This window comes from Hypanus sabinus, chromosome 8, assembly GCF_030144855.1.
Source record: "Hypanus sabinus isolate sHypSab1 chromosome 8, sHypSab1.hap1, whole genome shotgun sequence".
NCBI lineage: Eukaryota > Metazoa > Chordata > Chondrichthyes > Myliobatiformes > Dasyatidae > Hypanus > Hypanus sabinus.
In genome coordinates, this window is record NC_082713.1 from 54,810,102 (window position 1) to 54,954,280 (window position 144,179).

General features: G+C 41.5%; 3 protein-coding genes across 3 annotated transcripts; 1 reads left to right on the plus strand and 2 right to left on the minus strand.

Moving 5' to 3' along the window:
• Nucleotides 1-12,673: 12,673 nt before the first annotated feature.
• On the minus strand, nt 12,674-28,491 carry sybl1 (synaptobrevin-like 1). Its single transcript, XM_059977214.1, has 8 exons — nt 28,422-28,491; nt 24,118-24,281; nt 21,776-21,833; nt 21,262-21,399; nt 18,473-18,563; nt 16,745-16,812; nt 15,968-16,060; nt 12,674-14,902 (listed from the first exon to the last, which is right to left on the minus strand). Exons 2-8 carry the CDS (start codon nt 24,261-24,263, stop codon nt 14,837-14,839), a joined length of 660 nt encoding a protein of 219 aa, XP_059833197.1. The 5' UTR covers nt 24,264-24,281; nt 28,422-28,491; the 3' UTR covers nt 12,674-14,836.
• Nucleotides 28,492-28,989: 498 nt separating this feature from the next.
• polr1d (RNA polymerase I and III subunit D) lies at nt 28,990-63,207 on the plus strand. The gene is made up of 5 exons (XM_059977215.1): nt 28,990-29,359; nt 31,262-31,359; nt 35,408-35,484; nt 45,603-45,685; nt 63,089-63,207. The coding sequence occupies exons 1-5, from the start codon at nt 29,303-29,305 to the stop codon at nt 63,143-63,145; spliced, it is 372 nt and encodes a 123-aa protein (XP_059833198.1). The 5' UTR covers nt 28,990-29,302; the 3' UTR covers nt 63,146-63,207.
• Nucleotides 63,208-64,613: 1,406 nt separating this feature from the next.
• LOC132397624 (endothelin receptor type B-like) lies at nt 64,614-74,347 on the minus strand. The gene is made up of 7 exons (XM_059976401.1): nt 73,892-74,347; nt 72,445-72,557; nt 71,251-71,455; nt 69,143-69,292; nt 67,982-68,115; nt 66,270-66,378; nt 64,614-64,953 (listed from the first exon to the last, which is right to left on the minus strand). Exons 1-7 carry the CDS (start codon nt 74,345-74,347, stop codon nt 64,807-64,809), a joined length of 1,314 nt encoding a protein of 437 aa, XP_059832384.1. The 3' UTR covers nt 64,614-64,806.
• Between the last annotated feature and the right edge of the window lie 69,832 nt (nt 74,348-144,179).

Here is a 144,179-nt window from a genome sequence, read left to right on the forward strand (position 1 = left end):
TAATTTGTGTAGTTACTGGTGGGGGGTCTACAGTAGTTGCCAATCTTACCTTTGTGTGTTCCATTATTGTGTCTTCACTCAAAGCACTCAGCTTGCAGAATTTGTGACATTACCCATAATAAACATGTCGCAAAATGGATACTTGGCTCCAGTAGACAGAAATGACTCCTACATCCCAGTCCCTTAATTATTGCACTGAAAAAAGGAGACGTGAAACTTCAGAGACAAACATCTGAACATTTATGCAAATATACTCTTCTTCCAGTTGAGTCATGTAATAGCCATCCAGGCCAAAGGTTACCAGCACTTAACCCAGTACAGAGTGATCCTTACCACCACTCTGAAGTCAGAAAGTTATGAAACTTCTAGAGCTGTAGCTCCTCAAACCTTTGCCTCCTGCAGAAGACAGATCTTATAGGCTTGGCGAGAGAACTGGCCTTGGTGTGCACCTGCTGCACAAATCCTTTTCTGTCTGGAAAGACTCAAATGACTCTTCCCACAACTCATGAGTTTCGAGGTGCTGTGCTGTCAACTATAAGCACAATGTCTCCTGGAATGAAACTGCATTTTGTACTGACCTTTTCTAATATTCCTGTAACTCTGGTAAATGCTCCTTTGAGCCATTGAACCTGACACGTATTGGACCTGGTTCCATCTACGACAAGCATAATTGTCCTAATTTTGGAACCTTCCTGGTGGCAAGGATGGTGAGGTCTTAAGAAACAACAGATGGTTGTATGTTGGTACTTCCAAATCATTGGCTTTGGAGGATGATTTAGTAATTATGTGACCATTGATAATAGCTTCTATTTCAAAGAACTGTCTGAAAACGCTCCTCACCAAGATTCTGTACTTCCTTGCACAGGACCTTCCGCACAGACCTGAGCAAGTTTTCCATGTTCCTCAAGATGTGAACCAGCCAACAGGTTAAAAATCCACAATTCCTTTTCAAAGGAGGACATCATTGATCTGTGAATGATTCTTGCAACTCACACTTGGCTTATCACCTTATCAGAGTGCAGTTCACAAACTTGTCCTTGTCTTGCTATAAAGCATTGAAGTGCATTAACAATGGAATCTGTGTCTGAAGAAGATGCCACTTCAATGTGAACAGCTCACATATAGCTAGAATATGATCCATACCTCTTCACCATACTCCTTCTGCTCTTCACTTCAAAAGGTCTAAAGTAGTCCACTTCTGTTTAAACGGAGGTTCATCTGGAAAGAAACTGTCCAGAGGTAGATCTGCCATGTGCTGGCATCCTGGAGCTCTGTGCAATGGTCGCCAAACAGACAGGATTCTTCTAGCAATACAGTACTAGTACTGGGAATCCAGTATTTTTGATGCAACCTGGAGAACGTGGTTACAGCCACATTGTCCCACCTCTTGATGTCCATGCTCCAGAATGAGGCCTGAGATATGAAGACCCTTTGCCAGTTTAACAGGATGTTTACCCTCTCCATGCATAGCTGCCCTACTAAGCCATTCATCAACTCTCAAGACATCTTCAAGTACAAAATTGAGCTTGAAAACATGGCTGTTCCATTTCACACCTTCTCTCCTTTGCAAACTTGAAAATTCATCTGGAAATTTTTCTTTGGCAAAACCCAGTGATCTCCATTTCACACAAAATGCTGGTGGAACATCTATAAGGAGAAGCCCTGTCAACGTTTCAGTCCTGACGAAGGGTCTCAGCCTGAAATGTCAACAGTGCTTCTCCTTATAGATGCTGCCTGGCCAGCTGTGTTCCACCAACATTTTATGTGTGTTGCTTGAGTTTTCAGCATCTGCTGATTTCCTCATGTTTGATCTCCATTTCAGCCTGTCTGAGCTCCTCCACTGAGACACAGTCTTGGCTCATTTGTCCTTTGGCTTTCTCAATCTTTAGCTCTTTCTCTCTCCCTGAAGAATACCCTCATTTGTCATCCAAGTCAGAGTGAGCAAGAGCAATGTTCACTTACTTCCTTTTCTACCTAAGAAACAAGAGCAGATTCATAAATCTAGGAGTCCAGGCCACTGTCTTCAAACAGGTCATAGGAGAGCAGTAATGGATTATATGCATTACTGTGTCCACCACTCCATTCTGTATGGCATTCATTGTAACACTCCTCTTGACTTCCAGATCATCTAGTAGAAGTTCTCTAGAACAATAGGGATTCACAGGCTATTTACTCTCAGGCTGAAGATATTGAATCCCTGACACCCTGGTCGCATTCTTCAGGAATGCTTTCATCTTCAACTGCCTAGAGTCCACGCCTGCGTGGTTGTTTGTAATGTTTGCTACCTCCATTGAGATGCTTGTGAGACCTTCTGAATCAGGTTTACTGTCACTGAAATTTAATTTAGCAGCAGCAGTACAATGCAAAACATAACATAGAAAAATAAGTAAATCAATCACACCAAATATATATATGAAATAATTAAAGATAATGTAAAAGAAAAAAATATATATATAATTTTTAACTGGCTGGTGGTGTAGTGGCATCAGCGTTGGACTTCGGGACGAGAGGTCCTGAGTTCAAATCCGGCCAGCTCCCTAGCACGCTCTCCATCTGTGCCTGGGTTGAGTATCGAGCTGACAACTCAACTTCGTAAAAAAAAAAACAACCTGCAGAGGGATGGGCTCCGCCAGATTTCAGATGCCCAAGACATGCCATACGATGAGCAATCAGCAAGAAGATCAGTGCAAAGAGCTTGTCATGACGGTGCCCCAACAACTCCACCAGGAGTTGAGGGTGGGTGGGCGCACGCACAAAATTTTTAAGAGGTAATGAAACTGTTTGGAACAAAGGTTCAGGACCCAGAAGCTCAATTTTTGATATATTTCAGTACAGAAGTACTACCAGTCCAAAACATCAAGTCTGAAGCTGCGTGTGCAATTCCTTCCTCCACAATGTGCCGGTATGGCTTGAAATCGTAGCGACAGTGAGGCCCATACGAAGGATGGAAACTGACATCAATGGAGATACCTTAGATAAGTGCATGTGTTGTTCAATGATAGGTAGGTCCCTGCTCCATGGCTATCTTCCCTTGCATCTGTAAAGTGGTGTAACTGTGTAGAAGTAACTTCTCCAAAGTCCAATGGTTTCAAACATCTAACAACCTTGAAGTCTTCCAACTGGCAGTGTTCTTCCAGCCAGCTTGTCTACTCATGAGCAACTGCTGTTCGTAGTGTAAACACAGCCAAACCCTTTCCTACGTAAATCTCATTGGATCTTAGACTCAAGATTTAGAAAGGATCAAAGATGTAACTATGGAGAGGATGCCCTTTCTGGTGAGTGGTCTATCTGGGATCATGATCTTAAACTTGAAAGTATCAAACTGAATGCACCATTGCACACTCAGTGCTCTTACTACTGAAGATATATCTTGATTCAAATCCAAATGCCATGATCACCACTGGTTCTTTTCTGAATCTGGTTAAGACTCCAATCAGTAAGCTAGAAAGAGCTGGTTACTGTAAAAGCTGAGCAGCAAGTGATATTCCCTGAAAAGTTGCTTCACAGGCAAACTCAAACACTATGTGGAATATACCAGACTTTCTCATCATTGCTTGCCAGATAGTCTGCTGGCTGTCTTCCAGCATAACATTTGGCGACGACACCTCTTCCTTAGATTTAGAACATCACTTAGCAATCTTCCTATTATTTAGCATTACTTATAATTTTCTTTCTCAAAGAAACTGATCTGGTAGTGGCCATCCACCAGGTTTGCAAAATTCATAACTGGTTCCGTGAACTTTGATCTTTTGACAGACCAGGTTCCCTGACTGCACTCAGGGAAGTCTCCCTTGAACTGCTGCTGTCAAAACTCACCCAAGTTTAAACCTGAGATCCGGTTACCTGTCAGTTCTGATTATGCACACAGAATCTTCCATCACTATGGTCTCCTTTCAATGGCCCATTCACAGTCCAACCCAACATTGTTCTAACTGCAACACACACAAAATTCTGGAGGAGCTCAGCAGGTCAGGCAGCATCTATGTAAAAGAGTAAGCATTCACCGTTTTGGGCTGAGACCCCTTCTTTCTTGCATAGAGTCCATCATTAACATTGAATTACTGCAATGGTTCCAATACTTTAGGCACATTTGTTTCTACAGCAGCTCAATTTCTGAAATGGTCTCTGGCAAATGGACACTATTCAGGTGAGACCATCCCTGGAAATCCCTCTGTCATGAAATGTTCCATTTGTGGACAGGTGGTTCACAATAGTTTTCACTATCTAAGCCAGCCATTTCCAGTCCTGAACCTATGTGGCTACTCACGATGTTCTCTTCAAATCAAGTTTAGTTAATCAACTATACATTGATATTGCTGAACAAAACAACATTCCTCTGGGGCCAAGGTGCAAAAACTTATACAGCACATTCAAAACAGAAATAAAGACAAGTCACACAAAAAAAATATCCTGAGTGACATGTCCCACAAATTGGTAGTAGAGTTCCCAATGAATCAACCCATTATTCCACTAATTGAACACTGGGGCAGCGCTGACAGGAGGGAGCCAGTCCCCAACCAAGTGCTACACTGCCACTGGTGTCTCCTCACCTGGACTGCAGTAGCAGGCAAGCTTGTGACTTGAGGCTACACAGCTCCCACACCACCTGTCTCCCCAAAGAGAAGCAGGCTTGTGGCAACTTACATTATCAATATCCAGAGTCTTGCGATCCCAAGAGAAATGTCGAAGACAATTACCCACATTACACTGCATGCTGCCTTCGTGCACCAACTCCGATGCCTTTGAATTACAGGCAACTCAGTCTGCATGCCGACTGGCTCCTCTGATGAACTAGGAGCTCACTGATGTGGTAGACTTGCTGTACCTGAAGTTTTTGAAGTCCAGTAGTCTTGCAATCATAAAAAAAGAGAAAACAGATCTTTGGTTGGTCCCCAAGAGGCCACTGCATCTAACTATGCTGCCATCTTGACCCACAGTCATAAGAGAATGCACGCCCTTTTTCCTGTGAGGTTGATCTTGTTCATGAGACTTGCTGTGTAAAACAGTGATCTAGGAAAGCATTAAGTAGCCACTGTCTTGTTACCCTTCTTAGACACCACTTGTACTGGAACTATGGGAAGTTTACAATCATGATTGCTGCCCCTGCAAGGCCATTAGATACCAGAGCACTCCTCACTGCTGTGTCTGTTTCTTTTATGTCTCGTTCTGATTCTGCACCCTCTTCTTAGAGTGAATATAAAGTATGCTGGGATGCTTGCTGCTGCACACCCTACATGGCAAGCACCTCCTGCGAACCTTACTGATGTGTCCTGTACACAAACAGCCAAAGCAGACACCATTTTCTTTTAGGAAGGCAATCTTTGCACTACAAGGTCTTTTCTCAAGTGAGGGCCTGAATCCGGTGTATGTTCATCCTTGCAGAACAGACTAACGCTTGACTGATGAGATCATTTCCCTTCCATTGGTTCCAGGTTTGGTCTTAGCTTTACTTCTCAGTGGCTACAACAGTAGCAAAACTGCTTCCTTTAAGCCTTATAACAAAATTGTGACTTGGTTTTGTTTACACCTTTGTTTATTACCAGTGATGTAGCATCCTGTATATTCCTAAATGGCATGTATGTAACAATCTTTATCTGCCTTTCTATAAAAGGCAACTTCAGTGCAAGTAATCCTACTGTTGTGGCTTTTTTTTTGCAGTTAATTCCCCAGCTTACAAGGCCATTTCTTTATGACAATCAGCATATTTACAGGCATGTCCATCTTACGCATATACTTCACTTCTTCCACGGCATTGCAACAGCCTAAAAGACTGTAGTCTTGAAGAGTTTTCACATCTTTACGTTTGTTAGGTACACAAGAGCCTTTTGAATGTAGGCGGATGCAATTTCTGTTCTTTACCAAAATGTTCCTGCAGTGAAACCTTAACTATTTGATATCCTTTCTTAGGCTCAGCATGCTGGCAACTTCAGACAAGTACTCTATGGTGACCTCTAGTGTACTGTTCATGGAAATAAAGGCAGTCACAGGAACTGTTATTCTTGCTTTCACTGCTTGCAAAAACCCTCATGAAAACACGATACAGCAATAAATCTCCATTGAAAATTTGAATCTTTTAGGCAAAGATGAAATGTGCTGTTATACCATTAAGGTTGCTGTTTTATTTTGCTTCCTCATAATAACCATATTACAATCTTGACCTCCATCACTTAAAACAAGAGTGCTTCCGTGAGCACTTTGAGCTGTTGGATATGACACAGGCTCAGAGTACCTCATTTATGCAGGCTGATAGTAGACACCCAGACCCATCTCTGGAGGGTCTTGTTTATGTTGCACAGACAAATGAGGAATGAATAAGTGAGCTTGTCATTGGGTGTTTGTATTTGTTTGTGTCTTTTCAAACTCACAATTGGGCTGCCCTGCTGGAACACTTAACACTCACTGTACTTGAAGCCCTTAGCACATTAACTTTAGCCATATGTGCAGCAGTAACTTCCTCCAACTTAATCTGTTCCTTCCTTTTCTGTAGATGCTATCTTGCTCCTCCAACACGTTTGTTTTTCAATAATTGCTCATGTGCAATTAGTACACTGAAATAAGCCCATTTTAATGCATGCAGAGGTAGTAGATAAGGATTTTCTTCCTGCAGCAGAGTTTCAAATGCTGACATCGTCTAATGCTTTGGAATTTGAGAAACATTGATGGAATGTAAAACAGTCACATGTTACAGCAAAGTGACCTTCACTGGAACACATTTGGTTCTACCATTGTTTTGTATTCTCTATCAATGCACTGCATTGATGATCAATATTTAAAAACCTTAGCTCTGTTTTTTCTTGTTTGGCTTTGGGAAATAATGAGATTAGCTGTGATGTTGCTCAGCAAGTTTCAGAGCAATTAGTCAAGTCCTCATGATGAGATTGCAGTTAAGGCATTTGATTTTCGCAAGACCACTAATTGATGGTATTAAACTTAATTTTGTTCACGTTTGTTTCATACTCCTTTTAAAGACTTTGTTGGATTAGCCTTAGCTTTAATTTTTCATTTGCAGGGTCATTGGCAGCAAGTCCATGCTTTGATACACCCGTGTTACTTTCTCTAGTTGTGTAATGCAATTAACTCATTTTTGCCTGCAGCATTGATATTATTAGATTTAATAAATGTGGTCAAACTAACTGCCCACACATCCACAGCACTTACAGCAGACTAAACTCAGCCTTCAATTCAACTGTTGGCAACAAGAAAATTTCAGCACTTCGATAAAACAATGAAAACTTAAATGAAAACTTAGGCAAACACCACATGATCAAGCAATTGTCCTCAATAGGCAGGCAGTACTGACCACTTAAAACTCTAAATCATAAACACAGCACGAGCCAACAAAAGGTCACAGATAATCCTGCTGCAAGCTGCTCCTGTTTCTGACATGTTGTCATTGTTGCGATTCCAATTTTGAATGGGTCCAAGGCAATCTCTGGCTCTAGATTAGTGTTCGTTTGGTATAACTATCACTTTTTTGTCGATAAAACTGCTGAGACACTTAGCCAGGGTACTCAACACTGCTTCCAAATAATGAATTTCCAAATTGATAAAAGGTATGTTTGATCCTTTATTATGAAACCAGCAAAGACAAACAATCTTGTAGCAATAAAAATCTAACGAAACTAAGTTAGAAATATAACGTTTTAAGTTGAAGTCCAATAGCATAAGCATTCAAATTAACAAAGTAAGCATTCTAAGTGATCTGGTTGGTAAATATTAGTAAATTTAAGTGGTCAACAAAAAAATAATTCCTAACCATCTCTAACCAATTAGGCTAAGCTAAGACAAAGCTTGTATAAGCAACTACTCATTTGCCTCCACCATACTCCCAACCCATATATTACAGATTACCATAAACATTCTACAAAATTCCAGACAAAGTGAACACATGGCTCCTAAAATGATATTAAGGACTTCTCTTCCTGTCAGTCCCCTCTATCTCCACTGTATTTTCCTGCATTCTAATTCTAAGTGAGCATTTTTCCATTAGCTCTTAGATCCAGAAACTTTTAGCCTACAACTAGGACATTTCAACAAGTCAGTTTCACTTTACTCCAAGTTTAACTTGGTGGAATTGCTAAGAAACTGATAAAATAAATTTTTAAAGATGTTTCAGAAAGGACGGAGGGAGGCAAAAGAGGTGGGGGCTTGGCACTGTTGATCAGAGATGGTGTCACAGCTGCAGAAAAGGTGAATGCCATGGAGGGATTATCTGCAGAGTCTCTGGGTGGAGGGGCCAATAACTTTACTGGGTGTTTTTTTTTTAAATAGCCTGCCTAATAGTAACAGGGATATCGAGGGACAGATAGGGAAACAGATCCGGGAAAGGTGTAATAATAAGAGCTATGATGGGAGATTTTAATTTCCCAAATATCGATCGGCATCTCCCTAGAGCAAGGGATGGAGTTTGTTAGGTGTGTTCAGGAAGGTTTCTTGACACAGTATGTAGATAAGCCCACAAGAGGAGTGGCTGTTCTTGATTTGGTATTAGGAAATAAAGCTGGTCAGGTGGCAGATTTCTCAGTGAGAGAGCATTTTGGAGATAGAATTATGATCACTTTCTCCTTCAATAGCATTGGAGAATGATAGGAACAGACAAGTTAGAAAAGCGTTTAATTGGAGTAAGGGGAATTATGAGGCTATCAGGATGGAAATTAGAAGCTTAAATTGGAAACAGATGTTCTCAGGGAAAAGTACAGAAGAAATATGGCAAATATTCAGGGGATATTTGTGTAGAGTTCTGTATAGTGCATTCCACTGAGACAGGGAAGTTATGGTAGGGTACAGGAACTGTGGTGTACAAAGGCTGTAATAAATCTAGTCAAGAAGAAAAATGTTTACAAAAGGTTCAGAGAGCTAGGTAATGTTAGAGACCTAGAAGATTACAAGGCTACTAGGAAGGAGCTTAAGAAGGAAATTAGGAGAGCCAAAAGTAGCTATGTAAAAACCTTGGCGGGCAGAATTAAGGAAAACCCCAAGGCATTCTACAAATACGTGAAGAGCAAGAGGATAAGACGTGAAAGAATAGGACCTATCAAGTGTAACAGTGGGAAAGTGTGTATGAAACCAGAGGAAATAGCAGAGGTACTTAATGAATATTTTACTTCAGTATTCACTATGGAAAAGGATCTTAGTGATTGTAGTACTGACTTGCAGCAGACTGAAAAGCTTGAGCATGTAGATATTAAGAAAGAGGATGTGCTGGAGCTTTTGAAAAGCATCAAGTTAGATAAGCCATGGGACCAGACAAAATGTACCCCAGGCTACTGTGGGAGGCGAGGGAGGAGATTGCTGAGCCTCTGACGATAATCCTTGCATCATCAATGGAGATGGAAGAGGTTCCGGAGGATTGGAGGGTTGCGGATGTTGTTTCTTTATTCAAGGAAGTGTAGAGATAGCCCAGGAAATTATAGACCAGTGCATCTTACCTCAGTGGTTGGTAAGTTGATGGAGAAGATCCTGAGAGGTAGGATTTATGAACATTTGGAGACATATAATATGATTAGGAGTAGTCAGCATGGCTTTGTAAAGGGCAGATCATGCCTTATGAGCCTGATTGAATTTTGAGGATGTAACTAAACTCATTGATGAAGGAAGAGTAGTAGATGTAGCATATATGGATTTCAACAAGGCATTTGATAAGGCATCCCATGCAAGGCTTACTGAGAAAGTGAGGAGGCATGGAATCCAAGGGGACATTGCTTTGTGGATCCAGAACTGGCTTGCCCACAGAAGGGCAAGATGTTGTAAGTGGGTCATATTCTGCATGGAGGTCGATCACCAGTGGAGTGCCTCAGGGATCTGCTCTGGGACCTTTACTCTTCGTGATTTTTATAAATGACCTGGATGAGGATGTAGAGGGATGGGTTAGTAAGTTTGCTTGTGACACAAAGGTTGGAGGTGTCGTGGATAGTATGGATGGCTGACAGAGGTTACAGTGGGACATTGATACGATTCAAAACTGGGCTGAGAAGTGGCAGATGGAGTTCAACCCAGATAAGTGTGAAGAGGTTCATTTTGGTAGGACAAGTATGATGGCAGAATATAGTATTAATAGACTCTTAGCAGTGTGGAGGATCAGAGACATCTTGGGGTCTGAGTCTATAGGACACTCAAAGCAGCTGTACATATTGACTCTGTGGTTAAGGTGGTGTATGGTGTACTGGCCTTCACCAATCGTGGAATTGAATTTAGGAGCTGAGAGGTAATATTGCAGCTAGATAGGATCTAGATCGGACCCCACTGGGAGTACTGCGCTCAGTTCTGGTCACCTCACTACAGGAAGGATGTGGAAGTCATGGAAAGGGTGCAGAGATATACAAGGATGTTGCCTGGATTAGGGAGCATGCCTTATGAGAATAGTTTGAGTGAACTCGGCCTTTTCTCCTTGGAGCGATGAGGGGTGACCTGATAGAGGTGTACAAGATGACAGGTATTGATCGTGTGGATAGTCAGAGGCTTTTTTCCCCCAGGTTGCCACAAGAGGACACAGGTTTAAAGTGCTGGGGAGTAGGTAATGAGATGTTAGGGGCAAGTTTTTTTTTAAAAACTCAGTGGTGAGTGTGTGGAATGGGCTGCCGGCAATGATAATAGAGGCGGATATGATAGGTTCTTTTAAGAGGCTTTTACATGGGTACATGGAGCTTAGAAAACTAGAGGGCTATAGGTAAGCCTAGTAATTTCTAAGGTAGGGACAGATTCAGCACAACTTTGTGGGCCAAAGGGCCTGTATTGTTCTGTAGGTTTTGTATGTTTCTAATTCTTACAGCAACTTTAAATATTGATGAACTGCAATTAATATTTTTATTTGGCACCATACTCAGAAAGGCATAAATTTTCTACTATTATTACTCAAATTGAATTTAAACAAGCCACCAATATAAAAATCAATGTCAACACGTACAAACAAGCTGGATGAACTCAGCAGGTCGGGCAGCATCTGTTAAATTGAGCAGTCAACGTTTCGGGCCAAGACCCTTCGTCAGGACTGAAGGAGGGGGCAGGGGCCCCATAAAGGTGGGGGGGAGGGAAGGGTGGAAAACTAATGAGGAAAGATCAATGGGTGAGGGAGGGGAAGCAGGGAGGGGTTAGGCAGGAGAGGTGAAGAAGGAATCTAAGGGGAAAGCACTATGGGTAGTAGAAGGCAGCAGAATCAAGAGGTGATAGGCAGCTGGAAAAGGAGACAGTGAAGGTAGGATGGGAGAAGGGAGAGGGAGGGAATTACCGGAAGTTGGAGAATTCAATGTTCGTACCAAGGGGGCTGGAGACTACCCAGATGGTATGAGGTATATAAAAATAAATGTGATGCCAATGTGCCACAGAATGAAGTTTTTGAGGCAAAAGTTGCAAGATAAGCACAAGAACAAATATATACAGAAGCCAAAAGTTAAACCTTTCAATGCAATTTTAAACATCTTCAGCTTAAGGGAAATTTGACATGGCATCATGAACTGAACAAATTTTTAAGCCACCAGCCACACAATTGGGTATAGGTCTCCTAACAAAATGATTTTTAAAATTTGAAGCTTGTTATAAACAATTTGCACACTGAGGATTGTAGAGATCTTTTAAGCCATGTAAACAGGCATCCAGAGGTTAGAGCATTAAGCAAAACTGCAATCATATTGATGCTGCATTACAGACCCAATGAAATTGATTTATCATATTTAAATAGACAACTGAAAGTAGCTCAATTACTCAAAACTTAAGCACCTAATTAACCACACATTAAAATTGATACTTCCACGATCAATGATCATACATTCTACAATTTAAATTATAACCCCTTTCAACAGCAGACCACAAAGTCTTAAATACAAAAACCTAAACATTCAATGTCACTGATTAGTGCAGAATTTCAAATGTATTTAATCAGTATATTAAAAATTATGTTATTCATTTGGGTGGCAGGGTGGAGATACATTCCTACCGAAGGATGTGTAAGGTGCTCCTTCCCTCCACTAACCTGCAGGTCACCCTTGGGCAAGGTGTAGCACCTGCTTAGCCATCGGTCAGGGTCACACGAAGCCACAGCTGGTGCATATCACAAGTCCTGGTTATGCAACCACTGACACTAATTAGACAGCCTCTGAAGAGTATGATGATGGCTGTGGTCACCCACCTTTAAAGACACTACCCCAGAAGGCAATGGCAAACCACTTCAGCAGAAAAACTTGTCAAGAACAATCATGGTCATGGATAGAGAAGGAAGACCATGATCACCTGCACCATATGATACAGCACATGATGATGATGATATACATATTACAGCATGGTATAAGCCTTTCAGCCCTTTGAGCCATGCTGCCCCAGCAACCCTGATTTAACCTTAACCTAATCAAAGGCCAATTTACAATAATTAACCTACCCAGTGGGTCTTTGGACTGCAGGATGAAACTTGAATGCCCAAGGAAAACCACACTTTCCACAGATGACTCCTTACAAATGGAACTGGAATGAAACCCCAATGACCCAAGCTGTAATAGCACCACATTAACTGCTATGCTACCCTGGCACCCAGTGAAAACATTGAAATGTTAATTGGTAATGTTTCAATGACAGTAGCACTGGGACAACACTTGAAACAAATTCTCCGGTGAAATGTGCTGTACAGTCATGTTTACATTGCCATTGGCTGCAATTGTATTTTGTTAATTCATTTGTTTTACCAAAAGTATGACAAAACAAACTGTTATGTTTAAATAATTTATTTTTACCATCTGATACAATGCAAAGTGCAACAGCATCTTATACAGAGCGGAAACAATTTATATATTACAACTGTGACCTAATATGTTAACAATAGTAAGATTCTAGAATTTCATTTAATACATTCACTTTTTGTACAATTTTATAACTTGGACAGCAACCTGAATTCTTATCCTTTAAGGCTGGTGTGGGATGGGAGATGCAATAGTTTTTTTTGCTAATAGTAAATTCATGATGACACAAATTACAGAATATTTAAAGTATTATCCTATAATTTAAAAATGCTTTATACTCGGGTTCCTTAGCTTTACACCCTATTTGAAATCTATTCAGAAGTATAAAAAGGAACCAGAGCTTGAATCTGGGTAAAACAAATAACAGCTACTGATTTAAATAATATTCTTGCTATGAGATTTCTAACCCCTCTATGTAAATTTGTGCTCATTAAAAGGCAAAGATAAGACTGCTCATTCACAAATTGTGACATAGCCTATGATTCAAAAAGGAGAGAGTTCTTAAACATGCAGCTAATATACAAGCTCAATGTATTGTGGAAAGTGTTCAGAAAACAGTTGCAACTTTATTATTTATACTTGGCAAAGCTCTCAAGCAATGCTTCTAAAGTATGGACCAAGAGTTTGAGAATTGTTTTTTTAAGCTGGATGCAAAATAATATAGACATTTCTGAGCCCAACATGGATCAATTAACCATCATTTCCTCCAGTGTATTTACTCATTGATAGGCATAGCTTTAAACAAAAGTATTTTGTTGATATAAATTAATGATCTAATAAAGGTCATTTTTATAATCTGAGATCTGATGGAATTACAGCAGTGTTAATTTATGCAATGGGAATGGAATTAAAATAAGTAAAGTTTAGCTCGGAGCCAACTCAGGTTGCTCATTTTATCCACATGCCAACGAAATTGTTCATATCCACAACCACCCAGTCTTTTCACTCCCAAGGGCATAGGAAAATTAGTGATCTTCACTTGAAATGATGCAAACCTAGATCTTAGAGGGAGAGGCAGTCTCCCACCACCCCCCCAACCAAAATATCAATAAAAGTACAAGCACTTGGATGTTCTCCATCCACTGAAAGGTCAATGATTTGTATTGACAAGAACTTCTTTCACTGTTACAACATGTAATTTTATACCTTTTCAGTCCAGAAACATGCAAAAACTGCATCCTGAAGTCATTCTAGAAAGATTGAAGCTAGTTCAGGTTCAAAGTTTATTTTAAACATTGGCACTGTCATTGCCTAAATAAGGATCAAAACAGCACAAACAAGTACACAATGTAGACCGTAAAAAAATTTACAAGTTTAGTTAGCAAAAGCTCTGCATTCAGCAGCATAACAATTAAGCTGTGTACACAATCACTACAGTACTTGTATTACACCTGTTATACTTTGTTGGTGTCCTGTACATAAATACTGGCTATGTGATTGGCATAAGAAATTTACATTTTTACAATAGGCTAGTAACAATTGCCATTAATTTACAACTAAAATGACTGCTTAATAGTTCTAAATGCTTTAACTGTTTCTGAAGGTATGCAACAATTTATATACATTTTCCCAATTGTGAAACAAAGCTATTTAGCAATATGGTTCCCCATCTTGTAGTTAAACGTGACCAAATAGTTAGCACCCTCTTGAAGGCTGAGAAATATTATCATTATCCATTTCCATCCAGATAATTCAAGATTTTGCATCAGATTTTACTGAGCAAAAGTGATGGTGGAGGAAGAGGTGGTGCAAGGGAAAACAACAGATCCCAATTATCTCAGTGCTATTCAAAAGGAGGGTGATAATATGCAACACCATTTTAGAAAAGTGCTAAACCGATTGATTCAAAATGAACTACTTAAAAAAAGTTACAATTTTATTTCAGTCACTGAATAAAATATGGATTTGTGTTTCAGTTTTAATGCAGCAAGTTCTTCAATTAATATGAAAAGTATAAAAAGTCAGAAATAAGGCAAGCAGAAACTAGAGCCTTTTAAATGCATAATATTTGGAAGCTGAGATGAACTATTACACATAGATCTCTAATGAAATCCTCGTGCAGTGGTTAAAACTATTTTTTTTCAGATTTTCCCTCCAACTAATAAAATTGGTTCCTAGTTCACGCAGGTTGGCCATGAGAGGCCGCCACAAGCTGCTGAAACTATGATGTAAATGACAACCTGCAATACAAAATATTTCACCGATAAAAATGCAAGTTTTAATCACAGGCTCCCTCCCCCCACACACTGCCCTGCTTTTGGTTTTTGCTAAGCAATACAGATGAGCAACACCTTGGTGAAGCCAAAAGTAGGAAAACAAATAGCCACAAATTGTTCACTATATTTTTGAATGACATACAACACTGCACTGTAGTATTAATGATTTATATTATAGCTCCTTCAAGTCTTAAGCCAAATAGCCTGAACAGGTCTTCTATTGGTACTTAAATGGTTTAACATTGAATAATTGAAATCTTTCAGCACCACTAATACTTCTATTACATATGCAAATCTGTTAATGGTACAAACAAATAAGCTCACTGATACTTCACATGATTGATGCCATTATTTATTTTTCACTGCTTCATTCTTTAAACACTAACCCTTGTTTGGAGGAATTAAAACATTGATAATTCAAAATAACCCAAATCAAAGGGGGGGGGGGCATCAATACAAATTATACTATTCTGTGCACTCATTGAGGTTGCATTTGAAAACAACCATTTTAGACAGAATAGTGGAGTTTCTCAATGGGAACATGCAAATTACAATTAACACCTTGTCAACAGAGCATAAAATGAAGTTCTCCCCATAAATTCAATTTAAAAGGTAAAGAAACCAATAACACCAAGAAAAAGCACCAAAGATAGAAAATGTGCATTGGTATTATGTTTTATGAACTCAGAACATCCTGTATTTATGAAAGAGGCTCTTCAGTCAATTTCAGTTTGCCAAGTGCAGATTCCTTCCTTTATTTGGTCATTTGAAACTGAACTTCCAGCTGACTCAACAATTCAAATTAAACCTTTCCTTTCGCCAATAGTTCAATGAGCCACAAAGGGATAAGGAATCATTAAAAGCTAAGCAATGCAGCTGAGAAACTAAACTTACCCCCTGAACTCCAACTACCTCAGTCAGCAGATTGGAGATTACTTAAATTACAGATGGAAGCATTTATCAAGGAGTGAGAATTCATTAACATGGTAATCCAAGGAACTACATGATAAACAATTGAGAAATACTTACAATTGCTACAATCACAACAACAATGGTCAGCTTGAGGTTTTTCATGCACATTGCTCTGGCTAGGTTTCTGCTGGTGGTTTTAAATGTGACTGACTACAAATAAAAACATTTGCATTTAATTGATTCCAAGAAACTCAATGCAAAAAAAAATCTATTAACATGTACATTTTACAAGAAAAAATTCTTCATCTTCACTATTTAGATATTAATTAGAAAGGCAATGTTCAGACAAACCTAGAAGGTAGAATCTAGTAGCTACAATTCCCCACACCCCTCACTCCACCCAAGCTTTCTGGCCACAAAGATTCCTAAAGCTCAAGGGAAGATCTGTTGATACAAGCCAAAAATTTAAATTGATGCCAGAGGTGGTAGCTAACTACATTGAGATAATTCTTGGCATCTCAGACAAGCTTCAAATGACTGGCAAAATAACAGGATTCATTAATGAAAATTAACTTTTTCCAAGCAAATGATCACGTTACATTCCAATCTGCCCCCCCCCTTTAATTAAAAGGCCAATATTAGGTAGGAATTTGTCTTAACAGTAAGATTAAAGTCCAAACTAACATTTGGGCATTGTATTCATCTATTCCAAACTGAATACAACATGCACATGCTGTTAGATCACATTATATTAGAGGATGAATATTTATCCCTCTCTCCCTACACCTCTGCCTTTCTCAACTCTAAATGGGTTTTACAAGATCTTGACCAGATAAATCTGATCAAATGTTAATTTTGTATTTTAGTGCTAGCTACAAAGTACTGAATACTTACAGCATCCACTAAATTATCAGTTTTGTCAATTAGCAATTCCAGCTTTTCTCCTCTTTGTGCCACCAAATCTGTGTACAGGAAAATTGCAAGGTCATGAGATTAATGAAATCAATTAACACGTTTGAACAGAATCTTTTATGCCCTTATCCACAAGGTGGTTTACAACTAAATTTTGATATTAACAGATTTCAAATTCAACTAGTTAGCTTTAAATGCAGTGAAGAGATCAGATTTACAACACTTAGTGGATGCAATAGGAGAAAATTGAACTATTCAGCAGGAATTGCAAAGTTACAGCGAGACAAGCATGAAGATGGATTTGAGAAGGAAGACTAACATTCAACCTGCTGGTAATGTGGGAAGTAACATGGGTCACCGATGGGTGCACTGGAACAAACATGTTACAGACTGATGGAAATTAAAAATGTGAGGGGATTTGTGGGGATACAGCAGGAAGGAGCTGTACTCCAGTGACAAAATAACAAATTTGGAAGCAGCAGAGACCGTGGAAGTGCACCACATAATTACTCTAACGTATAAAAAGACTGCCTTATCAAATTCACCATGTTAAGCAGGATTCTACTGGAAAAAGTGAGAAAAATAGGAGTGCCATTGGTAGGGGATGTATAATGCTCTACACAAACTTGGGTCAGTGTGACATGACATAAAGAGTCATGGCCTGCCCGAAGGATGCAAAACCCTATAGATATTACCACAATTGACTTCACCAGAAGGAAAGCAACAACTAGAAGTGGTAGTTTCTCAAGGTCATCTAGGGGTGAGCAGTACATGTTAGTCTTGCTTATGGTGCATACATATAGATTCAATTGTTGAACTTGGGATATCAGCAATGAATCAAAGAAAAATGTTAGAAATTTAGGAGTAGTTTCTTTATTTGCCCCTCCCCCTCATATTTACAAATTCCCTGAACTCAACGTTTACTGAAGATTTGTTCAAAGAAAGCACACATCATTCATGCATTTTAAAAATAAGGCCAGGTCTCTTTTGAGGTCAATAAAATTAAGCAATAGGAAAGTAAATAGTTTCAATTGTTTAGATGTGGTCATAATACTTCATAGTCTTGTTTTTATACATATACCAGTAGAGTACAAGCTGCTCACTGATTATTAAAATCTTTAGCAAAGTATTTTGTAACTGAAAATAAAGGAATAAAACATCAAATCTGAGAGCAAAGAGTCACACATTGTCATTATGAAATGAAAAAACTCCGGTTTCATCAATGGGATGAAGGAAACTTAACATTTCAAATAGACAATTCTCAAATATTACCAAATGATTATCAAATTGAAAATTAAACCCCATATTCCCATCTGCATTTATATTGTACAGCCTACAAAGTATTTCCAGCAACTTCTATCCAAAAATATTTAGAAGCAGTTACTGATGAGAACATGGATCAGTTCAATACATTTCAATGCTATTTTAATACTATGAAAATCAATTAAGAGTCAATGTTATATAGCGCATATGCAGTAGCAGCTGATTACAGTGTTACATGATACCACATGACAGTGCCACAGACTGGCAGTATCCATGGATCACTTCACAAGTTATGCTGCTCTTCAGAGTTCCAGCTTTAGGAATATTTCTGAGATGTTAGTAATAATAGCAACTGCTTCTAAGCACCTATTACTGGGTGTTAGCATGAGAATTAAAATAAGCTAGATTTTCAAAACAAAGACTAATGCTCTCTATATTCATACATACCAATATTTCGGACCATGATTCCCTTCAACTCGTCTACTTGGGTCTGAGTTTCCAAAATGCGGTCAGAGTTCTTGTTTTCCGATAAGTGTTTCTGAAATCAGAGGTGACAAATTCAATACCATCAAACACTCAGATTTGTATCCATGACATTCAAGTAACCTATATTTAACCAGTTGTTTTAGAGTATGGCGAGAACCATTATGAATAAATGCTGACAAAATTTGAATGCAGCAACAACCTTGATTAGACCCTCTCACACTGCTCAAGGCAAAGAATCGTTTCTTCATTAAAATGGTTAATAAAAAAATCAGTGCAGAGTGCAAGTCATCATAAAAGTCTCAACTTTATGCCTAAACGCAAGGAAGTCTGTAGATGTCGTAAATCCAGAGCAACAACCTAAAATGCTGGGGGACCTCAGGTTAGCCAGGATCTATAGAAATGCATGAACAGTCGCCGTTTCAGGCTGAGGTTCTCCATCAGGACAATGAATGGTCTCAGCCCAAAACATTGACTGTTTATTCATTTCCATAGATGCCGTCTGACTTGCTGAGCTGCTCCAGCATTTTATGTGTTGTATTTTTATATCTGTGCAGTTTTAGAAAACTTTACTAGAATATATATTTAAAAGATAACCTGACATTTTACTGAAATGTTATTGGGAAAGTTCAAACAACTTCAATGTAGGTAGTTCAATGCCCTCTAGACTACTTACTGAAATAAAGCAAACAAAAGTAACTATTGAACAGGTTGATTTCTAACAGCACATTTTCCAACTCCATGAACAAATCATTACCCCTTTCCTGTCTGCAATTTCCCAACCCCCCCTCAATGACATCTTGTTTAACACTCAACCTCCAATTTATTTCATCTCACTATTAATGCAATACCCACCTTCCCCAAGTCCATTGCATTCTCCTTAAAATACATACAGGCCTACCCACAATGTAATGGTCTAATGTATTGACAATAGCTGTCATTAAACTCAAGATCCACGTAATACATTAAGAGCAGAGTAACAAATTGGACTTGTACCAATAAAATGAAAAACTTGTGTTTTGAAATCTGTATGAATGGCATGCAAACCAAAGAGCAAAAACAGAATGCAGACTATAGTATTAGTTACAGAAAGTGCAGTTTAGGTGGATAATAAAGGTACAAGGGTCAGGATGAGCTAGATGGTTGGGTCAAAAGCAAGGTGTTCATTTAGTAGTCTGATAACAGTGGGATAGTAGCCATCCTTGAGTTTAATGGTGTGTGCTTTCAAGTTTCTGCATCTGCCGTCCAGTGGAAGTGGGGGAAAAGAGACAATGCATAGAATAGCAGAAGTTATGTGTTGACTGCTCTTTCTCTATAAAGCACACAACTCTCAGAGGCAATAGATATTTGGTCTCACTTTGAATGTACAGCACTAGACAATAAGTCTAGACACTACACAAGAGCCCTGGTCATTCATGAATTTGGCCACATCTAAATTATACCTTTGACAAGGTGCTGCATACGAGGCTACTAAACAACAGCCCATGGTATTGCAGGAAAGATACTAACATGGACAGAATTCTGACCGACAGGCAGATCAATTTTGTTTTAAACTGATGTGGATAACCTCCGTTGCTCCCCCCCCCCCCACAATATGTCATGGTGATGCCTGCTCACTTGGTTTATCTATATCCTCCTGAAGCATATTTGCATCCTCATCACTACCCTCATTCACATATGATTCCATACCATCAGCGAATTAAAAAATTTGACCACCTCGTCCAAATTGTTGCCATAGATTGCTAACAGGACCCAAGCACTAACCTCTGATACCTCAACATTTCTAACTTGCATTTCAAGTGAGATGCAGTTATTCTTCCAGTTAACCAAATCAGTCCAAGCTAATATCCCAAATATCAGGTGCTTTAACTATATTAGCCATGTCAGATTTTATTGGAAGCCTCCTGAAAGTCCAAATTCACCATACTCACTGAATCCCCTCATTTTCTTCTGGTAGATTTGTTCCCAGTGAATTCCAATTAATTAGACAAACATTTCCCTTTTATACATCCACATTCACAATGCTAAATTGTAATATTTTCTGTGTATTAATTGCTTATTATAGATTTCAACAATCTTTCTACCATGGATGTTAGACTAACAGATTACCATTTTTCTTCCTTCGTGGAGGAAGATTTGCTATCCTCCAGTCTGCATGAAAACATTCCAGAACATTGTATTTTGAAAGACAGTATCAAGAGAATCCACCATCTCTGTAGCCACTTTGGAGATCATCAGGGCCTGCCTCCACTCCCATTACCTCAGCAAAATTATCCAGGATAAGTACTTTGACTGCTAGAATAACCAAAGCCCATCCAACAACCGTATCGCCCGGCCCCCTCAATGCCCAAGGAAGATGGCATGGAGAACCTCAAGCCCTTTTTTTGGGAGCATGAAGTCTATGCAACTGGAAGGAGTGCACCACCTTGCCAACTAATCGCCTGCTTGCCTTGAGAACCTCCTGCTCAATATATGGTACATTTTGCAACTCCCACATTGGCCTCATCAGCAATCTCAGATCCAACAGAACTGGGGCAAAAACAAATCATTGTTGATCCAGAGGGATTATTTAGCCAATAACAAGAATGGATAAAATGGAATAAATGACAGTTAGAGACTGGATGATAAAGCACATCCATGTTTTAAATATACTGAGTATTCAGTTTCCCCCCCAATCAGACTATTTCTCAATTGATACACCATCGTCCTTTTACTAGTTTCTGAAAGATTACAGAAGGTGGACATACACTCACCATTTGTGCAGCTAAAACACTGGAAAATTCACTGTTCATTGCGTAAGGCAATGCAGTTTGTGCCCTTGAACCATATGTGGTCTGAAATCGTTTCTTTATTTCATTTAGAAAGGTAAATGCTCTTGATCGTTCAAAATCCTTAAAACAAAGTGAATAGTTTCAACATCTTAAATGAAACTAAGCATTGAACACAAAAACGTTTAAAAAGGACACTACAGCTGTCCTGTAGTGAAGCAACATTAATCCTTTTGCAACACCAACTAAAGGAAGAACCTTTCCTTCAACATTAATGAAAGTCAGCCAGGACATTTAAAAATGTTCGGTATTTAACAGTAATATCAAGATTAAAAAAAAAGTTTGTAACAGCCAAAATAACTACACAACCAACTAATGGTTTCACCAGAAGTGAACACATGTATCCCACATGCATTGGTTGTAATATATTTCACACATTACACATTTAACCAGTCACAAATTCCCCCCAAAAGGAGATTTCTTTAAAAATTATACTTACATCATCTGTGATACACAGGTATATTATTCTATCTTGGCAAATATAATGAAATAGATAACTGTGGAAGAGAAGAAAACCGTTGGCATGCAAAACTGGCTAATTAAGCAGGTTACAAAAATTTAGCAATGATACTAACATGTTGTAATTAACGACTTGCAGTGAGATAGCTGAGGGAAATAGTAGAAATACAACATTTATGTAACAGATCACTAACTGTAGAACATTGTAGTTGATCTAAACGTTGTAAATTGTCCCAAAAATACTTTGCCAATAAAGCAAGAGTTGCAGAGTTATGCAGAAAATAAGGAATATGTCTATAAATATTGCCGATGCAGTCAGAAATGAGTTTGGGGGCTTGGGACTTTGATGGCAGAGAAAGGAGTGTGAAATACTTTCAGAGAAACAACTTAAAATAAATATTTGATGGCGGAAGGAGGTTGGGAGAGGGAAGAATAACCACCACTCCTCCATTATTCTGTTCTCCCCCACCCATCCCACAGAAGCAGGATACATAATGGGAAACATGTTCAAATAGCTCAGAAGCATTAAGCAGCGAAACATTCAAAATCAATTTGATTTCAAAAATTCAAAATCATTGTGGCACACCAGCACTTGTTTGGAAACAGTTAATGAGCAGAAGCAAATTCATATAGCACAAAACAGCAAATTCAAATAAAGTTTCTGACATTCAATCGAAATCAATGAGGATAGAATTCGGGAAAAAAATACGAACAGGAGATACAATAGATGAGCAAAGAACTGTATGTAGTTAAATTTCCATGTGCAAATTACAATGGCTCTAGTGATAGACCAAACAATGGCAGGGACTCCACTAAGATTACAATATTAGAAGTGGACCAGCTACAAAAGCGATGTTCAGGTGAATCAAATAACACAGGCTCTCAGCAATACTGAAGACTAAAAATAAATAGAAAATTAGTCAAACTACCCAGGTTGACCAGCATGAGGTGAAAAACATCAAATATTTCAGTAGAGATTCAGCTCAGCAGATGAAGGACCAGGTAAGATAACCTGTGATGTGAACTCCCAGGAACTTGGTGCACTTAACTGTCTATGGAGAAATCATATGCGCAGAGGGGATGGTTCATCTGCACCTTTGTAAAGTCTGCAATAATTTCTTTGGTCTTCTCCATGTTCAGACTTGGCCTGCTGTTGTCATATCAGTCCACCAGCCACTCCACTTCCTCCATACTCTGACTCATCATTGTTGTTGATGAGGCCAAACACTGTGTCATCTGCAAACTTGACACAGTTTGAGCTGAATCCTGCAACAGTCATGCATCAGCAATATGAAAAGCAGTGGGCTGAGCACAGCCAGTGCTCATTGTAATGGGACCAGAGGCATTGCTGCTGACACAGACTGACTGTGGCCTGACTGCTAAGAGGTCCACAATCTAGTTATAGAGGGAGGTGTTGACACCCAGCAAGGACAGTTTCCCAACAGTTTCTTAGGCATGACTGTGTTAAATGCCAAACTAAAGCATATAAACAAGCTGGCATGTGAGACCCCATTTTCCAGGTAGGATAGACAGAGTGAAGAGCAGAGGCAATGGCATATCAGTGATTCGATTCTAGTGATAAGTGGAAAGGATCCCACGTAGCTAGGAGAAAGGCTTTAATGTGCTCCATGACCGGTCACTCAGAGCATTTCCTTGTGGTTGTTGTTAATTCTAGAGGATTTTGCTGGCATCTCCTTTAGCACCAGAATTATGGTTGCTGCCTTGAAAACTGAGGGGTTAATGAACTGTTCCAGAGAGATGTTGAATGTATCCGTCAGTACTAGAACCTGACTTGGTATGTTATCAGGGCCTGCAGCTACTAGCTGACTAAAATGGGGAAGCACTCAAAAACCCCACCTTCACAAGTAAAGCATGTTGGAAAGAAGAAAGACTTCCTACATGAGCAAGTTTTTTAAAAAACAGTTAGATCAAGAAGTAACAGTGGCAGAAACTTAACATTTCATGCTCTTAAAGGGTCTTGAACCCGAAACATTGACTGTTTCTTTCTATAATTGCTGCCTGAGCAAAATAAATATATATATATTAACTTAATGCTCATGAATCATCTCATTACCCCTGACTACATGAACATGAGTATATAAAACTAAGGCAATCTTAGTCAAGACAGGATTGAAGAAATTAATCCCAGAGATAAGTAGTGACTTAAAAGGAACTGTGACTTATGCAAAATGATGTTCACAAAGAAGCAAATTTCCAGTATGTACACACAATTCAGAAGTGAAAAGCTTTCACGTATTATCACCCTCTCAACTGATGATCCTAGTACAAGCACCCTCCTCAGAGCAAAATGTTGGCACTTACTTTCCATGAGAGTAGGTCAATTTATTATTTTCTGATGGGATTTTCGACAGAATCTGTTCAGTTACTTCCAAAAAATTTCCTCCACACAAGGCATTTTTTGCAAGTATTGTAGTACCTCTTGCAACCACTGCAAACAGGATAGCCATAGCTCCTCTTAAAAGGTGCTGCAAAATACGAGACAGAAATTATATAGCAGATAACTAATACTTGCATGACAAAGATCAAATCCACCTACAATCACACTCTTAACTCAGATCAGTATTTACATTTTTTAAAATCTCAGTACATGCCCACTCAGGTGAGCAATATGACAAACATATTGGACTTATTTCAAAACCAGCATATGAAAGAAAAAAAATTGTATTTAATACTGATCTTCATCTACACATAAGTAGTCTACTAGAATCTCATTAATGGAGTTCCTATGAAAAGCAAATCATAAAGTGATTCAAAAAAACTAAGAAATAAAACATGAATTCTTCAGCATTCTTAAGTAGAAGAGTGAACAGCTAGAAGTTCTAAAAACATAGAAAATAGGTGCAGGAGTAAGCCATTCTGCCCTTCAAGCCTGCACCACCATTCAGTATGATCATGGCTGATCATCCAACTCAGAACCCTGTACCTGCTTTCTCTCCATACCCCCTGATCCCTTTCGCCACAAAGGCCATATCTAACTTCCTCTTAAATATAGCCAATGAATCAGCCTCAACTGTTTCCTGTGGCAGAGAATTCCACAGATTCACCACTCTCTGTGTGAAGGAGTTTTTCCTCATCTCGGTCCTAAAAGGCTTCCCCTTTATCCTTAAACTGTGACCCCTCGTTCTGGACTTCCCCAACATCGGAAACAATCTTCCTGCATCTAGCTTGTCCAATCCCTTTAGAATTTTATATGTTTTAATAAGATCCCCCTCAGTCTTCTAAATTCCAGTGAGTATAAGCCTAGTCGATCCAGTCTTTCTTCATATGAAAGTCCTGCCATCCCAGGAATCAATCTGGTGAACCTTCTCTGTACTCCCTCTATGGCAAGAATGTCTTTCCTCAGATTAGGGGACCAAAACTGCACACAATACTCTAGGTGCAGTCTCACCAAGGCCTTGTACAACTGCAGTAGAACCTCCCTGGGACCAATTGGTAAGGAGGGACCAATGCCCCTCCATGTAGGGACCAATGACATGGGTAGGATGAGTAACGAGGTTCTGCATTGGGAATTTCAATAGGTACATTTAATGTTAGAGAAATGTATAGAACATACACTGTGAAATTCTTTTTCTTTGCAAACATCCATGAAAACAGGAGTACCCAAAGAATGAATGAATGACAATTAAATGTTAGAACCATAGAGCCCCCCAGCTACCCCCTCCCACACATAAGCAACAGCAAAGCAACAAACCGCCCCCCCCCCCACAACAAAAAGCACCCTCTGCACCCTCCGTTGAGCACTCAGGATTGCTACCCTGCTGGTGAGGCTAAAACTAGGAAGATTATATAGTTTAATACGTGGCTAAGATGTTGGTGTAGGAAGGAGGGCTTAAGATTTTTGAATCATTGAACTCTCTTGCAGGGAAAATGGGACCTGTACAGAAGGGACAGTTTGCATCTTAACTGGAGGGGGATTAATACCCTAGCGGGAAAGGTTTGTTGATGCTGTACAGTGGGGTTTAAAGTTGCAGAGGGATGGGAACTGGGGTGCCAGAACAGTTTGCAGAGGCAGATTGTGGTAAAACCACAAAGTTAGAAATCACAAAGTTGACCATGGTGCAGCTAGTGTCCTGAGCTGCCTATATTTCAAAGCAAGAAGTCTCATAGGAAAAGTGGATAATACTATAATACTGCTGAAGGTGACATAGTTGGTTTAAAAACAGAGAATGTGTAGTGGGGAAGAGGCTGCTGATAGGGCAAAATTGTAGTCAGCAGGATGAGCTGCAACGTAAAAGGCGGACAAAATAGTAAAGGGTGAGTACAGAACTGAAGGGGTTGTATTTGAATGCACACATTATATGGAATAAGGTAGATGAACTTGCAGCACAGTTACAAATTGCAGGCATGTTGTAGCATCACTGAATCATGGCTGAAAGATTGTAGCTGAGAGGATACACATTGGATCCAAAGGATAGGCAGGAAGGCAAAAGGGACATTGCTCTGTTGGTTAAAAAATGCAATCAAATAGAGAGCTGAAGGTAAAAGAACCCTTAAGGGCATTGATCATATGACTGAATTCACCCTGAAGGAGAGGGAGAAGCTGAAGTCAGATGTATCAGTATTACAGTAGAGTAAAGAGAATTACAGTGGCATGAGAGAGGAGTTGGCCAGAAAAATTGGAAAAGAACACTGGCAGGGATGACAGCAGAGCAGCAATGGCTGGAATTTCTGGAAGCAATTGAGAAAGCACAGGATATATACATCCCAAAAAGAAAGTATTCTAAAGGAAAGATGACATAACCATGGCAAACAAGTCAAAGCCACATAAAAGCCAAAGAGAGGGCATATAATAGAGCAAATATTAGTGGAAAGCTTTTAAGTACCAACTAAAGGCAACTAAAATGTCGTTAAGGTAAAGACAGACTACAAAAATAAACTAACTAATAATATTAGAGATACCAAAAGTCTCATCCAATACAAAGTGGATATCAGACTGCTGGAAAAAGACTCTGGAGAAGTAGCAATGGGGGATAACGAAATGGCAGATGAACTGGATGTCTGTTGAAAAAGTCTTCTTGGCAGTCCCTGTGCAGGATGCCCTAAAAGTTAATTTTCAGGTTGAGTTTGTGGTGAGGAAGGCAGATGTATTGCTAGCACTCATTTCAAGGGGACTAGTATATAAACACAAGGATATAATGTTGAATCTTTAAGCATCAGTGTGGTCTTACAGAGTATTGTGAGCAGGTTTGGGCACCTTATCTTAGAAAGGATGTGCTGAAACTAGAGAGCATTCAAAGGAGGTTCATGAAAGTGATTCCAGGATTGAATGACTTGTCATATGAAGAGGATTCGATGGCTCTGTGCTTGTATTTATTAGAACTCAGAATGAGGGGTGACCTCATTGATCCCTATCGAATAGTGAAAGGCCTTGATAGTGTGGATGTGGAGAAGATGATTCCTATGATGGGAGAGTCTAAGATCAGAGGCCAAAGCTTCAGAAAAGAAGGGTCTTCCTGATGAAGGGTCTCGGCCCGAAACATTGGCTACTCTTTTCTCACGACCTTTTCTGCCTGACCTGACCTGCTGAGTACTTCCAGCATTGTGTACGTATTCTCAGAAAAGAAAGGTGCTCTTTTGGAACTGAGATGAGGAAGAATTTCTTTAGCCAGAGTTGTGAATCTGTGGAATTCTTTGATACAGGAAGCTATGGAGACCAAGTCTCTATGTGTATTTAAGGCAGAAGTTGATAGATTCTTGATTGGTCAGGGCATGAAGGGATACAGGGAGAAGGCAGGAGATTGGGGTTGAGAAATAAATGGGATCAGCCATGAAGTGGCAGAACAGACTCAATGGGCCAAATGGCCTAATTCTGCTCCTATATATTATGGTCTTATGATATAAGAAAGTGAAATCAAGGAAGGCTTAACCAAATATTTGGTAAAGGTTAGTTTCCTGAAAGATGTAGGCATGAAGTTCAAAAATTAAGATTATGGCACAGAATTTTAGAATGAGGTATCTCACAGTAAAAGGCATTGATTATGAACATATAAAGAGTGAGATTGCTTAGAAGGCAAGCATGGGTTATGGAGTCAGAGGCAATTGGAGATATGCCAAACAAGGCAATAAAGAATAAAGAACATGCATTTTGCCCACGTTTAAGAATATAACAAGCTATTTATTTAGTATCAAATTAAACGTAGATCCAGTTTTTACTTTCATATTCACAGTAATGGCCAGTGTCATGTTACTTAGCTCAACAAGTAGTTGCACTATCTGGTCCAAAGTAAGTTATACACAGCACTTAAGTCTTTGCTTATGACCAATTTGTGCATAAAATCCAGCGTCTGATGCAGACCTTCCTATTCATTACCTGTCCAGATAATATTTTCACTTTTGAACCATATGTGATAGAGACTAAACAAGCAAAAAATAATAATTTGTGAACCAAAAATAAAAAAACAATTCTTTAGGGAGAAGAACGCTTTAACCAAATGATTACACCTCTAACATCCTGTACTTAAATTACAGATTGGAAACTTAACGAGCCCAACAGGAATTCTCCATTTAAAAAAAAGCGAAAGAAACCTTACACCCCCAGCATCAGCTTCACATAAATTGTTGTGACAATGCCGACTAATTAGGTCCGCTTTCCTCAGACGACCTACCTGAACCGCCTCCTCCTACCCAAGGCCCCGTTGTGCTGAAGCAACTCCCTCTGCAGACACTTCCGGTCAGGTGCACGCAGCTCGCGGCATATATAGCGGCGCCGCTTCCACGCACTGCGCATGTGCGACGTCCAGCCAATCCAAGCGGCGCCTTCAGCCGTGGGAAGTGTGTTTTGAGCAAACAGCTATTAAAGAGAAAGAAAATAAAAGCGGCAGATGAAAGATATCTCAGAAAAGAACCGAGATATTCAACAGCATCTATAGAGAGTTAACACTTGAGCACAAGGAACTTCTATTTGTTTCTGGAAATCAAAACAGCTGCAAATGCTGGAATTCTGATGTAAAAGCAGAAGTGATGGAAATATTCAACAAGTCGAGTGGCATTGCTGGAAAGTGAAAAACGAGCGAACGTTTCAGATTTGTCAGAAGTGCTGGAAGCTTGTATTTCCTTAGTGCTGCCAGATCCGCTAAGTGTTTTCAGTGTCTGATTTTTTTCCCCGATATCAATTGGATATTTATGAACAAGAAAGCGATCTACGGGAAAAATATTTCAGGACAATAGAAATTGTGTTTAACGTTGCACAGCATCAATTGTGTGGAAAAGGTTCTCAGAGAGTTCAGGCACGAGGAAATCTGCAGATGCTGGAAATTCAAGCAGCACACACAAAACGCTGGTGGAACACAGCAGGCCAGGCAGCACCTGTAAGGAGAAGCACGTTTCGGGCCGAGCCCCTTCTTCAGGACCTGCTGTATTCCACCAGCATTTTGAGTGTGCTGTCAGAGAGTTCGGGAGTTTGTTTATTTCAGACTACAACTCCCAGCATGCATGTAGATCATCTGTGATGACATAGAACGTGTGCGCCGACTCGAGACTGGTTCGGATGAGCAGCGTGAGCATGGCAACGGCGGAGGGGTTGAAAAAACCGGTGTTAGAAGTGGTGAGAATAATATTACATTAATTGAAAAAAAACTTGCATGTAGGCTATTTGTAGTTTAACTGTACGCTTGTAGGGGGAGTATTTTTTTCTGAGCTAATAGCTAATCGAAATTGATAATACCGATGTAGGCCATTTGGCCCTACCAGTCCATCTTGGTGTTGATACTCCCCTTTTATTCCTCTTCCGTAGACACCTCTTCCCTTTAATGCAGGATTACTATTTGTTTGACGTGGGAATTAATTCCACATTTTTACCATTATTTTGGGTAAGGAAAAGTTAGGTTTGATCTTTTAATGGCTGTCTTGTATTCTTTCTTGTTCTGGAGTCACCAAGTTCCTGCACGTTTATATTTAAGAAACAATCGTTGATAATTGGAGGTATTCAACGTGCACGGCAACGTTTGTAATGAAGTAAATAGCTGATGTTTCATTTTGACCAGCGATTTCTCTTGCTTCTATCTGCTTAGATGAGGGTTAACTAGCTGAATATTCCTGTTGTATTTTAGATTTCCATTATTTCTTAGGATGCTTTGCTAGGTGTGGTGTTAGTGACTGTACCATAGGGAGATTTAAAAGACTCAGGTAGGCACATGGATGTAAGAAAAAGGGACAACAGGAGAAAAAGAGGAAGAGTTGTGTATGTGTGAAGGGTTTGTGGGTAGTGGAGTAGGTTCATATAGCTAAGCACAACATTGTGGGCCAAAGGTCCGTACTGTGCTGTAGTGTTATATATTTTATGCAATTACATGTTTTAAAAGGTATTTGGACAGCTACTTGTACAGGAAAGCCGTAGAGGGATACAGACATAACGCAGGCAAGTGGAGTTCGTGCACTGTATACTTCTATAAGTTTATTCAAATAAATGTAGCAGAGGTAATGTTGATAGGAAATGGTGATATAGATGTTGGTATTGCTGCTTTGGGAAAATAAGATGGTGCAATGTCGAATGCGGAGTAGGGTAAAGGGATTGAAGCAAAGCAAAAGTATGACTTTTCATAGCACACAGACAAGTTGCTGGAGGAACTCAGCAGGTCAGTCAGAATCTATGGAAAAGAGTAAACAGTTGACGTTTCGGGCTGAGACCCTTTGTGACAGTCCTGATGAAGGTCTCAGTCCCAAACATCAATTGTTTACTCTTCTCTATAGATGCTGCCTGGCCTGCTGACTTCCTCCCGCAGTTCGTGTGTGAGCTTGGATTAACAGCATCTGCAGTTTTTCTCATCTTTGTATGACTTTTCATGTTTTGTTTTTATTCTCCCCCTTACTCTCTCCTCTCTAGTTCAACTGTGGCTTACTTCCACTTGTGTTTTGTGGGTTCTGAAGTGGTTAACGTGGAGCCACATACTCTTACATGACATGATAGCACTGCAATTTATGCTACTGCCTTGCATCTCCAGCAACCTTGGTTTGATCCCAACCTCTCGTGCCATCTGTGTGCAGTTTACAGTTTTCCCTTTTGACCGCATGAGGTTGCATGAATTCTTCCCATGTTCCAAAGTCATACCAGTTGATAAGTTAATTGGCTACTGTAAATTATACAGTTGGTTGGAAGGAGAATTCTCTAGAAAATTCTCCAGAAAATCTGTTTTTGGCACCAATAACTAGATGGTAATACAATTGATGATGTTGAAAAATAAGAGACATCATAGTAACAGATGGTAAAATTGCAGAGACAAAAGGATGCAGGATTTGAGATCTTACTGAATCTGGAACAGCACAATAACCTTAGGATTACAGAAAGACCCCAGTACTAATATTTTCAAGAAGAGACCTGGAGTTCGTTGCTGACACCTTGCAACTGAACAATCTTTTGCTTTTTCCCTTATGGGTAGTGGGAGTTAAGAATCAGTATCATCGTGTGTTCAGGGTTTATTGTTGATATCACAATCTCCATTTCTTTCAGGTACAGGCAGAAGGCTGTGATGAATCAAGTGTTACCTTTATATTGCATGATGAGGACCACACTCTTGGGAATTCCCTACGATATATGATTATGAAGAAGTAGGTGGATTTTCCTTTGTTAAATAATCCAAGCCACTGTCAGACATATAGTATCGTCAAAAGTTTAGGCACCCTAGATTTTTAATATATGTGTTGTTTTAGATGTTTATTTTTTGTCTCTTCCTTAGAAAAGAACAAATTTTTGATTTCCAAACGTTCATTTTCCAAAAAATTAAATGTTGCAGGGTATTGTTTGTATTTTCTTAAAGTAAGTAACATATTAAGCAATAGGCCACTTTTTCAAATAAAGAACTTAATTACTTTGTAGATATATATAGTGGTGTTAGAAAGATAGTGAACCCTGTAGAATTTTCTCTTATTTATGCGTAAGTATGACCTAAAAATGTGATCAGATCTTTATGTAAGTCCTAAAACTAGATAAAGAGTACCCAATTAAATAAATAAGAGAAAAATGTTATACTTGTTCATTTATTAAAAATGATCCAATATTATATGCATTTGGTGGAAAAAGTATGTGAACCTGTGCTTTCAGTAACAGTTGTGACCCTCTTGTACAACAATAACTTCAAGCTAATGTTTCTGGTAACTGTTGATCTGTCCTGCACATCAGCCAGGAGGAGGTTTAGGCCATTCCTTCCTACAAAACTACTTCAACTCTGGGATGTTGGTGGGCTTCCTTGCATGGACTGCTTGCTTTAGGCCCTTCCACAAGATTTCTATAGGATTAAGGTCAGGACACTGACTCGGATATTCCAAAACATGAATTTTATCCTTCTTAAATGATTCTGTTTTTGATTTACTCTTGTCTTTTGGAGCATTGTTTTGTTGCATTATCCAACCTCTATTAAGATTCTGTTAATGGACTACTACCCTGACATTCTCCTGTAAAATGTCTTGATACAATTTTGAATTTATTGTTCCAGACACTCAGGCAGCAAAGCAGCCCCAAACCATGATGCTCCTTCCACCATGCTACACAGTTGGGATGTGGTTTTGGTGCTGGTGTGCAGTGCCCTTTCTCCTCCAAACATAGAAGTGTGCATTTATGCTAAATAGTTTGACTTTTGTCTCATCTGTCCACAGAACATTGTCCTAGAAGCATTGTAGAACATCCAGATGGTCTTTTGCAAACTTGAGACGTGCAGCAATGTTTTATTTGGACATGTGGACAGAGACTTAATCAAGTTCTAGTGATTTCTTTAGGTCTTTTGCTGTTAGACTTAGATTCTTTTTCACCTTCTTCAACACTGCCTGTTGTGCTCTTGGTGTGATCTTTGCAGGACACCCACTCCTAGGGAGAGTAGCAACAGTACTGAGTTCCCACCATTTATAGACTATTTCTCTTCCTGTGGACTGATGAAGATTTGGGTCTTTAGAAATGCTTTTGTAGCCCTTTTCAGCCTCATGTATCTCTACAATTCTTCTAAGGTCCTCTGAAAGCTGTTTTGATTGAGGCATGGTGCACATAAACAGATCTTTCTTGGGAAGAGAAAGCTCTGTCAGCAACCTGACTCCCTATTTTTTTAATAGAGCAGGCATCTCTACAACCCAAACCTCTAATCTCATCTCATTGACTGGAACACCTGACTCCAAGTAGCTTTTGTAGAAGGCGTTACCCCAGAGGTTGCTTACTTTTTTCCAACAAATAGATGTAATATTGGATAATTTCTCTCAATAAGTAAATGAACAAGTGTAATTTCTGTGTTATTTAGTTAATTGAGCTCTCTTTAACTAGTTTTAGGATTTACATGAAGAACTGATCACATTTTAGGTCATATTTATGCAGAAGTAGAGGAAATTCTACAGAGTTCACGAACTTTCTTGCACTTAACTTTCTTTGTAGCCCAGTGCATGATTGAACAAAGATAACAAACAGGATGCTAATAATCAATGACATAATGAGTTGAATGAAACTGATTAACTGAAGCAGAAACGGGCATAGAAGGAATCAAACTGGGTGAAGGACAATCAAACTAAGAGGTAACAGTGTGGCAGATATAGCAATTTAATCTCCAAACCATTAATTCTTACAAGATGGCAAGAGTGAGCATAGCAACAAGACACAAGGTGGTTGTCCTGCATCAGCAGGGTCTCTCCCAAACAGAAATTTTGTGGCATACAGGAGTTTCGAGATGTGCTGTTGAAGCTCTTCTGAAGAAGCACAAAGGGCAAGGTTGAGGACCAGAAATGCAGTGGTAGGAAAAGGAAAGTGTAACAGACCAGAGATACATTAAACTGAAATCCCTTCTAAATTGGAAGAAGTCCAGCAGAGCTATCAGCTCTGAACTCACAGAAACCACTGGAACCCAAGTACGCTCCTCTACAGTCTGTAGAAGTCTTGTTGGGTTCTTGGAACTACTTCAATAAAATATTCACTCTTCACTGTTTGGAAAGAGAATCAAGACGGTAGCATTTGACTTTGCAAGTTTAATTTAAAAATAATTAAAATCAAGAATATACAGTATTTTGTGCTTAATATGTTAGTTAGAAAATGAATGTAATGGTAACAATGAGCAATGAGCATTCTTGTTAGAATAGCGTAAATCAAACAGCAATGTCGGATATTGTCACCAAATGTAGAAACCAGATTGTGCTGTTGAACTTCACACTGATAGCTTCACTATTGAATTAACTGCACTGGTATAATCATGTTGTTCTGGAACATTAGTTCCACACTTACAATGGTTGGAATAAATTTATAGTTCGTATATTGAAAAGTAAGGAAAAGTGGAAAACCGGAAACTGGGACTAGCTGAGTGGGCACCATAGTCAGCATGGTCTGCTTGGGCCAAAGCAGTTGTCTCTGTGCTGTATTGCACTGTGACTCTGACTCTTAAGTAAATTAATTTTAATGTACCGTAAGTATAATTGTGGAACAGATTTGGCTTTGAAAAACTGATTTTTATAAGTGCACTATCTCATTCCCTGTAATTAGTGCTGGAGGTCTGTTTTTTATGCCACCCCCTCTCTGTCAGCCTCCTGTCTGAATGCCATTGTATTTCTGCACATAATTTATATCCAAATTTATTTATTGGTTTACTTTTCCTGTTTTGGATGTTGCCTGAGCAAGTAAAGATTATTCTATTTGGTTAGTTGAAATGCCTTGTATGCTAAAGGTAATGACACTTATCTTAAGAGTTTTGTGCCGGAAAGGATGTCTGGTAACAAGAACCCAGTGTTCCAAAGCTATTACTGAGGTAACCGATTCTTTTTAGGTGTTGATTGCCAAATCCTGACCATTGAATGTTTTATTGTTGACATTTTATATTCTTATTGTCAACTCAATTACTACATTTTGTTTTAATTCCACATGGTTGATACACTTTCTTTATGAGCTCTTTATGGTTCCAAGTGACATAAGTGAGTGGGAAGTGTATTAGCGAAAACCTTTGGGAAGAAGTGAGGCTATTGTTCAGTCAAGGAAGTGTTATTGGGCAAATGGTATTGGAAAAGATAATTGAATTTTGGATTGGAAGTGGAAGTTAAAGTTTTTTAAAAATTTTCTCTATTGAGAATCGGCCTTCAAGCTGCACTGCCCAGCAACACCTGATGTAACCCTAGCCTAATCATGGGACAATTTACAATGACTAATTAACCTACCCACTGGTATGTCTTTGGACTGTGGGAGGAAACCTGAGCACCTGGTGGAAACACGTGTACAGATTCCTTACAGACAATGGCAGGAATTGAAGCTGGATCGCTGGTACTGTAAAGCATTGTGCTAACCACTATGCTACCATGCCACCGCATTAGGCTGTCCCCATTTAGTGAGCTATGAATTTTAAATAAAAAAGTTCTTGTTTTTTTCACTCTTGATTTTAAATTTTCACTATATATTTATAGTGATGGTTTTCTGTCTTCACTATGATTAAATCACTAGAAAAGAATTTGACTGTATTTCACTTTTGGAATTCGTACAGAAAGTCTATGAACAAAAATTAATAAACAAAAATACTTAAGTCAAAGTGAAATTATCTTTTGCAAAAGACCTTTAGCATACTGAGTCATTTGAGAGTCTGGTTGCAAATTGTTTAGTACAATGTACAGTATGTTGATATTTTAATACAAGTGTTGGTTTTTGTTTCAGCCCAGAGGTAGAATTTTGTGGCTACAGCATCACTCATCCATCAGAAAGCAAAATTAACTTTAGAATTCAAACAAGAGGTAATTCCTGTATACAATTTCTATAAACTGCTTTAGAGTTTTTCCACATATTTTGTATTGTTTTATTTTTCTGACTTGTATTCAGTGTTATCTCACTCAAGTAAAGTACGATTACAATCTATATACAAGTATGAAGGGTGATTGATAAGTTCCTGGCCTAAGGTAGAAGGAGTCAATTTTAGAAAACCTAGCACATTTATTTTTCAACATATTCCCCCTCATACATTTACACACACAGTCTAGCAGTCATGGAGCTACGGATCTTGGACCTGCATAAAGTGTCCACAGCATGGGCTATTGATAAGTTTGTGGCCTAAGGTAGAAGGAGATGAGTTATACAGCTCTGTTTACATGCACATGCAGTTCAACTCTTCTGAGTGATTATGCAGAAAGTTTGAAGTTAATAACTCATTTCCTTCTACCTTATCAATCACCCCTGCTGTGGCCACTTCCTGGAGGTCCAAGAACCGTTTGCTCCACGATTGCTAGACTAAGTGTGTAAATGTAGGAGGGGACTATGATGAAAAATAAATGTGCTAGGTTTTCTAAAATTGACTCCTTCTACCTTAAGCCATAAACTTATCAATCACTCCTTGTACAATGGATTTCGGTTAATTGGGACAGCCGCTTATTTGGGAGAACTCTGAAAGAACAAAAATGAATCAAGAAAATCGTTAGGATTCCTTTCGTTTATTTGAGACACTATGTCACTTAATTGGGACAGGAAACTTTTGCTGAATTTTCCAGTTATGTGCAAGTGTGTGGCTGTTAGGCACTGTGCCATACTTAGAGTGGACTGTGTTTAAGTAGCGTCAGTTGTGTGTGCTTATGATTTTATCTATTTGGGCCGATGGATGCCGATTCAAAAAGCAGTCAGTTTTGAAGAGCAAGGATTAACCTTTTACAGGCAGCACAGTTTGTCACTGATAGTTGGTGAGAAATAAGCAGTAACAAAATTCAGAACTGTTTTGCTCACTGCAGTTCCAAGCATTCAGGATGGAGATGCCAGAAGTGGCTGAGTGAAAATGAAGTGATTTCACTACTTCTTCCAGTTAGGAATTACAAAGAATTAGAAGTTATCGACAATCATCTTGAATATTACAATGACAATTAAGATTTAAAGATGCTATCATCGAAGGCAACGTATGAAGGCAGTCCATTATTTGCACTAGGTGTCTGCATAATTTAGTACATTTACCATCAATCAAAAGGATACAGCAGCGTACACTGGATGAACTCCTCCTTCAATAACTATTAGGAACTAATACACAGTTTTGTAGTATTGTAGCAGAGTTGGTAATATTCTAATGCCGAAATGTATCGGTCCTGGTGTGCCCCAGTTAACTGGATTCCATTTCGACAAACAGAATCACAGAATGGATCTGATGAGGAAGGAAGTAAATTGGCCCATTGAGTCTTTACCAGCAGTATGCAAAAACAATCCAGCCTCTTCAACTCCCCTGGTCTCTAGCAACAATCTCATGTTCTTTCCTTTTAGATAATTATAAGGTTTCATTGAATCTGCTCTGCTATTAACCCACCACCACATTACAGGTTCAAACTGTTTGATGTGTTTATTAAAGAAAAAGGTTTTTCCTCATGTCATATTTGTTTCTTTCCCCAAACACCTTCATTCTATTTTCCTTCCACCAAAGGAGACCACTTCCTTCTAGTTTATCTGTCCATTCTCTTCATGATTTTAGATACCTCTACTTGATCACCTTGCAAACTCTAATCCAAGAAGGTACCTTGTCAATATTCCTCATTCCTGGAATAATTTTATTAAAACTCTTTCTGCATACTCTCTGAAGCTTTTAAATCTTTCCTAAAGTATGTCATCCAAAACTGGACACAATAGTTGTGCTGAGGCCCTGTAAATCCTTTTGTAAGATATGGCTGTTTTAAAAGACTTGGAATTTGCATGCTTTTTTTTAACTACTTATTAAATCTGTCCTTCCACTTCCAATGAACTAATAGATACAGATCTGTTTCCTGTACCCCTTTTACAATGATGCCTTTTAATTTGTAAATGAATTTTCTCAATCTTCCTATCAAAATGTAACACTTTGCAATACTTTAAAATTTACGTTTCATCAGCCACAGATATTATCTGACCATTCTGTTAATTGAACTTTATTTTTTTGAAGTCTATTGCTATCTTTTTCATGGAACTATGCCCTCATGACTTGGAAATCTGAGAAATTTGTGCAGCTTGTTAATTATTGACTGACTTTTCAAATGCACGAGGTTGGAGCTTGCAGTGATGATACTTCATAAACACAAAGATTCTGCAGATGCTGGAAATCCAGAGTAACACATACAAAATGTTGCAGGTCAGGTAGCATCTATGGAATTGAATAAACAGTTGATGCTTCAGGCAGAGACCCTTCATCAGGGCTCTGGTGATGGTACTTGTTGGGACTACAGCTTGTTGACTTTTATATTTGGATTTCAAATATATTATGATATTTTTCTAAAATTTCAATTTTATATTCTCTTCAACTTTGTGAAGGGTTTATACTACGATGTGACTTGCGTGAATTGCAACAGTATAATATCCTACTGATAAGCTTATATTCTTGTTGAACTAGGATACCTCAAAACCACCTGTTCATGAAACCATGATCCCCTGCAGTTTCCCTTTATTTCCAATCTGGGTTTAGTCTTCAGTCTGTTTAAACCCTGGTTCCTTTTAGATGCCATTGTTATTAACATCTTGTAAAATAAATCTGCCTCTCAGTATAGTGCTCAGTACAACTTGAATCGCATCATCAGGTTCGCCGATGACATGACCGTGGTGGGGCTCAGCAGCAAGCACGATGAGTCAGCTTACAGAGAGGAGGTGCAGCGGCTAATGGACTGGTGCAGAGCCAACAACCTGTCTCTGAATGTGAACAAAACAAAAGAGATGGTTGTTGACTTCAGGAGAGCACGGAGTGACCACTCTCTGCTGAACATTGACGGCTCCTTTGTTGAGATCGTTAAGAGCACCAGATTTCTTGGTGTTCACCTGGCGGAGAATCTCACCTGGTCCCTTAACACCAGCTCCATAGTCAAGAAAGCCCAGTAGCGTCTCTATTTTCTGGGAAGGCTGAGAAAAGTCCATCTCCCATCCTCACTACATTATACAGATGATGTATTGAAAGCATCCTGAGCAGCTGCATCACTGCCTGGTTTGGGAATCGCACCGTCTTGGTTGGCAAGACTCTGCAGCGGACAGTGAGGTCAACTGAGAAGATCATCGGGGTCTCTCTTCCTGCCATGACAGACATTTATACCACACGTTGCACCCGCAAAGCTAACAGCATTGTGAAGGACCCCACGCACCCCTCATACAAACTCTTCTCCCTTCTGCCATCTGGGAAAAGGTATCAAAGCATTCGGTCTCTCATGACCAGACTGTGCAACGGTTTCTTCCTCCAAGCCACCAGACTCCTCAATACCCAGAGTCTAGACTGACATCGACATCATTTATTATATTGAAATTTGTCCTCTACTGTGCCTATTGTCTTGTTTATTGATTATTTATTTATTAATTATTGTACTGCCCTGCACTGTTTTGTGCACTTTATGTAATCCTGTTTAGGTCTGTAGTCTAGTGTAGTTTTTGTGTTGTTTTATGTAGTCTAGTGTAGCCTTGAGTTGTCTCACATAGTCTAGTGTAGTTTTGTGTTGTTTCATAGCAACGTTGAAAATAGGTGCAGGAGTAGGTTATTCAGCCCTGCAAGCCTGCACCGCCATTCAGTATGATTATCCAACTCAGAACCCTGTATCTGCTTTCTCTCATGTAGCACCATGGTCCTGGAGGAACGTTGTTTCATTTTTACTGTGTACTGTACCAGCAGTTTATGGTCGAAATGACAATAAAAAGCAACTTGACTTTACTTGAGGTCTTCTTCGTAATAATTTAAACCATTTGTACATGGAAGGGGGAAGAAGCCATAATTAGGTGGGGGGGCAGGGAAAGAGTACAAACTAGAAGGTGATAATTGAAGCCAGGTGAGTGGGAAAGTAGGTAGGTGGGGGAGGGGATGAGGTGACAAGCTGAGAGGTGATGGGTGGAAAAGCTAAAAGGCAAAGAAGAAATCTAACAGAGTAAAGTGGACTATTGGAGAAAGGGGAGGAGGAGGGACACTAGGGGAGGTGATAAGCAGCTGAGGAGAAGAGAAGAATGTGTATTTAATATTTCAATAATATTTGAGAAATCTTTGTGTATATGTAATAGATTAAGCATTCTTGTTCATTTGCATAATTCATTAAGATGTGTATAAAAATGTGAATTTCCCATGTCATCATGCTTCCATGTGAAACGTGTGCATCTCACTCAAAGTAAAGAAGAAATTAAGACTCGCATCTCCCTTCTCTTCTTTTCCTTTGAATTAGTTTAGTCGTTTGAAGTTAAAAAATTTAACAGTGGTGATGAGGTATTTTTTAAAAAACTAACCTGAGATAGGTACTGACCTGTTAAAGCACAACGAGCTATTCAAGTTTGTAAAAAAGTGCAGCTAGGATGATCAAGTTTTTTTTAAGAAAAGCAGTGTAGTACACGTTTTTGGAAGGGAAGACATGATGGAGTTTTTAAAAAAAGGCAGAAAATGGAAGAATTCACAAGTTCATAAAGAGCGAGTATCAGGTGATCTTTTATATAAAAAAAAGAACAGAATTGGCTGGCTATAATATATCAGAAAGATAGACATGTTCTGTTACTCAACAGGTAATTGGCTTGTGTATACTGAGCTAATTGAATAGTATTTTGAATCAAGTGAAATAGCCAATGAGAAATGTACCAATTTTGCTGAGTGCATTGGGTTTAAAGGCATACACTTTACTTCAAAATTTGACTTCTCCAACCAAACCAGCTGAAATGAGCTTTGCTGGTATAGTGAAAGTAATGCAGAAAAATTAGAACCAAAACCATTGTTGATTGCAGAATGCTTTAGATTTCATAAGTGGAATTATAAGGAAGGGAAGCCCACTGTGCTCTTCTATCAGATACCATCTTTTTTGGCTCGTTGTCACTTCCACCTATCACCTCCGCCTCTTACAACATTCCCACTCTCCACTCCCCTCATTTGCCTATCATCCCCATCACCTGGATCCATCAATGCCAACTGAGTTGTATATAGTTTTCATCCTCCTGTAATAGGAAAGATATTGTTAAGCAGAAGAGGGAGCAGAAGAGATTTACGAGGATGCCGCCTTGACTAGAAGACCTGAATTATTTGGCGAGGTTGGCCATTAATATGAGGTGAGCCCACATAAGTTCATAAAATCATGAGATATATGGATAAGATGGGCAGTCATAGTTTTCTCCCCAGGACTGAGGACTCCAAAACTGGATGGCATAGGTAAGAGAGGAGAGAACTGAGAGTAACTTCTTTCGCACAGAGGGTAGTGAGTACCTGGACTAAGCTGACGGGGAAGTGGTCAAGGTTGGTACAGTTGCAAGATTTAAGTGGTATTTGGATAGGTACATGGAGGGGAGAGACTTGCAAAGTTAGGAATGAGTGTAGCACTGGGCCTAGTGACCTGTTTCTGTACTGTGTGTTGCTTATTCCATTCTTTCAGCTCTTGCTCCATCCCTTTCCTGTCCCACATTTTATACTGGCTATTTCTCCTCTTTCTTTCCAGTCCTGATTAACAGACTTGACCCGAAATATTGATTGTCCATTTCACTCCATGGCATAGATGCTGCCTGATGCACTAAGTTCCTCCAGCATTTTGTGTATTGGAGTTTCTATGAAAAAATTCCTCCTGAAAACTGCACAATTTTATCAGGTTGACCCTAACTTCATCTTCCATCACATTTTTACGAGTGCCAATCTCTGATAAAATTCCCGTGCCTTTCTGTTTTAATTCATACCTGTCTATTATAATTCATACTTGCCTATGAGAATTATGCTCATACATCCCACCCTCAAATAGTGATCGCTAGAATATTCCAAGGTTATCACATAATCAACAGCATTCACAGATAGGGGATCAGTTTCCATTTGTATTTGGCTAATGTTTGATTAGAACATGAAAGCTACTCTTGATTCTTTGAGTTCTTTCTGCTATCAGAGTACTCTTTTGATAGAATTTATCAGATGACCTACCGCTATTTCCAACTTAACATCAATAGATTCAGTTCAGTATTTTCAATTTGCATATGAAGTCCTCCCCCTTGCACCAGCTGCTTGCTTCTTTCACCGCCAATTATTCCAGCCTAACCAGGCTGCATTAACTCTTTGCATATGTTTAACCCTTAGTGAATCTTGAATCTTGACTCCCTAAGTATCAATGAGATCTGTTTTCCAGTGTTCTCTAATGCAGCTACTCTGCAGTACAAATCTTTATCCAAAATATCACTAATATGTGATAGTTCCAATTTCTTTCTCGGAAAATATACCCTCCTGAGATCAATTTTTCTTTCATCCTATCCCATCAATGCTAAAGTACTTTGATTGCGCAGTTGTTGCTTCATTCTGGGTGAGTTTAGAAAAATCACTAACAGTGCTGAGACTGACTCCATTGTAGATGTGATCCAATACAATACCTTACAGTGCAATTTTGCTTAACCATTTTGTGCACTGAATTTATTTTTAAAGATAGAAATTGACATGCTTGTTTCATAAAATTTGTAGGTAAATACTGCCACAATTCTGTTTCTGTTTCAGTCTGAAAGATACACAGATGGCTTAAGTTTAAAAACCTTTGAATACTAATTAGTGTAGATACTGAGGGGGCTGGATTTGAGAAAATGTTTATGTGCAATGAAATAAAATTACAAGCTTCTGCATTAAAGAATAGTTCAGAACTTAACTTTATTTGTACTTGATACTGATGGTGATACATATGGCAGAATCTGCACTACTTTAGTTTCTAAGCAAATGATCAAACTGGTAAGGGAATGCAGTTACATTTGATCCAATTTGAAGTAAGCATGGAATGTAATGAACTATAAGCTTTTGTTTGTTATTTATTTTTCAACTCTCTAATCTTTCATTAGATTAAGCATCTTTCTGCATGAAGGTCGGTGACCAGTAGTGTGCCTCAGGGATCTATTCTGGGACCCTTACTCTTCGTGATTTTTATAAATGATCTGGATGAGGAAGTGGAGGGATAGGTTAGTAAGTTTGCTGATGATACAAAGGTTGGAGATGTGGATAGTGTGGAGGGCTGTCAGATGTTACAGTGGGACATTGATAGGATGCAAAACTGGGCTGAGAAGTGGCAGATGGAGTTAACCCGGTTAAGTGTGAAGTGGTTCATTTTGGTAGGTCAAATATGATGGTAGAGTATAGTATTAATGGTAAGACTCTTGGCATGTGGAGGATCAGAGGGATCTTGGGGTCCGAGTCCATAGGACTCTCAAACCAGCTGCACAAGTTGACTCTGTGGTTAAGAAGACATATGCTGTATTGGCCTTCATCAATCCTGTAATTAAATTTAGGAGTCGAGAGGTAATGTTGCAGTTATATAGGACCCTGGTCAGATCCTACTTGGAGTACTCTCAGTTTTGGTTGCCTCACTACAGGAAGGATGTGGAAACCATAGAAAGGATGCAGAGGAGATTCACAAGGATGTTGCCTGGATTGGGGAGCATGCCTTATGAGAATAGGTTGAGTGAACTCGGCCTTTTCTCCTTAGAGCGACAGAGGATGAGAGGTGACCTGATAGAGGTGTATAAGATGATGAGAGGCATTGATCGTGTGGATAGCCAGAGGCTTTTTCCCAGGGCTGAAATGATTGCCACAAGAGGACACAGGTTTAAGGTGCTGGGGAGTAGGTACAGAGGTGATGTCAAGGGTAAGTTTTTTGCGTAGAGAGTGGTGAGTGTGTGGAATGGGCTGCCGGCAACGGTGGTGGAGGCAGATATGATAGGGTCTTTTAAGAGACTTTTGGATAGGTACATGGAGTTTAGAAAAATAGAGGGCTATGGGTAACTCTAGTAATTTCTAAGGTAGGGACATGTTCGGCACAACTTTGTGGGCCGAAGGGCCTGTATTGTGCTGTAGGTTTTCTGTGTTTTCTATGTTGACTTCACAAAGTACTTTTCTTTCCCCGAGCCACAAATGATATTTAGGGCCTTATTTGGTCAGTCAGTCTATGATACACAGAAATGAAATACCTCTTTCTGAACCTGACTGTGCTTGGATCAGCTGTGAACGAATATGCTCTGTTTTGTTTGAATATAAGTGGAAATTTGAGGAAAGAATTTGATGGTGATGTGATGTATAGGAGGGAGAGAGATTGGCTGGTTAAGTGATGTCTCAACAACAACATCAGACTCCAGGTCGGCGAAACAACAAAATGATTGTGGACTTCAAGCAGGGGAAGTCTGAAGAGCATAAACCAGTTTTCTTTGAGGGGTTAGCAGTAGAAGGGTGAGCATCTTCAAGTTCCTGGGTGTCAGTATCTTAGAGGATCTATCCTGGGCCCAACACATTGATGCAGTATGAAGAAGGCATGCCAATGGCTCTACTTCATTATGAGTTTTAAGGAGATTGGATGCATAGTGAAGAGCAGTCTGGTTGCATGCTTCAGCAGCTGGTATGGAGACTCCAAAACCTGCAGAGGGTTGTCAACTCAGCCAACTCTGTCCTGGGCATAACCCTCCCCATCACCGAGTACATCTTCAAGAGGCAATGCTTCAGTAGACAGCAGCCATCATTAAGGGCCCTCACCATGCAGACATGCCCTCTTCTCACTACTACCATCAGGAATGGGGTACAGGAGCCTGAAGACCCACACTTCCCCTCCACCATCAAATTTCTGAATGGTTAATCAACCATTAGCACAACCTCTGTATCCCGCTTTTGCACTATTTATTTATTGTAACATATAGCAATTTTAATCTATTGTGCTGTACTGCTGCCACAATTCAACAAATTTCATGATAGTCAACTTAATTCTGATTGTACCCTTTCGTATATTTTGAATTATTTTTTAAGTAAACTATATAAAATGCAATTGACATGAACTATATTGTATCCTTTTTGTTTTTTTTGAAATTCAGATGGCATTATTGTCAGTTACACCAAATATCAAATAGTTTCATATAGTTTATAGTTCTGCTGATTTCGGACTAGTTGGTACCCGACTGTTATGCAGGAATCCAAATGTTAGGTTCAGCATCCCAGAAGGTTATAGTACAAAGATGGACTTTTCTTCCTAAAGATGCATGTGGTTATATGAATTAGGAGCAGAGTTACGTCATGACCCCTCAAGCCTATTTTACCAATTAACATCATACTAATCACATTATAACCTTGTCTGCATTTCCATCCCCCCACTTTAACCCTTTCCTCCTTTGTTTATCAAGTATCTGTCTCTGCTTTAAGAATATTAAACCTCCTGCTCCCATAACTCTTTACAGAAAAGGCTTCTAAAGAATTGCAACCCTCTGAGCAAAAATTTGTTCTGCCTCTTTTGTATTAAGTGAGGTGACGCCCTATTATAAAATTTATTTCTAATTAGTCTTGATAGTAGAAAGCCCTTACAGCAAACAGAGCATCCTATAGTTGAACAGTGACATGGGAATGCTATACACAAAATTGAATTTAAAGCTTTTAATATTATAATTCTGAAAAAATTAAGCAGAGTTAAAATATTTGATAAGTTGTGAAAACTTGGAATGATTTGAATTGCACAAATTGTGAGAAGTTCTGAAATAGAATTGTGGCAAAAGAGTCAAAGGGGATTTGGTATGTTTAAAAGAATAAATTACAGAATTACAGGAAAATGAGAAAAGGGGAATGGGACTGATGAGATTGCTCTTACGGGAACTGCCTCATTCCTTTGTCATAGCAAATTGGTAAAGAAATGTGTTACTGCTGTGTAATATAGTTGACTGATCCCAAAGCAGCAAATCTTTAGAAGATCATTAGATAATACTTAACGTGGACATAGATAAATATTTGAAAGATCAAAGAATTGAGGGGCATGGAGATCTGGTACAGATGTTACAAGGGATTGAAATGTCGACTGTTTACTCTTTCCTATAGATACTGTCTGGCCTGCCGAGTTCCTCCAGCCTGTAGGCCAGCTCTTGTTCATATTGTGTTCTTGTGTTCTGCTACTTAAATGCTAAGAGGTCATGAAAGAGTTAATTACTGTGTTGTGAACTCTTCCAGGGGGAATTCCATCTATAGAGCCTTTTCGTAGAGGTCTCAATGAACTAATGACTGTGTGTCAACATGTATTAAATACATTTGAGGTGAGTCTCATTCTTTTAACTAATCATTCTCTAAAAGGAGTGTGGAACTGTAAAGAAGAGGAGTACAGGAGTTTTGAAAAGCAGCTGTTAAGATGAGAGCTAGATTTGAAAAAAGGGGAGCCAGACTCTAGTGGAGCAGCCAGCTTGAGAGTAGTTCTATCTGAGATCGAAGTACTGAGTTTGTTGTTAGGCTTCGATTTAAGAGGCTTTGGCAAAAAGGTGCAGGGGGCAGGAATTTTTGGACTATTGTTATCTTTTATGGGGCAGAGGTAAGTTGTACAAGCAGGATGGGTTGCTGGGTTGCACCTGAAATTGGAAGGGGACTAATATCCTGGTGGGCAGATTTACTAGAGCTACTGGGGAGTGCTTAAATGAGATTGGCAGGGTTTGGGATCCAAAGCAACAGTGAAGCATATGTGAAGCTGGTTGTTGATATAGAATTCAACAGTGAGTTCAGAATCAGAATCAGGTTTATTATCACCAGCTTGTGACGTGAAATTTGATAACTTAGCGGCAGCAGTTCAATGCAATACATAATATAGAAGAAATAAAATAATAATAAGTAAATATAATTCAGTGTACTTTATACAGTATACATATATTGAATAGATTAAAAATAGGCAAAAAACAGAAATACTGTGTATTTTAAAAAAAAGTGAGGTGTCCAAGGGTTCAATGTTCATTTAGGAATCAGATGGCAGAGGGGAAGAAGCTGTTCCTGAATCGCTGAGTGTGTGCCTTCAGACTCCTGTACCTCCTACTTGATGATAACAGTGAGAAAAGGGCATGCCCTGGGTGCTGGCGTTCCTTATTAATGGACGCTGCCTTTCTGAGACACTGCTCCTTGAGGATGTCCTGGGTACTTTGTACACTAGTACCCAAGATGGAGCTGACTACATTTACAGTCCTCTGTGGCTTCTTTCAGTCCTGTGCAGTAGACATGACTGGCAGTAGCATGTCAGGGAACAGGGAAAGGCTGATGGATTAAATTGCATTTATTTCAAATCAAGAGGCTTGACATGTAAGACTGATGAGTTCAGAACATAAAAGGCTACATGGGACTCAATATTATAGCCGTCATAGAAACATGGTTAAGGGAAGGACAGAACTGGCAGCTACAATAAATATCTAGGTTACAGGTGCTATAGACAGGATAAAGGTGGAGGAAGGGAACATGGGGTAGAATTTGTTTAGTGTGTTCAGAAAGTTTCCTCAGCAGATAGATACATAGACCTACTAGGAAGAGGGCAAAGGTAGATCCACTCTTAGGATATGGAGCAGGGCAAATGACTGAAGTGTCAGAGGTGGTACACGTTGGGATCAGTGACTGTAGCTCTGGAAAGGGGCATATTTACTTCACAGTCAAAATTCTAAAGTGGGAAAATTTAATTGGTATTGAATAAATTTTGATGGTATTAGATAAGAACTTGCAAAGGTTGATTAGAGCAGGTTGTTTGCAAGCAAAGGGATATTTAGAAAATTAGAGATCTAAAGTTCAAGATCCACATGTGGTTGTTAGAGGGAAGAGCAAAAATGTCATGATTAGGAAACCCTGGATAACAAGGGAGATCGAGGCTCGGTCAGGAAAAAGGAGGCATGTGTTAGGTATAGGCAGCTGGGATCAAATTAATCCCTGAAAGAGTATAATCAGAAGGGCAGAAAGGGGGATATCTTTGGCAAAGAAGATAAAGGAGAATCCAAAGAGATTTTGTATTAGGGTAAAAAGAATAACTAGGGATTTTGGCCCCTCAAAGACCCAAGTGGAAATCATCATGTAGAACTGCAGAAGATGAGCAAGTCTTCAATGAATATTTTTCCTCTGTTTTATCATGGAGAAAGACTTGAAGACTATGGAACTTGACATAATTGATCGGGATGTCTTGGATATAATGTCCACATTACAGCAGAGGAGGTGCTGATAGGAAGATTAATAAATTTCTGGGCCCTGATCCTGTTTGCCTGAGAACACTGGAAACCTAAAGAAGAAATTGCAGGAGCTCTGACTGAGAGTTACACAGATCGTTAGCCAGAGGTGATGTGCCATGTGACTGGAGGCATGTGGCACATCACCTAGTGTGCTCTTAGTTAAGAATGGCTGCAGCTAAAGACCTAGAACTATCGGCCAGTTTGATAGCTACGTTACTGGAGGGTATTCTGAGGGATAAGGTATGCATGCATTTGGGAAGACAGGGTTGATTAGGGATAGTCCACATGCTTTGTGTGTGGGAGATCATGTCTCATGTATTTGATTGCTTATTTTTATGAAGAAGTCATCAGGAAGGTTGATAAGAGCAGGGCAGTAGATGAAGTTTATATGAACTACAGCAGCAATTCCCAAACTTTTTATGCCATTGACCAATATCATTAAGCAAGGGATCCATGGACCCAGTCTGTGAACAGCTGGGCTACAGTAAGGCCTATGATAAGGTTCTTCCTGGTAGGCTGCTGTGGAAAGTTATGGGGTCTAGGGAAATTTGGCTAATTGAGTACATAATTGCCGTGATGGTAGGAAGCAGAGGTTGAAAGTGAGAGGTTGTTTATGAGACTGGAGTTGACCCTTGGGGGGTTGTTACTAGGCCCATTGTTATTTGTTAACTATATCTATAATTTTTGATGTGAATGTACTAGGCATGGTTAGTAAGTTTGCAGGTTATACTAAAATAGGCGTGTCAGAGAAATTAAATATTGTTATCAAGAATTACAGCGGAATAGGTGAGTGAGTTGAAGAACAGCAAATGGAGCTTAATTCAGATAAGTGTACGGTCTTACATTACGGGGAGACAAATCAAGGTAGGACATTCACAATGAATGGCAGGGCCCTCGGGTGTGTTGTAGAACAGAGAGACCTAAGATTAGAAGTGCATGGTTCTCTAAAAGTAGCTTCACAGGATGGTGATGAAGGATTTTGACACAGTGGCCTTCATTAATCAGAGCATTGAGTTTAGAATGTGGGATATTATGTTGCAGTTGTAGAAGGCATTGGTGAGGTTACATTTGGAATATTGTGTTAATATTTGAGACATATTGATAGTCTTTTTCCTGGGGTTTTCACGAAACAAGAAGGTTTAGGTTTAAGGTCAGATGGGAAAGACAGGCAACTGAAGCGCAACTTCTTCACATTGAGTGTGGTCTGTATATGGAATGAGCTACCAGAGAAAGAGGTGAGGCAAGTATATTACAAACCCCATTTCCAGAAAAGTAGGGATATTTTCCAAAATGCAATAAAAACAAAAATCTGAGATGTTAATTCACGTGAACCTTTATTTAACTGACACAAGTACAAAGAAAAGATCTTCAATAGTTTTACTGACCAACTTAATTGTATTTTGCAAATATACACAAATTTAGAATTTGATGGCTGCAACACACTCAATAAAAGTTGGGACAGAATTAAAATAAGTTTGAAAAGTGCTCAGCATATTCAAGTAACACCGGTTTGGAAGACTCCTCATTAAGCAGGCTAATTGGTAGCAGGTGAGGTATCATGACTGGGTATGAAAGTAGCGTCCATCAAAGGCTCAGTCTTTGCAAGCAAAGATGGATCGTGGCTCACCCCTTTGTGCCAAAATTCATGAGAGAATTGTTAGTCAGTTCAAAAGGAACATTTCCCAACACAAGATTGCAGAGAATTTAAGTCTTTCAAAATCTACAGTACATACTATTGTGAAAAGATTCAGAGAATTCAGAGACATCTCAGTGTGTAAAGGGCAAGGTCAGAAACCACTGTTGAATGTGCGTGATCTTCGAGCCCTCAGGCGGTACTACCTAAGAAACCGTCATGCTACTGTGACAATTATAGCCACCTGGGCTCGGGAGTACTTCCTTATCACAGTCCATCGCTGCATCCAGAAATGCAACTTGAAACTATTACACAAGGAGGAAGCCATACATCAACTCTATGCAGAAACGCCGGCGAGTTCTCTGGGCTTGAGCTCATCTCAGAGGACAGAAAGACTGTGGAACGGTGTGCTGTGGTCAGATGAGTCCACATTTCAGCTAGTTTTTGGAAAATGGGCGTCGAGTTCTCCGTGCCAAAGATGAAAACCACCATCCTGATTGTTATCAGCAAAAGGTGCAAAAGACAGCATCTGTGATGGTATGGGGGTGCATCAGTGCCCACGACATGAGTGAGTTGCATGTATGTGGAGGTACCATTGACTCTGAGGCGTATATTAGGATTTTAGAAAGACATCTGTTGCCATCAAGGCGACGTCTCTTCCCGGGACGTCCATGCTTATTTCAGCGGACAATGCCAGACCCACATTCTGCACAGGCTACAACAGCGTGGCTTTGTAGACACAGAGTGCGTGTGTTTGACTGGCCTGCTGCCAGTCCAGATCTATCTCCTATTGAAAATGTATGGCGCATCATGAAGAGGAGAATCAGACAACTGAGACCACGGACTGTTGAGCAGCTGAAGTCTTATATCAAGCAAGAATGGACAAAATTTCCAATTGTAGATCTACTACAATTAGTATCCTCAGTTCCAAAACAATTAAAAAGTGTTATTAAAAGGAAAGGTGATGTAACACAATGGTAAACATGCCTCTGTCCCAACTTTTGTTGAGTGTGTTGCAGCCATCAAATTCTAAATTTGTGTATATTTACAAAATACAATTAAGTTGGTCAGTAAAACTATTGAAAATCTTTTCTTTGTACTTTTGTCAGTTAAGTAAAGGTTCATGTGAATTAACATATCACAGATTTTTGTTTTTATTGCATTTTGGAAAATATCCCAACTTTTCTGGAAATGGGGTTTGTAATAATATTTCATAAGAACATAACATAAGAGATAGGAGCAGGAGTAGGCCAATCGGCCCCTCAAGCCTGCTCCGCCATTCAACATGATCATGGCTGATCCAATCTTAACTCTAGTTATCACCGAATCCCACAAGGCAACAGTGCCAACCAACAGGGCCCCATTTTATTTTATTATTCATCCCGCCCAAGCCCATGTGATCACCTAGGGGGGGAAAAAAACGATTCGCCAATTGAGGAGAAAAAATCTGGAAAATTCCTCTCCGACCCATCCAGGCTATCGAAAACTGGCCCAGGAGATCACATGGCTGATCTAAACCTAGCCTCATGTCCACTTACCTGCTCGCTCACCGTATCCCCTAATGCCATTTTTATCCAGGAAAATGTCTAATTCCGTTTTGAATTTATTGAGTGTAGTAGCTTCCACAGCTCTCTGGGCAGTAAATTCCACAGCCCCACTACCCTCTGAGTGAAGAAATTTCTCCTCATCTCAGACCTGGAACGGCATCCCCTTATTTTAAGATTATGCTCCCTAGTCCTAGTTTCACCTATCATTGGGAACATTCTCCCCGCATCCACCCGATCAAGCCCCTTCACAATCTTTTATGCTTCAATAAGATCGCCTCTCATTCTTCGGAACTCCAATGAGTAGAGTCCCAATCTACTCAACCTCTCATCATACATCAACCCACCCATCCCCGGAATTAACCTAGTGAACCTTCTCTGCACTGCCTCGAGAGCCAGTATGTCCTTTCTTAAATATGGACACCAGAACTGCACGCAGTACTCCAGGTGTGGTCTCACCAATACTTGGTACAACTGCAGTAAGACCTCTCTGTTCTTATACTTCATCCCCCTAGCAATAAAAGCCAGCATTCCATTGGCCTTCTTGACCACCTGCTGCTCTTGCATACTAACTTTTTGTGTTTCCTGCACCAGGACCCCCAGATCCTTTTGCACAGAAGCACTTTCCAGTTTCTCTCCATTTAGATAATAACTTGCTCTATTATTTTTCCTGCCAAAGTGCAAGACCTCACACTTGTCAGTATTATATTTCATATGCCAAATGTCTGCCCAATCACTCAGCCTATCTATGTCCCCTGCAGGCAGGGTTTCAATGTCCTCGCATTACACTCCCTCCCATCTTTGTGTCATCAGCAAACTTCGATACGTTGCACTTAGTCCCTTTCTCCAAATCATTAATATAGATTGTAAAGAGTTGGGGCCCCAACACCGACCCCTGCGGAACACCACTAGTCACCAACTGCCAGTCTGAGAATAAACCATTTATCCCAACTCTCTGTTTTCTGTTAGAAAGCCAATCCTCCACCCATGCCAGAATATTATCCCCAATCCCATGATTTTTTACTTTAAGTAATAATCTGTGGTGTGGCACCTTGTCAAATGCCTTTTGGAAGTCCAAATACACCACATCCACTGGTTCCCCTTTATCTGCCCTATATGTTATGTCCTCAAAGAACTCCAACAAATTTGTCAAACATGACTTCCTTTTTGTAAAGCCATGCTGACTTTGTCTTATTAAGCTATGTTTATCCAAATGCCCTGTTACTGTTTCCTTAATTATCGATTCCAACATTTTGCCAACCACAGATGTTAGGCTAACTGGCCTATAATTCCCAGCCTTCTGTCTATTGCCCTTTTTAAATAAAGGAGTTACATTAGCATTTTTCCAATCTGCCGGGACCATTGTTGAGTACAGCGAGTTTTGAAAAATTATCACTAATGCATCCACAATCCCGACCACCACTTCCCTTAAGACCCCAGGATGCAAGCCATCCGGTCCAGGGGATTTATCCACCTTCAGTCCCATTAATTTATCAAGTACCATTTCCTTGGTGATTTGAATCGTAGTTAGCTTCTCTCCCCCTTGAGCCCCCTGTTTATCCAGTGTTGGGATATTTTGAGTGTCCTCTACCGTAAAAACTGATACAAAATATTTGTTCAGCGTTTCCGCCATCTCCATGTCCCCTACCATTAATTTCCTGGTCTCATCTTCTAGGGGACCAACATTTACTTTAGCCACCCTTTTTCTTTTTATGTAACTATAAAAACTCTTACTATCTGCTTTTATGTTTTTTGCCAATTTACTTTCATAATCTATCTTCCCCTTCTTAATCAATCTTTTTGTTATTTGCTGCTGATCTTTAAAAGCTTCTCGATCTTCAATCTTCCCACTAGATTTAGCTACCTTATATAACTTTCTTTTTAGTCGTATACTTTGCTTTATTTCTTTACTTAGCCACGGATAACTATTTTTTCTTTTACACCCTTTTTTCTTCAGTGGAATATATTTTCCTTGATAGTTGTAAAATAACTCCTTAAATATACACCACTGATCAAGTACCGATCTACCCTTTAATCTATTTTCCCAATCCATCTTAAGCAATTCCACTCTCATACCATCATAGTCTCCTTTATTTAAGCTCAGTATGCTTGTTCGAGATCCAACCCTCTCATCCTCTAATTGAATATGGAATTCGACCATGTTATGGTCACTCATTCCAAGGGGATCCTTTACTAGGACATTTTTTATTAGTCCTGTCTCATTACACAGGACCAGATCTAAGACTGCTTGCCCCCTTGTCGGCTCAGTAGCGTATTGTTCAAGGAATCCATCCTGAATACACTCAATAAACTCTTCTTCAAGGCTGCCGTGTCCGACTTGATTAGTCAGTCAATATGAAAGTTAAAATCCCCCATAATTATAGCTGTTCCCTTATTACAAGCCCCAACTATTTCCTGATTTATGCTCCGACCAACTGAGTTACAGCTGTTTGGAGGCCTATAGACTACTCCCACCACTGCTTTTTTCCCTTTACTATTTCTTATTTCTACCCAAATTGTTTCGTTATCCTGATCCTTTGAGCCAATATCATTTCGCTTTATTGCAGTGATTTCTTGCTTTATTTACATAGCCACCCCACCTCCTTTTCCTTCTTGCCTGTCTCTCCTAATTGTCAAATACCCTTGTGTGTTTAATTCCCAGTCCTGGTCACCCTGCAGCCATGTTTCCGTAATTGCCACAATATCATAACCATACGTAATTATTTGTACCGTCAACTCATCAATTTTATTTCTAATACTACGTGCATTCAAATAACGGACTTTCAAATATGTTTGAAACTTATTTCCTACCTTTTCCTTTTGTACAACTTTACGATTATCTCCGTACATTCTTTCCCTTCCTGACACACTCTGTCTTTTTATTCCTCCACTTTTACCTACATCCATTACCTTCTCCATTGTCTTTTTAATTATTTGCTCTCTAGAATCCTCCTTCCCACTAGTTAGTTTAAAGACCCCTCTGCAGCCCTAGTTACACTAACCCCAGCCCGGTTCAGGTGAAGCCCGTCCCTCCGGAACAGTTCTCTCCTGTCCCAGTACTGGTGCCAGTGTCCCAAGAAGCAAAACCCACTTCTCCCACACCAGTCTTTGAGCCACGCATTTAACTCCCTAATTTCATTTAACCTAGCCAAATTTGCTCGTGGCTCAGGTAATAATCCAGAGATTATTACCCTTGAGGTTCTGTTTTTTAATTTGACCCCTAGCTGCTCATATTCCTGTAACAGAACCTTCTTCCTTGTCCTATCTATGTCATTAGTACCGACGTGTACTAAGACAACTGGATCCTCGCCCTCCCACTGCAAGTTTCTCTCCAGCCCAGAAGAGATGTCCTTAACCCTGGCACCAGGCAGGCAACATAGCCTTCAGGACTCTCGCTCTCAGTTGCAGAGAACCCTATCTATTCCCCCTGACGATACTGTCCCCTATTACTACAACATTTCTATTGACTCCCCCCTCTGGAATGGCCCCCCTCTCCATGGTGCTATGGGCAAGTTGCTCATCCTCCCCACAGTCCCTGCTCCTGCTCTCACGGGGAGTTAAAGCCTCGAATCTGTTGGACAAGAGCAAGGCCTGCATCTCCTCCAGCCCTACCTCCTGGATTCCCCTACTTTCCTCACTCATAGCCACACCATCCTGTGCTTGACTGCAATCTACATTAGTTAATCTATTAGGTGTGGCTCTCTCCTGGTACAGAGTCCAGGTAACTCTCCCCCTCCCTGATGTGTCGCAGTGTCTGAAGTTCGGACTGCAGCTCATCAATATGAAGCTGGAGTTCCTCGAGCAACAAACACTTGCTGCAAATGTAGTCGCCGTGTCCCTCAATTGGGTCTATCAGTTCCCACATCTCGCAGCAGTAACACATCACCTGCTCCATGCTATATAGTTAATTTAATGTACTAGTATTAGTTATGCAAGAACCCTTTGCCCCAATACAGCTAACTATCACACTATTTAAAAATACTTTTAAAGTTATAAGTGTAAAAGGAAGCAGGACTACTTACCAATACTTACCAAGCAACTAGCTGTGAGAGCTTTGCAGCCCCGGTCTTCCTCGCCTCACCCGGTTCTGCCGAAGCCCGTTGAGCCAAAGCCCTTAGGTCTCCACTTCACTGCCCGACGTCACACATCTGCGCAGTCCTGCCTCTCTCAACTCCGATGAAAACTGGTAAAATTCAAAATGGCTTCCGCCTCACTCTTGCTCCGATTCTCAGAAGTCCTTCTCTGAAATAAACCCGAATCAGGATTTTCTGACCTTTTAAATCTCCCGCACTTCACTGCCCGACGTCACACACCTGCGCAGTCCCGCCTCTCTCAACTCCGATGAAAACCGGTAAAATTCAAAATGGCTTCTGCCTCACTCTTGCTCCGATTCTCAGAAGTCCTTCTTCGAAGACAGTTGGACAGCTACACGAATGAAAAGGGCCAAATGTGAGTAAGTGGGGCTAGGTTAGATGGGCATCTTGGTTGGCTTAGTCCAGTTGGGCTGAGACCTCCCTACTCAATTCTGCATTGTTGAATTTGCAGTTATGCAGTTTACCAATTAATTAGTTGTTGGCATCAATATCTCACTGACTAACATTTAATGTTAGTGAGGGTATTCAGGGTATGCAAGGCTCTGAAATTATAAGGTGTCCAAGAAGTACTCAAGAAAGAGTACTTCTATGTCTTTTATTAACATTATTTACTTTCCGATTTTATATATCTTTGTGGATCTTCAGAAAATGGGAATTTCCATGATGGTGGTCGGTGACTTTCTGAAAGTGACTTTACCTGAGTGAAGTATGGTATAAACTACTTATGGGTCGCTATGGAAATGTGACTAAATTCATTCTGGAATGCATCATGTAACACTTGTACCATCCTTGGACTGGATGATGTTATTCTACTTGCAATATTCTTTTCGGAGAGACTTGGAGAAAATTAACCCATAAGACCATATAAGACATGGAGCAGAATTAGGTTATTCAGCCCGTTGAGTCTGCTCCACCATTCCATCATGGCTGATTTATTAGCTATCTGAACTGCATCCTCCTATCTTTTTGTGTAACCTTTGATGTCCTTCCTAATCAAGAACCTTTCGGCTTCCACTTTAAATAGACCCAATGATTTGGCCTCCACAGCTGACTGTGGAAATTAATTTCATAGATTCACCATCCTCTGGCTAAAGAAATTCCTTGTCATCTCTGTTTGGAAGGGATGTCCCTCTATTCTGAGGTTGTACCCGCTGGTACTTCCCCTCTATCTAAGCCTTTCAATATTTGATAGGTTTCAATGGGATCCACCCTCATTTTTCTAAGCTCCAGTGAGTATAGATCCAGAGCAATCCACTGCTCTTTGTTCTTTAAACCTTTTGTTTCTAGAATCATTCTCGTGAACTTCCTCTGGACCTTCTCCAATGCCAGCATATCTTTTCTGAGATGGGTCCAAAACTGCTCACAATACTCCATGTGCTCTGACCAATGCCTTATAAAACCTCAGCATTACATCCTTGCCTTTATATTTTAGTCCTCAAACTGAATGCTAACACTCTTCCTTATCATTGACTCAACCTGCAAATTAACCTTTAGGGGATCCTGCACACGGACTCATGTGCCCCTTTTTACCTCTATGTTTTGAATTCTCTCCCCATTTAGAAAGTAGTCTGTGTCTTTATTCCTTTTACCAAACTGCATGACCAGATACATCGCTACACTGTATTCCATCTGCCTGTTCTTTTATTCTCCTTATTTGCCTAAGTCCTTCTGCAGACTCCCTGCTTCCTCAACTTTACCTGCCTCTCCACTTACCTTTGTATCTTCTGTAAGCTTGGCCACAAAGTCATCAATTTCGTTAACCAAATCATTGACATAGACAGTGAAAAGAAGCAGCCCCAACACCAACCTCTGTGGAACAGCACTAGTCATTGACAGACAACCAGTAAAGGCCCCTTTTATTCCCTTCTTTGCCTCTTGCCAGTCAGCCAATCTTCTATGCATACTAGTATCTTTACATTAATACCATGGACTTTTATCTTGTTTAGCAATCTAATGTGCAGCACCTTGTCAAAAACTTTCTGAAAATCCAGGTAACACAAGTAAGGTTAGTGTATGGGTCAGAATGAGAAGTTGGGTTAGTTGTGAGGGTTATTGTTATAAATTGAGGTATAAATCAGCATTTAGTGCTAGGGATGAGTTAGTTCTACAGGTCAGCTCTGGGTCAGAAATGGGGATTAGGGTTATATTAACAAGTTACAGCTGTGATCAGAGATGTGGTTAGTACTTGGACATTGGGGTGATGGTTATAAGTTGTGGCTTGGGTGAGAGTCAGTGTTAATTGTTAGGAATTTGTTTATTATGACGAGATTTGGGTTAGAAAGAGTGGGTTTTGGATCTACCCTTTTGCTTATAACATATGCTATCAGTTTGTTTGGTCTCTGTCTCATTCTTTGTAACTTCCCTGGTTTACAAACATGTTCCAATGTTACGTTAGTGACTGTTCAAGAAAATGCTTTTTTTTTTTGCAAATGACCTTTGACACATCCTGAGTTTGGGTATGGTGCCTCAGAATTGCCTGACTCTCTGACTCTCTCTCCTATTTCCCTCCCTCCCTCCCTTTTGGGGAAAGCTGTACCCGTCCCCCGTCGGTTGTGATGAATCACTCTGCCAGGTTTGAAGCCATGTGGCATTGCTTGCTGTTGTCAAGGTATCAATAGTTGCCATTTTGTACATACTGTCTTCATGCTTACCTGATCTTTGAGAAAAAAAATTTGTTCTTTGGTGCCTGCTGTTAGTCTCAACTGGGAGGGCAGCCAATATGTTTATGTGAGCATTTTGATTATCCCCCAATTTGCCCTAAATCTGTCCCCGTGCCCTTTCATTGTTGAGATGAATGTATCAGCGTTGTGGTGTGAGAAATTTATTTGACCAATGTATTACATTCCATTTAAACTGGCGGATTACAACCTACAGAAGCCCAGATCTCCTGAAGGTGAGGTACATAAAAGTTAGGACCAGTATGAGATTCAGATGGAGGCTGTGGTATCTAGGCATGTGGTGCATGGAGCCGGAAAGATGGAGTTTCTGAACAGCCAGGTGGAAAGCAATGTTTCGCTGCTTGCACTGCAGTTAGTAGTAAACAAGGAGAATGGCAAGCCCTTGTTGACCATGTCACAGGCATTTTTGTTGAGTATTATGTTACCTAATTCAGAGCCAGCCCTGGAAGACCAGTGGTTTGATATAGATTTCAAGACCCATCCAGGTACAGAGAGTGAGGACATTTCTGCCACCACTCCCTACCAGGCTGAGAAAACATATCAAAAAGTAATCAACACCTTATAAAAGAGATCGTTTTTGATCAACTCCCCCCCCCCCCCCCCCAGATCAGTAATCAAGCTTTCCCATCAATCGAGAAAGGGAGCAGCATCCAAGTAAGCTCCCCCCAGCCATTGTAACTTTCTTTCAATGCACCTTAGTGGGTTCAAAAACCTGGAAGGCAACAATTGAAACCCATGGCAGTGACAGCTGATGGAGGTCCTAAAGTTTGCTGACACTTCAAGCTTAGGAGAGATGCCTTACTGTGAACAATTTTGTTGTAAATAGTTGCTTATTAATGTATCACTATACTAAATAATTTCAGTATAAAGCTTGGGTAAAGTAATCCTTTTGGCAAAGGGATGAACTGATTCGTGTTTGTGAATGTTGTTTTCTCATTGTCATGTTTACTGCAATTCAATGAAAAGCTTTTTTTTTGGTTTGCCATCCAGATAGGCATTCCATGCATATGTACCTCAAAGCAATAAAAGAAACAAAATACAGAGAAAGTGCTGCACACTATAAGTCAGTAAACAAAGTGCAAGGGCTATCTCGAGGTAGAATAGGAGATCAAGATTCATCTTATAGTGCATGAGAGATGATAACTGAATTAGAAGCAGTCATTGAGTCTGGTGATGTAAGATTTTATAAACTTCTGCCCGATGGGAGGAGGGAAAAGAGAATGATTGAACTGGAAGTGGTTCGTGAGTATGTTGGTTGCTTTTCTGAGGCATTAGGAAGTGCAGACAGAGTCAGTGGAAGGGAGGATAAAATGGTTTGTGTGAAGGGCTTTGTAGTGTCTTGGGTCTGGCATAGTAATTGCCACATCAAACTGTGATGCATCCATTTCGGATGATTTCTGTGGTGCATTTGTGAACAATGGTGAAAGTCATCGGGGATGGGAGAAAGTAGGGGTGCAAGTTCATTTTCTTGGCTGTAGCATCAACGTGGCTGTACCAGCAGAAGAGGTTAGCCATCTTTACGCCTAAGATTTTGAAGCTCTCAACTAGCTCTATTTCCCTTTACAAAATTTTGAGGGGTATTGATAGGGTGTATAGTGCAAAACTTTTCCCTCTAGTAAAAAACAACTAAAGCAAATGGAAGATGTTTAAGAGTTAGAAGAAATCTGAGGAAAAAGCCTTTCACCTGGAAAGTGGTTGCAGTCTGGAACTTTTTTGTCAAAGTAGGTGGTGGCAATACATACTGTCATGCTCATACTGTGAGTAGAGGAGCCAAGTCACAGAAAGTTACAGAATGGCTGATAAATGGGATTAGTGTTGTGGGCTTCATGGATGAGGCTTACAAAGTATCTGAGGTACGTGAAGCAATGTTCTTTTAGGACAGTTTATCATCCTACCCTGAGTTCAAAGTTTAAATTGGGCTATGTTCCATAAATCAGCAAATGCAGAACAAAATCAGAAAGTGCATAAAATACGTTGTGTAATGTTCTGGTCACCCCATTATAGGAAGGCTTTGGAGTGGGTACAAGAACAATTCAGCGGGATGCTGCCTGGATTATATACAAGAAAAGGTGCAACACTCTTGGATTATATTATCTGAACTGTCTGAGGCTGAGAGGAGACCTGATAGAGGTTTATAAAATTATATGAGGTGTAGATAGAGTAGGTAGTGTCTTTCCAGAGAATAGAAATGTCAAGTACTAGAGATGTCCCTGTTTCAGTCTCCAAGCCAATCCAAATGCACCAGTCTCTTCCCACATGCCCATGCCAGTCCCCAAATACCTCCCACTCCAACCTTCTGTCCACAGTCCTGCACCAGACCATGAGCCAACCCCCTGCTCTGCACTCTCCCTGCAGTTATACTAGCTTGGTGATCGACGTGGCTCTGGAGAGAGAGCGGGAGGACAGGTGTACCTTAGGGGGAGTGCAGGTGTTGTATTATTTTGGGGACCACCACATTGTTGTGAGGTGATAGTGGGACGCTGGGAGTAGTTAGATGAATTTGGAAATAGAGTGAGGTGCTGTCACTACTTAAGGGACCAAGACTGGACTGTGTCGATAGAGCTAAGCAGCGAGATTAGTGCTCCTGGGAAAGTATGGGGTAGATGGATTTCTTTGGGGGCGTGAGTTTGTAGGGAGGGTGTGAGGCAAGGAGATTAGGTTTTGGCTCAACACAGGGTTGTTAAGAGAGAGTGGGGAGTGGTATTAGTCATTACAGTTACAAAACTGTGGGAAGAGAGTGCAGGATGGTGGGATTAGATTAGGGAATGAACTGACAGTGTTTTTGGAAATAGAGTGGGGTACTGTCATTATTTAGACACCAATTTAGTGCTGTGGGGAGGAAGCAGGATAGTGGAATGTGTTTTAGATGCTGCCTGGAGAGGGAAGGTTTTGTGTTATTAGTTTGGGGACTAACACAGAACAGTTGTGAGGGAGCGGGGCAGTTGGACTGGTTTGGGGACTGACACAGAGCTGTAGGTAGAGAACGGGGTAGTGGGATTAGTTTGGGGCTGTAGGAAGTGACTTGGGCAATTGGCTTAGATTGCCTTTGACAAAGGGTGGTGGGGATTATGTGGGGCTTGTAAGTAGCTTGTGGAACAGCACAGTTGTTGGGACAGAGTGAGGCAACAGTATTAGTTCAGGGATGGATGCAGAGCTGCGGGTGTGGGAGAGTTCAGTGGGAGTAGGTCCTGCTTTTCAACTTTCTACCTAGCTCCCTATATTCTCACTTCAGGACCTCATCCCTTTTCCTACCAATGTCATTAGTATCATGCATTAGTCATGCTAACGTCATTAGTATCAAAATGTACCATGATTAGTATAAAATGTATCATGCAATTTAATGTGGATAAATGTGAGGTTATCCACTTTGGTTGCAAGAACAGGAAAACAGTTTATTATCTGAACGGTGGCCGGTTAGGAAAAGGGGAGATGCAACGAGACCTGGGTGTCATTGTACACCAGTCATTGAAGGTGGGCACGCAGGTACAGCAGGCGGTGAAAAAGGCAAATGGTATGTTGGCATTCAGAGCAAAAGGATTTGAGTACAGGAGCAGGGAGGTTCTACTGCAGTTGTACAAGGCCTTGGTGAGACTGCACCTAGAATATTGTGTGCAGTTTTGGTCCCCTAATCTGAGGAAAGACATTCTTGCCATAGAGGAAGTACAGAGAAGGTTCACCAGATTGATTCCTGGGATGGCATATGAAGAAAGACTGGGTCAACTAGGCTTATACTCACTGGAATTTAGAAGATTGAGGGGGGGGATCTTATTGAAACGTATAAAGTTCTAAAGGGATTGGACAGGCTAGATGCAGGAAGATTGTTTCCAATGTTGGGGAAGTCCAGAACGAAGGGTCACAGTTTAAGGATAAAGGGGAAGCCTTTTAGGACCGAGATGAGGAAAAACTTCTTCACACAGAGAGTGGTGAATCAGTGGAATTCTCTGCCACAGGAAACAGTTGAGGCCGGTTCATTGGCTATATTTAAGAGGAAGTTAGATATGGCCCTTGTGGCTAAAGGGATCAGGGGGTATGGAGAGAAAGCAGGTACAGGGTTCTGAGTTGGATGATCAGCCATGATCATACTGAATGGCGGTGTAGGCTCGAAGGGCCGAATGGCCTATTTCTGCACCTATTTTCTATGTTTCTATGACTTCAGGCTGCTCACCCTCCCGCTTTAGAATGCTGTGGACCCAATCTGAGACATCCTGGACCCTGGCACCTGGGAGGCAACATACCATTGGGGTGTCTCTTTTACATCCACAGAATCTCCTGTCTGTTCTTCTAACTGTTGAATTCCTATCATCACTGCACTCCTCCCTCTTTGCTTCTGACCCACAGAGCCAGATTTAGTGCCAGAGACCTAGTTGTTGTGGCTTTCCCATGGTAGATCATTTCCCTCCAACAGTATCTAAAGGGGTATACTTATTATTGAGAGGAAGGGTCAGAGAAGTACTCTGTGTTGCCTGCCTATTCACTTTTTGAGCTACACTACAACAAAAGGCTTGTCTTGCATTGCATGTGACAATAATAAAGCAATTTATCAAGGATTTTACACGTGCCTACAAGGACACTCCTCGATTCCCTATGCTCCAAGGAAGAGAGACCTAATCTGCTCGGCCTCCCTCCATAACTCAGTCTCTCGAGTTGTAGCAACATTCTGGGAAAACTGGTCTTATTCCAATGTAATGACGTGGTGGTATTTTGCTGGAACCATTCACTTAATCACTCCCACCCCATCACCCTCCTTTCTTACAGCACTTCTTCTTAAATATAGAATTCTACAGCACCAAAACAGGACCTTCAGCCCTTCTAGTCTGTACTGAACCATTAATCTGCCTAGTCCCATTGATATGCACCCAGACCATAGTCCTCTATACCCCTACCATCCATGTCCAGTATCTATCCACACTTCTCTTAAACGTTAAAATCGAATTTGAATCCACCACTTGCTCTGTCAGCTTGTTACACACTCTCATAGTCCTCTGAGTGAAGACATTCTTCCACATGTTCCCTTAAACATTTCACCTTTCACCCTTAACCCATAACCTCTAGTTGTAGTCTCACCTAATCTTAGTGGAAAACAGCCTACTTGCATTTACCTTGTCTATTCTCCTGATAATTTTGGTTGCCTTTATCAAATCTTTAACTAAAATAGTTATTAGTTCACTGTAGCAACCAAGAGAATATCTGGACATCTTTGTTTCTGAGTTAGATTTGGAAAAACAACACCACAACGAGCAAAAATAAAACAATAGACTTTCAATTTAAATAAGATTGTGTTATTAACTTTATAATGCATAACGAGAATCTATAATATGTTTGACATATAATTGCTGATAAATGAAACCAAAAGTACTTAAAGTAACTAACCCATAGTTGAGGCTATATACTTTAAATATGCTGCTTAAGACATGCTTATTTTTTCCAACTTAAATGCAATAATATGAAAATATACTTTCTTAGAATGTCTGCTTGCAATAAAACATTCATCCACTGTCACATCACTGATGAATAATTTCTTCTTTCAGGACAGTATAAAGGAACACAAAGAGCAGCATAAACAAGAAGCAATGGATCAATTTTGATACAACATACATAATACTGTACATTTATATATTTTGAAAAATAAACATAAAAAATTACAATATTTTGCTTGCATAATATGATGCTTATTGAATCTCTGCCATGTCACTTGGATGGAACAAAACCTCTGGATTAAGTGAGTAAGTATTTAGTTTAGCTTAGCACTAATTTTGCAGTTCCAACTGCGCAGGTAGCATTGGTGAAGAGTGTATCCCATGCCTTTTATTTTTGTTAGCCATCAGTTGCTACTTGACCAGTGTACTGGTGCACAGGTTAAAGAAAGGACATGAATGTTATGTGAGCAAACACGAGGAAATCTGCAGATGCTGGAAATTCAAACAACAAAGGATCTTGGCCTGAAAGGTCGACAGTGCTTCTCCTTATAGATGCTGCCTGGCCTGCTGTGTTCCACCGGCATTTTGTGTGTGTTGTTTGAATGTTATGTATATAGTTTTACTCAGTAAAGCCACTAATGGTTAATTAATGAAACATCTTTGAAAACTGAAGGCTGGCAAGGAAATTCTCATAAATAAGACTCTGAAGTGAAACTAGTTACCAGGCCTTGAGATCAAAACAATATTTGGGATATTAAAATGCTCTCCCTTGGTGTTTTGTGCATTATTATGCAGAGTGCATAATTAAATCCGTATTATCCAAACTCTTTCCACATTGTCATAAGGGTATTTAAGTTAATGAGGGTGAAATTGAACAAATCAACAACTCATTCTAATTAATTAATCAATCAATCAATCAATTAATTTTATTGCTTACAAAGTATCTTTTTTCTTTTGCCTGTTCCTGGTGTTGTTTATACTTACTTTATAGCTACGGAAGTTTACTTTGCCCTTAAAAGTACGAGTATCTTATGTCTGTTTTATCTTTGTTTTTTAAATTAAATCTTGTAATTTTATCCATAATGCATAATTGATAGCTATATTTATGACCAGAAACTGAATTTCTCTTTATACATCGATCATAAATGAAATGATTCTTATTGAAAGTGTAAGCAACCTGTGAATAGGGAGAATTATTGACATACATCTCCCTAATAATAGCAATTAGGCACTGACTATTTAGACAAAAATACAGAATTAAGATTTAATCATTAAACAGATTCTGAGAACTCCCAAATGGGAACAAAATAACAATGGTCTAGTGCAGAAATACTGCCATACAACTGATCTGTATGGAATTGTGTTACACAACATACTAAGAGTATTTAAGGAAGACAAATGTGTTTCCCTCAAAATTTGGGCATGTGTTTCAAGTGCAAAGGGAAGAATTAGTGCATAGTTACAGTTGGACGTCTTTCCTACTTGTGAATCAGTAGTACTTAAAGTTCCTATTTTAGTAAAACTTATAACTGTAATTTTCAATTTCTTTTCATAATTAGTCTTTAACTCGGGGGGTAATTTATTTGTACATTAGTTGATGTTCACTTTGGCAATAAGCCCTGTTATGAACTAAAGATACACTTTTACAGTGAAATATTGTAGACAAAAAGCTGATTTGTGTTTTTAATCATTACTCCAAACATCCAAAGGCTGTCAATATACAGGCAGACTCATGCTTTAGAATTTACAAAATATGATACCTTTTATATACAGGTATGAAACTGTTTATATGGCAGTGGAGAATTTCCTTCTTTTAACTACAGAAAAGTTCAGGATGAGCTATATTTGTTACTGAAGCGTGAACTGCTCCGATCCAGACCATTTGCATGGCTGGTAGCTTTCCATTTGACTACAGCCATTTTCTCTTCCATTGATCTACTCAGAGTCGACTGTTGACACCAACAGCACAAGCAGGACTGGAGGGCAACATGAAAATAAATTAGCAGCAAGCCAACCCTAAAACACACTTTTAACACATTTCCTTCTCAAAAGGTGGAGAAAGCATTTTATTCAGCCTTTTTTTTATCAGTAGCTTGAAGGTACATAGTTCTTTTTCCATTTTTTCTCTTCCTAATTACATTGTAAAAGGTTTTGATTAGAAATTGTCAGTGCTGAATCTGCAAATTTTGCATCAACAGTGAACTTGCATTTAAGGGACAAAATAAAATTAACAAACAATATGTTCTGAAAAGATTTTTGTAATTTGACAATGTAGAGAAGTTTGGAAGAATGGGACCAATTTGACAAAACTCATAATCCAGACATGACAGGAAGATAAGGAAATTTGAAATGGTTAGAGTTGGAGGACTGCACGAAATTATGAAATTACAAATGCTTGCACAGTTGGGGATTTGTAAATAATGGTATTTGTTTTAAATGCAGTTTGTATAAAGGGATGTCAAGAAGGCCAGTTGAGTGTGCAGAATATACAATATAGATAGTAGTTTTGCACAATTTGAAGGATAGAAGTTGATGGTGAATGACTACAGTGACATAATGGAGGTGATGGAGCTGGAAGTGAATTAAGATTGAGTAAGTGGTCATAAAATATTCATTTATAAACTGGTGAGTAGCAACCAAGGGTGTGTGGGGGTTATGGCTGGAATCTTGGATATAGATTAAGACTGAATTGAAGGGTAAGATGATAGAAGAATTGGACAAGAAGATTAAATGTTGATTCCTCAAGAATGGAGAGTTGCTTTGATACAGAAAAAAGGCAAAGTGCTTAAAATAAGTCAAGAACAGTGGAGGGGCAGAAGTTTAACATCTATAGGAGCTGTACTGCAGGTAAGTAATTTTGGGATTGTGATGGGATATGTAACTGTGAAGAAAGTTCTGTATGTAAGATAAGAATCAGAACCATTAAGCCATATACTTTGGTGAAGCTGGGCCATCTGATTCCAGATAAAGGTTTCCTCTTCATTCTTGAGAGGAATATAAACTGGGTTTGTGAATGGTGATCTCCAGAGTATGTTGCGCCCCACCAATTTTCTGGTTTAAAAAAAATACAATGATTTCGGTTTTTGAATTGAGCGCTCTTTGAACTCTGATCTTTCCTGGTTACTGAAGGTCCTGTTGCATGCATCCATTTTTCTGGTTGAGCTTTACCGCAGTATAATCAGGACCCCAAATCTGGTCCGCACTGCAGTCCATTGTCCTAAAGAAAGTTCTGTATTCTGTGAAAATTTACAATGAGAGTAAAATATTTGGTTTGACATTTGTGCAAACTTACCTTGAAGCAGTTCTTGAACTTTTGACTGACAAAGTATAATGCCACTGGATTTATGCAGGAGTTTAGAGATGCCATATTAATCCCAATATAATCTAGAACTAGGAGAAAACTGAACAAAAATGGTGCAATAATCAATTGCATTACAAGTTGAAGCTTTTTTTGGCATTACTTTTTGTATGTCTGTATCTTGGTGCCAGAAGTGTTAATTTAATGGACAGTTTTGAGTTTATTTTCATTGCTTCAGAAAAAGGACTTGGCTATTTACTCATTTATGATTGCTTACCATTATATCTATGAGAACGTGACAAATGGTTATTGTGCTACATCCTATTACAGTGAAGAATTTCCATTTTTTAAATAACACATTTGTTATCTTGCGTCAGACTATAAACCAAGTGAAGAGTTCCTATTCTGAACAGGTAATTTTAAAAAGTACAGAAGTACAAACCGGTAGATCAGGCCAATAAGGGGAGAGTCTTGAATTGCTGGAGAACATATGGAACTTGTATAAATCTGGCAAAATGATCTGTAGACAATAACACTATAGAAATCTTCAGCTTTTTGGATATAAAGCCACTCTTTAACAGATTGCATTTGGCAGTGCAAAGAAGAATGGCACTTGGAGGCATTTATTTTTGTGAACAATACTGGAACTTGTTGGTCTTGTAGATGGGCAGGGGCATTTTCACTCTATCATCAGGTTTAGGGACCGCACAGTTGTACAATTCAGAATTATAGTTCACTGTGCTGTAATTATTTTAAACTCAAGTATTTTATTCAATATATCTTAAATATATGATATATTGGTAAAGTATATTTTGGTTAGCAATCTAATATTTTTAATATTATTTTGCAGCAAGAAATATGGAAATATCTTATTTTGGGAACAGTGACTTTACTAATTAAGGAAGTACATGTTTAACACTGGGTTCAAATTTCAAAGAACATTTATTATTGGTGTATGCATGTAATACCGTATGGTGCCTTGAGATTCATTTTCTTGCTGGCATTTACAGAAGAAAAAGATATACAATAGAATTTTACAAAAAACTATTCATAAGCCAAGACTGCTGAATCCCAAAATGCAGCATAAAGATAAACTGCAAACAAAAATAACATTGAGAACATGAGTTGTAAAGACTCCTTTAAAGTGAGTCACAGTTGCTACAGAAAGGAAACAATTGCAATTAATTTCACATTTTATGTATTTTATAAGTGTGGAATGCAAATCTGGAATGTATCTTAATTTGAAATTTAGTGTAGGAAACACTTGATAGTATATATAAATGTAGTTTTGCTTTTACAGGTCCTTCCCAGGTTACAGCAGATTCCATTTCTGAGAACTCATTATCTGAACATCTCACAAGTCAGAAATTTGGCAGCCCAGCAAAATACTAAATGAAAAAAAAACATAGGCCAACCAAGGGCAATGTATTGTTAAACAGGGCATTTAACTTACACATTCAGGTATTGCCATTAACTGAGTTCCTACTTGGCAGAAGAACCTAGCAGCCAGTGAATCCATTCTGCAGGTCTCCCAGTTACTCATTCATATGTATGGGCTGCACATAATCAGGTAATTGTAACTTGGGGAGGACCTGTGTTTGATTATTGTTTGTTATCAGTTCTATGCCTGAACTGAGAAACCCAAGATTCATTGTGTCTGACAAAGCAGAAATGAGATAATCTTTTTAAAGACGCCAGAAACTTACCTGAGTAGTTCACATCTATTGGGATCTTGTTCATCATAAATAGTTTTTTTCAAGATTCTGCTTAAATGCAGTGGGAGCCAACACATGGCAAAGATAACCACCAGACAGAAGACAGTCTTGGCCACCTCACGTCGCTGAGAAACGTTAAAGAACAATGAACAATGTGATCATTTCTTCATGTCAGATAGATACATTCTAAAGTAATGTCTAAACACACCATGATGAAAATATAGTGTTTATTGATGCGAATAGTCATTAGATGAATGTAAGTTCTGAATTGTTCTTGTATATGGAAGACAAACTGTATTAAAATTACAATCCCAGCCACTATAACTAGACTGTGGCTACACCTAAGAATATCTTTGTACTGAGGGGATGCCAAGGCATTAAAGAATTTTGAGTGGAGAAGTTTGTTATGGCATTTTAATTGATGGATATGTTGTGGTTTCAGAGTGTTCTTGATTAGACAGCTATAAGCAAACAAACAACTCAACAACATCTGTAGAGACTGAGGGATAATGTACACTTTGGTGTGAGATGCTGCATCAGCACTTCTCCAGGGAGGACAGCCAGTATAAAGAGATAAGTGAGTGAGGTGATGCAAGAGCTGGTAGATGAAATCAGGTGGGGAGCGGGATGGTGAGTAGGTACACCCAGGTTTGGAGAGTGGAGGGTGAAGGTAGATTCAGAGACTTAAAGGTGATACTCTGGAATATTGTAAGCAAGGAAAAAGATAAATGGAAATAGAAGGAGAGGGGACGATGGGCAGATGGAACCAGTGGGGGAGGGGCTAGGAGGCTCCGTGGATTGTGCATGGGTAAATGGACCCATGTAGGGGATGGGAAAGAAATTGGTCACAGGGCTTAGAGAGGAGATAGGGAAAGAAACTGGGTAACAGGAGTTAGGTTTCTCACTCATCAAAATTTATCAGATTGTCTGTTGGCTATATATTATTAACCACATATCATCTCGTTAAAAAACTAAAAGTTGCTCGACTTCCAGTGTGGTGAAAGAAGACAAATGGAACACTGGATCTGGCCCAAAAACCTATAAAGGTAAACAGTTCCAGGCTCTTGGTTTTGGAGGGTTCTGAAACTTTTAGATATGCTTACTCTAGTCTTTGTTCTTTCTACTCAGTTTCTTCTGTTGTAATTGTCTTACCTGCTTTATATGATCGTTGAGAGCAATTCGCATCCCATTCCTTCTACTCAGCATTTCACAAGTCATGAGAGTGTAGAATATACCAGTGCAAGCCAGAGGCAGGCAGAAGTAAAAGCCAAAGAGCCACCAATCTTTCACATTCTTGTAAAACTGTTAAAGTAGCACAAATTGTATGAGCTTATAATGAATAAGCAACAGCTATCTGAACTGCAATCTATTATTGGAATCATGAAACTACCTTTATGCTCTGAGTTAAAAAAAAGTTTGTAATTTAGTTTTGGTCACTGTGTGGGACATCAGTTGAGAATGTTCAGTAAGCCTGCCTAGATAGATACACACACACACACACACTCACACACACACACACACACACACACACACACACACACACACACACACACACACACACACACACCTCTGTAATAATGTTATGTATTGTACTGTATTACTGCTGCAAAAAACAAGATTTTATGACATTTGAGTAATTATGAACCTGCTTTGTGCCTAAGACTTTTGCACAGTACGGTAGGTCTTTGAAATAAATGATGGCTTTGTCTGTAGGCAGGATAGTTGAGCCCTGCTTGATCAAATCAGCACGTTGGGCAGGATGCCCGATGAGTGTAAGTAATGGTATTTGCATAGAAAAGCACTCTGACCTGGGCAGTTTTGACAGCATGATTCTGGGACATGCAGACTGGTTTTTCCAGTAAGGTTACAAACGTTGCACAGAGATCGCATATTGAATTGCTGGATGTGGATGATTCAGGTATGCTTAAAGTTTGTCTGAAAGCACCTGAATAAATTTCTAGAATATCATAAATTGATTGGGAGTTTATTCACAATCACTTTCCATTCTGGGAAACAGAGAAGAGATTTTGGGTGTACAGTACCACTATGAAAAATGAAAGGACCATTTGTCACATTCTGTCGGCCAATGTTGAACCTAACCAATAAAGAAATAACAAAATCAAACATAGTGTTTATAGTTTGGAGAAGCATTTGCACACTGACTCTCGAATACCTAAATGTAATGTGTTTTAATTCCTTGTTTCCAAATTGAAGGCGCGGTCTTGTCTGGATTGATGCAGAATTTGGATACAGGTGTCGCCTGTCTTTCGAACATCACCTCGCTGTTACGGAAGACCTGCATTAGTTACCCGTTTTCGCTAACAGAAGGTGTTTTCACTGTTACGAGAAAAGGTAGTACGCACCCCGAGCTGCCAAGCTCCTCCCCCGGAACTGCATTCTAGTCGCCATTGCTTAAACACGTGCCTGTGAGCATCTGCTTTATGTCGATTTAGTTTGGGCATCCGTTCGCAAGATGAGTTCTAAGGTATCGGAAAAGCCTAAAAGAGCGCGTAAAGGTGTTACACAGCGTAAATCTAGACATAATAAAGCGTTTCGATCGTGGTGAATGAAGTAAGGACATAGTGAGTTTGGCTAAGGGTTTGTGGAAGTTAATGAAGTTGATGTTGAAGAGGTTTTGGCATCCCATGACCTAGAACTGATGAAGAGGAAAGGATAACAATTAAAACCGAACGATACTGTCGTTTTTCAAGCCTTCCACATCAGCCACAGCAGACGACAACATCAAGGCAGGCATAGTCTCAGTCTAACACACCATCCATCATCAGTGTGCTCGCTGTCTTCCCGATCCAGTAAGTAAGTGAAGCTACACTGTACATACATTATTTCTACTTTATATAGGCTGTGTATTTTTATGTGTTGTTTAGTACGATTTGGCAGCTTCATAGCTTAAAGGTTACTGGAAAGAGCGCTTCTGCCGAGAGCGCTTGCGTGAGACAGTGCAGCAATAATTGTGGAAAAGTATTATTCCTGCATTATGTAGGCTGTGTATTTATCGCATCATTCCTACTTTTACTAGATATTACTGTTATTTTAGGTTTTATGTGTTATTTGGCATGATTTGGTAGGTTATTTTTTTGGGTCTGTGAATGCTCACAAATGTTTTCCTATATAAATAAATGGTAATTGCTTCTTCACTTTACGGCCTTCCGGCTTACGAACCGTTTCATAGGAATGCTCTACCTTCGAATAGCGGCGAAACCTGGTATCAAAATTTGAAAATAATTTACATTGACTCTTACATCCATGAATTCTGATGGCTGGGATAGGTGAAGCAGACACACTTTGAGTTCTTCTCCGCGATACTTAATTGAAACCATATTGAACCCTATAGCTTCTGGAATTGCTAAGACAACAGAAACCAGCCAAATAGCTGTCACTTCTAAGGCTTTTTTTAAGGGAATGCCAATGCCCTGGATACGACTCCAAGAGGCCACTGCTCGGTACCTTTTTTTAAAAAAAAAAAGAAAGATTAAAATCTTCTCATTGAATTACTTTATTATTCTCAGTTGTGACTGCAAATAAAATGACATTCATTTCAAAGGAAGAGAAATATCAACTGGCTCAAGATAATTTCTATCTGCTAAAATATTTTGTTTTTAAGCTTAACTGTACAGGTGCTTGCATCATTGTTCCATTCAATTTTGTGATGAACACAAAACAGTTTCACTAATATTACAAGCAGAAAAACAAGCCCTGTGTTTTTCCAGCACATTAAATGGTTTCCTACATAATTCAACACCTTAATTTGTACTTAGCAAATATTACATGGTCCTCTCAACTTTCAGTCCACTGCAGTCTAACACAAAGTCCACAGTTCAGTGTATTGCACGTTCAGCTTTCATTACTTCTTCTCTAAAATGAATGTGCTCTATTACATAGAGTAGTTGATTTGCATACATGATCTATGTAAATGTTATTTCCCCAACATAAGTGAAAATTGTACAGTATTCTTTACTGTCACTCTGTGTTTTCGGTATATTTCACAAAAGATGGATAACATGATATAGATGGATAACATGGTATAGAATTATGTTCTAGGAACTAATAAAGAAATACTGCACTGAATAAGAACAATTGTTCTATTTTACTGAAGTTGTATTTTTTTGATAGACCTGGAACTTGTCATCTTTGATGAGCTATATTTAGGTGAGTAATTAATATTTGGAAAAATAATTTGGGAGTCTGCTTAAAATGATTAACTTGATCCCGAGCAGCCCAATCTAATATCTGGAATTGAGTATACTCCTTAACATGGACAGAATTTGTTTATGATATAATATTTTTGTATAAGCTGTCAGTTTAAAGATGCCTGTTTAACTTAATTTTGCAATAGATGATGAAGCAAGTGATCACAATGTAATGTATGTATCTTCCATATATTAATTGTGTGAATAACATGTAAATAAAAAATAAAGTTTATGAATGTGCTATACCTGTCAATGCTCAGTGCACAAAGACTGAGGACTGTGATGCCAACAGATGCCTTCTGAATAAATGGTACAAATTTGCATACTTCCACTCCAAAAGGCCAGTCTACTGCCAGCAGCTATTTAATAAAAAGAGAATGGATACTATAAGAAATTAGAAATATAGTTAATTTTTATATTGAATAAACAGTCAATACATCCAGGATGTTACTGTATGGTCAAGATGCTGCCAGTGTTGCATAGCTGTTCTGCAGAGTAGATGTATAAGGAGAGTTTACAATGAAAATTTAAGTGTGATAACTTGCTCATAGATGATTAGCTTGATGACATTCTGGCTATATTACTGATTCAAAGTACACTTATTATCAAAGAATGTACAAATTATACAACCTTGAGATTGCCTCCTCCTACCTTCTCAGTTACTTAGACTAGCTTGCTTTTTCTCAGTTCTGATGAAGGGTCTTTGACTTGAAGTATTAACTGGTTTCTTTTTTAAGAGATGCTGCTTGATTGGCTGAGTTCTTTTTGTGTCAAGCTGGATACTGGATATACATTTGAGCCTAGATGAGATGATAGCTGACAAAATCAATGGACTGGAGAAGAAATGCTTGTAGTTGCTGTCTTGCTGATATTTTGTAGGGATTTCAATACACCTGAAATTTAATATGTGAAAGATGGACAGTAATTTGAGGAATGTCAAAGTGGAGGCTTTGCTGAGTGTAATAGTGTAATGAAGAGCAGCATGTAAGATATGTATGAAAAGACATAGATTTGTGATAGAGAGCCACAGTGTAAAAGAAGAAAGTATTAGTGACAATGCTTTGACATGCAAGGGTGAATTTCTGAATTAACTAAGAAATATTCAATAGTCAGTTTTGCAATGTTTTTGTTTCATTAGTGGTATGCACATACATACTCTCTCCCAGAAACTAGATTTGATTAAAGAGCTGAATACCCATAAGTCAGCCATGTAAGTTCTTGTACTACTGTCTTATTAAGCTAGCAAGTTCTGTTTGAAGTGTAGCATTAGCTTGATCTATTGAATTAAATTTGATTTTAGTTCAGCTAGTTTAGACTTAGTGTAAATAAATCTATTTGATCTGTTAATTTTGATTCCAAGGGTGTTTCATATGTGTCACTGGGTTTATATACTTCATGTTTTCAGTTTTGTGATGAACACAGTTTCACTGTATTCCAACCAGACCATCTCTAGGGACTAATTACGGCATTTAAACTTTATTGTGGAAGGGAAAGATATATGCTCTTTGCAATTGCACCTTATCAATTTCCTTTCTTTGCATAGATCAGATCTTACTTTTTTTAAAGAACACCTGATTTATCTATTGAATACAAACCCTTATCTTACTAAGAAAGTCTAATCACATTGATGTACAAGGAGAATGAGCAGGTTTTACAAAGCTATGCTTTTGTCCCATCTCTATTTCCATAGTACCTTGTAAACAGTAACTGGGATGTCTATGAGGATGTAGAGCAGATCTCCAAGTGCTAGACTAGCAATCAAGACATTTGGCCCATTTCTCATGCATTTGTTCTTGTAGATGATTCGGAGTAGTGTGCAATTGCCAATGATTCCCACCACAAAGATCATGCAGGAGACCACAGAATTGATGTATTTGAAGGCATGTTGTATCTCTGTTTGCTTAACACACAGTGGAGGAGTTGAAGACCCAGGTGCTTTCTCAGAGGGTCTCTTGCTTAGATTTTGATATCCATTTGTGTATAGCAGAATTGCAGTAGGTCTTGATGGGTTTGAAGACAAAGTTCTGCTTGGCTTTAGATTTTCTGTAATAAAATTCCTGTTGGTTGTATTTCTGAAAGGCATTTCTTGCCCATGAGTGATGACATTCAGGCAGGTGAATAGAAGTGAGAAAAGCACTATAGTGGCCATTTGAAAACTGGAAACAGGCACAATTACTGGATGTGCTTAAGCTGGTGGCAATGAAGATGTCTTCTACAGGGATCTAAATACATGAAAAACACAGAAGAGAAAAATACTTTACAAAATATTTCCTTTTCTTATGCTCAGATATTTTTAGAAAAAAATGTGATGTAGAGCCTTGATAAGACTGCCTTGGTATTTTACTGACTCATCTCTTATATTAGAACCAGTATTTAACAGCAAATAATTTTGTTCATTTGTGATTGTCTAACATCATAAACATTCACATAAGGACAGGTCATGTAAATGATTTTGTACTACTTTAGATTTCATCTTATATTTTCTATAATCAAAATTAGTTGATGCTAAATATGAAATATTTAGGTTTTCTAATTTCTGTAAGACCCCATGATTAATTAATCCTGTATTATCACTTCATGCTGCAGTAGTCAGATTAATCTTCAAACCCAGCAACTCTGAATATCAACTTGTCAATAGATAAAGAGATTTGTAAATTTATCTTGGCTGCAGGATTTTGAGTTCAGTTCCAAAGCACTGATCACTTTCTAATTAGTTCCCTCATATGAATTAAATGACGTTATTGTGTTGCTTTCTGGCTCAAAACCTGAAATATAAATTATATTGCTGCATTGTTATTGTCATTCAGTTTTTTGATCTACTTTGTTTCAAGCTCTTTGCATTTTGTGCCAACAATGAATTCCTTCCTGTATTATTAAAATCATTAATCACTATACTAAGGGCTACGTTAGGAACCCCTATCATTTAACTAATTTGTGCTGACCTGGCAGTGATCTTGACTTTGTATTATTATCTACCCTTGGTTAGCTTTCATTCCTTAACTATTCAAAAATCCATTAACACTTGTCTTAAAAAATATTCAAAGACTCTGGCCCAGCCTTTGAGAAAGACTCGCAGCCTTTCACGAGAAAACTGTAGTCTAATCTCTGCCTTAAATGGGCAACCTCTCATCTTAAAATGGTGACCCAAAGTTCTAGTCTTTTTCCTCCAGGAGAGGCATACTCACCAATTCTGATTCATCAAGATCCCTCAATTAAACACCCTATGCTCTGCTAAACTAAACTGTACAAACATCTATTGCAAGGCAATCTCTCATTCCAGGTATTAATCTTGTAAGCCTACTCTGAACTGCTTTCTGTGTGTCAACATCCATCCTAGAAAATGGAAATCAGTGTTGAACACAGTACTGCAGATTTAGTCTCACCAGCACCTACTAAAGCGTAAGTATTTTAAGTGCAAGTATTGTTTTTTTCTCTTATAATACTAGCATGTACAGTATATAGCTCAGAATTTTAGGATACTGAAAAAACATTTTTCCTTAATCAACAAGAAGTGAGACTTAGACCTAATAGTATGCTGTTATGTCCATTGCAGACACTGTAATAACATAAGGGAAAATAGCTGTTTGCCCAGAGTGAGAGCACATTAACAGGCACATGAGAATCAAATAACTCAATTTCTGTGTTAGTTGTTCAAGGCTGCTGAGCTACCTGGTGAACTCCACTAATCTTTGAATAAATGTGGTGAGATCTCATGCATCTACCCAATAAGCAGATGATTTGCTTCAACTTAAAGCTGTTACCCCCAACAGTGACACACACAAAATGCTGGTGGAACGCAGCAGGCCAGGCAGCATCTATAGGAAGAAGTACAGTCAATGTTTTGGGCCGAGTCCCTTCGTCAGGACTAGAACTCCCAATAGTGCGTCATTCTCTGTTGCTGACAGCCTCAGCGCAGATACTCAACCTCTAAAATGGATTTTAAACCTGTGACCTCTTGATTCCTTCTGAAAAGTATTAACCATTGTTGGTGCTTTTGATTACCAATTTACTAGTGCAAATATGTAATCAAAAATCTTCTTTGGTTCTATTTTATTCTACAATTAATATTTTATGTTGAGTAGTGAATTAACACATTTTAGTGGATCTACACCATGTTACCAGGATTTCAGAAAATGCAATTTTCTTATGACATCGACTGAAAGCATATTTATTGCAAAAAAGAAATGCTATTCAATCTCAAGAGAATTTAAAATAATTACTACCTGTTGTCTTTGCTTTACTCTTGTTTAAAACAGTAGGTAATATAGATATAAGAGGGATAGATGCTGAATCTGCTCTTTCCTTATACATATGAATTTATTTAACCCTACTGTGAGTGTAGTTGACTGAACCTTGATTGCCACTTATATTAATCTCAGCAGCTCTGAAAGTTGGCTGTTAGGTTTGCTAACTCTGTGACTTTGACTTGCACAGTTGGCACTTGCATTGTAGTGGAGTTATTCATTACGTTTTATGGACATAAGAGGTTCTTGTAGTCTGATACTGTACTATGTGTGTTGTAATAAAGATCTTGAATCTACTTGACAAGACATGTTGATGGTATATCAGATTGGTGCCAAGTGAGCAGACTGTGGGAAACTTCACAGCTTTTTGGTGGTGATTATCAAACTCCATTTCTTGCACTGAGTTTGTCCACTGGTGTAACGCTGGTCAGCATCTGAACCTCAGTGAATTATGATGGTAGATCAGCAGTTGGTGGATAATAGACAACATTATATTGCAACAGACTTAGAATGGCACAGTTCTTTTCCAGTAGCCTCTTAGTTACAACTTCCAGTTGTATATAAAGTGGTGCAAAGTTGTAGAGGATTAGGACCCTTGTGAAGTGTCACCAAATTACTGAAATAATACACATCACCAATTTTGGTGGATCTACTCTAGTCCACAGTAATCTACTACAGAGTATTGGATGGCATGAGCTCCTATTCTAAGGGTTAATGTCTTGATTCTTGATGTCGTCATCTTCAGATTGGTGCAGTAGCTCAGAGTCAGAAATATCATCACCCCGAGGTGTTTTATCATTTGGCCAGGTACAAGAACCTCTCGCAATTAGAACAGTGGAAAATGCTGGAATTATTTTGACTGACTGTGTTATGTCTGGCAGAAGTTGGTGAGTTTTGTGATGTTTCTGCTTGATGAATATTATATATCTTTAGAAGAACTCTGAATTTTTTCTGGCAGATATCATCGGTCTAGTTAAATTTCCATGGTTGGTCTTGTGGAAGGTTGTGGTTTCAGAGGTTTTACTGGGTTGGAGCCAGCACAGATCCCAGAGGCAGTCTGTTGAATGTATTCTCCCAGCATTACTAATTACTATGTGCATTTCAGCAATTCAGCAATGCCAGCTATTGATGCTGCTAACTCTTCTGCAGTTTCCATGAGTAGATCAGTGCTTTTCTAAGGTAGAGTAAATTCCAAGAAAAAAGGGCCTTTTGAGAAATGTCAATGGAAGTGCTTGGTCACTTGTATATTATATATCCAAAAATCTGGTCTTATCTTGGAAAAGTGTTTGTGTCTGGAATTCCCAGAGATTTTTGTTTAGACTCATCAGGAGGTTTCTAAATGTTAAATGTCCCCGTGGGTGCATCTGAGCACTGTTCCATGCACCACTGGTGTCTCTGGTAAGGGCTAGTTCAGTACTCTGGCAAGGCCAAAGTTTTGATTGGAAATAATTTTACGTGGAAAAGAAAGGGAAGCTGAAGATAGAACAGTAGTTTAAAAGCATACTGAAACTTTTTTTTTGAAGAAAAGAATAGGTATCAGAATTACTGAACTAGCAAACACAGTGGGCAGAATGTGAGGGGAAGTCAAGTGGTTTCTGGTTTGGTGGGAATAGGCTTAAGAGGGCAGGCAAAAGGATTTGTGCACAGGATGAGCTTGGGGAAAGCAGGCTGAAAGTGGATCCAGAAAAGGATCTGAGTTATGAGTGATAACTGATAAGGCACTTGAGAGAAGTTTGATTGGGTTAATTAGGGAGGGATAAAGCAGCAAAGGATGCTGAAGTCATGATGAAAGAGTCGTGATGACATGTCTTGGCCCAAAACATTGACTTTTTATTCCCCTCTGTATATACTGCCTGCTCTGCTGAGTTCCTTCAGCATTTTCTGTGGACTACTCTGGATTTGCAGCATCTGCAGAATATTTTGTGTAAAGATACTAGATGGTTATTCACAATCTTTTTGACAATAATCTGTGAACAGTCTGTACTCTCAGGGAAGAGGTAGCCAGGGAAAAGGACCAAAGACTCTGATGGAGCAAGTGACACCAATGGCTATCTCTTCATTCTGAGGTTATCTTAGGATAGTGAGCAGTTTTGGCAGAGGAGCATATGGTATATTTCAAAAGCATTTTATTAAACCTTATGGAATCCTCTGTGGAATGTAAAATATATTAGCCAGAATTTAAAGGAGCTTTGATTCTTTACTTTGAAGCAGTACCAAGCAGTAGCTGATATATTTTCACCTCTAAAGAAACTGATAAAGAATAATTTAACTACTAACCCCGTGCATGCACCAATACATTTGTTTGTGCTATTCATATGGATCTACTATAGAGGGCAGTACATTAATCTGATTTGTCTCATTGCAGAGTAGGAGTGCAAACCTATAACAAAATCTTGAGGCAAACATGAAGATAAATAATTGTAATGCTTCTATTCAGAAATCTAGGTCAATATCATGCACTTGCAATATACATCCAGTGGTTTTGAACTGAGCTCCTCAATGATATTTAAAGCTAGTAATTAGAAGTATGAGTATTTATTTAACAACAAGGTGATTTCTTTTTATCATTCTTTCTATTCTGAAAATTCACTGTAGAAGATGTGGCATATAGACCAAGTTTTGAATTTTCCAAAGAGATTTTAAAAGTGTTTAGTTTTTTTATATTCACTTAATCAATATTTCATATTTTCCTTTCTGTACATTATTTAACATAAATTACATTGCCCTCATCCTCAGTTAACAATTTATTTCGCAATTCTTGAATCTTATTTTTAAATGAGAGGTCAGGTTGATGTTCTGTTTTTATGTTTGTTTGCCTCACTGCTCTACTATCAGATTATACATTATGGGTAAAATTGTCTTTGAGTTGAGCACAGGGGCTAATGAAAGTCTGATACTATTAAATGCCCTGCTACCACAAATTCAGTACCATGTAGATCATTTGTGCTGCACCCGTTTGTGGCTGTTACTACGTGATCGTTCAGCTTTAGCACTGTTCCTCCGATAACCATGTCAATGGGTGTAATATCTCTGAGGACCTGATCTGGGCGCAACATATTGATGCAGCTATAAAGAAGGCGCGACAGTGGCTATATATTGAGGAGATTTGGTTTGTCAACTAAAACACTTGAAAACTTCTGTTACTTCCGACTGGCTGCATCGCCATCTGGTATGGGGATGCTACTGCATAAGATTGAAATAAGTTGCAGGAACTTGTAAAATTAGTCTGCTCTATCATGAGTACCAGCCTCCATAGTATCCAGGGCATCTTCAATGAGCAGTGCCTTAGCAAGGCGACGAACATCACTTAGGATCTCCAGCACCTATGATGTGTCCTGTTGACACTGTTACTGTCAGGAAGGAGGTACAGAAGGCTGAAGGCACACACTCAGTGATTCAGGAACAGCATCTTCCCCTCTGTCATCTGATTCCTAAATGGACATTGAACCCATGAACACTACCCCTCTACTATTTTTATTTCTGTTACTTTGCATTACTTATTTTAACTTTAATAGACACATATATGCTTAATGTAACTCATTTTTTCCTCTATCACATATTTCATTGTACTGCTGCCATTAAGTTAACAAATTTCATGACATATGCCAGCGATATTAAATCTGATTCTGATCACTATAATTCTGACTGTACTTTGTTAAGCTTATGGTGGTAGGATGTGAGCAGCTTTCAGAGCATTCCTCATAAAAGCTGGATTGACGACAGGTTTAATTTCAATATTCTCACAAATTATAAATCAAAAATCTCTACTAAAACCATTAAAATATTATTTATAATCTTGTGGAACCTCCTACCCAATCTAATTTATGAATTACCAGACTTAGTTATTACGCTGCACCAAAAGAGATTTTAGTCACAGGGTTCTTGATTTGTTCACAAGATGAATATTGGTAAAAATGCACAATATTAGAATCCTCAGTGCAGCTTATTGACTCCTTTTACTGTTTCTATTCTATTTTCATTTGAGTGACCTACACCAGTAAGTCTGATTATCCAAATTATTATTTGACGTAACTTTTTTCTTTATATATTTAGTTTCACTTTTCTTTCATAACACTTTCTTCATATCTAAAGGAAATCTATTAATTGATAATAAAAAAAAAGTTTACCTCTTTCTTCAGATGGGCGATAAAACTGAAGGAAAATTTCTGATACTCCGCCGATTCCAGACAAGTGTGTTTCACATCACTTAATAACATCAAGGGCAGACGCTCCTTGCAGTGCTGCGGATATATATATTTTTAAGGCACTTCCTTTCAGTGTGCTTCTCTGAGAATAGGCTGTGTATAATGTGGAGCACCGTGGAGATTTTATAGACTTCATTTCCTCTGTCTTGGGGCCGAGACTATTGGCACCAATAGCTAAGCAGTATAGGACTGTTCTGGAGTGAGTGACTTCTCACCAGCAACAGGCTACAGAAATGGACTGTCCACTGTTGTACTTGACATTGCCTGCAGCTGCATTTTAATGAATCTAAATTTGATTTTAATACACTATAAATTATATATTGTAATAAATTGTTCTATATCCAATTAAAGTGTATTAATAATCTCAGAAGTTTTAAACAATAATAAAAGATGCTTTCTGATTTTATGTGTTAGGTGGAGATGAGATTCGAGATTACTCTCCTTCCCGCCCAAAAGAGAAAACTTTAATAGCAGATGCACAAGACTGCCTAATAACTAGAAAAAATGCTTTATCATTTCTGTGTTTAGAAACTCATTTTACTGCCTTCACATTTTCGATCTAAAACTATTGCGTTCAAGTGGCATGTTGATCTGCCAAGGTGGGTGTAGAAATGTAGGATGTTTGTTTTTGAATGTTACACTGCTCAAATTATTTTAAAGTACAAATAATTAAAAAATAAGTAGCATAAATATTATAATGCATATTGCTGGTATTGTGAATTTAGTTCACAAATGTAATGAGACATGAAAATCCTAAACTAATTGTAAATCTAATAGTAAACCTTTATATTAACTGTACTGAAAATCCAGTCAGTGTTTTAATTCAATCAGAAAGTAGAGGATGAATACTAACCAAAAGAATAAATAAAATACTGATAGTCCAGTCTAACATGCTTTGAATCCCAAAAGACTGAGGATCTGTTCAGCACCAAGCACGAAACAATATCAGACTCCAAAGTCAGGACATACAGTGCACTTAACATCCAGTTGCTAATTAAGAATGCTATTTTTGGGGTATTGGGTATTGTAATGTACAGTAAGTATGGGTTGCGGTATTCACTTGTAATTCCTGGTAAATATCAGTCTGGAAGTTATACCAGATGGTGCATTGAACTAATGGAAGACAATAACAAGTCAGACAAGTTAGAAGGACAAGTTATTAAATTTCTATCCCAGGTAATAGCATGGTGCAGACAACAGTCCCATGCTGATCAGTTTGCACCAGTTCTGTTGGGTAACTTGATCTGAGGTTCCCTATCACTCTAAACCAGAGGTCGGCAACCTGCGGCTCCGGAGCCACGTGCGGCTCTTTGATCTCTGTGATGCGGCTCCCCGTGGTTTGTTAGCTTTTGAAATGTAATTCGAAATTTGAAGATTATGGTGATCTTGTACAATCTGAAAACTTTGCGGAGACACCGTTTCCTGGCACATCCGAACCGGCTCACAATTAGCCACCGTTCAGGCTAAGGGAGATAGCCTATGGGGGTTTGTGAGTACGTGTCTTTTGCAGCATCTGCGCCCACGGGGGGTGGGTTGAGGGAGGCTTTAAAGCAAGGCTGTTTAGTTCGAATAAAGTTACCTTTGACTGCAGTCTTTATTTTAGCGCTGCGTGTAGCGCTACACCGCTACAACGTGTTTTTTTATCGCTATTAATATACATCACAACTGCCAATGCCTGACACCCGCCAGTGCGCGCATTCTTTTAATTCTTCGATCCAAGGTAGGCTAACTATGGAGTGACCTTCAACCCAACGTCTTTTTTTTCGGAGTTCAAAATGTTTTTGTTGCATGCAGAAATGTAATTTCGTTTTCTCTGCAGGAGTTCATCAATTTCATAAATGCAACACATTATAGTTTGTTTATACATAGCATAAAGGCAAAAAAAAACCCGTTGTATGCAGTGTTATTTCATTTTGTGGCTCCCAGTGTTTTCTTTTCTGTGGGAAATGGGTCCATATTGGCTCTTTCAGTGGTAAACGTTGCCGACCCCTGCTCTAAACCAAGCAATTGTCCTTGCTTCTCTCTCTTTTTTAATAACTGAGTGTCTGTGGTTTGAAAGCAGAACTTTATATTTCTATTGTTAGCTTCCTTGTCCTTTGCACTTCAAAAATATAGTCTTGAAAGTCAAACACCAACATTCCACTGATGCAAAACTGCTATAGACAGTCATAGAGCAGCATCTTAATCTCTGGAATGATTACTTGACTGGGGTAGAGATAAAATGGTTAAAATATTGAATACTACTTACTCTGTTCATATCTGTGCCAATGCAAACATCGATATTTGAAATATTTACGGTAATTAGCTTCCTTTCATACTAATGAACCAATTAGGAATAATCACTTTGGGCTAATTATGTCTACGTATATCCTGCACCAACAGACATTGCTAACTTTAAACAGCAAATTAAAGAGTTAAAAAATTAAGGAATGCGTCCCATGTTATTTTCCATACAAGCCTGCTAGACTAATTAAAGGTGGCTAAAAGGTGTGATGAAAATGTTGGGCAAAGGTTCAAATAATTCCTCTTAAATACTGTTCATAAGCCACTATTTTGAAACAAGAGAAAATGGGTGTGGTACAGGATGTCATGACATTTTAAAATTTATTTTAATTCATTTGCAGTTTGCATCTCTTTACCCAATGCGACTTTTGTGGGATTTGGTACATTAGAGTTAATGAATAACTTCCTGAGAAACTCTACAAAACACAATGAGGGTTAAATCGGATGGGTCCGGAAAACAAACTTGGGTATTGTGATACACAGTTATCCTTCGTCTGTTTCATGTAATGCACACAGCAAGGCATCTTAAGGAAACGGGCAAATGTGCAGTCAGTGCTCAGTGTGTCTTTAATTGGCTTCATAGATGAGTAGGAATCCTAAAATTAAATTTTAGGAGCACTATGTATGGCCAGCAGGCACACTATGGAAGTCTACAGTGAGTTGAAAATGTCCTGGGAATGAGAGAAGAATGGCAGAAGAGATTTCTAGTGACATTCTGGAAGTATTTGTAGAGGAGGTGATCAAACCTGTAGACATTTATGCAAATGATTATGCAAATGATCCAAGTCATTGGCATCAGAAAGCACATTAATGGCAGGAGCTCGAGTTGGTAAATCGAATGATTACTGTCACATGTGGCAAGGTAGAGTGCAAAATTTTGTATTATATACTATCCATACAGATTATTTCATTACAACAGTAATACAAGGGAAATCAGTAACAGAATGCAGAATAAATTGTTACAAATTATAGTAAAAGTGCAGGCAATAAGTTGCCAAACTATAACAAAGTTTGTAGATTATAAGGAATCCATAAAGAATTTCTGTGTTCTCTCTGTTTCCTCTGGTTTTGTCCCACCAAAAATAGAAACATAGAAAACCTACAGCACAATACAGGCCTTTCGGCCCACAAAGTTGAGCCGAACATGTCCCTACCTTAGAAATTACTAGGCTTACCCATAGCCTTCTATTTCTCTAAGCTCCGTGTACCTATCCAAAAGTCTCTCAAAAGACCCTATCGTATCCGCCTCCACCACCGTTGCCGGCAGCCCATTCCATGCATTCACCACTCTCTGAGTAAAAAACTTACCCCTGACATCTCCTCTGTACCTACTCCCCAGCACCTTAAACCTGTGTCCTCTTGTGGCAGCCATTTCAGCCCTGGGAAAAAGCCTCTGACTATCCACACGATCAATGCCTCTCATAATCTTATACACCTCTGTCTGGTCACCTCTCATCCTCTGTCGCTCCAAGGAGAAAAGGCTGAGTTCACAACCTGCTTTCATAAGGCATGCTCCCCAATCCAGGCAACATCCTAGTAAATCTCCTCTGCACCCTTTCTATGGCTTCCACATCCTTCCTGTAGTGAGGCGACCAGAACTGAGCACAGTACTCCAAGTGGGGTCTAACCAGTGACCTATATAGCTGCAACATTACCTCTCGGCTCCTAAATTTAATTCCATGATTGATGAAAGCCAGTACACTGTATGCCTTCTTAACCACAGTGTCAACCTGCGCAGCTGCTTTGAGCGTCCTGTGGGCTTAGACCCCAAAATCCCTCTGACCCTCCTCACAGCCAAGAGTCTTACTATTAATACTATATTCTGCCATCATATTTAACCTACCAAAATGAACCACTTTATACTTATCTGGGTTGAACTCCATCTGCCACTTCTCAGCCCAGTTTTGCATCCTCTCAATGTCCCGCTGTAACTTCTGACAGCCCTCCACACTATCCACAACACCACCAACCTTTGTGTCATCAGCAAACTTGGTAGCCCATTCCTCCACTTCCTCATCCAGGTCACTTATGAAAATCACGAAGAGTAGGGGTCCCAGAACAGATCCCTGAGGCACACCACTGGTGACCAACCTCCATGCAGAATATGACCGATCTACAACCATTCTTTGCCTTCTGTGGGCAAGCCAGTTCTGGATCCACAAAGCAATGTCCCCTTGGATCCCATACCTCCTTACTTTCTCAATAAGCTTTGCATGGGGTACCTTATCAAATGCCTTGCTGAAATCCACATGCACTACATCTATTGCTCTTCCTTCATCAATGTGTTTAGTCACATCCACAAAAAATTCACTCAGGCTCATAAGGCATGACCTGCCCTTTACAAAGCCATGCTGACTACTGCTAATCATATTATGCCTCTCCAAATGTTCATAAATCCTGCCTCGGTGAATCTTTTCCATCAACTTACCAACCACTGAGGTAAGACTCACTGACTTATAATTTCTTGGGGCTATCTCCACTCTCTTTCTTGAATAAGGGAACAACATCCGCAACCCTCCAATCCTCCGGAACCTCTCCTATCCCCATTAATGATTCAAAGGTCATTGCCAGAGGCTCAGCAATCTCCTCCCTAACCTCCCACAGTATGGGTTACTCAGTAAACTGATCACATGGGTGTAATTGGGCAGGATGGGTTGTTTGGTCTGAAAGGACCTGTTACCATGTTGTATCTCTATTAATAAACTGAGGAAAAGGAACAGGAAAAGCAAGGTCTTACCTCTGTTAGGGGGATTGTTCTGCTCTTACCCGAAAGGGCCACTACTGAAGCAGCAGCCTGCACAAATCTGTGAAGAGTGATGGCATCCTCATTCCTCGTCACCTTTCTCACAATCCACTTACCCCTGTATCCCCCCCCAGATTAGGTCATCGTGCTCCTTATGCTTTAAACTCTCTCCTTGCCACCACCCAATCTGTGCAATGCTGAGCAAAGAATTTGCATGGTGCCTTTTCCCAGACAGGACTAATCCCCCAACTTCAATGCTCACACAAGCCAACTATGGCTCAGTGTCTGCTGGCTAATATTCCAGTTTTCTTTGCAACACCACATCTGGTTCTCCACTATCCCTCGGAAAGCTTCTAAAATTTCCGGGGACAGCTGTGCTCTGGGGCTGCAGGGTGCAATCCTGAACAGATTTGCTGAAGAACTTCAGTGCGAGTGGTAATAGCTAGGTTATGGAAATTAGTTTTGCTATATTCTCTATAGAGGCAGTTTTAATCCTTTATTCCTAACCTGTTCTCAGCCTTATCATTTATTCTCACTCTGCTCTCCAATTAAGAGATCTGCCAAAAACTACTCTGATGAATGTTCAAGCAACACACACAAAATACTGGTGGAACGCAGCAGGCCAGGCAGCATCTATAGGAAGACGGGGTCTACGTTTCGGGCCAAGACCCTTTGGCAGGAGTCCTGATGAAGGGTCTCGGCCTGAAACATCGACTGTACGTCTTCCTATAGATGCTGCCTGGCCTGCTGTGTTGCACCAACATTTTGTGTGTGTTGCTTGAATTTCCAGCATCTGTAGATTTCCTCGTGTTTGCACTGATGAATGCTGTCTTGGGTGGTATCACCATCACTAGTGGATTTGGTTTAAGGGTCCCCAGATGGAGCCTTTCTGAAAATGCAGCTTGTTTCCTTAACACCAAACAAATAACTTATTCCCTTTGTTATAACATGTTGAAAGTAAGCTGTTAAGGTTTCATTTAAAGGCACAGAAGTAGAAAGCTGAAAAATTGGATTAGAAATATAACATCAGTCATCTATATCAATGAACTGGATGATAGTGTGGTAAACGGAATTTAGCAAATTTGCAGATGACAACAAGATTGGAAGTGTAGTGGACAATGAGGAAGGATATCAAACCAGCTAGAAAAATGGGCTGAAAAATGGCAGATAGAATTTAATGCAGATGTATGTGAAGTTTTGCACTGATTTACATGCTTTTGGGCACTGAGGAATATGGAAGGACAGAGGGATATGGAGGATACTTTGAAAATGATGTTACAGCTGGATAGAGTTGCAAGGAAAGATTGTGGCATATTGACCTTCATAAATCAAAGTAGTGAGTACAGGTATTGGGTATTGTTGAAGTTGTATAAAGTGATGTTGACACCTAATTTGGAATATTGTATGCAGTTCTGGTCACCTACCTACAGGAAAGATATCAATAAGATTGAATGAGTGCAGAGTAAATTTACAAGGATGTTGCAGGACCTGAGTTATAGGGGAAGAGTGAATAGGTTGGACTTTAATCCCTGGAGTGCAGGAGTATGAGGGGAGATTTGATAGAGGTCTACAAAATTATGAGGTGTACAGATGGGGTAAATGCAAGCAGACTTTTTCCGCTGAGATTGGATGAGACTAGAAGTAGAGGTCATGAGTTAAGGGCGAATGGTGAAATGTTTAAGGGCAACATCCTCTTCCCTCACAGGATGGACAGAGTGTGGAATAAGCTGCCAGCAGAAGTACTAAATTTCCTCCATTTGTAAACAATTTCTCTTACTGTGGACTGATGATCACTCATGTCTTTAGAAATGCTTTTGTAGCCTTTTCCAGCTTCCCGCATCTCTACAATTCTTCTTCTAAGGTCCTCTGAGAGTTGTTTTGATTGAGGGATGGTGCACATAAGCAGATCTTTCTTGAGAAGAGCAGGCTCTGTCAGCAACTGACATGGTGTGTCTTTTTTTTATATAGGGCAGGGCATCTCTACAACCCAAACCTCCAATCTCATCTCATTGATTAGAACACCTGACTCCAAATGGCTTTTGTTGAAGGCATTACCGCAGAGGTTCATATATTTTTTCCAACTAATACATGTAATATTGGATAATTTTTTCCTCAATAAATAAATGAACAAGTACTGTATAATGTTCTTTTGTGTTATTTAGTTGTGTTCTAGTTTTAGGACTTATGTGAAGATCTGATCACATTTTAGGTCATATTTCTACAGAAAGAGAGAAAATTCTATAGGGTTCACAAACTTTATAGCATCACTGTACTTAATTAAATAAAAGCACACACTTGGGAGATGGCTTTAACTGGTGTACTCACATTGCAATGAGAGAGAGAACAGTGCGCATGCATAGACAACAGATCAATACATACTGCTAAGGGGGGGGATCGTTGCTTTAAAAGAAATAGATCCATACATTACACTTACTCCCCCTTTAGATTAATACAACATAAAGCTGTATATGTACAAAACATTCAACTTCCCTTTCATATTCCAAATGAACATGCTTTCACAGTAACAGTCCATAACTAGCTTCACAGTTCTGATGATTCAGTTTTTTGGATGACACTGTTTCTTTCAGGATAGTACCTCTAGACCTGTGGAGTGACATCAGGTTTGGCAGGTGTCAACGACAATGTTCTTGTTGCTTCACTTGGCAACTGGCCGACCTGTTTATTTTGCACTTTCCTCTGTAGATCTGGTTTCAGGAGGTCTTTGCAAGATCTCAGATTCCTGTTCATGAGCAGCATTGTAGGTGATTGATTTGTCATTGCATGACAGAGTTCTGCTACACAAAAAGACAATGCTGTAGAGAGATGTCCTCATTGTCCATCACTTTAGTGGACTCCTTCAAGGTTTGGATAAACCTTTCAGCTAACCCATTTATTGCTGGGTGGTAAGGAAATGACTTAAAATGTCTGGTTTATTTTACTTCAAGAACAGTTGGAATTCTTATGACGTGTGTTGTGGTCCGTTGCCACTCACAATTTGTTCCTGTAAGCCATTTCTGGTGAAGATAGTTTTCAGGATGGGGGCAGCACGCTTACCTATTCCCTTCTCAAATATCTTCTGATTAGCATTAAGCAGCCGTGCCAGCCTCTGGTTAGTGCTACCATTTGGCTGCAGTTGCCTGTGATTGCCACATGAGAGCTTTGATTGAGAGCCAAGTTGGATTTTTCTGAACCATTCATTTCTGAAAAGTGCTGGCCCTCCACTGTTCAACACATAAAGTTCTAGCTGTTGCGTTTGGCCTCCATACGTCACCTTCACGTTCAGTTTGCCTTTGGGAGACACTTTTTCACCTCTGTAGGTCTTTAGCATCACTGAGCTTTAATGTTTCCCTAGAAAACAGTCTGTTGTAGTCAGCCTCTGGAATCATAGACAAAGCTGACCTTGATCCCAGCTCCAGTGTCAGTTTTAAACCAGACACATCAAGCTTTCTTTGCTCATCCGCGTTGTTCGTGTTACAATACAGTTTAACCCTCTCGACGTACAATTCCCAGCCTTCATTAGCACTATCAAATTTATCAACTTCCCAGACTGAAGCCATTGCCACATTACTTTCACTTTAAATTCAGCACGTCTTTCACTCTTACTATGCACTGTACTCACGTGTTTGACAGCAGCTGTGACAGCTTTCCCGTGCCGTTTAGTTCTCGCTGTTTTGTCTTGTAAATGTTGGTGCAGTTCATGATATTTTCTAATATTCAGGATTGTACTCGTTGCCAATTTGTGTCTGTGCATTATTTGTTGTGAATTAACTAGAAGCACGTATGTGGGAGATGGCTTTAACTGGTGTATTCATATTGCAGCAAGCAAGAGAGCGAACAATACACAGATCGATATGTAGTGCTCAGCAGTGGCATCATTACTCTAAAAGAAATAGCTCCACACGTTACATTGCTTGCAGCAGAAAACTACTTTTTAACTGGTAATATCTTTTCTGTTCTTTGACCATTCATGGTTCAGGAAAACTTAGTTGGTGTGCACATAGGTACTGGTTGTGTAAGTTCATATGTTCTTCTGTTGAGACAATGAAGGTATTTACCTGTAATTGCAGATTCTCTCTGTGCCTCCCTGATCATTATTACAAGGAGTAATTCTTGTAAAAGCTCCCATTTTTAAGCTAAAGGGCTTTTTGAAGTTTTGGATTTAATTTTTTCTCTATCAAACGATGGAGAAAAAATTAATTTAGTGAGAGAAGCAGCTGAATGTTTGGACCTAATATCACAGAAGATGGACTGTGCAGAAAATTAAAAGTTATATAGAACAGGAAGTTTCTTGAAAAACTGTCTGAATTGGCAAATTATCTCAAATGCCATGAGTCACTCTGAATATTTTTATCATGTAGGGGTGCACCACTATAATAGAAGTTGACCTAGTTTTATATGATCTTTTGCAATCACTGCTTTACTGAAAGTAATAATATCTGTAAGCAATAAGCCAAACTGGAGTTTAGGAAGAGAAATGTTTTGCTGCAGTTGGAGGAATTGTTGGAGAACAAGGTTTTTTAGAATTTTGCTTTATTCTGGTCACATTTCTGTTAAAGCAACCAATTTATTGATGTGAAGAATGAAGAAAAATTATATCTAAGTATCTGTATGAATGCAGAGTAAGGGAGTCCAAATAGGTGTGGATTTAAGTTGAAAGTGGACATATTGAAAGGGGATCTGATAGTCAAATTTCTCACACAGAATGATGGCTATGTGGAATGAGCTGTGTTAGAGCAGTGGTCCCCAACCACCAGACCGCAAAGGAACGATATGATTTGGCGATATGAAACGATATGAGTCAGCTGCACCTTTCCTCATTCCCTGTCACGCCCACTGTTGAACTTGAATGCACGCGAGGTCATCAGTCGCCTAAACGCAGTAATACCCTAGTGTCAGGGATCACTGGTTGGCCTTAGGTGCGCGGCTGGCGAGAAATGCCGTTGCTACTGGCCTGGAGTGCGGACAGATGGGTGCTGCCTCTAAACTTGTTTAGCACACCGAATATTCGTGGGGAACCCAGTCCTAAAATATTCACAAATGACCCAATTTGGGCTTAGGGCTTCATAAGTAGCAGAGCAGCTACTTCGCTGCGATCTACTGAAAGTCAACTCTCGAGCCAAACCTTTGTTGGCTGATAGATCCTACCTACCGACTGGGGGGCGGGGGGGGGGGGGCGGGCACACGCTCTTTCGCACTCCTTGCTCCGTCGGTCACTTTCTCTGGACTGCAACTGCCGCGGCCCCGGTACGGGGGCCTCCGGCCCTTACCTTGTCCTCTCACTGGTGTGTTGCAATGATTTTATACACTCAAAACCCCCACACCATCCCCTCCTCCATCAGCCGGTCTGCAGGAATATTGTCAATATTAAACCGGTCTATGGTGCAAAAAAGGTTGGTGACCCCTATGTTAGAGGAGGTGGTGGTAGCAAAGTGAAAAGCCATTTTGTACAAAGGTAGAGAAAGTTTACACTGAAATGGGACAAATGCAGGCTGATCTGATTAGTGTAGGTAGCTACCATTGTCAACATAGATGATTTGGGTGAATGACCTATTTCTGAGCTGTATAACTCTATGAACCTCTGAATCTTGTCTGGGCTTAGATTGTCGGTGAAACTCTTGCCCATAGTTTAGTTGATTATTGGTTCAGCTTACACCCCAGTACTTCAACACCTACTCTGAGCTGGATTGAATGTGAACCTATTATCAACTAAAGTGTGGTTTTGCTGGAGGTGCTGCCCTTTAGCTGAATGTCAGGTAGCCTTTTCTGCCATAATTGTAATGGGCTTTTCCCATTGTTCTAACTTATCTAATAAACTTTGGTGGGAAGTTCTCCGAAGTTGTGTTAGAGTTGGCATGGCTAGCTTTAAATATGCAACAAAGTGTCTGACTAAGCCCTTTGTGGACCATACATCTAGCAAATAGAGGCATTATGTTGCAGGCATTCTTCTATGTCCAAACATTATAACTGTCATAGTGTTCTTTTCTGGTTGATCAATTATAATAGCTTTAAAGAGCACCTTATAACAACAAGAGCTCATGAAATGTAATTGAGCCTTTTTTTTCCCACATTTCCCCGTTCGACACCACTACTACCCTCTACGAAACAAATTATGATCACTTGTCCACCTTCCATTCGTCTCTATTCATTCAGCTTTTCCTAATCCTCCACTCATCTGGTTGCACCTATCCACCATCCACTTGCCAACTAGTCATACTTAACACCTTTCAGCACCCAGCAGCACCCCCCCATAGCTCGATATCCTGGCACTCTTTCCTCTTCCCTCTCAACTGGATGCACGGTCTGAACATGAAATGTCACTGTGTATCTTCTGCTTTCACAGATGCCACTTGACCTACCGAGCTCTTCTTGTTTTCTAGATTCCAGTGCCAGCCTTTAGGTTTCAGATTGATATCAATAATTTGGTGAAGAAATAACAAGTCTGCGGAATTTTTATTCCATTCACATGCACTGAGTCAGTGTTAGTTTTGATTAAGTAGTACGAAGATGTGGTCTGTGTGTCAGACTATTCTGCGTTCCTGTACAAATAATTGATGCTGACACTCCAGTAGTCATGGTCCACTACATATTTGATGCTTCTGTTGGATAGGATGATGAAATGAGCACTGGAATTGGATGTAAACGTCACATGGTACAATTTGAAAAGTAGGGAATCCTTTGACTGTTGTTATTTATTTCATAATAAACCTCACTAACACAGATTGGGTAGTATTTATGCCCTTCCTAGTTGTGTGAACTACTTGTGTAGAATAAATGCTGTGGCTTATTTATTTATTATTTATTTATTTACTTGTTAGCCTGTGGTACTTCTTGCAAGACAGCTTTTTCATCTTGCTGAAGCTTCTTTTTGATAAAATAAAAACCAGATGATTTTTTATAATGTGGGTTTGTAACCTTTTCTCAGCATTCCACAGTTGCACTGCATCATAAGGTTTTGAGATTGAAAAAAATCTTACCAGAATGCTGAGGAATCTACTCTTGGTGTACCTGATGCAGGATCCATGAGCTCATTCATCTTAGTGGGGAGTGAGGGGAAAAAAGAGGGTACAAATAACCAAAATTTTAAAGAAATGTCATCCATGTTTTAAATCTAAGCCTTTTCAGTATATTTCATTTTTAATATTTTAATTGTTTAAAGATATTTGATAGCTTTGACAGCTATCAACAGGGAGTGAAGAATTTTGTCAGCTGCTGGAGGCTTCTGGAGAAGTTTTGTGGTTGGGGTTTCTCTGATCTATTCACTTCACTCATTATTCCTTAGAAAATCTGAATACATCTGGGCCAGTGATGATACCTATCTTTCAACTAAAGCATGTACACAGAAATAAGCAATATGCGGGCAAAGGGCTGGTGTTAAAACTGAGCCTTGATGATTTTAAACTTCAGTTTTAGTTAGTTTTTGGAAAATTCGTGGCCTGGCATACCAATTTGGAACCAAAATGACCAGTTTATACAATTGATTATGTTACACTTCTGATGCTTAGTCGATGTTGCAGTACTTGAAATGCGAATTGGGCCATAAAGAATTTTAAGATGGTCCTGAGAGAAGTTATATAAATTAAAGTCTTTCAGCATCTCCCCATGAGCCAGGTTCGACAACCAGGTATCAGTATGCATTGTCTCAAACATCAAGTTACAGGTTAGCCACTGGCATTTCCCCCTCAACAAAATCATCTTGAACTCAACTTACAGTATATACAAAGAGACTCTGCTCAAACAGAATAAGGATCCTCACTTATAATGTAAATGTTTGAAAGGATTCCATAATTGCCTTTCAGTGAGATGATTGAGTTGGGCTCTCTGGGAACTAAATAACTAAGCATGTAAGTATTTGTTCATTGTCAGGAAGAACTCATCCTTTCCCTTGCAAATCTGTCCTTTCAGTAAAGCTGGTTTCCTCAATGTACTATATCTTTGTGGTCATTAGTTAGCTATAGATTGATTTCCTATATGCACTAAATATAAAGAGAATATATTTAAAATTTGTACATATCTCAGTGCAATATGTTTACTCAACAGAACCTAACACACTTTGCTTCCAGTAATAAATATTTGATAGATGTATTGATAGTAATCCTTCTTGAATGGTTTATTATAAAGAAACAATGCTCCATAAAATCAATTTATGAAGCTTTCTTGTAGTTGTTACAGTCATAGGATTGAGTTTATTACTACTAACACAAAGGGAACATTGTTTAAACATTCTGATTACATTTAACAAAATCAGACATTCTTTATCACACAAGTCATAGGACTACGTTTAGTAATCTTATCACAAAAGCAGTTTTGTAATAAATATTGTAATGCTTAAATCTAATCCCCATTTCATGTCAGATGAGTTATCTGAATATGTGGATGCTCTATTTTGTGAAAAATTATACAATCAGACAATTTATTTATTAAATATTTTATTGGAAACCTTAAGTTTGAGGCATTATCTCAAATAGGTTGCTACTTGAGAGAGTTTTATCTTTTTTAAAGTATTCTTTGGATGAGCTTTACACGTGCTGTCCTTAAACGTCAAGAATGACTTGCTTCCATTTCATATCTGCGGCAAGTGATGAAGCCAGTGTGGGATCAGTAGACTTTGATAGAGGGAGGAATGAGACTTGATAGAGTGAGTGTTCGAGTGACTTCCTTCTGGTGTTTTTGCATGGCTTCTTCATTCTTTCAATGAAGAGACTTAAGGTACTCAGCGTGCTCCTGGGTAGCCTCTTTCCGTTTTGAGTGGCTATGGGTAAGAGATTCCCACGTCACTGAAGAAATTTACATGTTTTTTCAAGGCAGGTTTAGAAATAGCGTGTGTTTTAAGAGAGTGTTGCAGGTATGAGAATGACGCAGCCCACCCATCGGAGCTGATGGATGTAATGAGAATCTTGATGATGGGAACAATGAGTTGAAAAAAGGATGTTGACATTGGTTTCCTTAGCCTGGCAAAGGATTTGGAAAACATGACAGTGATGTCATTGGTACCATCTCTCCAGTGCTTTGAGGTAACTTAGCCATGTTGCTTGGTTTGATGCATTGCCTTAATGTTTGGCCCTTGCATATACAAAGGTACAATCCTTTAGACTGTGGAGCAGTTCGTGCTTTTAACTTCAATTTACTGCGTGCAATTTACTAAAAAAAATGAAGGCTAATTGCAAGCTTCCTGAATTTACTTACAATAAGAACTGAAGCCTGGTTCTTGTTTAAATTAACATCTATATTCACATACTCCCTAATGTACACCCCCCCCCCCCCCGGCTCCTGGAGAGAAATCTGTCCCAGAAAGGCCCACTTTAAGGAGGATCTGATTAAGCAGGACAACAAAAATGCCCTTTACTTCAGATCCCTTCCCCAATTACCAACCTTTGTATACCTATATCTACTCTATCTAACGTCCCTAATTGGTTATCTACAAAATGCCAATAAAACCTTCCAGAAATTTGATCGCATCCTCTTTGCCCCTTCAGTCTCTGATAGGTAAAGCTTTCAGTAGTGGCTGTCAGCAGTTAATCTGTGGGTAGCATCACAGCAAGGGAACTTCCTTTCAGATTCATTGGCAACTGTTCATTTTCCATGCCTTGACAGGAAATTATCGGAATGGTCTTGACAACCAACAATGGATGAGAGGGGTTTGGAGGGAAATGGCCCAGAAGCAGGTCAGTGGGACTAGGTAGATGAATGGTTCAGCACAGCCAAGAAGGGCCAAAAGGCATGTTTCTGTGCTGTAATATTCTGTGGTTCTATGGTTCTAACTAGGCTTTTTGTGTGGTCTCTATTCGAATACCCTACCCCAGTGGCACACCCTCCTGGGCAATCCTTTTGATCGCTGGTCCAACCACTGAAAGGGCTCAGCTTATTTGTGTTGGCTCCCCACTCAGCTGGAGTAGCTGCCTTCCAACTCTGTGAGATTTCTTCTCCCTTTCTCGAGGTTGTGGAACTTGATATCTCTGCCTTAACGTGGATCCCTTCCCATCTACCTTCCCCAACCTCTATTCAAATCTATAAAACGGATCATCTTCCTCCGAGAATCAGCCTCCAGTACAGTTATTGTTATACTTTAAACTTTAGTCACAGCTCGATCTCCCTCTCCCCCTCCCCCTCCCCCTGCATTTGTGTTTCTGTTCTCTTTGATCAGTGGGTCTACTTCCATCAGGTGTGGTCAGACATGATACAGCAGACTGGCGCTCATCACTTAGATTCTCTGCGATGACACTGTTACTGGGTAGACTTGATCCCTTGTTCTGTCTGTGAGGGTGACAAGAAGGTGTTTGACATGTTTTAACTGGAGTCCAGTGTTTCCGCTGGCTGCCTCTCTGGGTCTGTACATAAACACAGACATCATTTGTCTGGAGCACCTTCTGTCATCCTATCCACCTGGGAGGAAAGCTACCATGATTTGGTCACCTGGCTGTGGGAGGATCATCTTCTCTCCCTCTGGCCCTCTCTGATCCACAGTATGTTGCTGCTGCTTTGCTCGATTCCTCAGAATGTTACCCTGCTGAGGATGGAAATTCTCACTATTATGTTCCTCATATTTGCATGTACTTTCATTGAGAAAGCCCTCAGTGAGAAAACAACCCTCTTATCCAGTCTTTCCTCATAGATGAAATGCCCCATTCTAGGCAATAATCTGGCGAATCTCCTCTGCAATCCATCCAGACGGGTTACATCTTTCCAAACCAGGGTCAGGTTTATTATTACCGAAACTATTATGGAATTTGTTCTTTTATGGCAGCAGTACAATGCAATGCATGAATGCTATAAATCACAATGAGAAATATATATAAAAAATTAAATAAGTACTGTACTGCAAAGGGAGCCCAAAATAGAAAAGTAGTGTTCATGGGTTCATTATTAGTTCAGAAATCTACTGACCGAGGGGAAGAATCTATTCCTAAAATGATGAATACTTGTCTTCAGTCTCCTATACTTCCTATTTGATGGTGGTACTGAGAAGAGTGTGTGTCCTGGGAGGTAGTGGTTCTTAATGATGGATGTCACTTCTTCAAGGCGTTGCTTTTTTAAGATGGTGGGGAGGCTGATGCCCATGAGAGTTTGTCACTCTCTGTCGTTGCTACCTATCCTTGTATGTCAACTACAACTATACATCGTTCTCTGGTTGTGCCTTAACTAATAATTTATATACATGCTGCAGCTATTGAGGGAAAGAGTCCCATACGCACTCTTAACCACCTTTTTTATTTGTGCTGCTGACTTCAGGATGTTGGATTTGTACGTCAAGCTGCCCGTGTTCCTCAGAGCTTCTGATTTTGCACGTATATCCTAGCTTCATCAGTCCCCCCAAAATATTTCACCTCACATTTTTTCAATTTTTAATTACATCTGCCATTTCTCTGTCGTTCTTAACAGTTTATCAATACAATTATGTAGTTGATCAGATTTCTACCTATCAACAACATCTTAGTTGTTTACCTATCTTAGTGCCGTCTACAGGTTTACTAATCATAACTTCTGCATTCACATTCTGATTGTTAAATGCATGGATCAAATAGCACATATCCCATTGCCAATTCCCGCCCTTCACCCTGAACATTACTTTCAATTGTAAAACTAGCTCGTGACCATCATCCTTTATTTCCTTTCACCAACCTATTTTCGTATCCAGTTTGCCAAATTGCTCTGGATCCCTTGGTCTCTTACCTTTAGACTAATCTCCTATATGGGATCTTGTCAAAGGCCTCACTGAAGACTAAATCAACCATGCTATCCCTTTTGACACACTTGTGACCTACTCAAAAAATTCAATTAAATTTGTCAGATAGGTTCCTCCTTTAACAAAGTCATATGGAATGTTCCTGATCAATCCTTGCCTCTCTAAGTGTAGGCTAATTGTGTGACTCAGATTTTTCCATTGATCCCCTCCCCACTGCTATTAAGTCTGTAATTACTTGACATGTCCATCATGACACATTCTCTGTCCTCGAATCATCTGTCATTGGGTACAACATTTGCACTATAACAGCTCAGGAATCTCTACCCAGGGCTATACATCACCATGCAGTTAGTCCCACATCCTTTTGATAATAATTTCTCCTAGGACTCCTCTGTACCTCCTCCCTGCATTCTCAAACTCAAAGTTCATTGGACATTTTCCTGTGATACATTGACATTGCTGGACTTTCTGCTCACGTTGACTTCAGCCGTTGCCTTTTTCATCGCTGCTTTAATGTTTGCTTTGGATTTTCAGGTTTGGTTTGAGTGCAGGATCATGTGCTGTTTCAGCTGCCCTGGCTTCCGGCATACTTCAAAGATCTTTAAGATGACATTTTAAATTTAGCGAAGAAGGCTGCCTTTAGTCACTGCTGACTAATTTGAACTTGAACCACTTCAGAAACGGAATCAAACAATGATGTGTTAAGAATGGTAAATGGAATCAGGTTTAATATTACCAGAGTATACTGTGAAATTTGTTCGCTTTGCGGCAGCAGTACAATGCTACACACAATAACAGAGAAATAATAAAAAAATGAATTCCAGTAAATGTATGTGAGTGTTTATATATAATATTTGAAGTAAATAAGTAGTGCAAAAAATAAAAATAAAAAAGTAGTGAGGTGGTGTCAATGGGTTCAATGTCCATTCAGAAATCAGATGGCAGAGGGGAAGAAGCTGTCCCTGAACTGACGTGTGTGCCTTCACACTCTGTACCTCCTTTCTGATGGTAGCAATGAGAACAAGGCATGTCCTGGGTGATAGGGATCCTTAATGATAAAAGTAGTCTTTTTGAAGCATGGATCCTTGACCTTGAAGATGTCCTGAATGAAGGAGCTGACTAAGTTTACAACTCTCTGATCCTGTGCAGGAGCATGCCACCCCCCCCCCCCCACCCGTCCCCCAATACCAGACGGTGGTGCAGCCAGTCAGAATGCTCTCCGTGGTACATCTGTAGAAATTTTTGAGTATTTTTGAAGCTATACCAATACTTACTGTATGTCAAGAGGGTGAGCCCTCTCAAGGTGAAGGGCCTGATAGAGAACCTGGTAGGACTCTGTAAACCTGTGCCAACCAACTGGGGACGGTGTTCAAAGATATTTCCAATCTCTCATTGCTGTAGTCAGAAACTCCCACCTGCTTCGAAAGGGCAACAATTATACCAGCGCCCAAGAAGATCAGGATGAGTTCTTACAACATATTTAACTGTCAGGAGAGGGAAGGGCAAGAAGCAGGTGCTAGAGAGTGCCCCAGTGGGTGTCCCTCTTAACAAGAAATACTCCTGCTTGAGTACTGTCAGGGGGGGTGGCCTACCTGGGGGAAGCAACAGTGGCCGTGCCTCTGGCACAGAGTCTGGCCCTGTGGCTCAGAAGGATGGCAGTAGTGATGGGGGACTCTATAAATAGGGGGTCAGACAGGTGATTCTGTAGACGCAGGAAAGAAATACGGATGGTGGTTTGCCTCTCAGGTGCCAGGTCTGGGATGTTTCTGATCGTGTCCATGATAACTTGAACTGGGAGGGAGTACATCCAGAGGTTGTGGTAAATATTGGTACCAATGACATAGGTAGGAAAAGGGAGGAGGTCCTGAAAATAGACTGCAGGGAGTTAGGAAGGAAGTTGAAAAGCAGGACCTCAAAGGTAGTAATCTCGGGATTACTGCCTGTGCCACGTGACAGTGAGTATAGGAATAGAATGAGGTGGAGGATAAATGCGTGGCTGAGGGATTGGAGCAGGGGGTGGGTATTCAGATTTCTGGATCATTGGGACCTCTTCTGGGGCAGGTGTGACCTGTACAAAAAGAACGGGTTGCACTTGAATCCCAGGGGGACCAATATCGTGGCGGGAAGGTTTGCTGAGGCTATTGGGGAGATTTTAAATTAGAATTGCTGGGGGGTGGGAACCGAACTGAAGTGACAGAGGAAAGGGAGGTTGGCTCACAAATAGAGAAAGTTTGGAGACAGTGCGAGAGGGAGGATAGGCAGGTGATAGAGAAGGGACTCGCTCAGACCGATGATTTTAGATATGTTTATTTTAATGCGAGGAGTAGTATGAATAAAGCGGATGAGCTTAGAGCATGGATCAGCACGGAGCTATGACGTTGTGGCCATTACAGAGATTTGGATGGTGCAGGGGCAGGAATGGCTACTTCAACTGCCCGGCTTTAGATGGTTCAGAAAGGACAGGGAGGGAGGCAAAAGAGGTGGAGGTATGGCACTGTTAATCAGAGATAGTGTCATGGTCCCGTCTGGCAATTCCCCATCTTGCTAATATCTCCTTAACCCTTAATCCCCTCGTCTGAATTCCAGTCATCCCCAGTTCCACTAATTCCAGCACACTTGGTTCCCATTAGCGAACATAGGACAAAATTCGGGCTTCACAGCCAGGCTTTTCCAGTTTGTTGGTCGACTCTAGTGTGAGTAAACCTCATTTCCTGATTCCTTAGGATGGTCAGTTCTAAGCTCTGCACCGTTTCCTGGATACTCTACGTAAACCCTGTCTCTGTGTAAAGACTCTCCTGGATACCGGTTCCCCGTTCGCGACGGTGCGAATGCCTCATGACTCGGCCTCCGCACTTGGGTTCATCCTCTGCGTCGTCCTTACAACAGAACAGACTGGCCAAGAATGAACCCAGTGGACACGGACCCCGTGAGACAGGCCCTCGGCAGCCAGGGCTCCCGACTGGGCGCCCACGACCAATTGCTCAGAGGGGTCACGGAAAACCTTCGTGCGCTGTCCACGAATGTGAAGAAGGTCAGCGAGCAGGTTGACTGGGTATCCTCTCCCCTCACTCCGTCCCTTCCAAGAACCCCAACCGACCAAACCACACAGCCTGGGATGGCGATGCCTCTTGGATCGGCAACACAATCCCCTCGACAGCCGTACGTACCCGAACCGGAACCCTGCACTGGGGACCTAGGGAAGCGCTGGGCCTTCTTATTACAATGCGCTTTGGTCTTTGAGCAACAGCCACGTACGTACACCTCGGACAGATCGAAGATTGCGTACATCACGGGGCTGTTGCGAGGGGATGCCTTGGCTTGTGCCACCACGATCTGGGACAACTGACCAGAGATCTGTTCCTCCTTCCCCTCCTTCGTCTCCAAAATGAGGAAGGTCTTTGAACAACCCATTTGCAGTAAGGACGCCACTAAGTGCTCGCTAACTCTGTCAGGGTTCGCAAAGCGTAGCAAAGATACTCCATCAAGTTCCAAACATTAACTGCCAACTCTGGCTGTAATGATGAGGCTCTATGGGAAGTGTTCCGACAGGGCCTCTCAGATAAGATAAAAGATGAATTGGCATCGAGGGAGGATGCAGACAGCCTGGACTCTCTGATCTCTCCAGCCACCAGGCTAGTTAATCGACTGCAAGAGCGTCTGAGAGAAAAGACCAGTCGCCCTGCTCCTCGGGTTAGCCCACGTCCTACCTTACCATCTTCAGCCAGCCTCCATTCCCCAGCTGTTCCAAGTGTAGCTCCTGCTCCGACTGTCCCCACCACCCTGGGGGAGGAACCGATGCAGCTGGGACAGAACCATCTCTCCCCTGCTGAACAACTTCAGAGGTGGAGAACTGAGGAGTGTTACTATTGTGGCTAGCCGGGACATTTCCGGGATTCCAGTCCTTTGTGGACAAAAGGGAGGGCACCAGTTGAAAGGGGGATCCTGGAGAGCCAGATGATACTCCCTTCAGTCACCCATATACGGATGCAGGTCCCAGCTACCGTGGACTATCGACAACAGTCCCTGTCCCTATCCGACTTAGTGGATTCCGGTGCCAAAGGAAATCTGCTGGATGAGGATATAGCCTCCTGGGCTGGAATACCTCAGGAACCATTAAGTACCCCTCTGGAGGCCTGGACACTGGACGGAAAACTGCTGGCTCGGGTCACCCACTGTACGCCACCCCTGACCTTGACTCTGTCTGGAAACCATCAAGAGATGGTACAATTTAATCTAATCCATTCTCCTCAAGCCCCTGTAGTTCTAGGGTACCCCTGGTTGAACCACTACAACCCCTACATCGACTGGTCTACCGGGAGGATAGCCAGCTGGAGCCCGTTTTGCCACGCCACCTGTCTGCAGTCGGCTCCATCCCCTAGGGAGGCTACCGCAACCCCGCCTGTCCTGGAACCCCTCGACTTGTCCGGAATCCCCGCCAAATACCACGACCTGGGACAGGTATTCAGCAAACGATGGGCTCTTTCCCTGCCTCTGCACCACTCGTATGACTCACTATCGATCTTCTCTCCCGGGCCTTGCTACCCCCCAGTCACCTGTATAACTTGTCCCGTCCTGAGAGAGAGGCCATGGGGAAATACATTAGTGAATCTCTCATGGCGGACATTATTCAACCCTCATCCTCCCTGGTGGGCGCCAGTTTCTTCTTTGTAGAGAAGAAGGCTGGATCGCTCTGTCCCTGTATTGATTACTGAGGCCTAAACAATATAACAATTAAAAATAAGTATCCACTACCCCTCATTAACTCGGCATTTAAACCACTTCACGGAGCCACCATCTTCTTGAAGTTGGACCTTCGTAGCACATACCATCTAGTCAAGATGAGGGAGGGAGACGAGTGGAAGACGGCCTTTAATACACCTTTGGGCCACTTCGAATACTTGGTCATGCCATTTGGCCTCACCAATGCCCCCAACGTTTTTCAAGCCCTAATCAATGATGTGCTGAGGGACTTTATTAATCACTTTGTGTTGGTCTACATAGGTGATATCTTAATATTTTCTAGCAGCCCCCAGAAACACATTCATTATATCCATCTAGTACTCTAGAGACTGTGGGAAAGCCAGTTATTTGTGAAGGCAGAGAAATGTGAGTTCCACATCCCTTCGGTCAGCTTCCTGGGCTACATCATCGAGAGCAGGCAGGTGAGGGCAGATCCCGAGAAGATCTGGCCTATGGAAGAACGGCCCAGACCCACGACCCGTAAGCAACTTCAACGGTTTATGGGGTCTGCAAACTTCTATCGCCCATTTGTCAGGGATTACAGTCAGGTGGTGGCGCCCCTTGCCCGACTTACCTCGCCTACAACACCTTTTTATTGGGACCCTGAGGCTGATTCGGCATTCACTGACCTGAAGAGGTGTTTCACAATCGCTCCCATCCTGGTCCAACCGGACCCCTCCCGTCAATTCATTGTTGAGGCTGACACCTCTGACTTCAGGATAGGAGCAGTCCTGTCCCAACGATCAAGTCCGGATGAAAAGCTTCATCCCTGTGCCTTCTGTTCTCGCTGACTGTCCCCCGCTGAGCAGAATTACGATGTGGGGAATCGGGAACTACCCCCACCGAGCGGAATTACGACGTGGGGAATCGGGAACTACCCCCACCGAGCGGAATTACGATGTGGGGAATCGGGAACTACCCCCACCAAGCGGAATTACGGCGTGGGGAATCGGGAACTACCCCCACCGAGTGGAATTACGACGTGGGGAATCGGGAACTACCCCCACCGAATGGAATTACGACATGGGGAATCGGGAACTACCCCCACCGAGCGGAATTACGACGTGGGGAATCGGGAACTACCCCCACCGAGTGGAATTACGACGTGGGGAATCGGGAACTACCCCCACCGAGCGGAATTACGATGTGGGGAATCGGGAACTACCCCCACCGAGTGGAATTACGATGTGGGGAATCGGGAACTACCCCCACGGAGTGGAATTATGACGTGGGGAATCGGGAACTACCCCCACCGAGTGGAATTATGATGTGGGGAATCGGGAACTACCCCCACCGAGCGGAATTACGACGTGGGGAATCGGGAACTACCCCCACCGAGCGGAATTACGACGTGGGGAATTGGGAACTACCCCCACCGAGTGGAATTACGATGTGGGGAATCGGGAACTACCCCCACCGAGCGGAATTACGATGTGGGGAATCGGGAACTACCCCCACCGAGCGGAATTACGACGTGGGGAATCGGGAACTACCCCCACTGAGTGGAATTACGACGTGGGGAATCGGGAACTACCCCCACCGAGTGGAATTACGACATGGGGAATCGGGAACTACCCCCACCGAGTGGAATTACGACATGGGGAATCGAGAACTACCCCCACCGAGTGGAATTACGATGTGGGGAATCGGGAACTACCCCCACCGAGCGGAATTACGACGTGGGGAATCGGGAACTATCCCCACTGAGTGGAATTACGACGTGGGGAATCGGGAACTACCCCCACCGAGTGGAATTACGGCATGGGGAATCGGGAACTACCCCCACCGAGTGGAATTACGACGTGGGGAATCGGGAACTACCCCCACGGAGTGGAATTATGACGTGGGGAATCGGGAACTACCCCCACTGAGTGGAATTACGATGTGGGGAATCGGGAACTACCCCCCCGAGCGGAATTATGACATGGGGAATCGGGAACTACTGGCGGTCAAGCTAGCATTGGAGGAGTGGAGGCACTGGCTGGAGGGGACGGAACACCCGCTTATTGTTTGGACTGATCATAAGAACCTGGGACATATTCAGACCGCCAAACACTTGAACTCCCGCCAGGCCCGTTGGGCATTATTTTTTGGATGGTTCAAGTTTTCCCTCTCATACCATCCAGGGTCCAAGAACGGGAATCCGGACGCGCTCTCCCGCCAATACAACTCCAAGGAGGACACTTCCAGCATCCTGTGTGGTGGAAACCCTCACTTGGAGTTTGAGTCCATAGTAAAGGGAGCCCAACAGGATGACCCTGACCCAGGCAATGGACCTGCCGATGGCCTGTATGTGCCCGATTCTGTCAGATCCCAGGTTCTCCAGTGGGGGCAGACACCTCGGTTCGCCTGCCACACCGGGAGTGATCGGACACCGGCTCTCCTGAAAAGACACTTTTGGTGGCCTTCCAGGGAGGTGGATGCCCGTTCCTATGTCTCTGCATGTTCCGTTTGTGCCTGTGGAAAAGCCTCCATTTGGCTACCTGTGGGATTTCTTCGTCCCCTACCTGTCCCTGGTCGTCCTTGGTCGCACATCACGTTATGCATATACCACCTCCCCTACATAAGGATTTTCAAAACTTTCTTTATGCCATGGGCCAATACCATTAAAGAAGGGATCCACGACCACATTGTGAACCCCTGCTGGACATACTAACTGCACCTGTATAGGACGTTAAGCTTAGACACTTCCTTTCCAGTCTCTCCTATATCTTTCTCTCCTTTAGATAACCCCTTGATAACTTGAGCGTTATACAAATCTTTTAAACATCTATAAGGTAGAGGTGCTAATGCCGGACAAACTTAATAAGTATTTTGCCCCAGTTTTCGCTGTGGAAGTCACTAGCAGAATGCCAGAAAAGTGAGAGTGTTGGGAGCAGACGTTAGTGTCATTGCTATTACTAAGGAGAGGGTGCTTGGGGAGCTGAAAAGTCTGAATGTAGACAAACCACCTGGACCAGATGGACGATACCCAGGCCACTAAAAGAGGTAGCTGAAGAGACTGTGGAGGCCTTAGTAGTGATCTTTCAAGAATAATTAGATTCTGGAGTGATTCTGGTGGACTGAAAAGTTAAAAGTTTCACTCCACTCTTAAAGAAGGGAGGGAGGCAGCAGAAAGGAAATTATAAGCCAGTTAGCTTGACTTCAGTTGTTGGAAAGATACTCAAGTCTATTATTAAGGATGAGGTTTTGGGGTACTTGGAAGCACATGATAAACTAGTCCAAAGTCAGCATGGTTTCCTTAAGGGGAAATCTTGCCTGAAAAATCTGTTGGAATTCTTTGAGAAAGTAACAGGGAAGATAGACTAAGGAGAGTCAGAGGATTTTGTTTATTTGGATTTTCAGAAGGCCATTGATAAGGTGCTGCATATGAGGCTGCTTAAGAAGATAAAAGCCCATGGGACTACAGGAAAGATACTAGCATGGATGGAAGATTGGCAGACTGGCAGGAAGCAAAATGTGGGAATAAAGAGAGTCATTTCTGGTTGGTTGCCAGTGGCTAGTGGTGTTCTGCAGGGTACAAAGTTGAGACTGCTTTTTTCACTTTGTATGCCAATGATTTGGATGAAGGATTTGATGGTTTTGTGGCCAAGTTTACAGATGATATGAAGATAGATGAAAGGGCAGGTAGTGTTGAGGAAGAAGGGGCTCTGCAGAAGGACTTTGACAGATTGGGAGAAATGACAAAGAAGTGGCAGATGGCATATGTGTATTTACTATTTCAGTAATATTTGAGTAATGTTTGATTTAGCATTCTCTACAGGTTATATGTAAAAGTATGTGAATTGCATAAGTTATTATGCCACCACATCTGAAGTGCATGCCTCATTGAAGTAAAAATGAAGTAGGCGCACATTTCCCAGCTCCCATGTTTTTCTTTCGAATAGTTTCTGGAGTCACAAAACGTAACAGTGGCAATGAATACGTTTTAAAATGAACCCAAGACAATTATCTACCTGCTGAAGTGCAGCACTTTTCTTCTTCAGAGGGGAGAGAAACATTGGAGTTAAAAACAAGTGCAGCAACTTTTTTTTTTCCTCAGAAGGGGACAGAGGTGGTTGAGTTAAAAAAGGCAGAAAATGGATGAAATTTATGGGTTCATAAACAGTGAGTATAGAATGATAATAATCATAAACCAGAATTGGCTGGCTTGGAAAGATTGACATGTTTGTTTGCATCATAGATAACTGGATCTTGTATCCTGGATGAATTGCACAGTATTTTGAAACAAATGGAATAGCTGATGAGAAATGAGGGCCAGATTTGCTGGGTGCAATTGATGGAAGTTTAACTGTTCCAACCAAACCAATCCACGTGAGTTTTGCTGATAAAGTGAATGTAAAGCAGGAATATTTAGAACCAAAACCATTCTTGATTGCAGAATGCTTTAGTTTTTTAGGTCAGTTCAGTAGTGGGTTTAATGATGAACTGAGGAATTGTTTCATTTGTGGGATCTTACAAGAAAACATTAAAAAATGGCTCCTAACTGAGACACAACTCATATGTTAAAAAACACAGTTGAAATTGCAGTATTAATGGAAACAACTGAGAGTTGCAGTTGAATTGAAGTTAGGAATGAAAGTGAGCTGGAGCAAAATTGCAGTGTCTGAACGGAAACTTGCCTGCCCAGATAAATAGTGTTGCCATTGTGGTGGGGGCTCACATGCAGCAGACCAATGGAGGTTTAAAGGCAAAATCTGCAGAAAATGCAGCAAAGTAGGACATGTACAAAGAGCATGCCAAGCAGACAAAAGTAAATGGACTGTGCAGCGAAGAGAAAAAGATAAAATATCAAGTTACATTTTCAAAAAGAGCATTAATCTGCATGTTGTTCATAAAAATATCTGATAATTAAAGTGACACAGGACTGAGTAGCCTTGAGATTTGCAATGTGAAAACTAACAAATAGAAGTGATATGACATCTGCACTGTACCACCTAGTTACAAATGGCTTGATGGAAAAGTTTGTCCAGAGTCTAAAGAGCACACTGCGCGCAATGTCAGCACAACATTCTACGTTGATACTGAATCAGAAGTTTGCAAATTTCCTCTTTGCATTTCGCAGTGCAGCACACTCCACATCAGTTGAGCTGTTCCTGGGTCGCCCCTTTGGATCTCCTCAAACCCACTCTCAGGAGTACGCAGGACAAAGAGCTAAGGCAAATAACAGGCTTGACATTTCACTCCTGGACAAGAGTCCTGACATGGGTACTTGGAAATATTAAGTCCAGAACTGGACCACTCTCCTACACTGTGGATTACATCTGGAGGTGACACATTGATCACGTGAGGAGAGTAGAGTCAATATTATGGAAGAATGATGTTCAAGGTTGTCAGAACCATTTCCTGCCATCTAGAGTAGCTCCTGCAATCACCACTGAGGAGGCTTCAGACCTTAAATTGTTACAGAGCTAAAAGCCTCTCCTGCCAAGCAGAGTCACTTTTAAATGTATATCAGTTGAGATGCATTTTATATTGAGTTGGAGTTTATAGCTAAGCAGGGAGGAGTGTCATGTATTTAATATTTGAGTAATATTGTAAATATATTTTCTGATTCAGCACTCTCAGTTGTTTACATAATTCATTACAGGTTATATGTAAAAGTCCATGCACGGCATAGGACATTATGCCACCACGTCATATTTGCACCTCACTGAAGTAAAAACAAAGTAGACACATATGTCCCAGCTCCTGTGTTCTCCTTCTGATTAGTTTCTGGAGTTACAAATGATAATAGAATATAGTGCAGGGAAGTTTTGGTCATACACTTTAGTAGGAGAAATAAAGACGTGGACTATTTTCTAAATGAGGAGAAAACTTTTAAAAATCAGAGGTAGAAAGGGGATTTGGGAGTCTTCGTGCAGGATTCCCTGAAGATTAACTTGCAGGTTCATCTGTGGTGAGGAAGGTAAATGCAATGTGAGCATTCATTTCAAGAGGACTAGAGTACAAAAGCAAGTATGTAATGTTGAGGCTTTATAAGTCATTGGTCAGATCACACTGGTAGTATTGTGACCAGCATTGGTTCTCTTATCTAAGAAAAGATGTGCTGGCATTGGAGAGGGTCCAGAGCAGTTCACGAGAATGATCCTAGGAATGAAAGGGTTAATATATGAGGCGTGTTTAATGCCTCTGGGCCTGTACTCTCTGGAGTTTAGAAGAATGAGGTGGGATATCATTGAAACCTATCTAATATTGAAAGGCCTAGACAGAGTGGATGCGGAGAGGATGTTTCCTATAGTGAGGGAGAATATAGCCTCAGAATAGAGGAGCATCCATTTAGAACAGAGATCAGAAAAGACTTCTTTAGCCAGAGGGTGGTGAATCTGTGGAATTCATTGCCACAGATGACTGCAGGCCAAGTCACTGGGTCATTGGGTATTTTCAGGTGTATGTTGATAGGGTCTTGAGTCATAGGGATGAGGAGAAGGCAGTTGAATGGAGTTCAGAGGGATAATAAGTAAGCCGTGATTGGAATGGTGGAGCAGACTTGATGAGCTGGATGCCCTAATTCTGCTCCTAGGTCTTATGGTTGTATGTTTTGGCTTTTGGCAATAAGTCATTCTTTAATTATGCTGCTGAGGCACTTATGACACTTCAGTACATTTTGGGGGAACAAAAAGCTGCAGGTTGTTATTGCAGAACTCAAGAAGCCTTGTTCAGATAAGCGGCAGACTCCTTCATCTGATGATGAAGTTCTAAGAACAGAGATGCTCATTACTTAGCATTGTCAAATCCTGAATGAGCCCAGGATTAAGATGGTCTGGAAGTTGGAGCTAATTAAGGTCAATTAAATTGAGCTATTGAGCAGTGTTAATTAAGATGCAGGCAGCAATGATTTGGAACTGATCATTCATAATAATAATGCACAAAGTAACTTTCATTAATATATATGAATTAAATTGCCTAACCTCAAATAATTATTAGGAACAGTATGATGCTTGCTAATTTTTGGTTGTAAATAAATATATCTGTCTGCAGTTTGGGCCCTTATACTTATGTAACACATGCTTCGCCTGGTGGCTTAATATAGGGGGTGATAACCCCCTGCCTGGCCCAACTGAAGAAATCTCGTTTGCATGGATGCTGCGCAAAGTATCCCCTGTTAATAATCAGTATCCTGAAATAACAAACAGTACATAAAATGTGATTAAATGATTAAACTTCATAACTCTTACTTTGACTATATAGTTAGTAGAGAACCAAAATATAAAAGGAAAAGGCCCAAGTCATAAGATTTAATAACAAACAGTCTGTGCACAAAGTTGGAGCTCACAGTTTCCCCTTTGCTGATCCTCCTTTGATCGTCACTGCCCCTCGGACCCTCGCTCCGAGTCCACCCCGTCCACCAGTCTACCAGATCCCTCCATTCATGTCTTCTCTCTTCACCTCTCCTCGACAAAAGGCCGCGAAAAAATCCGGCTCCCAGACACACAAGAAAGAACAACATTTCCTCATTGGCTAACCCCTGCATTCCAAAGCCCTGTTAGCTTTAGTCAACCCCAAACGTTGCTGCTACAGAGAAACCATTATCTCAGCAGTGACACATTACAAAGAAGCCATTACACTTCTACATCCTTCACCAGTTGAGAGTTTTCTGCCTCTGGATGTATCTGAGGGGACTGAGTGAAGAAATGGCAACTTTCAGATATGTTCATTGAAAGCATTGTCAATGGTGAAATCATGATGATGTCTGTTTTTTCCCAAAAACGTAGACTTCTTAAGTTTGCAATATTTCTCCCTGTTGGAGAGAGGGAGCACATTGAACATTCTACGCATTCTCTTTGATGATCTTGGAATCTGATGGATATTTTCCTCATTTGGCCTATCAATCACATCAGGCCTGAGTAGCAGTCATTGGAGTGAGGCCCCACTACTAGACTTCCATCACCCGTGCAATATAAGCAGAGGTTAATGCATTTGCCACTTATCTGAGCTACTTTGCATTGTTGAAGCAATATCTCCAGTTTTATTTTGAAGAATAGCAATTGGTTTTCCCCTTGGCAATTAGCCCTGCCATCTGCTACATAATTTTGTAATGACTTTTCGGAGACAGCATTTGAATTTCAGCTCAGACATATTTCTTTTCCTGGTAGGATCCTGCTATCATTGTCCAAACACTTAGTAGTCAATTGCTGATATCAGCATAACTTCTGCTTAAGTGCATTTTCCCACTTTATATGCCTCTTCCTTCTGCTAATTTATGGCAGACCACCCAATGTTCACAACTAAATTTGCATCCCAGAGTTACTCTAAGCTGACTGGTGTAGATGATAATTGATAATACTGGCAAATTTTTCCCGCTGTTCTTTCTGATGAGGTAGTCTGATTCTTCCTCTGCTTTTATTTTTAGCAGATTAGACTACTGTAATGCACCATTTTCAGGACTGCCTAAGAAATATAGAAATTAGTTGCAGATTGTTCAAAATGCAGCAGTAAGAATCTTAACCAAAAAAAGAAAATCTGAGCACATTTCACTTGTTTTGGCATCATTACACTGGCTGCCTATGTCCTTTATGATCAATTTTAAATACTCTTAATTGTATATTAGGCTCTGAATAATCTAGCTCCTCCATATATTTAAGAGTGTCTATCCCCTCACATATCTAATTGTAATCTTAGATCCACAAATATGGTTTGCTCAGTGTTCCTGGAGCCGAGCAGAGAAGAAATGATGATGCGGCCTTTTGCTGTTATGTACCAAAAATCTAGAATACTCTACCGAATGAGATGCTGTACGCCTGTCTAGTATTATGGAACATCTCAAAACACTTCTAAAAACCTACTTTTTTACTTTGGTCTATTCATAGGATCGCTTAATGTTTATTGATGTTGATTACATTTACATAATTTGGTATATTCAATTAAATTTTGTCTGTAGCTATGATTTTTAATTTTGTCTGATACTATAACTATATTGATTTATCTTTACAATCTATGTAAAGCACTTTGAGCCTGCATCTTAATGTATGAAAGATGCTATATAAATAAAGTTATTATTTATTATTATTATTATTACTGCATCATTTCTGCTTCCAGTCCTTGAGAAAAGAAATTTTAAAATTATTCATAATATCCTAGATTTTTAATGATATTCTTATGCTAATGTCTCCTCAGAATATGATTGATGGAGAGCTGAAATCTTATTTCTTTATCTTTAAACATCAATACTTGTTTTTTAATTTGCAAATTCACTTCTTTTCACAAACTTAATGTATACAATAATGTTTTTGTTTGGGAATTATAAAGCTAATATGGTTTGCATTCTATAAAGTTTAAAATCTAGAGAAAATATCAGGCTTCAATTTTGCAGGGTTGTTAAAGATAGATTCCTATCCCAGAGGAGAAATTGAACTATAAATTCACAATATCCTGTTTATGAATAACTGTTAACTACATTAGAAAAAATTTGTCACACATGTGACCAAATAAATCACAATCTGCATATGCGTGAGCATAGCAGGGCCTCTCTAAAATTTTCAACCAACTAAAGAATACTTGAAAAATTTGCATTGTGTTGAAACTTTGTAGAAGTTGGTTTGTGTCTGGAGTAGCCATCAAGTCAAATGAAATAATCTAATGTTTGTTATATAATAGACAACCTTCTAATGAAAAGCCCAAAAAGGGCTGCAGGAAAGAATTGGAAACTTGAAGAATGAGTGGAAGCAAGGGTATTTCTTCTTATATAAAATTATCTAGTGTTTAATTCAACATCAGCTACTGCATTAGCTATCCAGTCAACTATTCCTTTCACATCTACTGTTCATCATTGTTATCTATTACATCAGTTGTATTCAATTAACAGAATTTGATCTGTTAGATTTGATGGCTCCCCGTTAATGGCCATATTTATGATGCAAGTAAATGCTGATGTCTTCTATTAAAAAGGGAGCTAAAATCCTCTGTATGGAGAGGATTTGGTGGAAGGGATTCCTGTTCTCCAATTATGACTCTGGAAAGAGACTAAAAGGGGCAATCTTTGATCCTCAGTTGTTCAGAGAGTAATGCAAAATGGCAACGTGCCCGTCAGACCAACTCATCAATGCCAACAATGGTGCCCACAAGTGAATCCCATTTGTTTGCATTTGGCCTATTTCCCACCAAATCACTTATCCAAAAGCTTTTAAATTTTGTTATCGTATCTGCCTAAACCATCATCTTTGGCAACTTATATATGCACCACCCCCTGTGAGAAATTCTCCCTCAGGTTCCTCAAGAATCTTTTAACCCTCCCCTTTAGCCTCTGGGTTTTAGCTTCCCTTTCTTGGGGAAAAAAGATATTGTGAATGTTTGCCCTATCTATGCCACATATGATTTTATACACCTGTACAATTCATCCCTCAAGCTTCTGTGCTCCGAGGAATAAAGTCGGAGGCTATCCAACCTCTCCCTGTAATCAACCATCTTGCTAAATTTTCTGTTCACTTTTTACAACATAATGAAGTCTTTGCAATAACATGGCAAACAAAACTGTAAAAAAAGACACGTATGCTGGATTTCAGCATGAGCCATATGGGACAGAGGATCTTTTGGCACTTTGAATAAGTACACCCCAGTGATTCAGTGTTTGTGAAATTTGTCATTGTAAGATGATTCTGTGGTTAACTAAATTTATGCCGTTCACTTTCAAGAAATGTCGATGATTAGAAGATGTGAAGGTAAATCATATTTGAAAAGCAACTATCTGTATTTTTTGTTCATCCTGCAAGGAGCACATAATAATAACTGTAAATTACATTAACTATATATATAAAAAGTTAAATTAAATAAATTACTGTCAGAAGAGAGAAAAAAGTATTGAGGTAGTGTCCATGTGTTCAATGTCCATTCAGAAATCTGATGGTGAAATACAGGAACAATGGAAAAACTTGTTTGTTGCAGCATTACAGGCATGTAGATTCAGACAACACACAAAACACAAAGTATACAAGACAGTGAGGAAAACCACAGCACAAAATCAGAGACAAGTCCATGAGAATGCAAGAAGTGGTTCATAGGGTTCCATTGTTGAGGTAGGATTAAGGTTGTACAGGCTGTTCGAGAACCTGATGGTTGTAAAAAAGTTGTTGCTCCTGAATCTGGTGGTGTGAAACTTCAGGCTTCTGTACCTCCTGCCCAATAGTAGCAGAGAGAAGGGGGTATGACTTGAATAGTGGGGATCCTTGATGATAGACATCATCTTTTATCATTATTCATTATCTTGTTAAGGATCAATTAAAAACCTTGTTTCAACTAAAGAACTTTTCTGTGTACGTTGAGAAATCCTGGTAATACCACCCCTCAACAATCAGGCTCTTGGACCAGAGGGGATAACTTCACTTGCCCCATCACTGAAACGTTCCCACAACCAATGGACTCACTTTCAAGGATGCTTCATCACATGTTCTTGATACTTATTGCTTGCTTGCTTATTTATTTATTTCTTTTAATATTTCCAGTTTGTTGTTTTTCACACACTGGTTGAATACCCAAATTGGTGCAGTCATTCATTGATTCTTTATGGTTATTATTCTATGGATTTATTGAGTATGCCTGAAGGAAAATGAACCTCAGGGTTGTATATGGCGACATGTATATACTTTGATAATAAACTTACTTTGAACTTTAAACATAAATCTTGATGATGATACTCAGCATAAAGTCAGAATCATCTGAACTGTAGATTAATTTCTAGTTAAGGAAATGATTCCATTTACTTTGTTACGAAGGAATTATACTTATTCATTTTACAGGATATGCTGCTGCTGTCAACATTTACTTCCCATCTCACATTGTGCTCCAGGTAGTGATGCTGAATTAATCTCTTGAGTTATAACAAAGTATTCTCAAAAGGTTATTGCACGGAGAAGTACAGGATTTAGATCCAACAACAATGAAGGAACAGATAGAGTGCGTATTTGCGAACAAGTTATTGTGTAACTTGGAGTAGCTGATTTTGATTATGATTCTGGTTATTTCCACTTTGTCCCCCTTCCATGTTCTTGGTGGTAGATATCTTGATTAGCTGATCCTACTGGAATAGTCTAAGTGAATACTATAGTTCATTTTATAGATTGTACCTATTGCATTGGAATGAGTAAATGCACAGAGAGGCAAATGGAGTGCCAATGAAATGCCTACATTAGGATCAAAATCAGAATCAGGTTTATTTTCACTGACTTGGATGAGGCAAAATTTGTTGTTTTGCAGCAGCAGTATAGTGCAAAGACATAAAATTACATTGCAAAATATAATGCAAAAATCAAACAAATTGGTATTTAAAGATTCATGGTCTATTCAGAAATCTGATGGTGGAGGAGTAAAAGCTGTTTCTGAAATTTGAGTATAGGTCTTTAGGCTCCTGTACCTCCTTCCTGATGGCAGTAACAAGAATAGGGCATTTCTGCATGGTGAGGGGCCCCTGTGATGGATGCTGCCTTCTTAAGGGATTCCCTCTTGAATCTTTCCTTGATGGTGGGGAGGGTTGCACCCATTATGGATCTGCCTGAGTGTCTCTCCTTTTGCAACCTCTTGTGGTCCCCTGCACTGGAGCCTGCATATCCAGCTGTAACACAGCCAGTTAGAATGCTCTTAGAATGCCAGTTAGAATGTTCACCTATAGAAATTTTTAAGACTCTTTGTTGACATGCCTTATCTCCTCAAACACCTAATGAAATATAGCTACTGGCATGCCTTCTTACTGATTGCATCAGTTTGTTGGGGCAATGCATCTTAGATAACAACAGAAAATGCTGGGCTGCAAAGATTCAAAGTCTATACATCTGTGGAGAAAGAAACAATCAACGTTTCGGGTCTGTGATCCTTCACTGGAGACGCACATAGGTTTTCAGTAGGAGGGAAGGTTGGGGATGGATGCGTAGAACAAAAGGGAAGTCTATGATAGGATGAGTCAAAATGGCCTTGTGAGGACAGTTAGCTGGGACTGTATAACGGTAAGATAGTGGGACTTGTCGGCAGGGGATAAGAGAGATAAAAGCTGAAAAGGGGAATTGTTAAGTCTCTGCAGCATTTTTTTTTGTTTTAGCTTCTGATTTTCATTACCATGGACCACGTTGAGCTTCGTCAGTATCAGTGGAGCTCACTCATGCAGACAAATGGAGATTGAAGAGTACTTCTTCAAATTCTTAACTCATGCAAGATAAAGTCTATAGTAAAAAGTAACAAACACAAAATACTGGAGGGCCTCAGCAGGCCAGGCAGCATCTATGGAGAAGATGTTTCAGGTCAAGACCCTTCAGCAGGACTGGAGAGAAAAAGATGTGGAGGGTGAGGGTGAGGGGAGGGTGAAGCACAAGGTGACAGGTGAAATCAGGAGGGGGAGAGGTGAAGTAAGGAGTTGGGAAGTTGATTGGTGAAAGAGATACAGGGTTGGAGAAGGGGGAAACTAGTAGGAAATAACTGAGGGCCTTGGGAGAAAGAAAAAGGGGAGGAGCACCAAAGGGAGGCAATGGGCGGGCAAGGAGATAAGTGAGAGATAGATAAGAGATGGGGAATAGAGAAGGAGAGGAGAAGGAGGAGGAGGCATTACTGGAAGTTTGAGAAATTGATGTTCATGCATTAGGCTAGAGGCTACGCATATGCAATATGAGGTGTTGCTCCTCCAATCTGAGTGTGGCCTAATTGTGACAGCAGAGGAGGCCATGGATGGACATGTTGGAATAGGAACAGGAAGTGGGGGAGACTCCGCCTACTGTCTAATGGAGTGACGCACAGATTCTTCCTCTTCCCCAGTTTAAGTTTTGAATTTTTAACTTTTATTTGTCGGCTCTTAGAGGGGAATAGTTGTTACTATGTCACAATCTTTAAGAAGTGAAAAGCGGCTTCCTGAATCCAGCAATGGAAAGGGGAAAAAATCAGAGTAAACACCAGCTTGGGCTGAGTGTCTAGAACATTCACTGATGGGTCTCGACAAGAAAATAGACAACAACATGGTAAAACTTGATGCTACCTCTTCTGAGATGAAGTCGTTATGAGAGAGTTTTCAATTTGTGCAGGAAAATATTATTTCCCTGAATTCTGAACTTTGCCCCTGAAGAGGCAAAGCGTCAAATCGCAGAGATTTTGGCTGGCTTGGAAAAGTCTCAACATAAGATTATCATTTTGGAAGCAAGATCTTGTCGGAATAATATTCGAATTGTTGGATTGAAGGAAGGATCTGAGATTGGAGATTTATAGACTATTTTGCTAACTTGTTTCAATCTCTGATTCCGGATATTTTTCCTCAACCTCCCGCATCGAAAGAGTGCATAGAATTTTCACTCCTAAATCTTGGAACTGGGATAAACCAAGGTCAGTTTTGGTCTGCTTCCTTCATTTTAAAGTTAAAGACAAAATCATAAAATATGTAAGGAAGCACAGAGTTTTTAAATTTAAAGGTTCCAGGATTTGTTTTTATGAAGATTACCCACGAGAAGTTATGGACCTGCGGTCTAAATTCGTTCCAACCATGAAGGTAGCCTATGATAAGGGATTATTCCCATCACTTCAATATCCAGCCTGATTAAAATTATTTCCCAAAGATTCGACTCCACCTGTTTTTCTGGACCCCAAAGAGGCATTGGACTATGTTAACTCTATTCCAGTTGTAGCCGAGCTTTGAATGGTTTTAGGTCTGCTGAATAATTGTTATTTCAGAAAGAAGATAAGCTTTGAATATTACTGATTTGCTTAAGATGTCCTTTGATCGATCGACCATTTAAAGAAGAAGTGAACTTTTTGATGTGAATAATGAATGACTTTTCTGAAATTTGTTTGGTCTACTGAGCGAATTAACACACAGATTGTTTGATTATTTGTTTTTATCCTCCTTTTTTCATTAATTAAGTGATAGTTTCCATAGTTCATAAGGTCTTTTTCTTATATAGTTGGGAGTGCTTAGTCAATAGATAATTAGTTTTTTTAAAAAACAGTTTTTAATTGGGCAGGTCAGTTAAATGGAAAATGGTGCTGATTTTTCTTCACTAGAGATTACATAGCATTTTTCTCTTTGTTTAATTTTATTGTTCTGGCATCTTTGGAGATTGTTTCTGTGTTTCCCCAGCTTGTTTTTAAGGATTAAGTATAAACATGTTTTATCTCTGAACTTTTATGCTGGATATGGGTAGCCAGATGTTGTAGAGAAAAACTGCACAGTACAGGCCCTTTGGCCCATGATGTTCTGCTCACCTTTCAATTTACTTAATGATTAATGCTTCCGTCCTGTAGAGAATTCTATACATCTTTCATTATGAGCCTATCTAGGAGCTTCTTAAATGTCCTTACTGTGTCTGCCTCTATGAGTACCCATAGCAGATCTTTCCACATACCCACTGGTCTATGACTGAAAAAATCACCTCCAAGATCCCTATACTTCCTTCTGATCACCGTAAAATTGTGCCCTCTTGTATTAGCCATTTCAGCTGGGAATCTGTTCCATGTTTTAATGATTTCCTAGCCTTACCAGTGTCCATTGTTCCAGTAATACTCTGTAATGTAATGGAAGGCATCAAAGCAAGTTGATATTTAAATTCCAGATATATATCAGTTAGAAGCAAGGCCTGTAAGTGAGCAGAAGAACCAGTTAACATGACTTGATATGGTGGTGAGTTGCTTTGTAGTGTTTGGCTTTTTATATTTAGCAAAATATTTTTTTCCTTTGCAGGGCTTTTCCATTGTAGGGTTGTATGTTGTTTTCTTTGTAATTGGGGGGAGGAATTAAGGAAAGCTTTTAAAAACTACTATTATAAAATGGGCAGCTCGCGGAGTCGCTCCCTTTTTTACTCTATGGGGATGCATTTTGGCCTTTTTTTTTGCCGAATTTCAGGCTTTTTGGGGTGGTGGGAGGATTAGGGTTAGTTTTGATTTATAGGATTAACTATAAGATTAATTTTCATTTTTTTTGTATTTCTTTCCCATTACGGAGTTCTGGAGCATGCATGTTTTGTATATGGTTATACTTATAAATGCCAGTTCTGATTAGCCTGCACTGGTATGCGTGTATTTATATGTTAAATAAAATTAAAATTTTTTTATGGTAACTAAACAGATGAATGTTATAAGTTGGAACGTACGTGGTTGGAATCATCCTATTAAGCAAAAGAAGACTTTTATAATCATTAATCACTTCCAACCCGACATAATTTTTGCTCAAGAAACGCATACCAAAACAGGCAATCAAAATAGATTTTTTAAAATGTGGAAGGACCTTCAATTTCATGCTACTTGTCATAATAAAACAAAGGGAGTATCTATTTTTATTAAATCTAATATTTTATTTATCTAAGAAGACATTGTGTCAGATATTAATGGTAGATTTTTAATTGTTAAAGGAGCAATTTGTAATAGAAAAATTGTTCTGATTAACCTATATGGACCTAATGTAGATGTTACTTCTTTTTAAAAAAATGTATTTGCCTTATTGCTGGATTTAAATGAATATACGTTGTTAATGGGTGGTGATTTAAACTGTTGTTTAAATCCTTTGATTGACAAGAGTTCAACCAAACAGCAGCTGTTGTTCTGCATCACTTATTAACTCTTTTCTAATTGATTTTGGCCTGGTTGAAATTTGGAGACACTTACATCCTGATGATAGAGATTATTCTTTTTTTTCACATGTTCACAAAAAATATTCGAGAATCGATTACTTTATAGCTGATCCTCGATTATTGTCCAAAGTCCAGAAATGTGAATGTGATGCTATAGCTCTCTCGGATCATGCCCCTTTAAGCTTAGCTTTTGAATTAAATGATGTCATTATTGCAAATTTGTCTTGGTGTTTTCCAGAAAATTTATTACAAAGTGGGGACTTTGTCAAATTTATTGAGACTCAGATGAAAGATTTTTTTCTTTTCAATAATACGGGAGATGTGTCGAAATTGATTACATGGGATATATTGAAAGCATATTTGCATGGTCAGATAATTTCTTATTCAGCTAAGCTTAAGAAACAGACAAAAACAGAGTTAGGTAACATTTTCAAATAAATTAAAGACTTGAATAATATTTATGCAATCTCTCCTAGCATTGATTTATTTAAACAAAGAGTTGAACTCCAATCACAATATAATCTATTATTAACTTAACCTAATGAAAGAAATTTGCTTAAATTGAAAAGTCAACTTTATATGTGTGGAGATGAAAATAATAAGCTATTAGCATCTCAAAAGCAGCTAGAGCTAAAAGACAAATTTTAAAAATTTGTAAGGGAGATGGTAGTTTAGCATGTAATTATGAAGATATTAATAACATTTTTCAAGACTTATATATTGAACTTTATAAATTTCAATTTCCAGTTGATTCTTTTAAAATGAATGCCTTTTTACTAAAGGTAAATTTTCCTTGAATTTCTGTTGAAGATCAACAAACTCTTGATGCTTGTATGATGTATAATTCCGGGGTTGTGCTATTGCCTAGCTTTGTTAATCAGTTATTTGCTAATTTAGTTCTTTATTGTACATAATGACATATTGACTTAATGTATCTTTTTTTGTTGATTTTCAATAATAATTAATAAAAAAGATTTTAAAGTTGAATGGGAAGTGGAATTAAAATGGGTGGCAACTGGAATATCCCACTTTTTCTGATGAATAGAGTGTAGATGCTCAGGGAAGTGGTCTCTCAATCTACGCCAGGTCTCACCAATATATTCTCCTCTCTTCTTTGACACGACCAACATCATCCCCCCTCCATTCCCAGCTCTCATCCTTGCTGGGTCATCACCGTCCCCTCCGACCTTCCCCTCTCTGAGGCAGAATGTTCTGTCCTCAGCAAATGTCTCACTTTTGTTCTCCTGCACCCACACCTCAGTGAGTTCTGTGCCTGCCATGACGCTGAGCTCTTCTTCTGCCAACTCCATCTCCGTGCCTATTTCTTTGGCAAAGACCCTCCAGCCTGTACCAATGACCCCTTTTCCCATCTTCAACCCTCTTCTTCTTCCTGGACACCCCACCCTGCTCTTCTGCCCGCTCTGGATCTTTGTATTGCCAATTGCCAACAAGACATCAACATCCTAACCTCACCATCAAACTTGTAGATAAGTAGGGTGCTGTAGTAGTCTGGCGGACTGACCTCTACCTTACTGAGGCCCAGCAACAACTGTCAGACACCTCTTCTTACTTAACCCTCGGACAGGACCAAACTAAGGAACACTAGACCATTGTTTCCCACACCATCACCAACTTTATTGACTCTGGAGATCTCCTATCCACTACCACCAACTTTATAGTTCCCTCACCCGACACCTCCCGTTTTTACCTCCTACCCAAGTTCCACAAACGTGCCTGCCCAGGTAGACCCATTGTTTCAGCTTGTTCCTGCTCTACTGAACTCATATCTGCATACCTCGACTCAGTTTTATTTCCCCAGGTTTAGTCACTTCCAACTTACATCTCTGACACGTCAAAAGCTCTTGATCTTTTCAATGATTTCAAGTTCTCTGTCCCCAAGCATCTTGTTTTCACCATGGATGTCCAGTCCCTATACATCTCCAGTCCCCAACAAGAAGGCCTCAGAGCTCTCTGTTCCTTTCTGGACAAAAGACCCAACCAGTTCCCTTCCACTACCACTCTCCTCTATCTAGCAGAACATCCTCACTCTCAATTATTTCCCCTTTGGATCCTCCTATGTCCCTCAAACAAAAGGAGTAGCCATGGATACTCACATTGGTTTCAACTATGCCTGCCCTTTTGTCGGCTACATGGAATAATCTATATTCCAAGCCTACATTGGGGTCACACCCCAGCTTTTACTATGCTACATTGGTGCTGCTTCCTGCACCCATGCCGAGCTTGTCAACTTCACCAAGCTTGCCACCAATTTCCCCCGACCCTCAAATTTACCCGGTCCATTTCTGACTCCTCCTTTCCCTTTCTTTACCTCTCTGTTTCCATCTCTGGAGACCTTAAGACCATAAGATATAGAAGCAGAGGTAGGCCATTTGACCCATTGAGTCTGCTGCACCATTCAATCATGGGCTGATTCAATTCTCCCAGTCACCCACTTCCCTGCCTTCTCACCATATCCTTTAATGCCCTGGCTAATCAAGAACCTATCTATCTCTGCCTTAAATACACCCAGTGACTTGGCCTCCACAGCTGCTCGTGGCAACAATTTCCACAGATTTATCACCTTCAGACTAAAGTAATTTCTCCGCATCTCTGTTCTAAATGGACGTCTTTCAATCCTGAAGTTGTGTCCTCTTGTCCAATACTCCCCTACCATGGGAAATAACTTTGCCATATCTAATCTGATCAGGCCTTTTAACATTCAGAATGTTTCTATGAGATCCCCCCCTCATTCTCCTGAACTCCAGGGAATACAGCCCAAGAGCTGCCAGATGTTCCTCATACAGTAACCCTTTCATTCCTGGAATCATTCTTGTGAATTTTCTCTGAACCCTCTCCAATGTCAGTATATCCTTTCTAAAGTAAGGAGCCCAAAACTGTCATGGTCCCGATTGTTAATCCCCTTTCTCGCTCCTAATGCCCTTTGATTATGTCTTGGTTCAAATCGTTATTTTCCCATTTACTGCTAATTTGCTTGATGACAGCACACCTGGTCTCCATCAAGAACTGCAATGTAAGTATCTTGGTACCACAACCACTGGTCACCAGTTCGTTGGCCTATTCCTGTGTGATAACTTTGTTTCCCGACTGCTTAGAACTGTTAGTTGTAAGCTCAGCTCCAGTTTCTAGATATTCCATGAAAACCTCATCTCCGTGTCAAGACTCCATATCAGAGCTCTGTGTTAAGATTCCTCCTGTTTGCTGTTTAATGTTCATGTCTGTGCAAGCATCCCCAGCTCAATCTCCGTGCCTGTGTCCTGCACTTGGGTTCTTCTCGATTGCTCCGTGCAACAGAATGAACTGGCCAAAATGAACCCAGTGGACATGAATCCCCTGCAACAAGCCCTTGGCGGCCAGGGCTCCCTACTGGGCCTGCCGGATCATCTGCTCCGGGATGTCATGGAGAAACTCTGTTTGCTGTCAGTAAACATAAGAAAGGTCAGTGAACAGGTCGAACGAGTATCTGCTCGTCTTACCCCATCCACTCCTGGAACTCTGTCTGACCAGCCCAGACAGCCTGTAGTGGCAGCACCCCATGTGCCGACAAAGCGGCCGCTAAGAGAACCAGAACCCTACGCTGGGGATCGGGGGAAGTGCCGGGCCTTTCTGCTATAATGCTCCTTGGTGTTTGAGCAGCAGTCATCCACGTACGCCATGGACAGATGAAAGATAGCTTACATCATGGGGTTGTTGCAAGGAAGTGCCTTAGCATGGGCCACCGCAATTTGGGATAATCGGTCACAGACCTGCTCTTCATTCCCCACCTTCACCTCAGAAATGAGGAAGATTTTTGACCATCCCGTCCATTGTAAAGATGCTGCTAAGCATCTACTCACCCTCCATCAGGGCTCACACAGTGTTGCCGAATACTCCGTGGCATTCTGGACGCTAGCGGCCGACTCGGGGTGGACTGATGAGGCACTCCAGGAGGTATTTTGGCAAGGCCTCTGTGACATGGTAAAGGATGAGTTGACAGCAAGGGATGATACTAGCAGCCTGGATTGATTGATCTTCCTAGCCATTAGGCTGGACAATTGACTCCGAGAATGTCAGAGGGAGAGGACAGGTCATCCACCACCTTTGGCCACTCCATGGCACTCTATACTGTCTCTCTCTAGCACAAGCCTCTCTTCTCCTCCTGCTCCTAGATAGCTTCCAGCCCGGCCGTTTCCACTACCCCAGGAGAGGAACCAATGCAGCTGGGACGAAACCGTCTTTCTTCCACAGAGTGACTCCGGAGACTGAGATCAGGGTAGTGTCTATATTGCAACCAGTCTGGCCATTTCCAAGCTACCTGTCCCCTTTGGCCAAACGAGGGTGGCTCACCAGTAGAAAGGGTGAGCCACCCTCAGCCAGACAACTTTCCCTTCCCAGAACCCAGATGCAGATCCCGGCAATGTTTATGTTACAACAAACAATCCCTGCCTCTGTCAGCTCTAGTGGACTCCAGTGCTGTCTTTTGGATGAAGACATAGCTTCCCAGGCTGGAATTCCTCGGGAGCCATTGAGCACCCCTCTGGAAGCCTGGGCACTCGACAGCAGACTTCTGGCCCAGGTCACACACTGCACACCACCCCTGTCTCTAATTCTCTCCAGGAACCATCGGGAGCAGGTACAATTTAACTTAATGTCCTCCCCTCAACCTCCTACAGTTCTTGGGCACCCCTGGTTGGTCCGCCATAATCCTCACATCGACTGGTCTACTGGGAGGATAGCCAGCTGGAGTCTGTTCTGTCACTCCGCTTGTCTTCAATCGGCTCTTTCCCCTGTGAAAGTCACCAGGACCTCGTCAGCCACTGAGACCCCCAATTTATCCAAGGCTCCATCAGAGTATCATGATCTGGGGGAGGTGTTCAGCAAACAACAGGCGCTTTCCCTGCCTCCACACTGCCCTTATGATTGCGCTATTAACCTTCTACCCGGAGCCATCTACCCACCAGTCGGCTGTATAACTTGTCCCAGCCAGAAAGGGAGGCAATGGAGGCGTACTTAAATGAATCTCTCACAGCGGACATTATCTGGCCCTCATTCTCCCCTGTTGGCGCAGGTTTCTTCTTTGTGGAGAAGGAAGGTGGTTCACTGTGCCCCTGCATTAATTACCAAGGCCTAAATAATATCACCATAAAGAACAAGTATGCACTGCCCCTCGTAAACTCCGCTTTCGAACCACTTCACGGAGCCACCATCTTCTCCAAGTTGGACCTACGCAGCACCTACCATCTCGTCAGAATAAGGGAGGGAGCCGAGTGGAAAACAGCATTCAATACCCCTCTAGGCCACTTCGAATACCTGGTCATGCCATTCAGCCTCACCAATTCCCCTGCCGTCTTCCAAGCCCTGATTAACGATGTCCTAAGGGACTTTATTAACCATTCTGTGTTTGTTTATCTGGATGACATTTTAATCTTCTCCAGCAATGCTCAGGAACACACCCACCATGTCTGTCAGGTCCTGCAGAGGCTTTGGGAGAACAGAGAATTTGTAAGAGCTGAGAAATGTGAATTTCATGTTCCTTCAGTCAGTTTCTTAGGGTACATCATCGAGAGTGGGCAAGTGAGGGCAGACCCCGAAAAGATCCGGGCGGTAGCGGAGTGGCCAACACCCACGACACTCAAGCAACTCTAGCGATTTCCGGGGTTCACAAACTTTTATTGCTGGTTCGTCAGGGATTACAGCCGGGTGGCAGCGCCCCTTACTCGACTCATCTCTCCTGAGACCCCTTTTCACTGGGACCCCGAAGCGGACGCTGCCTTCTCGGAGCTGAAGAGACGTTTCACGTCTGCTCCCATCCTGGTCCACCCAGACCCCTCTCGCCAATTTATTGTGGAGGTCGACACCTCCGACTCTGGGGTGGGAGCGGTCCACTCCCAACGTTCAGGCACTGACCAAAAACTTCATCCCTGTGCCTCCTTTTCTCATCAGCTGTCCCCCGCTAAATGAAACTACGATGTAGCGAACCGGGAGTTACTGGCGGTCAAACTTGCTTTGAAGGAGTGGAGGCACTGGCTGGAGGGAGCAGAACATCCGTTTATTGTTTGGACCGAACACAAGAATCTTGCATATATCCAAACCGCAAACATGTGAATTCCCATCAAGCCTGCTGGGCATTACTTTTTGGTTGGTTCAGATTTACACTTACCTATCATCTGGGGTCCAAGAACGGGAAGTCCAATACTCTATCCTGTCCATACATTTCCGAGGAGGGCCTTCCCAATCCTGAGACCATCCTTCCATCATCCTGTGTGGTGGCTGCCCTCACTTGGGAGATCGAGGCCATAGTCAAAGAGACCCAACAGGCCCAACCTGACCCAGGCCCGATTCCAGTTGGGTTACACATCTCATTTTGCCTGTCATCCTAGGATCGATCGGACTTTGTCCCTCCTGAAAAGTCATTTCTGGTGGCCCTCCATGGACGCTGACACCTGTTCCTTTGTCTCTGCCTGTTCTGTTTGTGCTGTGGAAAAGCCTTCCACTGACCACCTGCTGGATTGCTTCGTCCCCTACCTGTTCCTAGCTGTCCTTGGTCTCACATCACGCTGCACTTTGTTACGAGACCACCCCCTTCACATGGGACCACTGCTGTACTCACCGTGGTGGACCGCTTCTCCAAAGCTGTGCATTTCATAGCTCTTCCCAAATTCCCTACTGCCCGTGAGACAGCCGACCTCCTTGTTCATCATGTCTTCCTCTTCCATGGTATTCCCTCAAACATTATTTCTGACCGGGGTCCCCAATTCATCTCTCAGGTTTGGAGATCTTTTTGTCATGCTCTTGGAGCCTCAATAAATCTGTTGTCCGGCTTTCATCCACAGACGAACGGTCAAGCAGAATAGGCTAGCCAGGACTTGGAAGCAGCACTGCGCTGCATAACTGCCAACAACCCGTCTGCCTGGAGCACCCATCTCGCTTGGGTAGAGTATGCCCACAACTCCCTGGTCTGCTCTGCCACTGAAATGTCTCCCTTTGGATGCTCCCTCGGTTACCAACCCCCTCTGTTCTCCACTTATGAAGATGACATTGCTGTGCCTTCTGTTCAGGCCCATCTCCGCCGGTGCCACAAGATCTGGAAGGACAAATGAGTGGCCCTGCTCCATTCAGCCGACCACAACTAGAGGATTGCCGATCGTGATTGGATTCCTGCACCTGATTATTGGCCTGGGCAGAAGGTTTAGCTCTCTTCTAAAGACATCCCCCTCAAGAACGAGCCCAAGAAACTTGCTCCCCGTTTCCTGGGACCATTCGAGATTGAGAGCATTATCAACACCTCAGCAGTCCGACTCAATCTACCCAAATCTATGCACATCCATCCTACATTCCACGTTTCCCAGATTAACCTTTAGAGTTTCTGGCACAAGGACTCTGAAGTTCCTTTGCAACTCTGTATTTTGAATTCTCTCCCCTTCTAAATAACAGTCTGCCTGTTTGTTTTTTCCACCAAAGTGCATGACCATACACTTTCCAACATTGTATTTCATTTGCCACTTCTTTGCCCATTCCCCTAAACTATCTGAGTCTCTCTGCAGGCTCTCCGTTTCCTCAGCACTACCCACACCTACCTATCTTTGTACCATTGGCAAATTTAGCCACAAATCCATTAATCCCATAGTCCAAATCATTGACATACATCGTAAAAAGCAGTGGTCCCAACGCTGACCCCTGTGATACTCCACTGGTAACCGGCAGCCAGCCAGAATTAGATCTCTTTATTCCCACTCTGTTTTCTGCCAATCAGCCAATGCTGCACCCATGCTGGTAACTCCCCTGTAATTCCATGGGCTCTTACCTTGCTAAGCAACCTTGCGACACCTTGTCAAAGGCTTTCTGAAAATCCAAGTACGCGACATCTACTACATGTACAATGTCCTGTGTATGTTACTCAAAATGGCCTCTTTAGTTTGTTACAAGTAGGAATGCTTCTCTGTCGGATAAGTGTTTCTCTCACCGTTGTTTCACTTTAGAATGGCTGATATGGTAATTGTATTCATTTGTTAATCAATGGGGAATGTTATTGTGTCTTGTGATGCTGGGAACTTGGAGGAGGGGTTTTCGCGGGTTTTTGGTGGGAGGAGGAGGCCGAGGAAGACGCCGAGGAAGGTGGACGTGTGCTGGACTGCTCGTAAGACCACCGGGGTGGTCCCAGGTGCGACGGCCAGATGAGTCGATTGGTTCGTTGTTTGAGCTCCAACGAGTGCACTAAACAGACTGAACTTTGATAAGTTGGCGTCTTTTGGTTTTTTCCTTGTATATATATATATTGTATTGCCTACTACTCTTTTAATTTTAGTAAACTCTTTAAAGTGTATTTCATAACGGTATTTGTTGTGGGTTTGACACTGTTGGCGGGCGCGAGGCATAAAACTCGATTCTCACAGCACCTGCGTGTACGGGAGGTGGGGTTGGTGAGTGGCTAGATCTCCTTTTCCCCTAGACATATACCAGCCTGTTGGATAAGGGTTACATTTGTGGGGGCTCGTCCGGGATTGGATTGTCAGGGGCTGTGGAATCGCGCAGGCAGCAGAGCGGAGATGGACAGAGATAAGATTTTTTGTTGGTGCCAGTTTGAAGATGTACCAGTACAGTACGCATGTGTAGTGAGCAGAGTGGATGTTCGAGTTTCGGGAGACGCGATAGTGTGGGGCTTAAGTTCAGTGAAGGGTATTGGGCAGGTAGAATTGGTAGCTAGACGGTGTGGTAAAGAGGTGGAGTCTGGCTGGGTGTTGGTTCGTACGAGTGCTGAAGTCAGGACGGTGGAACTGCCGGCGACGGTCAGTGTACCGGGGGAGGAGGGACCGTGGGGGCTCCACTTCTACAAGGATGAGGCTGAGGAGACATCGGAGGAGGAGTTAGAGCTAGAGGTGGACCCCAGAGAGGTGCCTGGCACTAGTAAAGGGAGGTGGGAGGAGGGAGTCGTGACTAGGCCCCACCCCTCAGGTAGGGTGGAAGCCTCGGAGCTGGCAGCCGCACTTAATTCCCTGGTGGGAGTGGCCGAGAGGCCACGGCTGAAGCTGGGGGTGTTCTCCGGAGCTAAGCCTACTCCGGACGGGGAGGTGGACTATGAGACCTGGATCGAGCATACGTCCTTGATGTTAGAGGAGTGGCCAGGCTCAGAGGAGGAGAAGAGGCAGCGATTGGTGGGAAGTTTGAGGGGTTTAGCAGCCAAAACCGTCCGGGAGTTGAAAGCTGAGAAGCCTGGAGCCTCAGTGGAGGAATGCCTAGAAGTTTTGGAGGGAGCGTTTGGGTTGTCAGGGGAACCCTGGCTGCTTTTAGCAGAGTTTCAACGCCTGGAACAATGGAGAGGGGAAAAGCTCTCCGAGTACATATTTAGGATGGAGGGGATGCTCTCGGGGCTGCGGCGCCGGGGGGTAGTGAAGGTGACTGACGTGGCTAGCGTGAGGATGAGTCAGCTATTCAGTGGCTCTCTGGAGGAGGACAAGGTGGCATGGACTATCCGGCAGGCTTATAGGAAAGGTCCCCCTCCATCCTTCGGGCAACTGATTAGAGAGGTGCGAGAGGAAGAGAGAGCGTTGGGGCAGAAAAGGGGCGCGGGCCTACGGGAGCAATCCTCAGCGATACAGGAAGTGGTGGCATGGAAGAAGAATGGGCGAGTGCGCATGTGTGTTGACTACAGGACGTTGAATCGGCAAACTGTCCCTGATCAATATACTGTCCCAAGAGTCGAGGATGCATTGGCCTGCCTGAGCGGTGCAAAGTGGTTCAGTGTGCTGGATTTAAGAAGTGGGTATTACCAGATCCCGATGAGCGCGGCCAATAAAGAGAAGACCGCTTTTATCTGCCGCTGGGGTTCTTTCAGTTCGAACGAATGCCCCAAGGCATATCTGGAGCCCCAGCCACCTTCCAGAGGCTCATGGAGAGAACTGTGGGGGATATGAATCTGTTGGAGGTGCTGGTGTACCTGGACGATTTGATAGTGTTTGGATCGACTTCGGAGGAACATGAGGAGAGGCTGTTGAAGTTGTTGGGCCGGCTTAATGAAGAAGGGTTGAAGCTTTCCCTGGACAAATGCCAGTTCTGCAAGTCGTCGGTTAACTACATTGGCCATATCATTTCGCGAGAGGGAGTGGGTACTGATCCAACCAAGATAGAGGCAGTGACCACCTGGCCGAGACCCCAGAAAGTGGGTGCTCTGCGCTCATTTTTGGGGTTCTGTGGGTATTAACGGTGATTTGTGAAAGGATACGCCAAAGTGTGTCACCCGTTGACTCAGCTGTTGTGTGGCTATCCCCCGGTGGGGAAGAAGAGGACGGGGAACCAGAGGCAGGACGCTGGAGGATACTGGAACCCGGCGGAACCTTTTGGCTCGAGATGGGATGATCAATGTGAAGAGGCGTTCCGATCTTTGAAAAGGGCACTGACCCAGGCCCCGGTGTTGGCTTTTGCCGATCCCCAGAAGCCATATGTGCTGCACACGGATGCCAGCCGAGAGGGTCTCGAGGCTGTTCTGTACCAGGAGCATGGCAAAGCATTGAGACCGGTAGCCTTTGTCAGCCGAAGCTTGTCGCCATCGGAGAGAAACTATCCCACTCACAAGTTGGAGTTCCTGGCGCTGAAGTGGGCGGTGGTGGACAAGTTAGGCGATTACCTGCACGGAGCCAAGTTTGAGGTGAGAACGGATAACAATCCTCTCACTTATATTTTGACTTCGGCGAAGCTGGATGCCACCGGACATCGGTGGCTGGCGGCCTTGTCGTTATATGATTTCAGCCTGAGGTACCGCCCCGGAAACAAGAATGTCGATGCGGATGTATTGTCTCGTCGGGAGCCGGGGGAGGAGGAGAGGGACGAGGAGTGGGAGAGTGTCCCTGCCCCTGGAGTGAAGGCGATGTGTCAGTTTGCTATCACCATGAAGGTCGAGGGAAGAGGGAGGCTGGAACGAGCTGTGGACCATTTGGGGGTTTTTGATGACACCATACCCCTAGTTTACTGTGACCTGACCGCTCTGGGGACTAAACAGTTGCCGGAACTGAGTCCGGGGGAGGTGGCAGCTGCTCAGCAAAATGACCCGGGCATTGGCACAGTGTGGAGAGCGGTCGAGAAGGGGAAACACCCATGTGTGCCTCTGTTGTTGAAGGAGTGGTCTCGGTTGAAGTTAAAGAACAAAATCTTGTACCGGGTAACGGCGCCTCTGGACCAACCCCGATGTTGGCAACTGGTCCTGCCGGAGGAGTATCGCCAGGCTGTACTCCAGGCCTTACATGATGATTCTAGACGCTTGGGGGTGGAAAAGACATATGGATTAGTCAAAGACCGGTTCTACTGGCCCCGGATGAGGGGGGAGGTTGAAGAATACTGTAGGGGATGCCGTCGTTGCATCCAGAGGAAGACCCTGCCAGCGTTGGCGGCTCCACTGTCGCACTTGCAGAGTGAGGGACCTCTGGACCTGGTATTTATGGATTTTCTGTCGATTGAGCCTGACACTAACAACACCGCGAATGTCTTAGTCAACACCGATCATTACACTCGCTATGCTCAGGTATTTCCCACCAAGGATCAGAAGGCGACGACAGTGGCGAAGGTGTTATGGGAGAAGTATTTTGTGCATTACGGCCTTCCCAAGCGAATCCATAGTGATCAGGGGTGGGACTTTGAGAGCCGCCTTATCCAGGAATTACTGACTATGCTTGGGGTTGAGAAATCCAGGACTACCCCTTACCACCCACAGGGAGATCTTCAGCCAGAGAGATTCAACAGGACCCTGTTGGATATGCTCGGGACGCTGGAGATTGGGCAGAAAAGCAGGTGGAGTCGTCATATTGGACAATTGGTTCACTGTTACAATTGTACTCGCAATGATGCTACAGGGTATTCGCCCTATTATCTGATGTTCGGGCGGGAAGCAAGGTTGCCCATTGACGTGTGGTTTGGAGGTGGAGTGGGTGAATTTCCCGGGAAGTCCCATCTAAAGTACGTGTCCAACATGAAGAGGGAGTTACAGCGGGCGTACGAGTTGGCCGAGGCGGCGGCTACCAAACAAAATCAGAGGAATAAGATGCGGTATGATCGAAAGGTGAAGTTTGTACAATTATTACCGGGCGACCGGGTCCTTTTACGGAATTTGGGACTCCCTGGTAAGCACAAGTTGGCAGATCGATGGGCGGCCAGCCCATATGTAATAGAGAGCCAGATGCCGAACCTGCCAGTTTACCGGGTGAAACCCGAGGATGGAAAAGGGCCTATCAAGGTACTCCATAGGAATCACCTGCTGCCACTGGGTCAAGCGGTGCAGGTGGATAAGGAGCCCGAGAGGGAGGTTACGCCTAGTACCAGGACTCTGCGAGGGTACGGAGAACGGGAAGAGCCCGCGGCTGAAGAGCGGGGACGGGTCCCTAACCCGGAAATGGATACCGATTCGGAAGATGACGAATCAGATGAGTGGGCCCTGTTCCCATTTGCTGGTGCTCCAGTACCAGGAGAGGAGGCTCCTGGCCCTTCCCATACTGAATTGGGTGAGAGGAGGGAAGGTCTTGAGAGTCAGATGGAGAGGCAGCCTACATTGGTGGGAGAGAGGGTGGAACCCATGCGTGAGCCGGAGAGATCTCAGGTGAGGGAGGACCCCTGTGAGGAAGGGGATGAGGGTCTGTCAGGTAGACCTGGGGTGTCCGAGACAGTGGGTTCGCAGGTGATGAGGGAGCCCAGTGGGGCAGAAGGGGTATGGAGATCTCAGAGGATTAGGCGCCCCCCGGAGTGGTTGACATATGTGGTACCGGGAGAACCGAGTGTGATTTCTACTGCTGTGGGTAGTTATGTCACTGCTTTCTGCACCTGGGTTGGGTTTTGTATGTTGCAAGAAGCTTTGGGGAACTCTAGTAATGCCATGAGGGCATGACATTTGCTGGTGGGGAGAGAATGTACAATGTCCTGCGTATGTTATTCAAAATGGCCTCTTTGGTTTGTTACAAGTAGGAATGCTTCTCTGTCGGATAAGTGTTTCTCTCGCCGTTGTTTCACTTTAGAATGGCTGATATGGTAATTGTATTCATTTGTTAATCAATGGGGAATGTCATTGTGTCTTGTGATGCTGGGAACTTGGGGGAGGGGTTTTCGCGGGTTTTTGGGGAGAGGCCGAGGAAGACACTGAAGAAGGTGGACGTGTGCTGGACTGCTCGTAAGACCACCGGGGTGGTCCCAGGTGCGACAGCCGGATGGGTCGATTGGTTCGTTGATTGAGCTCCAACGAGTGCACTAAACAGACTGAACTTTGGTAAGTTGGCGCCTTTTGTTTTTCTCCTTGTATATATATATATATTGTATTGCCTACTACTCTTTTAATTTTAGTAAACTCTTTAAAGTGTATTTCATAACGGTATTTGTTGTGGGTTTGATACTGTTGGCGGGTGCGAGGCATAAAACTCGATTCTCACAGCACCTGCGTGTACGGGAGGTGGGATTGGTGTGTGGCTGGATCTCCTTTTCCCCTAGACATATACCAGTCTGTTGGGTAAGTGTTACATCCATCTCCTTTGTCTACCCTGCTTGTAATTTCCTCAAAAAATTGCAGTAGGTTTGTCAGGCAGGATTTTCCTTTCAGGAAACCATGCTGGCTTTGGTCTATCTTGTCATGTGCCTCCAGGTACTCCATGATCTCATTCATAGCAAACAATTCCAACAACTTCCCAACCGCCAATGTCAGGCTAACAGGTCTATAACAGGTTCTTTTTGCTGCTTCCCACCCTTCTTAATTAGTGGAGTAACATATGCAATTTTCCAGTCATCTGGTACAATGCCAGAATCTATTGATTCTTGAAAGATCATTGTTAAAGCCTCCACAATCTCTCCAGCTACTTCCTTCAGAACCTGAAGGTGCATTCCATCAGGTCTGGGAGACAGCTTATCCGCTAATGTCTACAACACACCTACTGACTCTCACAGCTACCTAGACTCTACCTCTTCCCACTGTGATACTCGCAAAAATGTAATCCCCTTTTATACAACTCTTTTGTCTCCGCTGCATCTGCTCTCAGGATGGGACTTTTCATTCCGAAACAAAAGAGATGTCCTCCTTTTTCAAAGAAAGGGACTTTCCTTCCTCCACCATCAACACTCAACTGCATCTCTTCCATTTCACGCGCATATGCTTTTACCCCATCCTCCTGCCACACACCACCAGGGATATTGTTCCTCTTCCTCACCTATCACCCCACCATCCTCTGCGTCTAGCACATAATTCTCCAGAACTTACACCATCTTCAATGGGATCCCAGCATCAAACACATCTTCCCCTTCCCCCACTTTTAGCTTTCTACGGGAATTGTTCCCTACGCAACTCCCTTGTCCATTCATCCTCCCCACTGATCTCCCTCCTGGTATTCATCCTTACAAACGGATTGTGTTATACCTGCCCCTACGTCTCCTCTCTCACTACCATTCAGGGTCCCAAACGGTCTGTAGCCCCCCCGGCTCACTCAGCTCATTCTCGTCTAGGGGGAGCAGCCTTCGGCCCTGCCAAAGTGGGACGCAGTTACTCCAACAGCTTCTTCCACCCCGACCTGAAAAGCAGCAGTTAAAGATTGGTCAGCCTCCCGTTCAGTATTCACTGCACTTCTCTCCAGCTTTTTCTTCCTCATGACTTCTTCCAGATCAACTTTCAGGCTTTGTACTTAATTTGAAATGTCAATGGTCATCTTCAGGTTCCCTTCAAGCTTCCGCTTCTCTCTTCCGAGATTTGTCCGCAATTTCTTCCCTCCGCAAACTCCTCTCTCCAGGAGAGGGCTGCTGCCCTCAGTCAGACAACTTGCTTCATTCTCTCCAACTTGTAAGTCTTCCCACTGGTTCCAGATCACTCTCTCCAGTCTCTCTGTCTTCATTTCAAACTTGATTCCGTAGAGACAGTCACTCACGAGCTGCGACCTTCGCCAGCCCTGGTATGTGTCCAGAAAACACTTTAACTCTGTAGTTCTCAGCTGCTCCTGCAACAACCTCACTTCATATTCTCCCGAGGCAAATCCAAATACCAGGAGATCATCCACATACACCAAAACTCCAAACGCCTCCACATCCCCCATTGTCTTCCACCTGCCCTGCGGGAAGGTTGCTAGGGCTCCGGATATGCCCTGTGGCATCTTTTCGGACCGGAAGAATCCTAGGGAACTTATAACGGCCGTCTTCTCCTTGTCAGCCTCACTCATCGGGATCTGGCAACATCCATTCCTCAGATCCAGCACCTTAAACTATGTTGCACCATTCAGACAGGCCATCACGTCTTTGGCCCTCCGTATTCTGGTCACTGACGGTGCACCTCTTCAGCGCAATATAATCTACACATACGCAGCCTACGTCTTCCACGGCTTCAGGGGCCAGTCGCCGCAACCTCTCTCTCACCAAGGTGTCTTCAGTGGTCAACTCCCCTCCCTCATGGTATTTCACAGCGTCCACTAAGAGGGTCTCACCCTCGGATACTTCCCCCAGGCTGTACCACCACTGGCTCTTGTTTGAATTCGGTATCGGCCCAATGCTGCTACACATGTCCGCACAAGCAGCTCGAAACTCTGGGTGCACCGACAATGCCTCCAAACAGCACTCACTCGCCTCCTCCGGGCAGGCCCCCAAGCGCATCAGCAGGGTATTGGTCCTCTCCAGAACCGAAACACTTCCCGTCTCAATAGGGTCCGGACACATCAGCATTAATGATTCATGAACCTCAGGTACCCCCACATTGGCCTCTGAGAACTCCATTTTCACTGACCAATAACCGTTGTCTGAATAACCACCGGCACTGGTACCCCAAAACTCCAGTGCCCTCAGTGTCGTCAAAGGTAAATGCTTCCAATAACGGTTGTAAAGTGAACTGTACAGCAATTTGACCTGCGCCCCGGTGTCGAGGATGGCTTTAACATGGCTTCCATCCATCCATAACGACACCTGTGCGCATGGCCCCTCTAAGCCTTCAGGAATAGGGTCTGCTCCTTTCGGGAGTTCCTTGGTACACTGCTGGGAATGTGCTCCCCCAGAGACCCCAAGCCGTTCCCCCACTGGGCCTCCTCTAAGTTTCCCGACACCTCTTGAATCAACTGAACTACTGAGGGAGGAGCTGATCCCCTTAACCGATATCCCTGGCACCGCAAGCAATTTATCTGCCCCCCAGCCAAAAAAGATACCCTAAAAACTTTCCACCAACCTCCTGCCACAGATATGGCAAGCCCTCCCCCCCACCCCCAGCTGCGGCATTTGACTTCCAGTCGAACCACACGCATTTTCCCACACCTTCCCGTAACTGGCAGCTGTCACCCCCAGGTAATTGTATCCAACAGTTCTAACAATGCTACCAGCCCGCCTACTCAAACTTCCAACCAATCCCTGTCGCTTTCCCTCAGCCAAACACTGCCACTCCCCCAACAACTGAGAGGTCTGCTTATCCCAACAACTGGGCGGAGCCCACCACTGCTGAAACATCCCAACCTGTCACTCCTCACTCTCCGAACAGTATGGACAACCCATGGTCCCACCACCATTTCGTCAGCGCTAGTCTGAACTCGAACAACATTAATCCCAATTGGATAACAAAGGAATACTATTCTCATTATCAGTAAATTTTAACCCAAACAAGCTTCCAGCACTCTCTCGCAACAAAGAAGCATTCCTACTTTTAACAAAACAAAGAAGCCATTTTGATTAACATACGCAGTAACAAAGAAAAAGAAGAAACCCCCTTTACTGGTCCTTCAGGTGAGGCAACTCTTCACCTGTGAGTCTGTTGGGGTCATCTCTTGTGTCTGGTGCTCCCTTGTGGCCGCCTGTATATTGGTGAGACCTGGTGTAGATTAAGAGACGGCTTCGTTGAGCACCAATGCTCCATTCGCCAGAAAAACCAGGATCTCTCAGTCGCCATCCATTTTAATTCCATTTCCCAATCCCATTCCAACATGTCAGTCAATAGCCTCCTGTGCTGTCATGATCAGGCCACACTTAGGTTGGAGGAGAAACATATTATATTCTGTATGGGTAGCCTCCAATCTGATGTCATGAATATCGATTTCTTGAACTTCTGGCAATCCCCCTCCTCCTCTCCTTTGCCCTTTCCCTATTCCCATTTCCCTCTCTCACCTCCCTCTGGTGCCCCTCACCCTTCTGTTTCTTCCATGGCCTTCTGTCCTCTCCTATCAGATTCCCTCTTCTCCAGCCCTGTATTTCTTTCACCAGTCAACTTTCCAACACTTTACTTCCCCCCCCTCCCCCTTCCCCCCTGTTTTTACCCATCCCAGGTTATAAAACCTCTGACCTGCTGGCCTTTAGTGAAAGTTGATTAGCTAATCCATCATTTACCCATTCATTCCCATTTCACTTGGATGTACCTCTCGGATTCTCCGGAAAATCTCCAGAGAATTCAGTTGAGGCAGACAAAATGTGAATATTGGGATATCTTTTTCCTCCTCTGCCAAATGTAAAGCTGTTTTTTACCAAATGCTCCTCTTCCACTTCCTTCTCTGTTGTAGATAATCAGGAAAAGACTGAAGTCTCTTCATGGGAAGGTTATGAAGAATGAAGTAAATGATGAAGTGTCATCCCCCCCGGTAGTATCCTCAGAATGATGCATACACTGGAACTAGATTTTGAGGACCTCCAAGAGACTCCTGTTTGATCTGGAACAATCAGTTTAAAGTGCTTAGATGCATTATTTGAAGCACAGAAAGAAAGAGAAACTATGAGACTGGTGCTAGTCCAAATGAACTCTTTACACACCTCCGCCTTTCTAGATCCAGACTTTTATATGGAAAGATGACAGGAATATGGCAGGCTCTGTGGATTACCTAAAAGCAAAACTGTTTTGCAGACTTCTGGGATACATGGAATTGGTTATGAGATTTTATTTTGAACTCATGGCTGATCACATTTTTTATGTTGAAGAGGTGCTGATATTGTATTTCATTGTAGCTTAAAGCATCGCCTGAGTACATTATTACGTCCTGAAAATAGGCCTCATAAGTAAATGATGAACTGGTGGCATCTGCTCAAAGAAGAGTGGATTAAGTTCCCTACCCTTTGCAGAGAGTGCCAATGAATTGCCTACTGCTCAACAAAATAGGAAATATGGTGTAGAAAAGCCAATGTTATGTGGAATGACTTAAAGCAAGGAACATTAGGTGATGATGAACCACCCTGGGCAGAGCTGACCATCTGTTTGTGCAGAGGTTGCAGAGTGACTTGGAAGATATTAGCCTTTAGATATAATGCTCTTTGAAGAGCTGGAGTTAAGAGTGAACCTTTGGGAGTACATGTGAGAAACGGTATCTGGCACAGGAGCTGTCTTTTTTGGAGGTATCATGGCACACACGTCCTGCCTCTGATACCTACAGTATCATAGAGTTATAGAGCATTGCAGTGCAGAATAAGGCCCTTTGGCTCCCCTAGACTTTGCCATCTTAGTCCCATCTACCTGCACTCGAACTACAGTCCTCCATACCTATCCAAACTTATATGGCTGCATCTTGTGCTGCAAAGTAAACAGAAACATCAATAACTGTGAGATAATAGAACAGATAAATAGATGAACAGTGTATATCACCCAAGTCTCTGTGGGCACTTGCATTATCCTTAAGAATCAACAAGACGTCACTAGAAACACTTGCAGCAGGGTGCAGATGGACTTGTCAAGTGGTTGAGTTGCCTTTAAATAGTGCTGATGAAAACATGTGATTTTTCCACAACAAAAAAGTGCTCAAAATCACAATGCTCCAAACAAGCATCAAATGATGAATGATGTCACTCTGTGTGCATCTTGTGCTTTAACTGCATTGTGCTAATGTTTACGAGGTGCTAGGTTGAATTTCATAGGCTGCATCCTTTTGCAGGGCTATGCTTTTCTGTTTATTTATAAAACTTTGACATTTAGTTACATAGAGGTTGAAAGCACATGACCTGTCTTTCAAGCTAGTTCTTTTTGATTTCAATTCAGGAAGAAACCGTAAAGGAGTATGTATCGGAATGCATTAAGCACAATAAGAAAATAATGGGGAAGAGTTTTGTCAGCAGGTTAGAAAAGTTTGTAAAAATAAGTTATTATTAATGTTGAGGATAATTAACCTACAGATGTTGATGCTCAAAATAGGGATGATCTAAAAAAACATCCAGAACTGATTTCTTATATTATTCAGTATGTTACAGATCTAACATAAAGAATCCAGTGTTAAATCTATTTTTAGTAAAAGAATGATAGAAGAAAATAATGAAAATTGAAAATACTGGGAAAACTCCACAGATCAGACACTGAGTATAAAGAGAGAAAAAAAAGGCGATACCTAATTTCAATAAGAGATTGCTAGTTTCTCCACATAACTCAATTCTCTTATCCTCAGAGAACTCATGGTGTAATTGTGATTCTCCACACTCCCCCAAAGTGATTCTATCTCTCCTAAAGTGTGATGCTCATAATCGAACATAATGCTCTATGTGTCTCATGGTTGACCACAAATTCCACATTGAGGGACCAATAAACCTTGTGATTTGTGAATGCCTGAAGCACCATCTGAATTCATTCTAACACTCACTGAGCATTTAGGAAACCAAGGTTCCACAGAAGTCCATGTGTCCATTTAGCCTAATGGTCTATGTACAAATTAGGCAAGCACTGCGCACTGAGGATAAAACGTTTGAAGTGGATTGCCGAGATCAGAGAACAACTCAGTCCAAGCATAAACCACCCAAGCTACACATTTTCCAAGTTATCTCCAACAAATTAGACAAATGTAAATAAATAAAATTCAGGCTCTTTGAGGATACTATAGATTGCATATGTAAAGGTGAATGTTGTATGTAAGTATTTACTAGAGATGTCTGCTAAGTGTCATATGGAAGTCTAGATATGAAGATTATTTACCTTTTCTTGAAGGGACATAGATGATGGATTAATTCCATTTCATCCTTTCCCCACCTAACCACCTTCTCCCTCACCTGGTTTAACCTGTCACCTGCCAGCTTATACTCCTTCTCCTCTCCCCGCCTTCCTATTCTGGTTTCTTACTCCTTCCTTTCAAGTCCTGATGAAGGATCTTGGCCTGAGATAGCAACTCCTCCGTAGATTCCCCTCCATAGATGCTGCCTGGCCTGCTGAGTTCCTCCACCATTTTTTCTATAATTCCAGATTTCCATCGTCAGCAGAATCTCTGGTGTTTATGAATTTCAGATTGAATGCCATTCATCCAAACTAACATAATTCCAGTGTTTTGTCTTTGTCTTTAGACTTTTATCAGCTGCATGTTATGTTTTCAGATTGCCAGTCAGGTTTTCTGGGTATTGATTATTGCTCAGTAAAATGAGCAAACACTTTGTATTAAATTTGTGGGAGGTATTGAGTATGTTAGAGCTGAAATATTGGGTGCATATCTGGGCATCCGTTGCAGTTACTGAAGTGGAGTATAAATTTTGTCTTCTTATTGGGTGAGAACAAATTGAGCATTCATTTAGTAACCGAGACTAAATTTTATTTTCTATGTGAAGTTGTAAAACAGACAGATCATTATACTGAGATTTGGAGCTTGTATTACAGTTTGAAAGCATGGAATGGTGTTCTGTTTGTTGTGATATTGATATAACTCTCCAGCTCTTTGGGGCATTCAGCCGCTGTACAAGTTTATCATTTAGAAAGCATTGAGGCCCACATACAAGTATTAGGTCTTGCTTCATGCTTATTGATTATCTCTGCCTTTGTTGTAAAGCATAAGGATATTATTTTAAAGACCAGCTCCAAGATTTCCCCTAGACATTGTGACTATATTTAAACACTGCCTCCTGACTCTCCTGACTTTACCAGCTTGTAATTATGGTGACTATTTTTCATTCACAGTTTGGTTATCTCTTGTATCTGTGATTAGGTAATGCGTGGTTTATAAAGGGGTCAGATGAATCAGGTAAACAAAGCCATTCTTTCCAGTTGTGAACTTCTTTTTCTCAGGAAGGCTTTATTTTGCTCTGCAAAGATCCAATGATTCTATTGACCCCAAGATAGAATAGCATGATAGTGTAGGGGAAAATGCTTTTACTTCCTAAGGATACTAAGGCAAGTGAGGTTCCTCCTCGGGAGTGCTGTGTACGTAGGGTCCTGTATAGTATCAAGGATCCTTCCAGCATCCTCTTTGACTTTCTACCACGAGGCAGGAAAGTCAGATGCTCTGATAAAGACAAGAACGATCAGGATGGGAAACAGTTTCTTCCCTCAGGCCATTAGGCTTCTGAACTCCCTGGCACATCACATTCGAAGTGCCACTAGTTAATTTGTTACATGGACTTCAATATTTAATTTATGCACTTTACTTTGTTTACTTATGTGTAATCCATCTGTAGATTTCATCCTTACTGTCATAAGTTGTGTGTTTTGTGTGTTACGTATACTACAATGCTTAAACCTTGGTTCCGAGAAACGTCACATTTGACATTATACGTGTATATAGTTAAATCACAGTAAACTTGATTTGATTAGACTTGACTTGATATTTAAAGCAAAGGTTGATAGGTTCTTGATTAGTCAGGGTATGAAGAGATACAGGGAGAAGGTGGGAGATTGGGGTTAAGAGGGAAAATGGATCAGCCATGATGAAATTGAGGCGCAGACTTGACAGGCCAAATGGCCTAATTCTTCTACTATATTTGGCTTTATGGTCTTATAAAAGCAAGGATGTAAAGTTAAGTCTTTATAAGGCCTCACTTGGAGTATTGTGAGCAGTTTTGGGTCCCTTATTTAAGAAAGGATGTGCTGACATTGGAGAGGGTTTAAAGGAGGATCACAAAAATGATACTGGAATTGGAAGGCTTATAATATGAAGAGTGTTTGAAGGCTCTGGGCCTGTACTCACTAGAATTCAGAAGAATGAAGGGGGATTTCATTGAAACCTATTGAATGTTGAAAGGCCTCAATACAGTGGATGTGGAGAGGATGTTTCCTATGGTGGGACAGTCTAAAACCAGAGGGCACAGTCTCAGAACAGAGGAACGTACATATAGAACAGAAATGGGGAGGAATTTCTTTAGCCAGAGAGTGGTGAACCTGTGGAATTCATTACCACAGGCAGCTGTGGAGGTCAGGTCATTGTGGTCATTTAAGGCAGAGGTTGATAGATTCTTGATTATTCAGGGCATGAGGGATATGGGGAGAAGGCAGGAGATTGGGGCTGAGAGGGAAATGTATCAGCCATGATGAGATGGGGGAGCAGACTTGATGGCTCTATATATTATGGTCTTATGTTGACACCCAGGAACTCTTTCCACCTCGATGAAGACTGTCTTGTGTTCTCCCTACTTCCCCTTGCTGAATTCCACAACAAATTCCTTGACCTTGCGGATGTTGAGTACTAGGTTGTTATTGCGACCCTACTCAGCCAACTGATTTATCTCACTTCTGTACACATCCTGTGAGATGCAGGGTCTCAACCCAAAATGTTGACAGTCCATTTGCCTCCAAAGCTGCTGTTTGACATGCTGAAATCCTTCAGCAGGTTATTCATTGCCATATATACAAACACTGTGCTGTCATGGTCCGGATTGGGTTTCCTTTAAATTTACCTAGTTTGTGTTATGATCCGAACCGTTGACTCCTTGTTTCCCTTTAATTCCCTGTTTTCCCATGTCCCTTGGGCTTGGTGATTAAAAGTAATTTACTCTCGACCGAACCGGCAGTTTATAAGTCTCCAGCTTCAGTGGTTCAGCGCGAGAGCGTTAGGGAGCATTAACGAAGTTACCGAAGTCAGTGCGAGCCAAAGTCATCTAGCCAGAGCCAACTAAGTTTCTTGCTGGAGCAAGCCAAGACTCCTCCCAAAGCAAGTACCCGCAAGCCGCCTTCCCTTGCCAGAGCGGGTCTGGGCAAGTTTAACCCGCCAGGGTGAGTCAAGAGCTCCTGCTGCTTGGAGCAAACTTGGGCCTAGTTATAGTACAGTCCATTGTTGTGTGGTCTTGTATCCAACACAGTAGGCAGGCCATTTGTCGCTACTCGAATGGATTGTCGTTTGTGTTCAGTGTATGAGTCCCGGCCCTACGTCCTGTTCCCAAGGAGGGGTCCAGGCTCTGTGTATGAGTCCCGTCCTTATGTCCTGTTCCCAAGGAGGGGTCCAGGCTCTGTGTATGAGTCCCGGCCCTACGTCCTGTTCCCAAGGAGGGGTCCAGGCTCTGTGTATGAGTCCCGGCCCTACGTCCTGTCCCAAGGAGGGGTCCAGGCTCTGTGTATGAGTCCCGGCCCTATGTCCTGTCCCAAGGAGGGGTCCCGGCTCTGTGTATGAGTCCCGGCCCTACGTCCTGTTCCCAAGGAGGGGTCCAGGCTCTGTGTATGAGTCCCAGCCCTACGTCCTGTTCTCAAGGAGGGTTCTGACTGTGTAAAGCCCCGGCACTACGTCCTGATCCCAAGGAGGGTTCTGACTCTGTGTAAAGCCCCGGCCCTACGTCCTGATCCCAAGGAGGGTTCTGACTCTGTGTAAAGCCCCGGCCCTACGTCCTGTTCCCAGGGAGGGGTCCAGGCTCTGTGCATGAATCCCGGCCCTACGTCCTGTTCCCAAGGAGGGGTCCAGGCTCTGTGTATGAGTCCCGGCCCTACGTCCTGTTCCCAGGGAGGGGTCCAGGCTCTGTGTATGAGTCCCGGCCCTACGTCCTGTTCCCAAGGAGGGGTCCAGGCACTGTGTATGAGTCCCGGCCCTACGTCCTGTTCCCAGGGAGGGGTCCCGGCTCTGTGTATGAGTCCCGGCCCTACGTCCTGTTCCCAAGGAGGGGTCCCAGCTCTGTGTGTAAGTCCCGGCCCTACGTCCTGTTCCCAAGGAGGGGTCCAGGCTCTGTGTATGTCCCGGCCCTACGTCCTGTTCCCAAGGAGGGGTCTGACTCTGTGTAAAGCCCCGGCCCTACGTCCTGTTCCCAAGGAGGGGTCCCGGCCCTATGTCCTGTTCCCAAGGAGGGTTCTGACTCTGTGTAAAGCCCCGGCCCTACGTCCTGTTCCCAAGGAGGGGTCCAGGCTCTGTGTATGAGCCCCAGCCCTACGTCCTGTTCCCAAGGAGGGGTCTGACTCTGTGTAAAGCCCCGGCCCTACGTCCTGTTCCCAGGGAGGAGTCCCGGCCCTACGTCCTGTTCCCAGGGACGGGTACCGGCTCTGTGTATGAGTCCCGGCCCAACGTCCTGTCCCCAAGGAGGGGTCTGACTCTGTGTAAAGCCCCAGCCCTACGTCCTGTTCCCAAGGAGGGGTCCCAGCTCTGTGTATCAGTCCCGGCCCTACGTCCTGTTCCCAGGGAGGGGTCCCGGCCCTACGTCCTGTTCCCAAGGAGGGGTCCCGGCTCTGTGTGTGAGTCCCGGCCCTACGTCCTGTCCCCAAGGACGGGTCTGACTCTGTGTAAAGACACGGCCCTACGTCCTGTTCCCAAGGAGGGGTCCCGGCTCTGTGTATCAGTCCCGGCCCTACGTCCTGTTCCCAAGGAGGGGTCCAGGCTCTGTGTATGAGTCCTGGCCCTTCGTCCTGTTCCCAAGGAGGGGTCCAGGCTCTGTGTATGAGTCCTGGCCCTACGTCCTGTTCCCAAGGAGGGGTCCAGGCTCTGTGTATGAGTCCCGGCCCTACGTCCTGTTCCCAAGGAGGGGTCCAGGCTCTGTGTAAAGCCCCAGCCCTACGTCCTGTCCCCAAGGAGGGGTCCAGGCTCTGTGTATGAGTCCCGGCCCTACGTCCTGTTCCCAAGGAGGGGTCCAGTCTCTGTGTATGAGTCCCGGCCCTACGTCCTGTTCCCAAGGAGGGGTCCAGGCTCTGTGTATGAGTCCCGGCCCTACGTCCTGTTCCCAAGGAGGGGTCCAGGCTCTGTGTATGAGTCCCGGCCCTACGTCCTGTTCCCAAGGAGGGGTCCAGGCTCTCTGTATGAGTCCCGGCCCTACGTCCTGTTCCCAAGGAGGGGTCCAGGCTCTGTGTATGAGTCCCGGCCCTACGTCCTGTTCCCAAGGAGGGGTCCAGGCTCTGTGTATGAGTCCCGGCCCTACGTCCTGTTCCCAAGGAGGGGTCCAGGCTCTGTGTATGAGTCCCGGCCCTACGTCCTGTTCCCAAGGAGGGGTCCAGGCTCTGTGTATGAGCCCCGGCCCTATGTCCTGTTCCCAAGGAGGGGTCCAGGCTCTGTGTAAAGCCCCGGCCCTACGTCCTGTTCCCAGGGAGGGGTCCAGTCTCTGTGTATGAGTCCTGGCCCTACGTCCTGTTCCCAAGGAGGGGTCCAGGCTCTGTGTGTAAGTCCCGGCCCTACGTCCTGTTCCCAAGGAGGGGTCCAGGCTCTGTGTATGTCCCGGCCCTACGTCCTGTTCCCAAGGAGGGGTCTGACTCTGTGTAAAGCCCCGGCCCTACGTCCTGTTCCCAAGGAGGGGTCCCGGCCCTATGTCCTGTCCCCAAGGAGGGGTCTGACTCTGTGTAAAGCCCCAGCCCTACGTCCTGTTCCCAAGGAGGGGTCCCAGCTCTGTGTATCAGTCCCGGCCCTACGTCCTGTTCCCAGGGAGGGGTCCCGGCCCTACGTCCTGTTCCCAAGGAGGGGTCCCGGCTCTGTGTGTGAGTCCCGGCCCTACGTCCTGTCCCCAAGGACGGGTCTGACTCTGTGTAAAGAC

What these genes read in the sequence shown, in the direction of transcription:
- sybl1 (XM_059977214.1), bottom strand. Translation starts at nt 24,263, where the DNA reads ATGGCTATCCTGTTTGCAGTGGTTGCAAGAGGTACTACAATACTTGCA. An exon ending in ACCTGTGTATCACAGATGAT is followed by an intron (nt 21,400 to 21,775) that starts GTAAGTATAATT and finishes CTTTGTTTTAAG; the next exon opens with GATTTTGAACGATCAAGAGC. An exon ending in GTGTTTTAGCTGCACAAATG is followed by an intron (nt 18,564 to 21,261) that starts GTGAGTGTATGT and finishes CTCTGATTTCAG; the next exon opens with AAACACTTATCGGAAAACAA.
- polr1d (XM_059977215.1), top strand. Translation starts at nt 29,303, where the DNA reads ATGAGCAGCGTGAGCATGGCAACGGCGGAGGGGTTGAAAAAACCGGTG. An exon ending in AAAAACCGGTGTTAGAAGTG is followed by an intron (nt 29,360 to 31,261) that starts GTGAGAATAATA and finishes CATTTCTTTCAG; the next exon opens with GTACAGGCAGAAGGCTGTGA. An exon ending in ATGTATTAAATACATTTGAG is followed by an intron (nt 45,686 to 63,088) that starts GTGAGTCTCATT and finishes TTCTTCTTTCAG; the next exon opens with GACAGTATAAAGGAACACAA.
- LOC132397624 (XM_059976401.1), bottom strand. Translation starts at nt 74,347, where the DNA reads ATGGCCACTATAGTGCTTTTCTCACTTCTATTCACCTGCCTGAATGTC. An exon ending in AATAGATGTGAACTACTCAG is followed by an intron (nt 66,379 to 67,981) that starts GTAAGTTTCTGG and finishes ATTTTTGTTCAG; the next exon opens with TTTTCTCCTAGTTCTAGATT. An exon ending in AGTTCAAGAACTGCTTCAAG is followed by an intron (nt 64,954 to 66,269) that starts GTAAGTTTGCAC and finishes GTTGCCCTCCAG; the next exon opens with TCCTGCTTGTGCTGTTGGTG.